Source organism: Onychomys torridus, chromosome 2, assembly GCF_903995425.1.
Source record: "Onychomys torridus chromosome 2, mOncTor1.1, whole genome shotgun sequence".
NCBI lineage: Eukaryota > Metazoa > Chordata > Mammalia > Rodentia > Cricetidae > Onychomys > Onychomys torridus.
The window spans coordinates 60,231,391-60,375,569 of record NC_050444.1 but is presented as its reverse complement, the minus strand read 5'-3'; positions in this window follow the sequence as shown (position 1 = coordinate 60,375,569).

Here is a 144,179-nt window from a genome sequence, read left to right as displayed (position 1 = left end):
CATTTTTTGTCTTGTAGATGGTAGTTTCAGTTTGGAATAAAGGCAATTAACTAGCTATATCTTACATATTCTCATTTTATGAATTTGATCAGTAGATCCCTGACTGTACACTTCATGAAGCTATAACTTGGTGGTGCTTTGAATTTTGTTTTGTTTGTTTGATTTTATCTGAACTGATTAATCAGAAATACCTTAAGTTTTACAAGTGGCACAATTAGCTAATGATAAATATTTGTTAACTAAGGAACTTAGTCAACAAATAAACAAAGAAAGACAAAATGTGGCTGCTATACACTGATAAATTCATACAAGTTATTTGATGCAAGTAAAGGAATTATATCCTATGGAAATTCTACTTGCAGTATGTCTTCACCAATAATAAACAAAATAAATAAAATCTTCCACCTCATCTTCCTTCTGTTGAGGAAAAGGGAGTAGACTCCTGAAAAACAAAAGAGAGGAGACCTGCAATAATGAGAAAGGAGGCAGGAAACAAAGGGAAGAATGGGAAGCAGTGAATATGTGCAAAATCATAATTTGAAAAAAACCATTACATAAATCCCAACACTACATATAGTGAATATGTGCAATACATAAAGAAATATATTAAAATCTAAGCCTATAAAAGTAAATCTGACAACAATACAGTTTGAAAGAAACAGTTGGAAAACCTCTCCTCACAAATTCTCCTCATTGTTGGGTGCATTGGCCTCTCTCATCTGATTTGGAGTTCCTATCTATTTTTAATTGTTTATCCTGGATATCGTACTACATTAGAACTTATTTTCATTTAGGCAGAAAAAATGAGCTTGAGTCATAATTGATATTAAAATAGAGCCAAAATTCTTCCTAGCCAAATAGCACTCAAAATGTTCAAAGTCAAATAATAAGGAAAAAATTCATCAATTTCTTGTCTCCATACAGAGAAAAACCCAAGATTAGTTTCACAGTTTTAGCATAATACCACTTAGCTCACACTTAAACCTGCTAATATCTATTCTTAAAAGCATTATGATAATGGTATACATGAAACTTTGATATTGAACATATCATCAATACAATAATGTAAATAAATTAAATTTCTGAAATGAATTCAAAGACACAGAGTATATCTAGTCATAGGATTTTGTTTCACTTCTGACAATCTATTTTCTTTTACTGACATTGTTTCTGGTAACACACAATCACAGAAAGGTCAAGATTCTTCTACATTTATCATGAGTAGGCTTAAGAAAAGTGCTTCAGGAATAATTCCATAAATCCCATTTTATGGAAGGAGGACTGCCAGCTTAGATTAAGCTCTCTATACATCTTGGGGCCATCACTGTGGCCAAAGAGATGCAATAATCTGATAGAAGCTGTCTCTTATAGGAAAGGTGAAAGAAGGTAAACAAGTTATATCCAAACTACATGCACTGCAAACCAGGTGAGCTGTTTTCTTTTTCTTTTTTTTTTTCCATTTGGGAAAAAAATCTGTTGTTTAAATGTAGAATCAATGAAGAATGGTCATAGATAGCAGGTTTCCGACACATAAGAAAATCCTTGAACACTTCTTTCTTTATAAATGACCATCCAGCTCTCATCACCATCCACAATATCACTGTGGGGAATATCTTAAAAACAGCTGATACATTCCAAGGTTCATCTGTTCATATGGAATACTTCCTAATACCACAAATTCCCTTAACGCTTGTCAAAAATCTATCAAATACTTTAACAATATGCATTGGTTTTGCATAAGTAGAGTTTGCAAAATTTTACATGTTTTAATAATATATATTAAATAGAGTGGAGACTATAGGTTGCAAGTCAAACTGTGGATATCTAACAGAAGGTTTTCTGTTGAAATAATTTTTTCTTTCAACACTATCCTATTGAAAAAGAAATCACCAGTCATTCATGCTTTATTACCATTCTTCTGAAATTTAGAGACTATTTCAGGAAAGAAGGGAGATCTTTAATATGATCACTCATTATATTAAGTCAGTGGCATCCTTCTACAGCAGAAGCTTTTAAAATTTGCAATTTTCTGTTCTTTATAAAAGGATATATGTATACTATTACAATTAGAATGCATTGTTGAAATATGAAAATTTATAAATGCTGTGAAGACTATATTTTCAGACATATTTAAAACTTTGTATTAGTTCATTGAAAGGTTTATATGTTTGATCATATTCATCTCACACCTCAGTGCCTTCCAAACTATAACCCCTCTTCCTTCCCAACCAACTTAGAATACTTTTAAATTTTTTCATACACAAAGTATAATTTGTGCTGTTTACTCATTCTTGGATGTGAGGTCTTCCACTAGAACATTGACAGCTTAACAGATTCTACACTCTTAGCAGCAACTCAGGCTCCCTTTCCCAGACTTTGCTCTGTCACAGTATGCTCTTTCCATCTCTAGCCTCTTTCTGTCTTCTATCTTGATGGGATGCTGGATTTAATCAAAAGGATTTTCTGTGTCTATTGTTTTTCATATTTGAATACATTCATGTGATAAAGTACATTTACCAATTTAAATAAGTTGAAACATCTCTGATTCTCTGGAATGAGAACGGTGTAGTCACACTGACTGATAATTTTGATGGGGACTTCATTGGTTTGTGAGTATTTTAATGGAAATATATACTTCTAAGTTCATAAAGGAGATTGAGCTGTTATTTTCAATTTTGTTGCATCTTTATTGTTTGGTATCATAGTAACACTGTTTTCTTAAAAGGGTATTTAGACATTTTCCTTATTAAATTTCATTGAATAATTGGAGTTTCATTGGTTTTATACCTTTTAAAATATTTTGGTAGAATTCTGCATTAATGCAAATAATATTCTTGACTTTTTTACATTATAAGGTTTGATTACAGCTTCAGTCTTGTTGATGATTACAGATCTGTGTAAGTCATTTAATTTTGGTTACAATTTTGTACATCATATACATCTACAAATTCATTTTCTTTTAGATACTTATATTTAGTAAAATATGGGTTTTTAAACTGATATTATCTTTAAGGTTTTTTGACTTTCAATGGTATCTGTGATAATATCTCTTTTTCTAGTTACAATTTTGTTAATTTGGGCCTTGTCCTCCTTTTGACTAATTTCGTTTACTCATTTGTTAAGGAAACACATTGATTTAATTTTTTTGTATTGTTTCTATGTTAAGATATGCACATCTGGAGCTGTCTTGATGAGGTCTTCTTTATTCCTTTCATGTGTTTATTCAAGTAACTTTTCTCCTTTCACCAGAGGTATTTGCAAATTTCTCGAGAAGGTTAAGTCTTATGGTTTGAGGTGTTGGTTCTGTCTGTGTGACTGATATTCTGAAGTGTGTGATCAGTCTCTCATTGTCGTCACATAATCTACTACTGTTTGCAATAACTGTCCCTATTCGATAGACAACACGTTCTTCAATCCTCCCCATATGCCCTGCATTCTGCTATGACTCTCTATGCCTGAAGGCCCTGTGCTGGTGTTGTCTCCTATTTCCTGCCTTCATAGCTTCTTAAGCCTTTTGTCGGATCATGTGCCTGGGCACCTTACCCTGTGTCTGCCTAGAGTCATCCCTGTTGGACCATTTCTAACACGTGTTCTTGGAATTTTTTCAAGCAGGTGTCTTAGGGTCAGCAAAGCTCTGCTGCTTCCATGGTGTGTGGAGGGTCCCTGTTCTTTCCTTTTTCCTCCCTCCTTCCCTCCCTCCCTCTCTCCCTCCCTCCCTTCCTTTCTTTATTCTTCCATTAATGTATGTATGTATGTATGTATGTATGTATGTATGTATGTATGTATGTACATACTCTGAGACAGAGTTTCTCTTTGTAGTCCTGTCTGTCCTGGAACTCACTTTGTAGACAAGGCTGACTTCAGGCTCAGGGATCTGCCTGCCTCTGCCAAACAAGTGCTGAGATTAAAGGCATGTGCCACCACCACCCGGCCTTAAAATTAATTTTAAAAATATTTTTTTCTAAAACTTCAGTAATAGTTTAGGAATTCAAATAAAAGCACTTTAATTGTTAAATAGAAAAAGACCTGTTTAAATTTTCATTGCAATAAAAAAAAAAAAAAACATTTTAATCAGGTCTTTATCCTAGCATATCTCAGGTTTCTTTAAATAAATTTTCAGTTGGAGAAGGAAAATATTATACTATTAACTTATAAATTACACTTTCTTTCCAAAATTAAACATTTTTATACTCCTTCTATTGAAAAGCTGGGCAATATTGGTTATGTGATGCAATTCCCTATTTTCTCAATCAACACTCAAGCCACAGAGGATTATTCAACATATGAATATCTTGTATTTCAAGTTGACAATTTTACACATCTTAATCTTTTTAACTAAAATAGGAAACTCAACTATTCCTCTAAATTTATAGAAGTAATTTTAGTTGTTGTTTTGAATTTCTTTTTAGGTATCATCTTGTTCAACATACTTAAGATATGATGCAAGATTTCCTTAGTCTTGCTCATATCTACTTCCTAGCACTTCACACTTGTCATAGCATTTACTACCTGAACCTGCATGTGATCACATTGTGTGTTTTCCTTTAAGCTAACAATTGAAGAATGGATATGTATCTTATTCTTTTCCTGGAATCTAAGCTTCTTTGACATACAGATTGAAAATGATAAATCTATGTGTGTATTAATGTCTATATCACAAATTTCTGAACTAAATAATTTTAAAAGGCAATTATTAGTTTTTTTGTAGCCTTCCTAATAGACTGAATTGTAAAAGGTCTATGTTATCTAGAGTCATGCATGGATTTTTTTCTTTTTTTGACAAATAGATTCTTTTCTCAGTTTCTCCCACCTCAACTCCCCTCTAGATCCTCTCTCTCTCTCTCTCTCTCTCTCTCTCTCTCTCTCTCTCTCTCTCTTTCTCTCGTTAGAAAAGAATGGGCTTCTAAGAGATAATAACCAAACATGACAAAATATAATATATAATAAGAGAAAGGAAAAACCATCATATCAAAGTTGCTTGGGAAAGGCGATCTAACAGATGAAAATGAGTCATAGGAGCAGGCACAAGAGTTAGAAATCTGCTTCTTCTATGAAGTGTCCCATTTAAAAAAAAACCAAAAAAACAAAAACAAAACTAAGCTAAAAGCTATAATATGTACAGAAATGATATGGTGCAGACCTGTGTCAGCCTTGTGCTTGCTACGTAAGTCTCTGTGAGTTCATATGCACCTTGCTCAGTTGATTTAGAGAGGATTGTTTGCCTGGTGTCCTCTGTCCACTCTGGCTCTTATGCTCCTTCCGCCTCCTCTTCCAGGAGGTTCCCTGAGCTTTGAGGTGAAGGAGTTGATGGAAATACCCCTTTAGTCTCGCATAATGTCTCACTGTGGGTCTCCACATCTGTTCCCATCTGCTGCCAGGGGAAACTTCTCTGATGATGACTAGATAAAGCATTGATCTATGAGTATAACATGCATGCTTTCCATCTATATACTCAATGGATTTTAGTCTTTAATCTGATTAGTGCCTACCCTAATTGTCATCATAGACCCTACATCCAGTAACTGATGGAAGCAGATGCAGAGATCCACAGCCAAGCAGTGGGCCAAGCTCCTGGAGTTCAGCTGAAGAGAGGGAGGAGGGATTATATGAGCAAGGGGAGTCAAGGTCATAATGGGGAAAACCACAGAGACAGCTGACCCAAGCTAGTGGGAACTCACTGACTCTGGACTGACAACTGGGGAACCTGCATGGGACTGAATTAGACCCTCTGAATGGGGTGACAGTTGGGCTTAGGTAGTTTGTAGGGACCCTGACAGTGGAACCAGGATTTATCCCCAGCGCATAAACTTTTTGGAGTCCATTACATATGGAGGGATACCTTGCTCAGCCCTGATAAAGGGAGGAGGGGTTGGTCCTGCCTTTACTTGATATGCCAGAATATGTTGACTCCCCATGGGAGGACTTATACTCTCTGAGGAATAGATGGGGGAGGGGGTGAGTGGGAGGAGGGGAGGAAGTGGGAACTGTGGTTGGTAACTAAAATGAAAAAAATAACTTTTAAATAAAAGAGGTAGAAACATTTAAAAAAATCCATTTCCCAAATCCCTTTATAAATGTAAATAAATCAACTAACTAAGTGTAATATCCTTGAATTTTTGGAATTCCAAATTTTACTCAACATCCTATAAAAATATATAAAATATTATACTCAAGAAAAGTAGCCAGGCGTTGGTGGTGCATGCCTGTAATCCCAGCACTCGGGAGGCAGAGGTAGGTGGATCTCTGTGAGTTCGAGGGCAGCTTGTTCTACAGAGCTAGTCCAGGACAGGCTCCAAAGCTACAGAGAAACCCTGTCTCGAAAAAGGAAAAAAAAAGTGTTTATTCAAAATAGCATGCATTTCTTAGTACAATAATTTTATGGGATCATAAAAATTTAAGTAGTGTTTCAGTCAGAGGAAGGTACATTCAATTGGTTTTACTCTGTGAAAGAAATACAAATTTTGATAAAATCAAATATGTCTTTTTCTCTTAAAGTTCAAATAGTGACATGTAAATGACACATAAAAATCGAGGTCATAATTTGTAAACAGTAATTTTTACATCAGTAGAGACTAAAGCAATGTAGGAATAATTGGCATAATTTTTCATACTATCCTATAATGCCATGTAGTAATATTTGTGATGGATAAGCCCAACAATGCTTATTCAAAATGTGATATGCTGTAATGGGTTTCCATCAAATTTCCTAATATCCTAGATGATATGCCATTCTGTGTCAGAAGAGATATTATCCCATTTCTTTTAAAGGCATCCTAACCTATATTGGATAGTGTTTTCTATGAATTTGAAAGCAGGAGTAATAGGAGTCTTTTCAGATCAGAGCTTTTCATGTTGCTTTTCATTCGGTACTAATACAAAACATTCTCAGTTAGATTCTAGTTGAGCCCTGTGAGTTCCAGAGAGAAGGCATGAAATTAATTCAGTTGATCCATGTTCTAACCCTATTTTTACTCAACCACTCAAAGCTTGAATTTTCTTACTTGAAGATATGATAAAGTGTGTGTTTAAAATTTTTCACATTTAAATGAATATAGAGTGATAAGTATTTGGATATTAATGCATAAATAATAACTGAAAATTTTTCTTAATCTTATATTTAGTCTGGAGAAAAGTAGCCTATGGTTTTCTTCCTTATTAATTAATGGGTTTTGATTATCTGGAACATAATTAGTAATATTGAAAAAAGAACAATTCTTAATTTAAGTCATTATTACATGATTTTGCAAATTGAACTACATTTTTCCAAATACCTGTCTGTACCTTTCCTTTGTTAGGGCAAAGATTTATATATGGACATTGGTTTACATTTTCATATAATCCTTAAATTTATTTTTGAGCCACTTCAAATTTTATATATGAAGAAAGGTAGAAAAAAATATTATGAACACATATTTACTTGAAATTTATATTCAATAACTGCTAGTATATTGTTTATTGTTTACTTATACCTATTTATGCATCTAAATAGTCATATATTAACCTCAAGGCTAAGCCATTATGAAGAAAACTCTGGAACTTTGTATATTTTACTGTGAAACCTGCATAATATGTCTCAATAAAGAACATACTATATACATGTAAATTTACCAGAAATTCTTAAGAGATAATACAAGTTCATTTACAGCTTTCTTTTATTATCTCCTAGTGGGAACATAAGAAATAGCATACAGCAGACTGTGTTAAAAATTCAAGTCTGGCTGGGCATTGGTGGCGCACACCTTTAATCCCAGCACCCGGGAGGCAGAGGCAGGAGAATCTCTGTGAGTTCGAGGCCAGCCTGGTCTCCAAAGCAAGTTCCAGGAAAGGTGCAAAGCTACACAGAGAAACCTTGTCTCGATAAAAACAAAAACAACAACAACAACAAAATTCAAATCTGTACACCCTTAGTTCTAGATATAATACCATGATACCCACATTCACATTCAGAGAAGAGGAAAAACCTTTAAAGGTGTTTGGAAAGAAGCCATAACAGGGCAAGTCTTTTAGTATATTAGATAATGATAATAATTAAAAAAAAAAGATTTTCATCCCTACAGAGAAACTAGAAGTAATGAAAATATGTACTGAATTCTTCAGGAGAAAACATATCCAAGTAATTAGATGAGAAGTTCTTCACAGAAGAGTGGTGTGGCCCAGTAGGGAGTCTTTGATGATATGTGATAAGTTTCATAAGATGTGGGCCTAATACTTTCAAATGTTTTTGTTTTGTTTTCCGAGAATCATTATGCAATAGTAGAAGCTGTTAGAAGAAGGCTGTCTTACATGAATAGGCAAAATATTACAAGTCCTCATCCCCTGATGAGAAGCTGAGAAAGGGAGAATCAGACTTCTTTAGACTAGCAGTGACCCCACCCCACTGATAGGGTCTCCAGTTCCAATTAGGAAGCCACAAACACATACATATAAAAGGAAAACTAAATGGGCTCAGTGTGGTGTGTGTATGTGTGTGTGTGTGTGATAGAGAGTATATACATATACACATGTCTATCTATCTATATGTGTGTGTGTATGTATACATATACAGATACATATGTGTGCATGACTATAATAATTAAAGAATTTTTTTAAATGTCATAAACTATAAAGGACCTGGAAAGTGTTGAAAGAGGAGAGACAGTGTGGAAAAGATATAAACAAGGTACTTATGTGTGAAATTCTTAAATATTTAAAACATTTGAATGAAAAAAATGACAGTTTAATAGATAAGCTGAACTGGTGCCTAATAATTGTCCTTCATGCAACTCCTTGTCAATGAACAGTGAGCTATCAGTGTGAAAACTGGAAAAGTGAAGATTAGACACTACATGATTCCCAACTGTTAACACCTCAGGCTAATTTTATGAATATAAAACACCAAGTAACAGAAAGGCTAAAGATGTAATGGAAGTTGAAGACAGAGTGAGATTATCAGGACAATTTAAACATGTCATATAAGGTTTATGTTTAAGAAGGTGTTCTTTCATCTCTGCACATGCAGCAAATAGAATCCTTTAAATGCTGCTGGATGTAGTTGTGAGTGGTGATGGCTGCTGATGTATTACACTAATACTTTTTTAGAGTGACAGCACTCTTGATGATGTATTACACTAATATTGTAGTTTATCCCATGAGCAGTGCTCTGATGATGCATTACAGCAATATATCATCAAAGCAGTTGTGCTTATTTTCTTTCTCACTAATCTAAGTCAAGATCAAAATTTTTCTTTATAAAAGTAAACATATTGCTTTTCAGTATGTTAGGTAAGAGAAAAAAGATTCTTGAGAAAAGATGTAACACTTGTGGTTACTTTAAAAATACAAATTACTATAAACATTTAATCACTTTTGATACTTAAAATTTACATCTTATCAGCTTGTCTTAAAATGATAGCATATTCAGTGGAATGTTGTTTTACATGAGCAGGCAAAACAAAATGGATCCACTGTATCTTCAATAAATTTCATGTTTACCTAGTAATTCCCACAGCAAGATAAGAACAAAAACAATGCTTTATTGTGAAATCTGTGAACTGTGATAGTGAAATAAGGTCATATGCATTAATCATATGAGAAAAATGATAACAACCATTTTGTACAGAGAAATTGGTTTTTGAAAGTTCTTAATTTTGCCATCCATGGTAGCACATGCCTTTACACGGCAGAGGTAGGAGTATCTCTGTGAGTTGGGCCAAGCCTAGTCTACACAGCCAGAGCCAGGCAGAGAGACTCTGTCTCAAAAAAACAAAACAACAACAACAACAACAACAACAACAAAAACAGAAACAAAAGAAGTTCCTAATTTCTTTATTAATGAGAAAATGTGTTACATGGTCACATAACTACATGATTAAGAGAACTGAAAAGAGTGAATAATAGAGAGAATATGTGTTCTATTGAGGCATAAGGAATTAGAAGAAAAAATGAGGGAAGGAAAGTAAAGTTATAGAAGATTCCAAAGTTCCTGAAATAGGAAGTTAGGGTCCATTTGAAAAATAAAGGTAAAATTTTAAGTGATCATTCTCCAAATGTCTTTAGGCTAAGAACTAGTGTACCGGAATGTACACCATCACATACATACACACTCTCTTTTTCCTCCACCTCTTCCCTGTCTTGAGACAGAGAACTATAATCATGCTGACCTTGTATTGGCTGTGTAATTGAGGCTGGTTTTAAACTTCCTGCATCCACTTGCAAGTGCTGGGTTTATAGGCAAGGACTATCATGCCATAAGAAATTCCTGACCAAAATGTCTCCCCCAGATTCATTTGAAAACAAAACATAATGTGTTTTTGATTCTGTGTTATGTATATGTCCCAAGGAGTAAGAGAATTATTTTGACTTAACTCATGTGAGGTAACTTGCAAATAAAAACAACACAGAAAAAAAAGGAAGCAGAGCTTGCATTTTAAGGATGCATATTTACTGATTTTTAATATGAATCATATGTCTGTATAATTTTAAATTGGACAATTAATCACAAATTTTAGATTTAGAAACGTTATATTATATGTGTTTATTATCAAAACTGGTGTCTCTCCCCTATACTTCCTTTATCCCACAGATCTACCCTCCCTCCATCTCCTCTCAGAAAGGAGCAGGTACCTCCCAGGGATATCAACCAAACATGGAATAATATGCTACTATATAACCAGACACAAACTATCAAATCAAGACTCAATGAGGCAAGCCACCAGGAGGAAAAGGGTCCCATAGTGTCAAAAGAGTCAGTGACAGTCCCTAGTCTTACTGTTAGGAGATTCACAAGAAGACCAAGCTACTCAGCTATAACATACATGCTGAAGACCTAGGTCAGATGCCTAAAGAATCCCTGATCTCTGCCAGTCCCTATAATACTCATTCAGTTGATTCCATGGCCTCTTTCTCATGGAAGAAACTTCTGTCAGGATATAATAGATGAAAGAAGAGTATTTTTTAAAAAGAATCTATTGTTGTATTGTTGTGGGAGATTGTTTTACTTGGTTGCTTCTTATATAATACTGGTAAAAATAAAAGCAAACAAATATTAAACAAAAACAAAAGAAATTTGTGTCATAGTCTCAATGGTAACAAATCTCACCTTTGCTTCTACATGTAATTTTTTCCACACAATTATAAAATTATACATATATGTAAGAAAGCAAAAGCAAATTAATTGTATTGATTATAATAACGTGTTTAGCAAATAGTTTATTTAAACATATTAGTTCTCACTCATCGTTGATCTCTGGTAACTTCAATATTGACTGTCCTTACAAGGTATTTCCATGAGCGCAACAGTTGCACAAAATACTATGGAAATAGCCAACCACTTTCAAATGAGATATGAAGAGAGCACTATAAGATATATTCCACACCTTGTATCCTTAACTGTTCCAATAACCCTTGGCTGGCTAGATAATAGGTGTAGGGGGAACCTATGAAATATACTACCTCTTAAGTTCTTATCTGTTTATTTATTTGTTTGCTTGTTTTTTGTTTGTTTTTCACACAGAATTTTTTTTTTGTGTGTAGCCCAAGCTATCCTAGAATTCACTCTATACACCACTCTGATTTGGAACTCAAACATCTGCCTGATAACAGAATCAAAGAACACATCAAAACAATAATCCACCATGATCAAGCAGGCTTCATCCCAGGGATGCAAGGGTGTTTCAACATCTGAAAATCTGTCAATGGAATACACCATATAAACAAACTGAAAGAAAAAAACCACATGATAATCTCACTAGATGCTGAAAAGGCATTTGACAAAATCCAACAACCGTTCATGATAAAGGTCTTGGAGAGATCAAGAATACAGAGAACATACCTAAACATAATAAAGGCAATCTACAGCAAGCCAACAGCCAACATCAAATTAATTGGAGAGAAACTCAAAGCAATACCACTAAAATCAGGAAAAAGGCAAGTCTGTCCCCTCTCCCCATACTTATTCAATATAGTACTTGAAGTTCTAGCCAGAGCTATAAGACAACATAAAGAGATTAAGGGGATACAAAAGGGAAAGGAAGAAGTCAAGCTCTCCCTATTTGCAGATGACATGATAGTATACATAAGTGACCCCAAAAATTCGACCAAGAAACTCATACTGCTATTAAACACCTTTAGACACAGAGCAGGATAAAAGACTAACTCAAAAAAATCAGTAGCCCTCCTATAAACAATTGACAAACAGCTGAGAAGGATATCAGAGATATATCACCCTTTACTGTAGCCATAAATGATATAAAATACCTTGGGGTAACTCTAAGTAAGCAAGCGAAGGACCTATATGTCAAGAACTTTAAGCCACTGAAAAAAGAAAGTGAAGATCTCAAAAAATGGAAAGATCTCCCATGCTCATAGATAGGCAGGATTAACATAGTAAAAATGGCAATCTTACCAAAAGCAATCTAAAGATACAATGCAATCCCCATAAAAATAACAACAGAATTCTTCACAAACCTGGAAAGAACAATACCCGACTTCATATGATAAAACAAAAACAAAAACAAAACAAACAAACAACAACAACAACAACAAAAAAAAACAATATAGCCAAAAGAATCCTGTACAATAAAACAACCTCTGGAGGCATCACAATCCCTGACCTCAAGCACTATTATAGAGCTACAGTAATAAAAACAGCTGGGTACTGGCATAAAAACCAACATGTGGACCAACAGAATTGAATTGAAGACCCTGACATTAATCTGCACACCTATGAACATATAATTTTTGACAAAGAAGCCAAAAATGTACAATGGAAAAAAGAAAGCATCTTCAACAAATGGTGCTGGCATAACTGGATATCAACAAATAGAAGGCTGCAAATAGATCCATATATCCCACCGTGCACAAAACTTAAGTCCAAGTGGATCAAAGACCTCAACATAAATCCAGTTACTCTGAACCAGATAGAAGAGAAAGTAGGAAGTAGTCTTGAATGCATTGGGACAGGAGTTCACTTCCTAAATATAACACCAGTAGCACAGACACTGAAAGAAACAATCAATCAATGTGGCCTCTTGAAACTGAGGAGCTTTTATAGATCAAAGGACATGGTCAACAAGACAAAGCCTACAGAATGGAAAAGATCTTCACCAACTTCACATCTGACAGAGGGTTGATATCCAGAATGTATAAAGAACTCAAGAAATTAGACATCAAAATGCTCAACCATCCAATTAAGAGATGGGCTTAAAACTAAACAGAGAATTCTCAACAGAGGAAGCACAAATGGCAGAAAGACATTTAAGGAATTGCTCAATAGCCCTAATCATCAGGGAAATACAAATCAAAATGACTCTGAGATACCACCTTTCACCTGTCAGAATGGCTAAGGTCAAAAACACTGAAGACAGCTTATGCTGGAGAGGATGTGGAGCAAGGAGAACTCTCCTCTACTGTTGGTGGGAATGTAAGCTTGTACAGCCACTTTGGAAATCAATATGGCACTTTCTTAGAAAACTGGGAATCAATCTCCCCCAAGACCCAGCTATACCACTCTTGGGCATATACCCAAGGAATGCTCAATCATACCAGAAGTGCATTTGCTCAGCATTGTTTGTAATAGCCAGAACCTGGAAACAACCTAGATGTCCTTCAACTGAGGAATGGATAAAGAAAATATGGTACAAATACACAATGGAGTACTACTTAGCAGAGAGAAACAATGACATCATGAGGTATACAGGCAAATGGGTGGAGATAGAAAAAAATCATCCTGAGTGTGATAACCCAGACTTAGAAGGACAAACATGGTATGTACTCATTTATTGGTGGATTCCAGATGTAAAGCAAAGGATGACTAGACTTCTACTCACAACTCCAGGGAGGCTAACTAGTAAAGAGGACCCTAAGAAAGACACAGGGGTCACTAAACAACCGAAAAATGGATGAGATCTCTCTGAGAAAACTGGATGTAAGAGGGGAGGTAATGAAGGTCAAGAGTCAGGGAAAAGAGAGCTTAGGGGAGCAGGAGAACCCAGCTGGATCAAGAATAGAGAGCGAGAACAAAGAAAGAGAAACCACAATAAATGAAGACCCCATGGGAATAGGAAGAGGCAAAGTGCTATAGAGGTCCCCAGAAATCCACAAAGATACCTCCACAATAGCCTACTGGCAATGGTTGAGAGAAAGCCCGAACTGACCTACACTTGTGATTGGATGGCTGAACACCCTAACTGTCTTGATAGAACTCTCATCCAATGACTGATGGAAGCAGATGCAGAGATCCATGGCCAGGCCCCAAGTGGAACTCCAGGAGTCCAACTGGCAAGAGAGGAGGGATTATATGAGCTAGAGATATTGAGACCATGATTGGAAAAAGACAGACACAAATAGCCAAACTAGTGGAAACACATGAACTATGAACCAATAGGTGAGGATCCCCCATGGAACTGGATCAAGCCTTCTGGATAAGAGAGATAGTTGATTAGCTTGAACTATTTTGGAGGCCCCCAGGCAGTAGGACAGGGACCTGTTCTTAGTGCATGAGCTGGCTTTTGGAACCTAGGGCCTATGCTGGGACACTTTGCTCAACCTAGATGAAGGGAGGAGGGGACTGGACCTGCCTCTACTGAATCTACCAGGCTGAGCTGAATTCACAGAGGAGTCCTTACCTTGGAGGAGGTGGGAATGGGGAGTAGATTGGGGGGAGGACAGGGGAATCTGTGGCTGATATGTAAAATTTAATTAAGTATAAAATAAAAATATTTTGAAAACCAACCAAACAACAACAACAACAACAACAACAACAACAACAAACAAACAAACAAAAAAGATCTGCCTGCCACTGCCTCCCAAGTGCTGGGATTAAATGTGTACAGATAACCATCACCTGAGTTAAAGTTCTTACCTTATCCCACAGATTAATGTATTTCTCAACTATCATAAGAGAAACTTGTCTACAATATATGGCATTTAATACAGAAATAAATAACATAAACATGCAAAGATGTGCTGAGCTCTAATTGGAATATTTGTACACAAACCCCACCCACAAGGAAGACTTAGGGATCATCACAGAAGACGAGGTTGGGAAAAGTGTAAGAATTAGAAAGTGTATGTCAATGGTGAAGAAGTATTTGCCAGCCATGAAGAATTGTTGTCATGGGAATTCACAGTGGATGGGACTTGAATGCATAGGCTTATACAGGATTAAACAAGCCTAAATTACAGAATAAATAGGGTTTCATGAAGTTTTTCTTCTATCCAAGAAGATACTGACTTTTATGGCTACTGGGAGAAGATTAAAATTTTCTTTGGGCATGTCACTTATGTGGATACCCATGCTCCAGTAATTAATCTAACTGTATGCACATAAAGGCAACACTAAGGGACTCAGTGGTATTGATCTTAGAAGAAAAATGTCAGAGCAAAGTGGAAAGATGTTAGGGGAGGAATTGAAGGGAAAATAATGGGAAGTTGATTGGATCCAAACAAATTATAAACATGCATAATTATTAAATAAAATATTTAATAAAAGTGATTGAGAGATAAGTTACTTCAAATTATCATAAATCTAGTAAATAATCTGCTTTATGAGTCTTGGGTTCAGCTTTATTGTGAATTATATACAACATTTTGATACTTATTACAGAAAACTTATTACAATGGTGTCTCTCAATTTGTGAATAATGCAACAATAAACACTTATGTACAAATATTTCCTGATATATTTTGAGTTAGAATTTTGGAGCAAATACAAAAGTGATATATGGTGGGGACACATTGCGGGTCTATGTAAATAATTTAAAGACCATCCATTCTGATTCCTATAATGTCTGGACTGGGTTACATTTCTACAATTGGAAGGGTTCCTTTTGCCCTTATTCACCAGTGTTTGTTGTTGCTTGATTTTTTTTTTTTTTTACATATTCTTTCTGATTGTGGTAAGACACAATCTCAGTGTATTATAATTTTAATATTTGGCAGATAATGATGTTCAAAATATTTCTACAGCTACTTACCATTTTCCTTTATATTTCTAGAACTTCTTTGTCATTTTATTAGCCAAATTACTGCTTTTGGGGATTTATTAATATTTCAATTTTGGAGTTCCTTTTACACACTCAATAAACCTCAGTAGGATGTATGGCTGCTAAAGATTGTTATCTCTTCTGTATTCTTCTTTATCAGCAACTGTTTCTTGTGCTGTGCAGAAGCTTTAATCCTCTGAAGTTCATTTGGTCAGTTACTGGTATTCATTTCTCAGGGACTAGAGCACTAACACAACAGAGCTCTTGACCTATTGTCAATACTTTCTCTCTAGCAATTTTAGAATTTCAGGTTTTACATTTATATTGTTGAACAATTTGAGTTGTTTTTTTGTTTTGTTTTGTTTTTTTCTCACAAGGAGAGTGTTAAAAGCCTGGTTTCTTTTTTCTGGATGTAGATATTCAGTTTTGGCAACAAATACTATTTCTGAAGTGACTGTCTTATTTTTGACAAAACTCAGAAAGATACCATTTCTCTAACTCACACATTGTTTTCTAATATATAATTTATTTCAAATAATCAAGTTATAGATAGAATAAAAATTGTCATATACAACAACCCTTAGTAAAGTACATCTTTAAAAACTTGTTATGTGTGGCAGTTCTTAATCCTGAGATTTGTGAAAGACCAATTATGCAATTTTGAACAAAATTTGAAGCAAGATTTAATTAAATACTGACTAGGAAGATGGACTCTGGCCAGATTTACCCCTGGGTTCCCAGGGAATGGCCATGAGTCACATTTTGCAGAGGCTTAAAAAAGATGTTTTTCCATCAGGTCCAATCAGGAGCAAGCATGCATCCTGACATATTTCCTACCTACATACATCTGGTGCAGATGCATCAATTAGAGGAGTAAAAAAAAAAACATGTGGCTTTTTAATTTCCCAAGAACCATGACTCCCAGCACTCCAGTAAGTTATCTTGCCCTTGGACAAGTCAGTCTTACAGGTTAATTTTTCTCTTAGACAGTGAGTATACTGCCACCTCACAATGTCAAGATTAAACAGATAAGTGGAAAAACTGAAGCAGTTGACAGGTTTACTTTGGCTCTTTTATCCCATCCTTGAGTTGTATCATGAGTTAAGTCCTTGACTCTAAGATGGGTATCTATTTATATTAGATCTAATCACCTGATGCTTGATTGTACCCAGAAAAGAATTATTATCGAGTTAAGGCATTAATAATGCAAGAGCCAACAGCAATTAGCAAAGGCAGAGGGGCCAAAGGCCCCTTGATGGTTGTCATCAGAGTTACTTTCTAGAAGGAGCCTGAAAATGGGCATCAGTCATTTATTTATTTCATCTCAGGTTCCCTTTTTCTTTCTTTCTTTCTTTCTTTCTTCCTTTCTTCCTTTCTTCCTTTCTTTCTTCCTCCCTCCCTCCCTCCTTCCCTCCCTCCTTCCCTCCCTCCCTCCTTCCCTCCCTCCCTCCCTCCCTTCCTTCCTTCCTTCCTTCCTTCCTTCCTTCTTTTGACCATAGCTATATTATAATCCTGAATGGTTTGTATATAAAAGCAATTTTCTCGTAAAGCCATATAATATCCCCTTGTTCTCCATAAAGCAGGCTCTACTGTACTGTAGAACTATTTCATTTAATTAATCTAACTGTTGATAAATCTGGTTTCATTTTCCTATTATGCCAAATGGTACTACAGGTAGCCATTTTGTCTCTTATGCCAGAGAATTTACTTTTGACTTAGCATTTCAGCCTTCTGGGGAACATGAGACAGGGTATTGTCTTTTGTAACTACTTCTGGATGAAGGTAGTATGCTATTGTTAGGGTGCACGAAGACTGGAAGGCTAGTCAAAGCCTGGGCAATGGGGCATTCTTGAGAAGCATCTGGTGAGCCAACCCAGCTGAAGATACAGGGAGCAGTCATATGGTCTGTACTGGTTCACATTAGCTTTTGGCAAGTCCACAGCTCAGCAATTTGTAGGCCATAGCTGATTCCTGAATGGTGTCTGTCAGCCAAATAGAAATCTACCAATCCAGGTATAGACTAGGAAAGGAAGTAAAGTTTAGGAACTTAAAGGAAAATCTCATACTTGGAACTTTCAGGATGATAGTACTAAAAATTGAGGGAAGGGAGGAGTCCAAAGACCAGAGAGAGATCTTACCCTCAGAAATACACAAGTGGGAAAACTTAGGCTGTACATATGTGGAGTCCATTTGACCTGTGATAAGTTGATCCAAGTCTTATGACTTATTTATTCTCTGAGACTTACACTTTTTTTAATTTACAAAAAAAGATATAAAAGTTTTAGATATATAAGCATTAGTCTGTACTGAAATCAACATTATAGAAAAGCTGGAGTAGGTTCATACCTTTGAGTCCTAGCAAGAGCTATAGCTTGGGGTTAAAAGCATGAATATCTTTCCCTTGTCAGAGAGCTGGTTTTATAGATTGGAAAGAAATGTTTTTCAGCCCAATGAGAAGCATCTTTAAGGCTATACTTAGGAGACAAGCAAAGGAAATTTAAAATCTTGAGTTTATGCATGAATAAAAAATAGTCAGTGCCCCTTCAGCTTATCAGAACGCTACTGATCAATGTTAAAGTTCTGACTCTGAAATCTTAGTATTATAATAGCATAGAGAGGGGAGAGAATCTGAAATATCTCTTATTTTTCATATATCTTAAATCATTTTTTAGACCTTTAGAATTTACATAAACTTTAAGCTTTCTTTTCTTTCCATCTAATCTTGTATCAGAGACATGAGTAGGTATTATTGAGAAAAATCATTGCAAGGCATGTTCCTTTAGTGAAAAGTAACACTTGGAATCTGTTTGTCCTTTAATAGGAGATCTGTTAGCAAGGCAAATCTGTCTCTCATTTCTTAACAAGAGACCTAGTACCCACCTCTAGATGAACTAACAAGGTGGCTGAAACCTTGAGGGGAAGGAGCTTGCTAATAAACTTTAGCTGACAAAGCTAGAGTTAGCCTGATCAACACTGCCATTAGAGATCTGATAAGGATAACTTATAGCAGGAAGTATAATCCAAATGGCCCATGTATCAGTTAAAATATCAGAGACTGTGCCATTACCAAGGCAATCATTCAAGACTACTCTGATTTCCTAGGCTTTGCTTTGGGGTCAGAGGTACCAGGGCAGCATCAGTCCTTATATACCAGGCCAAAAAGATGAAATGGTTTCCTGTGAATGAGGAACATGAGGGACTGATATTACTTTGTGTAGGCAAAGTGGGGCAATCAACTCTTAAACATCCTGCTTCTCCATAGTTCGGGCTGGGTCCTGGCAGCAGGTGAGGCATTGGAGCAGTCTTGCCCAGTAGTTAGAGTTACCACAATCTAGGTGGAGTTATCATGATGCCCCATCATCTTCTTGGAATCCTTGGGGTCCCTGTTTGGAGCTGGGTGGATATCCAAGGTTTTTTTTGCATAAAATTTTTTAAAAGCCATATCCAGCAGATTTCTGACAAGTTAGAGGATCATAATCTATTAAATATGTCTGAGCTAAACAAACTTTGTTTTTAGTTATTTGTTTTATGCTCTATCTTGAAAACATATAGGAGGCTAAATAAAACTTTTTCTTGTAATTAATTACATTAGTAATTATAGCATGACTATAAGTATAGTTTTGAAAGAGCCTCCAATTTCTGAATTGAAGCTCTTTTACTACCAAAAGAAAAAAATTAAATCATGAGTATATGTAGTGCACCATTATAGAATATCACAGTTTCTTGTATGACTCAGTTTCAAAATAGCTATATCTTAACAATATTAGCAAAACAAGGAGCTTAGACATTCATTCTTAAGTCAGTCTCTGTTAGTCTGAATAGACTTTAAGTAAGAAGAAACCCTTTGCCAGATTGATTATGTCACTGCCTTGCTACATCATAAGATGGGAATAGCCCAGGACCCAGAAATTAGTGTTTGGTGATTATAGTGGTAAACTGTAGTATGAATCTTAAAGAGTCTTATTAATAAAACTCAAACCCAAGGCCAGTTATTGGGGTGAATGCTGGAAGATCAGAGAAGCAGAACAAGCCACAGCTATCTCACCTTGCTAGTTCCTCAGGTGATCCTGTTTCCTCAGGCTGGAAGCTTCTGAGTCCTCCTCCACATGAATCTCAGCTGAACTGTGTTGCTCCAAAGCCCAAATACTTCTCCAGCCAAATGCTTAACTAACTAAATGCTTAACTCCTTAGTTCCTGGCCCTCAGGCCTTATATACCTTTCTCTTTGTGCCCCGACTCCCTGGGGTTAAAAGTTGGGTTTCTGGGATTAAAGGCGTGGGTATGCTTAGCTGTTTCTAAAGTGGCCTTGAACACACAGAGATCCACCTGGCTCTGCCTCCCAAGTGCTGGGATTAAAGGCGTGTGCTACCACCGCCCATCTTCTGTTAGGGCTTACTCTTCCTATTTTCTAGCCACCATTTTTGGCTTTGTTCTAGTGGCTGTCTGTTCTCTGACCCCAGATATGTTTATTTCAGGGAACACACAATTATTTCAGGGAACACAATACCCACCACATTTCCCCTGTTTTTGTCTAAAATTTAAAAAAGCTTATAACTAATACAAGAAAAATCATATCCAATAAGTATATACAATATACACAGTCAAGATTACATTAATGATGTCTAGTCCATTAACATTTGACAGATTCAGGCGAAAAACTCCAATATATATAACAATGTCCAGTCCAGTAACATTTGATAAACTCAGACAAAAATTTTCATTACTTACCCTGTTTAAAACAAGTAGTTCCTTTTTAAAAGTATTTTTCTTTTCATAACAGATTCAGTAATCTACCTTTTGTCATTTTTATATCTTTTTTTTTCTTTTTAGAGTAGATTCAGTGATCTACCCATTTATCCTATTATTTCTTCATCTTTTTTCTCAGAGTAGATTCAGTGATCTACCTCATATCTATATTCTCCTTTTTCCCTTTTCTTTTTTAAACAAAACCTTTGAATCTAATCTTCATGTTCAGCTTTTTTTTCTGACCATTAACAATTAACAACTTGTAACCAATCATCATAAACCATGATGATATCCAAAACTCATTAAATGACCAAAAACTTCCCATCCCACCTTTTGGGGATGTGGGCGTTGTTTTCTTAAAATTACATCCATCTTTAGGGGATCCTGAAAAGAAAATTTTGGGGTTAATTGTCAAGTCCTGTATCATTTGTCCCGCCGCTGCATAATGATAAAATGCAGGGCTTGTTTCAAGTCCTTGTTCAAGTAGTCTGTCAGGCTGCATCATCTCAGCTAGCCATCTCAAAATTGTCCTAAACAGTTTGTAATCCAAGGTTGATCTTTCCATGGCACTAATGGCTTTACCATAGTCCATGTGGCATCATCATTGTGGAGTCCCATCATCCTTTTGAAGATTTCAAAGTCACTGTTAGGCATGATCATGGTTCCCTTTAGATTTTTTTTTTTTTGGTGCTTCCTCTGTGGTTTGGAGCAATCACAATCTCATGTCTGTCTGTCTTTCGGAACCATGAACATTCTTCCCTAGAAGAGAAAATCTTCACAGCAATTTCTCCCCAGCATTTCTCTTGCCAACCTTTTCCAAACTGACCTTTGCTGACGCTTTCTTGTAACATGCTGGTCCTGGCAATTCTTCTCTGAACAAGCAGCAGTAAATTCTTTGTTCCAGGTAGCAGCATCACCAAAGTCACCAACACGATGAGAAGCAGCCGGTAACTCGAAGCAGCAGCCACTGCCTCCATGGTCCCACCAACACTGTTTGTGTCTCTGCCCCGGCTGAAGCTTCTCCTAGGCTGGCCTCAACTCGGGATCCTCCTGCCTCTGACTTCTTCACCACAACAGGCCGAGTGTACCTCGGGCCCTGAGCTGGGCCCGCAAGGCCACAGGCAACAGGCTTTTTCATGAATTCATGCCTAGAACGTTGGGCGCCAGAAGTTGGTGAAATTATTAAGGCCACTCCACGTAGTTAAAAGGGAGGTTTATTTTGTGGGCTAACTTACAAATGAAGGGGTAGGTTGCAGGGTCTGGCAAAGGTATAGCGCAGTCCGGTGGTGTTCTCTGGAGAACTCTGCTCAGTCTACCTCCAGCCTCCAGGGTCCGGGAACCAAGCACGAGACCTCTTCCCGATCCTTGGTCTTCAGCTTCCTCCTCCACCCTGCCTTGTGGGCGTGACCATTACCGAAGCCTCAATGGGGGTTGGAACTTCCAGGCCAATGCTGGGATGGCTATCCACTACAGTAAACCTTATTTTTACACTTTTATTATCTGTTTATTAAGATTATATGTTAATAAAGACATCAAAATAAAATATCTTATTATAGTGTTTGAATAGCAATGGTCCCCACAGACTCATGTGTTATGAAATAATTATTTTAAGGTAAATTACTTTTGTTTATGTTGCATTTGTTTTACTCTGAAGCTGTGATACTTTGCTTGTCTAAAACACCTGATGGTCTAATAAAGAACTGAATGGCCATTTGCAAGGCAGGAGAAAGGACAGGCAGGTCTGGCAGGCAGAGAGAATATATAGAAGGAGAAATGTGGGAGAAGGAGAAGAAAAGAGATGGAGGAGTAAATGGAAGTAGTAGCCAGAGAAGGAGGAGAACTCCAGGGGCCATCAAACTAGCTACATACCAAGCCATGGAGTTAGAGTAAGATTTACAGAAGTTAGAGAATGGGAAAAGCCCAGAGGCAAAAGATAGATCACATAATGTAAGATAATAAAAGCTAACTAGAAATAAGCCAAGCTAAGGCCAAGCATTTATATTAAGAATAAGCCTCTGTATTTATTTGGGAGCTGGGTGGTAGGACCCCAAAAGAGTCAAAGAATAAAAGCAAACAACACCACTTGTGTCTGAATAGTTGGCCTGTAGGGAGTGGCACTATTAGTGGCATTCTTGGAGTAAGTGTGGACTTGTTGGAGGAAATGTGTCACTGTGGAGATCAGCTATGAGGTCTCAGGCTCAAGTTATGCCTACTGTGATACACAGTCTCCTATTGCCTGTGGATCAAGATGTAGAAAACTCAATTCTTTCTCGAGCACCATGTCTGCTTGTATGCTGCCATATTTTTCACTATGATGATAATGGACTAAACATCTGAAACTGTAAGCCAGCCCCAATTAAATGTTTTCCTTTATAATAGTTGCTGTGGTCACGGGATCTCTTCACAGAAATAAAACCCTAAACTAAGACACTTACAAAGATAAAATGTCCTATAGACTTATAAATTTAAATATTTTTTAAAATATCATTTTACATTTAAATTTTCTGTAAAAAATTCCAGTTTCTTCTAAAGCATTTTAAAAAGCTCTCAATTGTGTGCTCCTGCAATATTATATTTTAAAAAAGTACCCTTTTTATTTCAAGAGTGAAGTTACAGAGTACAACCATAATCTGCACTAGGCAAAACTAAGTTCCAACAATGCAAACAATTCAATGCTCAATATTTAGGATTCTCTGGGCCTTAGGTCACCTCTTTTCCCATCCCCCCACCCTCCACTCAATAGCATACATAGCCTGCCTAATAGATCACAACCAACTAAATTTCATTGTAGCTGGTGGGTTTTTGTTTGTTTTGGGGTTTGTTTGTTTGTTTGTTTGTTTGTGTGTTATTGATGGCTACAACATGGTGTTGTCATCTCCAAAACTGATAGGTTTGGTGATATATTATGTTCCCCCAATATATTGTGTACCCTAATAAAAGTTATGTGGGGTCAGAGAACAGAACAGTTACTAGATCCAACATAGAGGCCAGACAGTGATGGCACATGCATTTAATCCTATCACTCAGGAGGCAGAGATCCATTTGGATCTCTGTGAATTCAAGGACACACTGGAAAAAGAGCCAAACAGTGGTGGCACACACCTTTAATCCCAGGACTTGAGATCTCATGTTTTGCTTGGGAAGGACACATGTCTTTAATCCCAGGAAGTAAGGGCAGGAAGCATGAATGTATATAAGGCATGAGGAAACAGGAACTCATGCTCTTCAGGCGTGAGGACCAGGAACTATAGGCTTTTAACCAGTTCAGCTGAGATCCATTCAAATGAAGACTCAGAGGCTTTCAGTCTGAGGAAACAAGTTCAGCTGAGGAGTTAATGAGATGAGGTTGGCTGTGGCTTGTTCTGTCTCTCTGGTCTTTCAGAAATTACCCAATACCTGGCTCTGGATTTTTTTTTTTAATTAATAAAACCTTTTAAAATTCATGTTACAGATAGTGTCTCATCTCATATATTTCACAGTGTTCGTCATTATCCATGATCCTTTCATTTCTTGTTACAAAGTTTGGCTGCCAACAAGCTATATTTTTGTATATGAATGAATGCTGGTGCCATTTTAATACTTTATCAAACAGGCATTGTTTTAAGTCCTACCTTTCATAGACCTTGTTTAGAACAGGACAGGAACTATCATATAAAAATCCATCTCAATCCATAGTATCTTGGAGACCTGTTACTGACTCATGGGCTGCTATACATCACATGGTTGCCCTTAATGAAGAGGGTGGTGAAGTCACATGACATCCCTTTATCTAACCCTAGCAAAAATGGCTACCAGTCAAATAGCTGCCTAAGGATGTGGCAGGCCACAAGTTGCATACATCCCCAAGTGGAATCATGCCATGTGATCCTTTAAATCTATGTATATTTTTAACTATCAACTCCTTGTTATAAATTTTGAGTTAACTTTTTATGTGATGGATATTAAAAATTTTTAACCATATTCAATAAACTTTAAAACCTTGAGATATAGAAAGCTCATATAATAGTTTTTAGGCAATTAAATGAAACTAAAAATCCCTGTTCTACTTTGCTTTTTTTTTTTTTTTTTCCTATCTCAGTTCTTGACCCCAGACACAGACACTTTGAAAACATTGCCTGGGTGGGTGAAAGGGAGAGGCATAACACAGCTCCAGAACTAGCTTTTCAGGAAAGTAGAATAGCATAAAACAACTTTAATATTACCCATACCCAAATGACATTTGAATCCCCATTACATTAGTTTCAATGGCCAGAAAGCTCAGAGATAAATTTTGATCCCGGTGGCTAGCATCAGGAGAAAAAGCAAAATTGCATAGTAAGCTCATACATTCAAGGAAGACTAGTCAGAACACAACATATATTCATACATACAAAACAGACAAAACTTTCCCTTACCTCCTCTACTGTTGTAATTCAATGTGGTATGACAACAGAACTTTCTGATACAGTCTGAGATTGTAAGAAGAGCAATTGAGCTACCTAATGAGTTGCCACCGAAAGAGGTCACAGGGCATGGTGTTCAAGTTGAAGGCCCAGTTGTGCAGTGGTGCTGTACTGGGGCCAGCTAAAGGGTGGCCAGCCCAAGTGGGGCCCACCTGCTGGCTTCTGCCAGAGGCTCTGGACTTTTCTTGAAAGCTTCCCATTAAGCCCCAAGCCTGGCTAACCAAACCCCATGCCCCCAAAGCTCCACCATTTTCTAGAGTGTCCTTTGGAGCAGGGCTCCATCTTATCAGTCTTACTCATCCTTGCAGTCGCTGGAAGACAAAAAGACAAGACACAGAGTCAAAATCACAACAGAAAGCCTAAGAAGACATTTAAGTATTGGAGTCATTTAGAGGCCCACCAGTCTGACCAAGAGGATATCTCTTAATAAACAGGGGGCTGCTCTACAGCCTCCCTGCAAAACCCAGATATTAGAAACCAATTTGAAGCTGGGCTTCTCCAAGTTCTCCTTGGATCCTGGATCCACACTGTGCCTTTCCAAACATCAGCTTGCCCCTAGTATTGTGGAATGCCTCTGTAGTTCCTCAGCTCTATTGTGAAGCCTAGACGTTGAAACTTTGTGGATGGGTGCTGAGCCAGGTCAGAAGAGAAAGTGATAGCTTTGGCTGAACTCCCAAATAACTAAAAATAACCAGGGGGCTTTGGGATTCTCCCTTTGCTCTGAACTAGGGTGTATAGACTTTGCCAGATCCTCCACATTCCTTGATTGGGATACCACAGAACCAGAATACAGAAACTAGGCAGCAAAATATCACAGTAAGATTTTTTTAAAAAGAGCTTCTATGACTTACCAGAATGAGGCCACCATAAAATAAGGTTTGCTCTCTCCTTTTTCAAGCATGGTCATTCACTGCAGGGTACAAAGGACTGAAGGCATGCCTGGAGTCTTCAAAGTGCACACTTCCAAGGCACTCAGACCCTTGAAGGTCATGAAGGGTCCAGTAGAAGGTCCATCACACTGGGGGACTCCAAATATTAATTCTGAGATTAGAGAAAAAAAAAAAAAAAAAACACTAGTTCCGCAATTTTGAGTCAAATTTGAAGCAACCTTTAGTTAAAAAACTAGCCAGGAAGATGGATTCTGTCCAAGTTCTCCCCTGGGTTCCCAGGGAACAGCCATGAGTTACATTTTGTAGAGGCTTAAAAAGGCAAAACCCACAATTCATTGTACTTCCCATCAGGTCCAATCAGGAGCAAGCACACATCCTGCTCTATTTTCTGTAGATGTTCCTCCCGCCCATGTGTGATCAAGCATGCCTGGTGACCATGTTTCAAACAAATGTTTTCTGGGAGTGAAACCATGTGGCTTGTTATTTCTCAAGAACTACAGCTCCCAACATTCCAGAAAGCTATTTTGTCCTTGGGCAAGTGGAGCTCACAGGTTAACTTTGGCTTTTACACCAAGAGCATGCTGCCATCTCAGAATGTCAAGATTAAACATCTATAAGTGAAAAAAATAAAGCAGCTATAGTGTCATATGTGACAGGCACACTACAATACTGCTAGCTCCTTGTGAAGACAAATCTGCCTTATATGCCATACCTCATCTATCTACACAAGTGCACATTTGGAGACATAATTTCTACTCCCCAAGGTATGGGTTACAATATTTATGAGATTACAGAAGAGAAAATATCTTCATTATTTCCTTTGCAGTTTCATTTTGATTCCATGTGCTACTCACTTCTAATTCAAATGGTTCCTATGTATTAACTTTGATTTATGCCACCATACAAATTCTAGGTTCCTTTTTTTAAAAAGTTTTTTTGAGACAGTGTTTTTCTATGTATCCCTCCCTGCCCTGGAACTAGCCCTGTAGACCAGGCTGACCTAGAACCCACAAAGATCTGCCTACCTCTGCCTCCTGAGTGCTGAGATTAAAGTCATGCATCACAATCACCATGCTAGGTTCCTTTTACATATCCCTTGCATATACATTCTTGCAGTCTACAGAAGTTATAATTTTCTTCAGTAACCAAGAAACCTTGCCTAAGCTTCCATGTAGGTGCCTTAGGGAGATGTGCTATACACCTGGAGAAATCTTCCTGTTGCTTTAAATATCTTGTTTCCTTAAGATTGCTATCCTTACTTGGCCATTGGCCTATGAGCCACCTTTGCACACCAAATTACCATGTAAAAATGTTAACAAATCCTAATGTGTGTACTTCTCTGTTGTTCTCTGCCTGCAGTTACTTGAGCATGTGGCTACTGCAATTTGACCATATCTCATTTATAATCACAGAATAAGAGGCCCTGCACTACACTTTTCCTATAGCTTTCCATTTAGAATATTTGCCTATTCTGACTTCTGAGAGAAGGAAACCATCAAAAGCAGAATGCTGTTACAATTGTATTTGAACCAGTGTACAAGTTCCAGCCCCAACACTCAGCAGAACTTCGCAGCTTCAGCCAAGTGAGTTTGACTTTAGAGTCAAGACTTTAAAAAAGGCAGGAGGGGCTGTGGAATCTTCTTCCCTGGCTAAAAAGGAAAAAGCCACCGAGGCCATGTATATGTCAAGGGTGTTTCTGGAGGTCCAAAGAGGGCATTGTTTGAAGCTGTGAAAGTGAAGACTGGATTGTGTTGAAGAGTCCAATATCCTGAAGAGCCAGAGTCATGGGATACCTACAATATAAAGCTGCAGACCAGGGATGGGATCAGCCCAGGAAAGAAACTTATGTTTTAGTCAACAAAGCTAAAAGGGGTTGAAAATCTAAGGAGCTCTTTGATATCAGACATGGGTGCGGGAGACCAGCTCCCACTTTTTATGATAGGGAACTCCTGAGGAGAGAGGGATAAGAGACCAAGTTAGAACAGAGGTAGGAAGATAAAGGGAAGAGAAACAGATAGAAACATAGGTTAGCTTTGGGAGGGCCTGGATCCGTACCTGCTGGTCACTTCTGTCTCTTCTAAAGAGCGATTTATAGGAATGCCAAGGGGTGGACCAAAGACTGCCCCCTAGCTCAGCCCAGTGCAGACCCTTTCAATCACCTAGTAATCATGCACATGGTCAAGCAATCCTCTAATGCAGCCCTGATGGGTAAAGCAAGCTGAGATCTCACTAGGAAAACTTTGTGGGCCTCCACCATATGGAGTTGAAGAATTTGGAGTTTGACCTGCTGAGTTTGGGTCTTGCTTTGGTCCAGTATTTCCTCATTATGATCCCTTTCCTTGCTTTTGGAATGATAATGTATATTCTGTGCTGTTGTGTATATTAAAAGTATTTCAGCTGCTTTTATATTTTGATTTTACAGGGGTTACAGTTATAAGATTATCATGAGTCTCAGAAGAGATGTGAAAGTTTTAAACAATGTTAACATTCTGATAGATTATGACAGTGGTTTTCAACCTGTGGGTCTCATCAAATAATCAGCAATTTACATTATGATTCATAATAGTAGCAAAATTACAGGTAACAACAAAACAATTTTATGGTTGGGGATCACCACAACATGAAGAAATGTATTAAAGGATTCAGCATTGGGAAGGCTGAGAACCACTGGACTATGGGGACTTTGAAGTAGAATTGAGTGCAGTCTTTTTTTTTTTATGATATAAAAGCAGTCCTATGGAGGCCAGGCAGGGAAATTTGATTGTTCCAATAAAAATGGCCCCCACAGGCTCATATATGTGAATGTTACTCACTGGGGGGTGAAGTGGAATTCTTTGATAGAATTAGAAGGATTAATAGGTGTGTTCTTGTTGGAGGAAGTGTGTCTAGACTCTGAAACTCTTGGATGAAGAAGTCTCCAGGGATAATTATCTGGAATGGCTAAATCAGATATACACTCTTGCAGTCAGCAGAGGTAAGTTTGGCCCATGGTTTATTGTCATTCACATAATCATGCCATGAAAGTAGACCAATTACATCTTATTGAATTCTTAAATGATACAGAAAATGAAGTGATCAAAACATTGCTTAGGGTTATTGTTAAAGCCACTGTGGAGAAATGCTGCTTTGTGTTATTGAACTTCAACGTAAGAATGCATTGCTACACACGCAAGACAAAAGGATAATAGAAAATTGGACTGCAGACAATTAAACACACCAGGTGATAATAAATCTACTCTAAAGTAGCTCTAAGTAGCCTTTATCCTCCTGTTCCCATTAATAGTTGATTTTCTGGTCAGGTGCACTATTGATCAATTTCCACTGAAGCCATTTCTTCCTCATTAGCTTCCCAAACTTTTCTTTGCCTCAATTTTTCTCAGATACAAAGGCTTCCTAAGATTACAGACAACTTGTTGCTTAGCAACAATCTCATTCTTGTAACTGTAGTGGTTGGGCTTCCAATGTCACCAAAATTGCCTGAAGAGGTCAGATGTTTACCTGTTTATTCCTTCTATTTATTAAAGTAAGATATTTATTTATTTTAAATAAAAAATTCTCACCTAAATACTTTCAGTTTTTATGATATACAGCTGTATTAAGAAAATCAACTGATTTACGATTCTTAAAATATGCCAGCTTAAAATAATAATAGTAAGACAAAACATGCTCTTTTTTATTCACAACTTTTATCACACCTGAAGAAGAAAAATTTGGTATTTCTTATATTAATAATGGATAATGGCTATATTGTATTATGCTATCAAGGGATAAATTTAGATGTTTATAATAAAATTAATTAAAATCCTTTCATTTAAACTTCTTGATATTTGTCAAAGACAAATATCTAGTGTTCCTATGTTAGTTAAATATATTTTATAGGACTCAAAACCATAGATACCTACATACATAATATTTTAAGCTATAACAGCTTTGTACAAAATAAACACAAACAAGAGTAGCATATAGAAATACGACAAAAACGTAAGAAAAATGATGTAGAAGATAATATAAAGCTGTTATAAGGAACACAATTATAGTTCCAGATAGAGAAGATTGCATTCATTACTGTATCAAAAAATTAATGCCATTTGTATTCATTTGCTTTCTAATGAAAGAGAGAGACTGAAGTTTGAGAAACAGTGTAGACATAAATTCATCATGCAGATACATCAATGGTATGTATTCAGTGGATAGTTTGATAATATGTTGGTAAATTTCCTCATTCTATCCATTGCATTTAAGGTCATAGTATGGTTTTCTTTTTATTAGGTGAGAGAGGGAATGTGTTATTGCATTCAGAAACAGTTCTCATCACATGAATTACTTGTATGCTATAAGCAAAACTAGTCTCCAGCAGTTGAGGACAAGGTATGAAAACCTTCATCATGTTTCTATTATTTTATAATTTGGGTACTACATTTTTAATAAACTTTGACACTATAATTGCTACAACTACATCTTAAGGAACATCAAAAAAGAGAGTATAGAAATATTGATTGTAAGAGCCAGAGTACCAGGAGGTCTACAGGTAGGACAGAGAAGCTATACTTGTGAAATCTCAACAATATGGCCAACTAAACAAGACCTAAACAAAGATAACACCAATGAATATGTTAATGAGGAAGGATGAAATTTCAAAAGCTGACTACAAGTAATTATTGAATGCTAGAGAGAGAATTTGTCGTTCCCAGGTGTGAAGCCCCTGGCTTATTATCAAGTGGTCAGCCTTAAAAATGTTTACATACATACACACATAAAGATGTAAATGGACTCAGTGGGGTTGCATTTGCATATTTATTCACATAATAATTACAGAAAAGGAGGATGTGAGTTTCAGAGGGAACTGAGAAAAGAGTGAGTAGTTGGAGGGGAGACAAGAAGAGAGAGGAATGATGTCATTATATTCTGAGTAAATTTTAAAGAAAGTTCTGTTTTAATTTTGTGTTATTCCTGGGTCTCTGTGTGTGCATATGAGTGTGGGTTTCTAGAAAGGTCAGAAGGTGGCCTTGAATCCCCAACAGCTAGAATTACAGGTGATTGTAAGCTGCCTGGTTCACTGCTAGGAATGAAACTCCAGGTCTCTGCAAGAGCAGCAAAGCCTCTTAACCAGAGACTCATCATTCCTACCCTTTTAGTGATAGCTTTAAAAAAACAGCAAATGTGTTCTCTGATGTTGTCTAACAGAAATCCTAAATTTGTATTTTAGATGTTTGTCAAGAAGTGGTGGGTTTTTATCACCATTAAATAGACACCTCAGTTTTGGATCCTATCTAGGTGTTTACTAATACTAGTTACTACATTACTAAGGAAATAGATGCTTATACATGGGCAGTAAATTCCTCTTGTCATGTGGCATGTTTGACAGTCTATAATAACACCACTGAATCACAGCACAGAAGTCACCACAGGGCCAGGCATCCTAAAACTGCAGTCTTGAGAACACCCTGAGAGTGTAAAGTGAACAGCCTGTTCCACAGGGATCATGAGCTTTACAGGAAGGCTGCTTGACTCCCAACACTAACTAGTCCGCCCCCTTGTCAGTTGTGAGGACTAGAAGCAAATAGACTGCTCTGAAGCCTTGAGGTAAGAGTTGCTTCTGGTTCCTCCTGACATTGTTTGCTCCAGGTAGACATACAGCATTGGAACTACACTTTCTGCTGCAGTCTCCAAATGGTTCCCTGAAGTTTCTATCTTCCTTAACTACAATTTCCTAAAGGATCTACTATGTTCAGAGCTCCACACCAACATTTAATTCTTATTTCTAGAAAACATTGCCTAGTAAATTAAATTCTGAGGTAGAAGTACGGAAAGTTAGATAGTTGTATTATTATTATTATTATTATTATTATTATTATTATTATTTGCTTTTATTTTTTTGAGGGGACAATGGTTCAAACTGTAGAGAAGGCGAAGTTCAGGGTTGGGGAGAGTTGGCCTGTGAGCTTTCAGGAAGGGAATTAGCATAGTCTTCAACAGCATGCCATTTCAACCCAACAGTTTCACAATGCTAGCATTTCTTTTGTAAATATCAATACTATTTAAAGTGGTAATATTGAGAAAATTGGATATGGGTATATTGATAATAAGATTTTCTCTAATTTTGAACATGCTTGAATATTTAAAGATTTACAATATATATTTAACACATGTAGTATGATTCTTTGAGAATAGAATTAAATTGATTGACTTTTTAACTTTTTAATTGTAGTAAATTAATACCAGCATAAAATTCATCAGCTCAACTGCTTTATGTTTAGTTAATATATATATATATATATATATATATATATATATATATATATAGAGAGAGAGAGAGAGAGAGAGAGAGAGACAGAGAGACAGAGAGACAGAGAGACAGAGATAGACAGAGACAGACATACAGACAGACACAGACAGACAGACGGAGACAGAGACAGAATTTTTCTGTACAATCCTTAGCACAATTCCTCTCCAAAAGTCTTTCTATCAATCCATAGAAAACTGCAATATCAGCTGGTGGTGATGACTCACACCTTTCTTTAATCACAGCACTCAAGAGGCAGAGGTTGGCTGATCTCTGAGTTAAAGGCCAGCCTGGTCTACAGATAGAGTTCTAAGAGAGCTGGTGCTACATAGAGAAATTTTGTGTCAGAAAAACAAACAAAAGAAACAAAACAAAAGCCAAAACAACAGGTCTCCTTATCCTTCCTGCCAGCCAATATCAACTACCGTTCTCCTTTCTATGACTGGGAATTGGACCACTGTAAACACTACATGCAACTGTAATTGTCTTCTCACTGGCTTATTTCACTTACTGTAATGTAATCAAAATTCACTTGTGTTACAGCATGAGTCAGAATTTCCTTCTCTTTCAAGGGCAAATAATAATCAACTGTATGCATATACCATTTGTGCACCAATTTTTGCTTATAAACACAAGAATTGCTTCCCCATTTCATCTAGTATAAATAACGCTACATTGAACATGAAAATACAGCTATCTCATTGACTACTTGCTGCTTGCACTCTGTGAGGCTGTACACTGGGAATGTGTTCAGAGGATCACAGCACCATCATATTTTTATTGCGAAGTTTCAGTAACAGTCTACCATGTGTTCACTGTATGCATCACATATGATTTTGCTGAAGACATTTCTAGGGACTTAACTGATGTACTCTTTTTTCTATACCCATAATTCAGAGATCATGCTTTTTCACAGTATCCCAAAACTCTATCATAATCTACTCATATTTTAAATGTATTATTTACCTTTTCTGAATGATTCAGTTCTACATTGTCTTCCAAACCTAACTCTATGTTTTTGATGTGATCCATTCTATTGATGAGGCTTTCCACTGAGGTTTTTAATTATTTTTCCATTTCTAGTACTGTTTCAGTTTGGATCTTCAGCAGTTCAAATTTTCAAGTCTTGGATAGACTTTCTTATTTTATTTTTCTTGTCTCTCTTTCAAGAATTACTCCTCTATAGTTGTAAATTGTTCTTTTGAATTCATTTTTTTTTTTTTGGAAGATCTTCTTGATCTTTTTCTTAGATGCCATTTCTATGGGATTTGTATCTTTTGTAGAAGACATACTACTTTTTATTTTTTTGAATTTCTGCACTGAATTTTTTTCATATTTGGAATTCATTTGTTGGTTGCTTTTCTCTATTTTTGCTTAAATTGTTTTATTATTTTTTCATTTCAGCAGAGATGTCTATAATGTTTGTGGGGATTGAAATGTTTGTTGCTTTACTATCTCCTTGGCAGTGTAGACTGCTCCCCAGTCTCAAAGCTGCATAAGATCAATAAGAAACCTCTATTTGACAGCATTGTTCCTAACCACTGTGCCATCTCCCAGGCCTTTTGGTGTAATTTAACTCAAATAGCTTCAGGCACAGTTCTGAATAAGGCCTCCTTCTCCTCTGAATCTTCTTGTGCTGGGACCCCACTATGCCATCTTCAGTTTGCTTGGCATCAATCCAGGTGCTCTGAACTTGATCTAGACCATTCCTAGCTCAAAGTTCCAATTCTTCCACATTCATCCTGCTAGTCCAAAGGCTTTGACACCAGGCAGGTTATCACAGGAGTAGCCCTTCTTCTCAGCACCAGTTTTCTGTATTAGTAACCATTTTTGTTGTTGCTGTGACAAAATACCCTGGCCAAAGCAATTTCAGGAGAGAAGTGCTGATTTTGGCTCAGTGATTGATGGAACAGACTAAAATGGCATGCGTAGCACAGTTTAACAAATCATGAGGCAGCTAACCACATCTATTCAAGACTCTAATCCATGCAACGGTGTTACGCACACTCAGGATAAATCTTCCCATCTTAATTGACTTAATCTGGAAATTTCCTCACATATTACCAGAGGTTTGTTTTTGTGGTGATTAAAAATTCCACCAATTTGATGATCTCTGTAAACCATCACAATTAGCTATCTGATCTTTACCATCAGGCTCATAACTACACTTGAATCCTTATATTATTAATATTGTCTTCATTGGTTTTTCAAGACTGAGTGCCCCTCTGTTATCTAAAGGCACATGACCACTGGACATGGCTGCCTTCTAACTTTACTGTAGCTTAGAGTTTTCCCACCTGGCCCAAGGTCAGAACAAATCTCTCTCACCCTCCAGTCCCGCAGCTGCTCAGACCCAAACAAGTAAACACGCAGAGACTTATATTGCTTACAAACTGTATGGCTGGGGCAGGCTTCTTGCTAACTGTTCTTATATTTTAAATTAATCCATTTCTATTAGTCTATACTTTGCCACGTGGCTCATGGCTTACCGGTACCTTATATCTCCCTTGTCGTGGCAGAAGCTGGCAGTGTTTCTCTGCTTCAGCTTCCACTTCCCAGAATTCCCTTCTCTGCTTGTCCTGCCTATACTTCCTGCTTGGCTACTGGCCAATCAGTATTTTAATTATACAAAGAGATATCCATAGCACCTTACTTTCATCTTTGCCTCCAATCATTCTGTGCCAACAAAGCAAAGTTTCTCCTGCTTTTATAGGACTGGTAATGTATGCAGACAAACATTTTTAATTGTTGGTTAAATCATACAAAATATTAATTTCAAACTTCATGGGTGTCTTAAAGGAGATACAGATCTGTACTTTTAGACTAATTCATGCATTCATTACAAAGTATAATCAAGAACTTACTCTACACTTTACATGATCTACAAATTGAGGCTGTTTCAACAAGCCACACATATAACAGTTCTGATTTTCATAGAATTTGTACTAAAAAAAAAATAGTATATTGATATTAGATGCCTAGATTTTTTTAAATTAATGAGAGACACTGATCTATACAGCCAAGTTAGTGTGAAACTAAATACTTTGATTCAAATAAATTTGTTTCTGTTTTGTTTTAGAGTGTGGATGAGTTCTTATTTAACTTTTCCCTCTCAAAGTTTGAGTTGGGAGCGTTACTCTAACTGATCCCTTATTAAACAATCAAATTGTCTTCATCTGGCTTGTATTTTGTTCTTACAGTTATGCTTTATTTTTCTTTTCATGTTTGTTCAAATAATGTTTTTCCATGCAGATTTGTAAGCAATAGCTGATCTTGTTTGAACTGTACAAATTGTAAATATTGATATTATGTACTCATAGAACACTCTGGAAAGGGAAGAATCAAAATATGTACTTTTTGCATTTTATTATCCCAGAATAATATTTGAGTACATTTCTAGCTTTGTCACTTCTAGATCTTGGTCAGAATATAGTTATTGACTCCGTCTAGAGAGGTATGTTTTCTTCTTTATATTTTGTATGAAAAAGCACCTCTCTATCAGGGATAAGACACAAGAAACAAATGAGATGATTCATTCAGACTAGCTAATACTAGTTTTAAAAGGACCATGAATTGTAGAAAAGAGCATCATAAAATTTTGTTGGGCTTTACAAAAAACATAATTTAATTTCATATAGTTCTATAGATGTGAAACTTACAATCATTCTTCCTAATCCCAAATCACAGCTCTGGCCAACTGCATTTCTTCTTGATGTTATCATTAAAATATTTTTTTCTGGGTTTTAGAATTTTCCTGCATCCCTTGTCATATTTTCTTTCACATTTTATCTTTGATTCTAAAACTGATTCATTTTTCTCTTTCTGTTGTTTTTAAGCGTAATAGCAATGACATTGGATCAACTACAAATAGTCCATAATGAGTTTTTCCACTGGAAAATTGCATAGTTAGTGTCCTCACTTTGTCTGACCTGGGATTACATCTCCCACAGGACATACCTCCTAACTCCATCATATCAGGACTGAACATATAGATGATTTTTTTCTATATCTCCTTTCTTTCAATATTTATTTTATTTGTTCTTTTCTTCTGGTGTCATCTTTTATAAGATCTATTTTTATTATTCATTAATGCATGACTTTTGGATGTTCCACATGTGTTGATACTCAGGAGAAAAAAAAATAGAGAGCATCAGATCTCCTGTACCTTGTGTTACAGGCTGCTTCAAGCAGCCTACCCTGGGTGCTATGGTCTGAATTCAAGCCTCTGGAAGAGCAGCCAGTGATCTACATGGCACAATGAAAACTTAGAGTGGGCATATAATATTTCTTAATATCAAGTTTGTCTGATTAATGGAATCAGGATAGAGAAAATTTTGATAATGAAAACTGTAGGCCTACCTATCTGGTGCTACTTAGTCTTTATCCTAACTAATGATGTTTGTTCTGTTCCCTATTTAAATGTTGTTATAGCCTTACCAAAGTAGACACGATATATCACAACTCTTCAATGTAGTTGCTATAAAGTCAGCTCTTCAGATTCATAAATGAACTCTCTGTCTCTGTTTCTAGATTTTATTTTATGAAACTCAAATATTCATATATGTAGTCTAATTTAAGATAGCAAACAAAATCTATAAAAGTCACATTTAACAATATACTTTTATTTCATTGTTATTTTTTTACCATAGGATACATAGTATTAGACTTATCCATGACTTCTTCATGCATATATTATTATTATTATTTTATTTCAATAAAAAGAATGTGAATATCATTGACTTTATTATGTATCCCACTTGTGTTGTCCTTAGGGAAGAGGCTGGTTAAAATATAAGATTGATAAGATGAGTAGATAAAAAGAATGACTGAGCTAACCTTTGATTTACTAATGTGTTAAATATTTGCTCAGCAATTTTGCATTTATATTCTAAGAACTACATTCAAGGGTCACATCGAAAAATATTTTGGCAGTTAGCATATGTTATTCTATCCCTGATAAGGAATATTTTATGAGAAGTTTCGAGAGTAGTCCTAGTATATGATCTTTTCATATCAATCTTACAAATATTCCTATATTTTATCTAAAGAATGTTTTGGGGTGAATAGTGCTATGATTTTATTTTATTTTATTTTAATACCTATATAATTCCTGAGGGTATAGAAGGCTCTGGAAATACTCACAAAACTTATAAATTCTGAGAATTTATTAATAATACATGCATATGCTGAGATCCTGGAAATAATGTCAATGTGCTATGGAGGATTTAGAATTCCTCTGGGTAATTTGTTTGCTAAAAAATATGTAGTCTAAAAATTCAGCCCACTAAAGCATTGCACTTTTCATCAGCCTTTAAAAATAGGTCTTCTGAAGGTTTTGAAATTATTCAAAGTTAAAAGTGGAGCTCTTAATATAATTTGAAAACTGAAAATATCTCTTTATGGATTATTCTTAACAATGGTTTTGGGTTGTCTATCAACATATCAGTCATTAATTAAATAAGGAAAATTTATAACATGCTCAAAAATATTTCATTTCAGATAGGAACTTGTGGACTTTAAACCCAAAGAAATTTTGCCATCAGTATCCTGGGATAACTGTAGACATCTAATAAGAATTGCATTGGGACTTTAGTATATGAAACCAGAAATATATGAGAGGTTTCAAGGAGGTGATAGATATTTATTCAGGAATGAGAAATCATTATTAAAATTAAAAATACTTTAAGTACATAAGAAAGGTCAAAAATAATGCATGAGACCATGCTGTATGTATGTGTGGGTTAGTGTGGAAATCAGCTTCATCAAAGGAAATGGTCTAATCTGAATGTTAACAGGAAACACATGAGCATCTGAGACAGTCGCCTGACGGTGAAGCAACCATATGTTCCTCTAGTGTTTAGTGTCTGTTGGGCTATGGAATGGCTTGACATAGGCAGAATGAATTTATAACAAAGCTTTTCCAACATTCAGACTTCAAACCTTATGAAAATTTAATTCTTTATAGATTGATATAGTTGTAGTATATTACATTTTCCATGATGCTATTAGAATTCTTATTTTCATTTATTTCCTAATTCCCTGGCCCACTTAAATACTTTCCTTCTCAATATAAATTTTTCCCATCTCAGAAATTAGGGAACCTGCTTTGATGATGTGTGAACACATGTAATCCCCTCCCTTCCTCTTGCAGTATTTTAGAATTTGAACTGTTTACTAGCTTCTCTTCTTACTGATCTATTGTTTTCTCTCCAATTCACCACATAAGCTTTTTGTAGTAGCTATTGTGCAGACAAATCCTTGAACAATTACGCTCTTCTCTCTGTACCTACATGCAGCTCCTCATGCTGAGAAAGATGTAGGCAGTATTCTTTATTCGTCAACATGGAATTAACCTTGGAATTTAAATGAGACAATCAAATATGAAAGTAGGCCAGGTATAGGTGCAGATTGTAAGGTGTAGTGCTGTGTCCTTTTCTGTCTTCTTGTGTGCAGAGATGATGCATAAGACATCTAAGCTAACCATGCTAGAAAGATGGTGTATGGATAAACAGAAGCCTCGGAGTGACACTTCATGAGAAAGTACTTCTAATAAGATAGCCAGGGAGACTTCCCTACTTAAGTTAACAGTTTTTGTCCTTTCTAAACTCTTGGACTGGAGGAAGTGGGGTTTGAAACTGTTTTTAGCAGTTAGCCTAGTTGTTTCCTTTTTTGTTTGTTTTTTTACTTTATTTTATTTTATTAGTTGTTTTCATTTATTTTACATACCAACCACAGTTTCCCCTCCCTTCTCTCCTCTGGTTCCCTACTCCCAACTCCCTTCTACCCCACTCCTTTTCCACTCCTCCTCTGTCTCCATTCAGGAAGCAGTAGGCCTCCCATGGGTTTGAACAAAACATGGCGCATCAAGTTGAGGTAGGATTGAGCTCCTCCCCCTTCATAAAGACTCAGCAAGATAATCCAGCACTGGAGATAGATTCCCAAAAGCAAGTTAAGCACCAGGAATAGGTCTCATTGCTAGGAGTCATAAAAATATACCAAGCCACACAACTACCAGAGGTGGAACCAGTGCTTGGCTGTGGATCTCTGCATCTGCTTCCATCTGGATAAATGCTCTATGATAACAACTGGAGTAGTTGTTGTGGGATAATGCCCTTGTACACTTGTTTAATAAAACAATGGTTTGCCAGTAGCCAGGCAGGAAGAATAGAGGTGGGGAAAACCAATGAGGAGAATTCTGAAAAAAGAAGGGCTGAGTCAGGAGTCACCAGTCAGACACAGAGGAAGTAAGATGTGAAGGCAGAACTGAAAAAAGGTACCAAGCCACATGGCTAAATATAGATAAGAATTATTGGTTAATTTAAGTATAAGAGCTAGTCAGTAATAAGCCTGAGAAAATGGCCAAGCAGTTGTAATTAATATAAGCCTCTGTGTGTTTACTTGGGGTATGCAAGTGGAAGAGAAAACTTCCAACTACTAGTAGTCACCAATCTGATTACAGTAAATACCCAGTTCAGGCACTCTATCCACTATTGCTAGCAGTCTTAGCTGAAGTCACCCATGTGTATTCCTGGGAATTTCTCTGGCACCAGGTTTCTCCCTAACTCTGATATAGCACCTCCCCATCAAGATGTCTCTTTCTTTGCTCCTCCACTCAGTCCCATCTAAAACCAGTCTCCTTCACCCAGCTCTTGAAACCTCTTACCTCAAGTTTCCATTCACCCGATTCCCCACCACCAACTCCAATTTACCCAGGAGATCTTTTATATTTACCCTTTCTAGGGAAATCCTTGCACCTCTCTTTGGGCTTTCTTTGTTATTTAGCCTCTCTGGGGCTGTGGATTGTAGGTTTGTTATCTTGTACTTTACTCCTAATATCCATCTATGAGTGAATACATATCATGTTTGTCTTTTAGGGTCTGGGTTACCTCACTCAGAATGATTTTTTTCTAGTTCCAACCATTTGTCTGCAAATTTCGTGAGCTCATAGATTTTTACAGCTGAGTAAAACTCCATTGTGTAAATGTACCACATATGTTTTATCCACTGTTTGGTTGAGGAACATCTAGGTTGTTTACAGGTTCTGGCTATTATGAATAATGCTGCTATGAACATAGTTGAGCAAATGTCCTTGTGTTATGATTGAGCATTCTTTGGGTATATGCCCAAGATTCGTATAGCTGGGTCTTGAGGTAGATTGATTACCATTTTTCAGAGATACCACCATACTGATTTCCAAAGTGGCTGTACAAGTTTACATTCCCACCCACTGTGGAGGAGTGTTCCCCTTGCTCTATATCCTCTCTAACATAAGTGATTATCAGCATTTTTGACCTTAGCCATTCTGATAGTGGTGCTACTTGCTTCTGTAATAGTCAGAGATGCCTGCTATGCAACTACTAGAGAAATGAATGTTTCTTCTCAGATATTTTTTTGAGTTATTGTGAAAGATCCTTATTTGGAAAGAGGGCCATAGCACTCTATCAAGTAAAAATGATGACATTGGGATTTGCTGCCAAAATATAAGAGAGAAAAATTTGGTCACAGATACATAGATAGAGAGAGAGTAGAAAATGTGAGTACAGTGGGCAGCATTAGCTCTAAACTCAAGATTTTTGCAAGACTATAGGAAGTTAGAATCAATTCATGGAATAACCCATCATATTTATATTTCTAAAACTAACATATACTAAATTTCTAATGCTAAAGCTACTCAGATTGTGGGACTTTCTTACATTAGTCCTAGAAAACTAATACATGAGCTCAAAAAATATTAATTTATCTATGCAAATTACTATGAAATGACATACTTGAATCTACACAACACAATTTTAAGTTTATAGTTAGTGAGTTATCATCAGTATGAATTTTCTCTCAACATTATATTAAAAAATTGGAATTGCTTTTAACATAGCTTGTAGAAGATATGTGAAGAATTCTAGGGAAATATTTTCCTACTTGAGAGGGAAGCTGGGAGACTCAATATTATGTCAAAGTTTGGAGTCTCTGGTAGTTTATGTAATCTGCTTATTTTATTCTATTTCAGAACTAGTCTCCCAATAAAGTATTTTTTTAATCAGCATTATGCTAACTTAACTTCATCTGTTCTCACTGAATTCGTTTCTCAGTTCTTATATAACTCTACATATGTTCTTCTGTTTTTCCAGTTGTTATTTTTAAAATTATGGTCAATTTTTAATTTGTATATAAATATTTTAATTTCTTCTTCATTATCTGCTGTTTCTGATTCATTTTCTCATATTATTCTTTCTGGAACACTGAAAATATCTTTCAAAATTATATTTGTTTTTTAACATTAAATAGTTAACATCTGTTTTCTAGGAATGGAACCAGCACTACAAATAATTATTTTCTGTCTTTCAGCAGATAAAAATGTCATAGTTCATCAACTTAACTTTTATTAATATACTTGAGGCAACGTGATATTTCTACATTGGTTTATTGCTACTAATTGTTAATTCTTTAATATATGCTTAATATTTTTCATGAAAGTACTAACACATTTTAATAATATTTTGCTTGATTACAGCAGCAGCTTTCTATATTTAAAAGAAACTGGCCTAAAGCATTCTTGTGATGCTACTTCATTCATGACCATAGTGATGTGTGTCCCTAAGTGGATTCCCAGGCAGTCATCCTTACATACGATATTAGCATTTTGTTTTTTAGGAGGTCTTCATGAACTCTAGTGAACCAGACATAAATTGCTCTCCAAATAAGAGACTGAGCTCTAAAATAGAGTGAAGATTTTAAAAGCATTCAAATGAGAACAAATTGAAAACTGACCATGTTGAGTGCTGTGTGTTTGGTTTAAAGAATGAATAAATGCACATAGTAAATAGATGTGAAAGGGACTGTCTCTGATCTGAGCTATCTCCAAACTTAGACAAAGGAGAATCTGAAACAGCTGATGGGGGTATTCATTAATTATAAGATCAGATATACAATAACATGTATGAATAGTGAATGTATCATTTCAGAGACTTATGATTATAAAAATGTTGGTGAGAACTGACAAAGAGTAGCATACTTAACAGGTATAATAGAGGAAAAACTCATACATAAGCAAAAGTATTAAGAAAGTAAAATAGACTTTAGCATCTTATTGACTTTGTTTCTTATGTTAAAGAAATTACTAATGTCTTTAGTCAAATCTTTGCTCCCTTCCCACACACCCTTCATTGTTGTTTTATCATGAATAACAAAGACTTCATTATATTATGTATAAATATGTCAAAGGAAAAAATCAGGATAATAATAAAAAATGAAGTCCATAAAATATTCTTTGTTCAGAAATAAGTTCCTAGTCAAATTTTGTGTTATGAAAGGGTCAAAAGCTGCAGATTATAGAAAAAAAATTGAGGAAACCACTATGATAAATTGAAAAAAAAAACTAGATGGAAAGACTCATCAATATTCTTTGAAAAAAATAGCTTCTATTATACATGTTAAATATATACCATCCAATAAAAACTAAGAGAATATCGGTGAGAAAACACATAAAACATTATCAATATATAGTTAGAGGGGGATATTTATTTGTAATGGAGCATGAGAATAAATTACTGCCTAGAATTTAAAGATAGAAATTATGGTGATTTTGTTTACTCAAAATTTTCTCTGATTTCTCTGAGTTTATTTGTATCATTAAATTTTCATAAATTTCAATTAACCTCTGTCATAATTACTTTCTTGCACAGCTTATAAATTACATTGACATTTACCTATCTTTTCTAAAGATAATCACTCTTCTAGGAAAATAATGATTAGGAACATTTTATGGAAAACAATCTTTTGACACTATGAATGACTCTTGACAGAGAAAAAAGAGCTAGATAAATGATGATCAGATAGCTATTGACATAGATATATTGCTAGGAATATGAGTTTAAGCCAAGTGTAATTTGTGAAGACATAAAAAGGATATACCAATTCAAAGACACAATTATATTTAGAGTATTTTATTCCAGGAACAAAAGATATAAATATGCACACATGCAGATTCTTTCTATCAATATTCTGTTTCCATTTACCACTTGTAGTAGACACACAACCATTTCAAAAAGACTATCACATTCTCATAATGTGTCACATTCATTTCTGAGATCCTATGTTTTTGATGGGTGTCTCCTTGTAATGACAGTAACCATAAATATACCTAGCTGAGAATAACTGGAAATCACATAAGGCAAGTTCATGTATCAAAAACTCACAGACTCCTGATGATTCCAGGAGTCTTTGGAAAATGGTTAATTTTATTCCTTTTATATGTATATGCTGTGAATACTTTAAACACTTTTAAATAACATTATAATTAAAATAAAAACATTATGATTAAATAATACAGAAAAAACAATAATGTTGAGGAACACACATAGTTAGCTCAATCAGTGTGTGATATAATTACCATATAATCTGTAATGGCAACACTTTATCTCATATTTTCCAAGTTATCTTTATTGTGTCTGGTGAATTCAGTAATATGACATTTCCTTTTGGGCATGAAGTTTTATTGAGAATCATTACCATATATCAAGTGGTTGATTAAGGAGGAAGAATATGCAGAGTATTATAATGAACAATAGAAATCCAAATTTAGTGTGCCACTAATCAAATAATAGGCCTGGGAAGATGGTCCAGTGAGTAAAGTGTTTGCCAGATGTGATTTAATGCAGAATGTCCATTATAGGCTGATGTTCCTAGTTGGATCGAAATTTGAGAAGGTTGTACAACCTTTGCAATGTAGAGTTTTATTGGGGGAAGTAAGCCAGTGATTTATAATTAAGATTTATAATGTAGCCACAGTTCCCATTTACTTCTCATTTCCAGACTGTGGATACATTTGACCAGCCAAACTCCTGCTCTTACCATCATGTCTTCCCGGGTTGCTGACATGTCTTCTCTTTAATGATCAACTGTATTCCCCTGGAACTGTAAGGCAAAATACACCATTACTTAGTTGATTACATCAAGGTATTTTATCAGAATAAGAACTATAGTGATGACACTGTGCAGCATGAGAACAGCGGTGGGATCTAAAGAATCCACATACAACCCAGTGAACAGATAGAAACAGATAGAAAATAAAGGGTAGCCTCAAGAGGGCCTGGAATCTATCCCAACAAGCCCTGTCTCAGCCCTAAGGTATTTATAGAAATGCCAAGGGGTGGATCAAAAGAATCCCCCTCCCCCGCCTCACCCCAGCACAGCCAAATGCAGACCATCTCAGACACCTGCACTCAGGCCTGTGATCCAATCATCCTCTCTATGCAGACCTGCTGAGTAAAGCCAAGAGGAACCTGAAAACAGGCTCCCACAACACACACAGTGGTGAAAAGAAGACAATAGAAAGAAGGCAGAAGATGAGAACTGACACTTGAAATTGTACTCTGAACATCATAGACATATGGAACATGTATGCTAACAATTACACAGATATGCACATGGACACATACACAAAATCAAATAGTAATCTAATTAAAATACAAACTCATTTCCAGTTAACCTAAAAGGTCAAATGGATAGCAGATTGAAGAGAAAGTATGATTGATAGGTAGACTGTAAATGAGTTAGGAAATGTGTTTCATATGGATATTATCTTTGCAAAATATGCTAATAGAATAAATGGAGAGCTCACAGATCTATAGATACAGCTTAATGGGTAGGAAAACAGATGACAGATATAGACTGGATAGATGAAAATGATCATTGATAGGGTTGCTGAACAACAGATGAGAGTCATATAAAGATAAATTGTAATCATACTTATAAAATGGTATGCATTTGTATCATTTTAACATTAATTAAATTTATTTGATACCAAAAGAATGAAAATAGAAAAGTAAAATATTTCACATAAATACTTGTTTTTCTTTGAAGGGAGTTTAGCTTCTGAATCACCTTTTCTGTTGACTGCCAAAAAAAAAACAAAACAAAAAAAAAAACCAAAAAAACAAAACAAAACAAAACAAAAAAAAACGGACAAAAACAATATATTAAAAGACAAAAGTTAGCTAAAATTTGGAATTCTTGGAAATTTTCATTATTTTTATGATTTTAGCAATCAGCTAGAAACTTTTCCATCAATAGCAAATGAAATGAACAGTCTCTAACTTACCTACTTTATCCCTCAATGACCATTTTGTCAATTTTAACATCCTCAAATATGTAACCTGTGTATTCTTTCCTTTACTAATATTTTATAAAGATTCTTTGCTTTCATTTTATACACAAATATTTTATAGTTCTCTTTTATTTCTATAAGCATAATCATAGCTGAATACCCTCTTTTGAATAATGATTTCATTATTCTCATTATTGTCTTTTACTCTCTTCATTAAGCATTCGGTATAACATATGACCTTTTCTCCATCGGTCCCTGCTTCCTTAACACTCCCTCCCTATTTCCTTCATTTTTTTCTTCTTTCTTCCTTCCCCTACTTCATGATTTTTTATTTTTAGATTGGACCTCTCCCCCAAAAGAGTACCCTAGACTGCATTATGTTCAGTAGGCTATTCTAAAGCACAAAGTAACCCCACCACCACCACCACTTTAGCTAATCAAAAGCTGCAAATAGAGATATGAACCACCACACTGTACTTCATAGTTCTATTTCTGATATGTTAAAATTTTCTGTTTTGTGCTTTTACAGATTTTATTTACTTTATAGCTTTGTTATTCCAGAACAATGCAGAGACAGTTCCATTGTGTCTCAGTACCAGATGTTAATTACATAACATGTGAAGGACAGACTAATGTTTAACCTTTGGGAGTGACTTATATGTTTGATTGCTTTTGTTTTAGTTTGTGTCTCCTTGGAGATAAAAAGCTAAACTATATGAATATATATTTTTTCTGTATCTCATAGTAGCTTTGTATTTAAATTTAATATATTGTAGTAATTCATGCATATGCAACTACATAGACACATTGTTTCATATCATATTATTCCGTTTTACACTCTTTGATTCTCCTTCCACTTCTGTTGATTCATTGCGTCTTCACACTTAATACTTTCCTACCATTGTTGACACTGAGCATATGTTGAATAGAGATTAGTTATTAAAGAGAAAATGTAGAAATATATTCAGGTTTTACTGGCATAACTGGTTTCCTTTATCATGAACTGGAGCTTTTGATGTACTATCAAAGCCAGCACAAATCGAAAGAAGGTTAATTTCCAAAACCTAGTTAGTCTACTCTGATGACTAGTAGACTGTGAATAACAGGAAAAGTGCCACTGACTTTTGACTGAGATCATATCATATTGAGTCATCAGATTCTTTGCAGATACTTAGCTTATATAAATATCTTGTCTGCCCTCATGAATGTGTGAGCTTGTGGTGGTTAATAATTGTCAGCTTGATGAGACTTGAAGAATATGCAGAAAATTATTTAAACATACTTTGGCATGTGTCACTCATGCTTTTCAGAAGGATGAACTTAAGGGTTAAAGACCCATCTTATTTGTTGGTAGCACTATCCCACATTCTTAGATAGAATAAAATATGGAAAAGAAGAGTGCTCACTAACCCAGATATCCTTTGCCTCCTAGTGACCACTAGTGAGCTTTTCCCCTCTGCTTTCCCAACCGTCCTTGACAGAAACCTCTGAAAATGTGAGCTTAAATAAATAAATAGTTCTTCGTTTAAGTTATTTCTATCAGATATTTGTCACAAACAAATAAGCAGACATACAGAAAAACCTAAAACATAAAGTCACTCAAGTATTATAGAGAGGTCTTTGTCTTTCAAGACAGTATGGACTTTCCCTGGATCTACATTGGCTTTCTTCCCAGGAATATTATCTATAGTCATGGTCATAGTCACAACATATCCCAGACAGACCAGTATTGAGCTAATTAAGGATGGGAAAGAAATGTAGCCGAAGAGATCCTAATGTGTTCACCACTAAGAATTGTCAGAAGGAACAAGCAGAGCAGGTCCTAGTGTGAGTGAGGGAGGATTTATCAACCTGGTCATGTATTCTGTGATACAGAAATAAGCACACTGATAACCAACCTCTTAAATAACCCTTCAAAGCTGGCCTTGCAGAAGAATTAAATTTGATAGCCTATATTATTTAAAAGGAGATGCCAGAACTGCAAACACTGATGGCATAAGAATGATTAAAGAAGGAGAGAAGGATTTTTGTCAAAGGGATGTTTACAACAAATCAGAAACTCAGTAATCAACTATGTCACAATAAGGTTTTCTTGATATAAATTTTACACAAAGTAATAAGCAATAATTAATAAAAATATACTCCTAAAGAACATAGCAGCCTCACTGAGAGTTTTCCTGTTGATTGATGGCAATGGAAAGTAGTTATTTTGAATAAATAAGCACCCCTGATGATAGTCAACATGACAACATCTCAGCATGATTGAGACATGTTAATTATGCTAACTACTTGGGTATGGTGGGTTAAATTTCAAGTGTACAACAAGGCCAGGTTGAAATCAAAAGGCTGAGGATTGTTGTAGATGTTTAATAAGAGACATACCTGAGAGAAAACTAGGTGGACCTCTTCTTTTTTTATTTCAAATTTTCCTTTTTTTTTTTTAATACGGATATTTGTGTTTTAATTTTACATATGAGCCATGGGTTCCCCTGCCCTCCCCCTTCCTGCACAGGCCCCCTCCTTCCAGCCCCTCCCCCCCATTCCCATCTCCTCCAGGGCAAAGACATCCCTGAGGATTCAGCTCAACCTGGTAGATTCAGTACAAGCAAGCCCAGACCCCTCCTTCCAGGCTGAGCAAAGTGTCCCCACATATGCCCCAGCTTCCAAACAGCCAGCTCACCTCTTAAGATGGGAATACTATGTAATATAGCTACTCAAAACCTATCAAGGACAGATGATGAAAGATCAAAGAGGATCCATTTTCTCCTGTAAAATATTATAACCTACTGTATGGCTTTGCCATTAACTAAGTATCTTGGCTGAAGGAGTAGCTAGATCTCCATCCAACTTTTAAGTAACAATGATTCCCATAGGTGTTTCTGAAATAAGCCTATGCATTTATTTGTTATGCTACTCAAGTTATAGCCAAAGAAGAAATTGACTCTAGGGTAGAGGACAGAGTTTTATACTGAAATTAAATTTTTGGTATTTCTTGAGGCAACACCTTGTCCTGGGGGACTGGGGGTTAGTCATATCCTTGGCAAGTGGACAGACAGGGGAAAAAGGATCAATGTAGATTAACATATTTTTGTTTAAACATTTAAGATGGCTGACTTCCTGCCTTTCCTTCCTCTGGAAGACAGACATGATGGACTTTTTCCTGCTGAAGGAAACTAGTGTGGTGCTTTCAAATTTCACACTTCCATCGAGACAGGAGAAACTTCTGTGAAGAGACCAATCAGTTTCCCTTTTTTGTCTATATTATCCAATCCCATGCAGTAGCACAAACCAGCCACTACTGAGAGAGAAAAGGAATTTACAACATCCTTAAACACAAAATGTTCGTCTCAGTCAGGCAGACTTAGACACCATCTTTGTGTCCTCTCCATACTGGGGAATCAGTCTCTTCATTTGCTTTGCTTTGCTTTGATGTGTGTGTGTGTGTGTGTGTGTGTGTGTGTGTGTGTGTGTACATGCTTCTTATTTCAGTAAAATTTAGCTGAATAATAAGAACCAGATTTTCTTGACATTTTATTGTTCAGAGAGGGAGAGATAAATAATCAGTTCCTGAAACCCTTGATGTCATCACTGTAACCATGATGTCATCACTCTCATATCACAGGAAAATAATGAAGTAATGCTATAACTTCATGAATAGTGGACAATTTGGTTGTGCTGTAGAACAAATTATTAAAGGAACTAGATCTCCTAGTAGTTCTATGAGATAGCCAGGGACAAGAGCATGAATGTATACATAGCTGTGCATCTCAAGAGTCAGAATGACCTTTTGTTCTCGAACATCATTGAACCTACAGTTAGGTTTTTCTCAGTCTATCAGAATTAAGATGACAGAAAACTTTATCAGTTGTCACACAAGTACACAAATAGGGGATCTACATATTTGGCATATTCTGGCTTCATCACAGTATCACTTTCAATGTGGTTTATCACCCTCTTGTGGGTTTTACCAGAGAGTTATGAGAATAAATATCTCCAAATGGAGAGTTTGTCTGTGATTCAGGAAGAAATAAGGGACAAGGGACATTGTGTGTGTGTGTGTGTGTGGGTCTACTACCCATCTAATATTCATAAGAGAATCTTAAAAACTCTCAGTAAAGAGTTATGAGAAACCTGCCCAATGGACAATATATCAATACAAATTAACAAATTAAGTCATCCGGTTTTTTTTTTTTGTTGTTGTTTTTTTTGTTTTGTTTTGTTTTGTTTTTTTAACCTGTGGAAAGACCTATGAGTATATGTTTTCTAACCAGTGCAAAATGGTTGTGTGGTCAGGTTTGGAAAGAATAGAATACAAGTTCGGAAGTCCAGCATGTTTAGGAGAGCAGCTATATTTGCCTGCATAAAAGCTACAGGGTTAAGTCAGTTGGCATTGCAGTGCAGATTTGGGAAGAAGGTTTATGAGTCCTTGTATAGTTTTCCCTGATTCTCTCCTCACTAAGAAGTTGCAGATAGGTGGTGGTTTCCAGAGGAGGGAGAGTCAGTTTTAAGGTTAATGAAGATCCAGTAAATGGCCTTACACTCATGAGTATAATGGCAATAAATGTTGGACTCGTATCTGTTATTAAAAAATGAACAAAGCAAACAGGAGGCTAGGAAGTTCAAAGGAAGTATGGAGGTAGAGACTGGGTATGGAAGGAGTGGGGGTGAATATGACTGAAATGTATGGTGTGAAATTCTCAAAGAATTAAGTTTATTAATTATAATATGTACACACATACACACAGATACTAGTTTACTCATAGTTGTGAAATTTTAAAGATTTGGTGTGCATAATAAGTAAGAATAAAATAAACTTCCCTTGGAAATTTTCTAATGAGAGTAGATAGGACACTTGATCTTTAGCAAAAGGGCTAGGAAGCAAACCAATGAACATATTCTGTATCTGAAGATAATTTTGTTCACTTATGTATATATACTGGACCAACTGTATCTAAGTTGTTTATGGAGTGAATCTGGGTAAACCTGGAGGGGGAGAGGTCAAATATGATCAGAATATGTTACATATATGTACAAAATTCTCAACAGAATAATAAAGTAAAATTTATTTTAATATATATTTAGGATTTGAATTTCACAAAATGTCATTGCTACTTATAAAACATGAAAATAGACATAAAGTGACTGTTTATCATATGCATATTAAAATCATTTAGTAATGAATATTTGGCTCCTACATTAAAAAGTATGTAGGGGACATAGGTGACTTACTCTTATAATAGCTTGGTTAAGTCAAGAAAAAGTAACAATCAGTATTTATGCTACCAACACTTGATAACTTCTTCCATAAATGTAGTGTGGCAGATATTTTTTATATATGGATAATTTGTATTGTTCCTGAAAGCCTAACACTTTCAGATTTCAAAATTTATTGATCAGTGTAATCTGATGCTCATGCCTTTCATTTGAATGCTTTTAATGTTTAGTTTTAAAAGAAATAAATCTACATTTAACAATGTAGTCTACTCTATTTGCAAGCATCTAAATTATTCATGATATAATAGTTGATATTGAAAGCTTAAGGATATAAGATATGATGAAAGATTTGAAAGATGCAATTATAATATCCTAAATAAAACACCACAGGCATAAGTTTGTTTGTTTTTTCATGTGTGTGTGTATATGTGTGCACACATTTCCACAGATGGGGATCCACTTTCACAAGGACTGCAAGTTGGAGGACACCCTGCACTTAACAAGGTCAGGAGATGGGACTTTCTCTCTCACTCTTTGTGTCCTCAGTCCTTTTTCTCGCTTTTTTTTTATTCCACTATGCTTTGATACAACAAAATCATATGCTTTCTATAAAAATTAGATATATTTCTACACTTGATGAGTTGTTTTCAAAGCCTCTATGAAAATTACTTTACTGAGCAACTGATAGGACAGGGTATTTAATCCTTATCTTCTCTAAGGAACTGAAGTCCATCCTGCCTGTAAAGGTCCAGCAGATTTGCTTGTTGGCAGCCAGATCAGGTGGTAAAGACATGTTTGCATGGTGGCTGGAGGATAGGAACACCAGATTCTATCTAGGTCTAGTCATGACCTTCTCAGGTCCGCAATAAAGACCCACTCCCACCATCCGGTGCACCTGCTGAAGGCTTCACAACCCTGAAGACAATACTATAAGCTGGAGTTTGCATTCAAAGCTCAGAGAATAAAGAACATTTCTGATTCATAGCCTCAAAGTCCCAATAATGCCAGCTAGAAAAGTTACTTTTGCCTTGTGGTTTTAGCATTGTATTTATAGCCCTTGTTAACAAAATCCTGTTTTGTTGTTTTTTTTCTTTTCTTTAAGATTCTCATTGTTCCATCATTTTTGCTTTTGCTACTGCCAGGACTTTAATTTCTCTTCCTCTGGAGTATTTTCAGCAGGAGTCTGATGAGTCTAATCTTTAATCCAATTTGTTGCCTGAAATCCTAAATTAAATGAGCCTCATCGGAAACTCTGAGTGATAGCTGCTCTATTTGACATCTAATTAAATTAGTCAAACTAGGTTCCTCAAGGTAAATTGTGTTAAAAAATATGACAGAGGCAGAAAAAAACTCTGGCTGGTCTGTCTGCTTCCATTCATAGTGTGGAAAAGTGAGTAAGTGGTTGAATCTGAAGAAACTACCACAGGAGATTAATTTGGTAGAATTTTTAAAGCATTCTCTCTCTTTCTTTATTCTGGAAGCACGTGTCAAGTTCACCAGCACTTTACCATAGTTAATGAGAAATCAGTCAGGATATGATTCAGGAATTCAGGGCCTGTTAGATTTTACTCAGCAATGTCTCATAAAATTCTTTTATATTCTTTGTTGCTGATTGAAAACAAATAAGTTCACAACATGAGGGTGTGGAGGAAGGGAAGAAGGGAAGCTAGAAGGAAGGAATGATAGAGAGAAGACAAGTAAAAGAACTATATTCAAGCAGCCAACAGAATTTTATACTTTAAAATATAATTACATTTAAAATATAATTTTATTGATGTGTTTGTTGTGTAGTAGAATATGTGTACATACACAATGTGTGATAGAGTTTATATTTAAAAATCTATGTTGTTGGTGTTTACAGACTGGAGAACAAATTTTATCTGTTCACCACTGATGGACTTAAGCAATTCCTTTCCCCATGAACAGTGCGGTGCTGTGGAACAATCTTTGTACACTGTAAATATGTATTACTCTCATTAGTTAATAAAGACCTGACTGGCCTATAGCTGAGCAGGAAGAGATGGATGGGAAAGCAAAACTAGGAAAATGCTGAGAAGAATAGAGGTATCTGAGGAGTTGCTAGGATATATAAAGGAAGCAGGACATAAACATGCCATACTGAGATAAGTTACTGAGCTACATGGCAGAACAAAGATAAAATATGGGTTAATTTAAAATATAAGAGTTAGTTAATAACAAGCCTGAGCTATTGGACGAGGATTTATGATTAACATTGAGTCTCTGTGTTAGTTATTTGGGAACTGGCATGCAGCAAAGTTAAGTCTGCCTACAGTGCTGTGCAATGGGGACATCAGGAATGACTGCATTCTTGGTGTGTACTTGCAGTTTCCAGTAGGGATAATGGAAGCAATATTGCTGTGTATTCACATTCCCAGCTGTTTATTAATATATAAATGAACGTGGTGGTTAATATAACACGAAAGTGTATATGCCTAACTTAGAAAACCACATATACTTGTTTTGAGAATTCTCTGTTTAGCTCTTTAGCCCATTTTTTAATTGGATTGTTCAGTATTTTGATGTCTAGTTTCTTAAGTTCTTTATATACTGTGGAGATCAATCCTCTGTCAGATGTGGGGTTAGTGAAGATCTTTTCCCATTCTGTAGGCTGTCTTTTGGTCTTATTGACCATGTCTTTTGCCCTGCAAGAGCTTCTCAGTTGCAAGAGGTCCCATTTATTAATTGTTGTGCTCAGTGTCTGTGCTCTTGGTGTTATATTTAGGAAGTGATCTCTGGTACCAATGCATTCAAGAGTACTTCCTACTTTCTCTTCTATAAAGTTTAGTATAACTGGATTTATGTTAAGGTCTTTGATCCACTTGGACTTGAATTTTGTGCATGGTGACAGATATGGATCAATTTGTAATCATTTACATATTGATATCCAGTCATGCCAGCACCATTTGTTGAAGAGAATTCTCAAAACAAGAATCACAAATGGCTGAAAGACATTTAAATAAAAACTCAACATCCTTATTCATCAGATAAATGCAAATCAAAACAACTCTGAGATACCACCCTACCCCTGTCAGAATGGCTAAGATCAAAAACACTAATAATGACAGTCAATGTTGGAGAGGATGTGGAGCAAAGGGAACACTCTTCCACTGTTGGTGGGAATGCAAACTTGTAAAACCACTGTGGAAATCAGTATGGTGGTTTCTCAGAAAATTGGGAATCGAACTACCTCAAGACTCAGCCATACCACTCTTGGGCATATACCCAAGGAATGCTCAAACATACCACAAAGGTACATGCTCAACTATGTTCATATCAGCACTATTTATATATATATAAATAAGTGGAAATATGTATATTGTCTATATAATTTAATTTTATCCTCACCAATTAAGGTCAATTCATAAACATATTGCTTAATTTTAATGTGGCTGAATTAATAAATTTGTATTTCTTGTCTATAGTATTTTTACGTTATTGAAGGAACATAGTTTCTTCCTAGTGTCATAGTTTAATTATTTCCTTTAAGTTATTGAAATAAAATCTATCTACTAAATCTAATTTTAAAATTTTCTTTTCATAATCATATTTTTCTTTATAATTGAATTAATTTATATTTGAATATATGTTGAGACAGGACTCATCCATCTTACTGTTTTAGATTTAGACACTTTGTAATATTGAATGTTAAAATTAAGTTTAGTTCTCATTTCTCTGAAATGTAATCACTAATTTAAATAATCTGTGCTCATTTTACTTGAATCCAAGATTTTTTCATTTGTTTTTATTTAGACTCTTTTTTCTCTCCTTGTGCCAGGACAAAGAGTGTGTCATCCAATAGACACCAATGTGCTTTGCAGACCTACTACTGTCCTTCCACAGGGCTGCCCACGGCAGCAATGCCATCATTTGATTAATATGAATCATTTAGGTTTTCTAGAGTTTTGTTAAAAAGAAGTTTTAAGTCATTGTATCAATGTCTGTCTGGCTTGGGTAGTTTGAAACATTTAGACTTTCTCTATTTTGCATACAACATTAAAACACTCAGTTTTATTGCCTGTTAATATTCCTTGAGTTGAAATATATATATGTATATATACATATATTCTCATTTTATTAGTTCTTTGAGAATTTTGTACAATGTGTTTAATCATATTGATCCCTCCATCCAGGCCCATCCCACCTTCCCTACCTAACCATTTTGTGGTCATTTTTTATCTTTTTAAAAATACATGTCAAGTACAATTTATGCTGCCCTCTGCACTGAAAACAGTGCCAGAGGCCCTTAAAATCTTTCTAACCCCTCTTCTGCTATGATCCCTGAGCGTTCGTTGGGAGGAGGGTGTGGAATATAGAGAGACATTAGACAGTCTCTCATTTCCTGCATCTTAATCAGTTCTGAATCTCTTTGGTAATTGTCATATACTACAAATAGAACTTCTGTAATGACTACTAAGAGATGGACTAATCTAGGGGTATAATAGGGACATCAAAAATTGGTTTTGTAACATATACATTTAGCAGAGTTATAGTAGTGGGTTCTCCTCTAGGGCCTCTTTAGCCATAGGTACTTGGCCCTGATATTGATGCCAACTTATGAAGCATTCATTAAGTCCATTCAGAAAGAGGTTGGCTACTCCTGTGCCATTCAGGTAACTATTGAAGCAGTGGGCATCTCTTGCCAGACCAGTCATTGCTATAGCTCACAGTATTCAGAACTAGGTAACTTTGCTAATTCTTTACTCCCCTACTAACATGCATAGCAACATCCAGTATTAGGAAATCTAGTCTGTAGGGATGATGATTCTAAGCTAGTAATAGCTTCATTTCTCCGTATTCCATGACTCAACTGTGTATTTTCAGCAATAGTGTCTTACTGTGAGGTTCTAGGGTTTAAGTAAGAATACTAGCAATTGCCTGTAATATTAGGGGCCTATGAAACCTTGTTCTCCAACAACTTCCAAACAGGAAATCCATGTTTCCATTGGTCTTTTGATTTGTTAACCTGTAATAACTAGTAGGCATGTTGTTGTCCCAATATACAGTAACTCCATTTAAACTCATTTTGCATATGTGTATGTATGTGTTTTATGAAGCTTCTACAAAAGCATCTTTCCATATGGCTTTTGTTAAATATCTTCAGTATTATTCCTTCTCCCCATATTCCATTCTTTGTCTTCCCTTTTTCCTTTCCATTTAACCTTTGTTGTTCCATTATTCCCCTTACCTGCCCCCTTTTAAAGGACTGTATTCTGTCTCCCTTCCACTGAAACATACCTCATGTGTTCTTTACTAATTTCCTGACTTTTATGGATATTCCAAATGGAATACACGTATACCAAGAATCTGATGTACAAGAAAGTAGGGAATGGACCTGAACTCATTGGAACAGGGAAGGACTTTATTAGCAGAGTCTGAGAGCACAGACATGAAAACCACAAATGACTAAATGAAGTCTCATGAAAGTAAACAGGTTCTGTATAACATATAGCACTACCTTTAGCTGAAGAGGAATCTAGACAAGAGGAAAACTAATTTACCAGCTATATCTGATAGAGGACTACTATACAGAATATACAAATGCTCAAAAACTAAACATCAAAAGAACAACAACGAACAACTTAAAACAGGAAATTGTCCAACTACAAAATAACTCAACAGTGTTCTGAAAAAGTTTACATATGGCTCACAAATATATTTTAAAATTTACAACATTCTTAGCTTTCATGGAAATGCAAACTAAAGTACTTTTAAAGTTTATCTCTTGCTAGTACCAACAACTTCAATTAAAAAGAAAACTAAATGAAACAAAAATGATGAGGAATAAATGTTGGTTTGGTGGGGAAAGAGTTACCCTTATTCACTGCTGATAGAATACCAGCAATGGATATTATATATTTTGGCCACCTATTCACACATTTGCTTATTTCCATTTTAGTCTTTAGTAATCCTATTATGTGTATTTTGGGGTTCAAATCTTGTTTTATTTCTCTTGACTAAATAACTAGGAGGGAACTCTGAATCATAATGTATATGAATGTGTACACTGGCAGAACAACCCTGTTTACTTTGTGTTATTACTTAACTATAATGATGGAGTTCATATAAACTATTTTATTTTGTGTTTTTCAACAACTAATTTTTAAATAAAAACATTTTCTTTATAAGCAATTCATCAAGCAACATTTCAAGCAATATTTCATAATGTTAGTATTATTTCATTAATATTCCACATTTTATTTTATTTTATTTCTTCTGTTGTAGTATTTCTTGCTCATCATCTTGAAAATACTTTTAGTTTTTAAAATTTATTTTTTTACCTGTTTCTTTACTTTTGTTGTGGTGAGGACTTGTTTCTGCAGAGATAAGAGAATATTTTACAGAGTTGGTCACTTCCTCCCAGTGTATGGCTTCCAGAAATCTAAATCAGACCATCAGACTTGGTGGCAAATGATTTAGTCACTAAGACAGCATTTCAGTTTTCAACTTGAATACTTTTTACTACTATTAAGGTTTTTGTCTCATTATCATGTAAGTTCAACAAGCTTATCTTGTCAAACTTTGTTGTTTTGCTTAATTTTCACAGTTTCCTTGGAATCTCTCACCACCTCTGGCTCTTACAGTCTTTCTACTCCCTCTTCCAAATAGATCTCTTCGTCTTTAGGGAATGGGTTTGACATAAACAGCTTTTAGGGTTGAATGTTCAAAGTCTCTCACCTACACCTAAGAATACCAACCTATATTTTAACACATGTAAAAGTTATTTTTAAAACAGCGTTCTGAAAATTTGGAGATATAAAGTCAGATATGAAACGGAATATAGCTGGGCAGCAGTGGCACACACCTTTATTCCCAGAAGTTGGGAAACAGAGCCAGATAGATCTCTATGAGTTCGAGACCAGCCTGGTCTACAGGGTGAAATCAAAGACAGGCACCAAAATAACAAGGGCAAACAAAAACAAAAAACAAAAAAACAAACAAACAAAAACAAACAAACGAAAAACAAACAAACAAACAAAAACATAATGTGACTGAAGATTCAATTCATACAAACATCTAGAGATTAAAAATATTGTTTTCATCAAAACAATTATACACCATGATCAAGTAGGCTTCATCCCAGGGATGCAAGGGTGGTTCAACATAAAAATTTACAAATATAGTATCACCACATGGGTCCCTAACTTCAAACATGGAGTTTTCTTATGGTTGGTGGAAATAGATGTTTTTAAGATTAAATTCATTTTGCAATTAAAATATGTTTAGTTTTGTGTTAGTTAATATTTACTGTCTGCTTTAGAGAGATTAGGAATACCCTGAATACCAGCTTCTGAAAATGTCTATGAGAATTATCATCTAGGCTTGGCTGGCCTCTGTCTACATCTGTTGCAGGATTATCTAGATTGGGTTAATTGAGATGGGCAAATCCATACTGAATGTAGCTGGTGCCACTCTGTGGGAGAAGCTATGCAGTGGATCAGTCATATAGGAAATATGTTACTTTAAATTATTCATATGGATACAGACAAGAAAAACACAAAACACACAAGATAACACTTAACATTATGAAATACATGACATACTGCAATAAATATTTCAGGAAATGAAAAGAAAAATGAATACTAATATTTGAAAAAATTAGCTTAAGTGTTCACAACTCTGAAGTAATGCAAGCTATAGTTTAGAGACATCCTAAAATGGTGTAGAAAATAATAAAATGTAATATAAATGAATTGTATATAAATTTTGAGCACTAGGTAACTGTATAACCTTAAGAAGATTGTTGATGCTCAAAAATTTGCAAGTACAAAGCAACATCAGATTTTGCAGTTTCTATTAGAAAACATATGAAATGGCATACTAGAGTAGAATTTCACTCACCAATGATTAAGCATACAGTGAAACAACTTTCCAAAAATGATGACAAAAAGAGTGTACTTTCAGAAGACTATTCTGGAGTTTATTGCAGACAGTATCTAGAAAAAACAAGATATTGAATATTTTAAGCAGGTCATTAAATGATTACAGATGAAACTATGATAAAAATAAAGAATGAAGGGCAATGAGAATTGACTGCAGCATTAAACATGAGTAAATATGTACCTATAGATTAGGAAATATAGCACATCTTTGAAGCATAATATAAAATGTAGTCGGTTTAATGCATGTAAAGATGAATAAATGTTGCTGAAGTAAGGCAGACTACAAAAGGTCATGTAGTGTTCTAAATGCTATTGTACTGAGAACAGATAAAAATATTTTTGCATAATAGTTTAACAAGTATAGAATATAAAGTTAAATTGTTATGCCAATCACTAGTAAGGTAACAAGACATAGCATTGTTTTATTATGAACAAACATACAATTAACATAAACTAAGAAAATATATTAGAAAAAAATACTCCCAAAATAGGAGAGTAGGTAAGTGTAGAGAAACAACCTGTATATATACTACTTAGAACAAAATATTGCAATGTAGATATGAAACCAAAGATGATGTTAATAATATCATACCAGTTTGAGATAAGAATTCTAAATAAATTAATATTTTAAAATGTTGATTCCAAATACAGTTTTTAAAAATAAGGAAATAGAATGTTTGCAAGGTAGATGCTGGAACAATATAAACTATCCATATGTTTACTATATAAAAGATTAATATAAAGGAAATTCTGACAAATGAGCTATTACTTTCCATGTGTTATATTGGCAAAGGTTCAATGTATAAATAAAGCTAAATCCATATATCTACAATTAATTACTCAAAACTCATAGATGGAAACTAGTGTACCATTCTGATTGTTCTGCAACTATATTTATGAACTCAGTCTTTGAGAGTCAATCTTCTAGCCGCTCACAGGAGGATTGTCTCCACTACAGAAACCCTCAAGCATAACAACCTCTCTGAAGTGTTCCCTTTCCACGGAGCTACTGACCAACATGAGCTATTCTGGTTGTACTCTGTGCTGTTCTGAAAGTCTGTTATCACTCTGTGCTTCCTGGAGCTTTTCTGAAACATTCCTCACACAGATACAGCAGCTTGAATTCTCCTTTTGTTACCTGCTGCTTAGCTTCTCAGAGACTCCCTTTTAAACAGCACTGTGGTCTAAAGGCATACTCAAACAAATCCTGGTTGTTCAATTTATAGTCACAACATAATATCTGTCACAATGGTCAAAGCAAAGTTTGACACAAAGAAGAATAATCAGGGAAATCTACAGTAATTATGGAATACTTAATTACAATAATTAGTAAAAATAACTAGAAAAGCAGGTTTTATAGTAAAAACTGGAAAAAATTAAAGTTGTTTTTTTGGAGCATAATGTTCTTACCAAATGTGGCCATTTGCTGGTGGAAAGTTTCAAAAGTTCACATAAATCAGCATCTGTTTTTCTCCCTCTGTGGTTATTGAACTTACTGTTTGGAAAACAGTTAATCAGAGAACTAAAATAAATACAATCAGTGTTTCAAATTAAATATTGGAGGAGACATCAAGAAGTATCATGAGATGCATTAAACTAAAGCACTCAACACACCAGGGACCCCTCTAAGGAAACTGTGTGTCTGGGCTGTATTTTTGGAAAACCACAGATGATCAACTGTGCTGAATGGGATTATTCATTTCAAATGCTAAGACTGCAATCAAACTCAGACGAGAAGAGCAGAGACAAAGTAAGGAAATCAAGAGCTAAATGTAACAGTGCACCCTTTAAGACATAATCCATAAAATAGCGAAACCAGAATTTGAAACATGGATAAAATTACTGTTCCAATCAAAGAGAAGGAAGAAGAGACTGTGAGTAGAAATGAAATCTTCCAATATCAGAAACCCCCCCTTCACTACAGAGATTATTGTCAGTGCAAAAGTAAGATGATAGGGAAAATATTCCATCAACAATGTTATTTATTATGCGGGATGATAATGTTATAGAACAGGAAAGTATCCAAAAAGAAATTATGTCTGAAACTCCTAAGAAAATCATTTTCATCTTCCAGCAGCTATCAAATTCTAATATATGTCAGCAAGTGGTGGGATTTCATGCCCTTTCCCACTTCTTTGACAATTTTCATTAATAACGTGCCTAAAGGAGGCTGGCCACACTCCAGGTTGGGCCCAAATCCAAGATCTCAAGAGTGATACAAAAACATAAACTGGACTTCATGGAAAAAAGAACCAAGAAGAAAACTGAAAGTGGGTCTGGTACGGTGGAGCAGATCCTGATGAGATGGGTGATGGGAGAACACTTCGCAATACATTGTTTGAAAACTTGGAAGAAGAAAATTATATTTTAAATACTAATAATAATAATTATAAAACAAAAGAGAGGCTAGTGAGGACGGATTACATCCAAACTATATTACATGTGTAAGAAATGTCTCAGTCATGGGAGAAATGGTCCTGCACCACACGATCTGTAACACTCACAAGACTGGTCCTTGCACCTTGCCTGGGCAATACAGTAGAAGTGGCCCAGGTGGCGTAGGTACAGGTGAGCTGGCCTCAAGGGCAGGAGAACAAGAGAACCAGTCCTACCCCTTGCTGCTTGCTGCATAGGGTGAATTAGCTGGAGTGGTGCTGAAGAGCTTCCCCTGATTTTAAAGAAATGGAAGAGCTGGTGGGCTGACCAACCCAGCTACCACCCAGGCCCAGAAGGAATATGAGTTGGCCCACCGCAACATCCACCCCATTTATGGTCTGCTGGAGCACATGAAAGGTTGGGTCCTGAAAATCCAAAGCTGCAGGATCTCCATGACACAGGGCAACAGCAGCATGTCCAAGAGGAGTCCCAGTAAGGGCCTAGCAGAAGCTGGAGACCTCGGATCAAACCAAGTACTCATTGCAGTGAACACTTGCAAGTAAAAATGTATGGTCCTAGGGTTACACTTTGTGCCTCGTTGTATCACACTGCTGCTTCAACAATGATATTTTTTTTCTTTTAAATTTCATTTCATTTTATTTTGTTTTTTTTTTTTTTGTGGGAGGTTGCTGTGGCAGAGGGTGGAAGTGAAGAGACAGGGAGATATATGGGATAGGGATGCATGATGTGCAATCCACAAAGAACCAATAAAATGTTAGAAAAAAAAGAGTCTTGGCCCTGGAGGAGGTGGGAATGCAGGGGTGGGGCTGGCGGGAGGGTGGGGCCGGGGATGGGAGGGGGGAGAACAGGGGAACCCATGGCTGATGTGTAAAATTAAAACACAAATATAATTAATAACAAAAATTAAAACACAAATATCTGTATTAAAAAATAAAATTTGAAAATAAAGAAATGTCTGAGTCAAACATATTATTAAATATAATTAATATATCTTAAACAACTTTTATAAAAGCATAATTTTCTGAGTACTCTAGATCTTTATAGCATCATCAATCCTACAGAAAAGCTCATCCAACTAACAAAAAGAAATTGGGAATACTTCCCAATTTATTTCAATGTGCATGAAAAATCAGAATGGCCAAATACCAAAAGTATTTGGATAAACAACAACCACATCTTCTTATGTTAAATTAGACACAAGTCATTACTGAATTGAAAACTATCTGGTATGAGAGAACAATACATCACCTCAGTTTGAGTTTACTCAAGGGTTTCCAGAGTGATTTAACACTAGAATATCATTGTAATTTAGTTCATTAAAAGTAAATGAAGAGAAAAATCATGCAATTATTTTAAAGATGCCAATTGATTATGTCAGAAAATTCAAAGCACATTCCTGATTAAGCAAACCAGAAATATCCAATTAAGAAAATCTTAACAAACTGGGTGTGTAATGGAACTTGTCTTCCATGATAAACATCTTTCATATCATTTACAAAAGAACTTGGTTAATGGTTGTACTGGCTAATTCTATGTCAGATTGGCACAGACTAGAGTCATCAGAAAAGAGGTAATCCCAACTGAGAAAATTCTTCACATGACTGGGTTGTGGGCAAGCCTGTAGAACATTTTCTTAAGTGATTGATATGGGAGGACCCAGGCCATTGTGGGTGGGCTGTCTTGAGCTGGCAGTCCTGAGTTCTATAAGAAAGCAGGCTGAGCAAGCCATTAGAAACAAGCCAGTGAGCAGCACTTCCCCATGGCCTCTCCATCAGTTCCTGCCTCTAGGCTCCTGCCCTGTTTGAGTTCTCTTTCAAATCCCTTCACTGATGGACTGTGGCTGTGGAAGCATAAGCCAAATAAACCCTTTTCACCCCAACTTGCTGTTTGGTCTTGGGGTTTCATCACAACAATAGTAACCCAAACTAAGACAATGATGAGATGTCTGAACTGCTATATTTGGGCTAAATCAAACCTGGAGACTAGTATCTTACTGAAAACTACCTAGACAGTGAAATAAAATCAAATAATATCAATTTTAAAGGGAAAAAACCTGTAAATACATGTATACTAGCTGTCTGTATCTTGAAATTGAGAGATTCACAAACAACTCTGATAATTTATAAGTAAGTTTGACAAAATTGTTGAATGGTTCACTCAAAGGAAAGCAATATATAATCCTGAGAAGAACAGGGCCTCACAGGCATGATATCTGGGGTGGAGATAATTGTGGAGCAAAGGAAACAACCAGAAGATAACATTTTAGACCTAAGCTGTTACTGTTTGACATGTTTCGTGACAGAGAAGCAATAGCAGATGCATAGTTTACTTTGTTCACACTACAGTGAGGGTAATCAAGGATTGATACAGGGGAGGCCAGGCTTTGAGGAATGGTTCTTTTTGTGTTCTTAATGTTATGGCCTATATGATTAGATCAGACCCCTATTCTGACAAATTTAAAGAGTAGGCACCATGGATTACAACAATATGACAATTGAATCCAGTCTACAGTTCTTCTTGATCATTTGGCCAACACAATGAGAAGGAACCTCAATGGGTCTGATAGAAAAATAGTGGAATTTGCCTAATGCAACTAATGAGGACATATGGCATCCAGATCTGCTCTACCATTGAAACATTCAAGCTTGAAGATTGACAGAACCAGACTTTGAAGTCTTTGCACTATTTAATGGATCAGTGGCACACTGTCTTTGTCCCTTCCTCAGCAGATCATATGTTTTGGTTGAACATAACTGTCTGTGATTTAGAAAATAGAAGTCTTTCATTGTTCTCCCACTCCATCCTTGTTGCAGCTAGATCATCCCATTCCCTTATGTTCTCATTCCCCACCTTCTACCCTCTATTGCATCCCTCATCCCCAGTTTACTAATGGAGATATCATCTATTTCCCCTTCCCAGGGTGATCTATGTGTCCCTCTTAGGGGCCTCCTTGTTAGCTAGCTTCTCTGGAGCTGTGAGTTGAGTCTGGTTATCCTTTGCTTTACATCTAATATCCACTTATGTTTGAGTACATATCATGTTTGTCCTTCTGAGTCTGAGTTACCTCACTGAGGATGGTATTTTCTAGTTTTGTCCATTTGCCTGAAAAGTTCATGATATCACTGTTTTTTTTTTTCTTCTGCTGAATAGTACTCTATTATGCATATGTACCACATTTTCCTTGTCCATTCCTTGGTTGAAGGGCATCTACATCATGGGGATAGGGAGAAACCAGGTGCTAGGGAAGTTCCCAAGAATCCACAAGGATGATACCAGCTTAGAAATACTAGGAGTAGTGGAAAGGGTACCTGAACTGGCTTACTCCAGTAATTAGGTCTATAAATACCTTAACTCTCATGAGGTAATTGATGGAAGCAGATGCAAAGATCCACAGCCAAACATCAGGCCAAGCTCCAGGAGTCCAGCTGAAGAGAGAGAAGAAGGATTCTCACTGCCTTTGACGTGATGGGAGGTGGAGAAATAATACCTAGAAACACTTTCAGGCCTCCTTTCCTGCTAAATGTAGTGGTGAACAAGAGACTTTGTCTCAAACAAAGGGACAAGATACTACTGAAGTTGCCTCCTGTTCTCCCCATGTGTGCTGAGGCATTCATGTACCCTCATTCATACAATGGAATGCATAGACATGTACTCACTTCCACACAAACTCTCCCAAAGATTTCTCTTAAGGAATCTTGCTCACTTAAATACCTGTTAATTCCTGATGTGAGTTCTAAAAATGGAGAATTTAGTTTAAATAAAAAGACCTAATATGTCATTAGAAACAGGGAGATGGGACTATAAAGATCCTGGCTTTACTTCATGTATAAATTTCTCTGCCTTCAGGCATTGCATGCTTGTGTCATTTAAGTTTAATGTGGATCTCAATAGCTCACCTCAGTAAATTGTGGAAGATAACCATAAATTATTTAATTATATTACCTAATTATCTAAAAGTGGGTATCACATACATCTTTAGTGAGATAAACTATTTGAGTATTTCCATGGGTTACTGTGAAAATAGTCACTTTATAATACTAATACAGTAGGTAGGATATGACTTTATGAATAAATATTTTATATCACAAATTTACTGAATTTCTCACTTTACATATATGATACATAAGTAATTATGTGACCATTGAATTCTAAGTTTAGGGTGCAAAAATAGCTCATTTAGTTACTGTTAATGGCTGTTAATTCTTTTACTGACTTTACTGACACTATAGAGCATTTATATCCAAATGGAGAAACAACATAGTTACAATGCTGATGTTAAAATATTGATATGCCTCTGGTTTATGTGAGAGTATAAAATATTGACTTGAAAGAGAGGGCTGTAATTATTGATTTCCTTCCAAGGAAAAGTGTTTAAGCATCTGTTCCTTATTGCATATACACGTACTTAAACTCTGAATCTGCAATTTACAGCTTGAGAAGAAAAGGCAAAAATCAACAGGTAATGACTAGTAAAACTTTGTATTATTATCATTAAGTCACTTCTTCTTTTCAGCTGGCCACACTCTTCAAGATGATTACTCTGACCTTGCTGCTGATCCGGCTACTCCTGCCTTTCCATTATTTAATTTTATTTGATAAATCTCTATGACAGTTTTATTGCAGGCTGACAATAAAATTGATCCAAGGCCTGGTTTGCTTTGACGATCTTTCCAAAGAATACAGATACTCACCCCCGTTAATAGAAAGTTTGAACAGAAATAAAACTAAATACAATCCTACCTTAATCCAAACTCTCCTACACCAACTTCTTTTGTCATGCAACAATGTGGAGAGGGGATCCATCAAAAAGAAAAAGAATGTTTGGAGTAGAGTATTGATTAAGCCTCTAATTCTGAACTTCAGAATCTTCATCTTTTTAATTATTCATCGCAGTTTGAAATTATACGTTACAGAAAAGGCCAAATGGTAGGAAAACCTCTCTGCTGGGGCAGCACTGGACTTGCAGGAGTCTGTTAACTTCAGTGAAGAGATCAAAACCAACAGAGACAGAAATGTCCTGGTTTCAATACTGAAGTAAGTGCTCTAAGGGTCAACTTTCTTTCTTCTGTTCTGGTCCATGAAATGGAAGGAGTGCTCACATTGTTGCCAATGCAATATTAGCATTGAGGATATATACAACAGTTTGCGTCTTAAAGACAAATGGGCAGAAAGATGTTTATATACCCCTGTGGTAAATATTTTAGTAGACACCTGGGGAGTGTTCAATAGCAACAAATTTAAACAATAAAGCAAAGCAAAAGGCTGGAGCTCAGATTTCTACAGCTATTACATGCTTCACATGGGTGGAAAGTGTCAATGTTTAGGCCAAGTTTTGTAATATTTTGTAGTTGGAGACCTTCTCTCCAGCCCCTGCCAAGCCCTGTTAGTCCAGCAGCCCATTTATAAAATAAACACACAGACTCTTATATTATTTAAACTGCTTGTCCATTAGCTCAGGCCTACCACTGTCTAGCTCTTACTCTTATATTCAGCCCATTTCTATTAATTTATACTTTGCCATGTGGCTTGTAGCTTACTGGTGACTTACATCTCTCTTGTCATGGCTGCGGCTGGCAGCTCTCTCTCCAGCCTTCCACTTCTCCCAATTCTCTTCTCTGCTTGTGCTGCCTATACTTCCTGCTTGGCTACTGGCCAATCAGTGTTTTATTTATTAACCAATCAGAGCAGCGCATTTGATATACAGAACATCCCACAGCAGTATTTTACCAAATTATATGAAATATGGATTAAAAAATAACAAATTTAAGTAAAAAAGACATTAGAGTCAGTAGTTATATTTTTAAAATATTGGTGCTAAATTTTTCATGTTTGAACTAACAGTGATAAAGTCACTACAGTACAGGGATCAGACTGAAGAGCTACTATCACATAGAACTAAAAGATATAGCTAGTGACAGGTCGATCAATGGGTGTGATGATGAAATTTCAGTCATGAACATGGAATGAAACTACTGAAAAGGAGAAGATTATGTGATCAGTGTTGTCTCTGAGAGGAAGTCCAATATTATATTGATGCTGAGGACAGTTGTAACTAATTTCTTTACATGTAAGTTATATGGTTATATAAGTAATATAGTTACTGAATTAATAATCAGGAGAAATAGAACGAGATTCATTTAGGTATCATTGACGTGTCAGTGCCAGGACATGAGAAAGAACTGTTTCCATGAAGGACTTTAGAGAAAAACAAAACTCACCAAAACCACAGACAAAACATAAGCAAGTGTGCTGCTAGATACAATAAAGGAAAATGGGATATTGAATAGAAGTGGCTGTTCTGTCGGCTCTGACAGCAGCAAAAGGTACAAAAATTTTAAGTAAATGCAATAAAGCAATAGCAATGAAACAAAATAAACTGAGAGTGGGGGAGCATATGTGTAAACATAGCACTAGAAAGATGAAGAATGAAAATCAGGAGTTCAAGGTCATCTTCAACTGCTTAGCCAATTTAATTCCTGCCTGGGCTACACCAGACTCTCTCCATGACACAAAACCAAAGTAAAACAAAAATAAACAGTAGTTCCCTGGGCTTAACATTCATGTGGAGAGCTTCATTAATACCCATGCCCCTTTAATGTCTATACTCTGGGGAAAGTGTAGTTACCTTAACCTAGAGAAGGCCAACTAACAGAGTAGGGCCTGCCATTTTCCTTCATCCTGTAAATCTTTTAGTCACACACTACAGTTATTGAACACAATTAGAAGCTAAAGAGGAAAGGCCATGTAGATTATTATTGTCCAACAAAATATGGAAGGATGAAGTTAAACTCTGACACTGAGACAGAATGTAGCTTAGGCCAGTATGGATGCTGTATAAACAGAACAAACATTATCACAAAGCTTCTTCAGCTTTGGTATCTGAGTCATTGATAAGCCTTCTGTGTGAGTGGTTTCAAGGGAATGGGGAGAGGTAATTCAACCGCAATTAACTGAATAGGGATGATACTTAACCAACTTGTCTAAAAGTCTAGAAATATCCATTAATAACTACAGAAAGCAATATCTAGTTACAGAGAAAGGAACAGAAATAGAAACGTGGGACCATTCAACTAATGGACTTTTTTTTTTCCCGTTCATAACAGAAGGTGGCAAGCCAAGTGGTAGACTATAACTCAGTACAGAATGAATGCAGTTACAAGGGTTTCACCTCTTCCAAGGATCAGAGCACACTGATGTTGGTTGAAATCAAAGGCTCTGGAAAGGCAGTGTTATGGTCTTTGGTTCCATAAGCTGTCAGAAACCCTCAGGCAACTAAATTGTTTGTTGGTTTCAGGGGCATTCACTAGCTATCACCTTCCTTATACACACTGGGCTTGAGTTGAGTTATACATCATAGGCAGTAGGGCAACATAAACTAATACATTTGGCAAGACTAATATACCCAAATTGACATGGCTGTTGTTCTTACTGAAGCACACATATGAAAATGTAACAAATGCCCAACAACTGGGGTGAAATGGGCTATCAACTCAGTAATGAAACACTTCTATCCTGACATTTTATTCACTTCTGGATCCAGCACTAACAATGGTAGAGAAAATTAGAAATTATGTTGTACCAGGTAATTGAGTCATCATTTCTGTGTCAAACTATATTTATGGTAAAATAAGAAATTTCAGATTAGTCTTGGTAAAATCAATTTTAATAATCAAACTGATACTTTCATGATTTAATGTAGAATTAATTTAGAATGAATGTATAATTAAATATATATTAAATAAAGACAAATTATATAGAAGGACTGTGACAAAATGACCAATAAATGGGCTATAATTTATTCACTGAGTATGGTTTAACAAAGTATTATTACTTGATCACACACTGAATCACATGTATTAAGTATCAAAGTAACAGTGAAAGCTGGGATGAAATCTTAGTTTGACATTTTTAAATTTTTTTTTATGCTTAGTCTTTTGTGTGGTTTTTTTTTTTTACATATGTTGACTTTTGCTTTTATATTTTGTTATTTTAGGGCTGAGTAAATTGCGTGGTACAAGACTACATGACTATACACTGATTCTTTATTGCATGATCTCTTCATCTCTCTTTTTCTGCCTTTTTCTCCCACACTCACAGAGTGCCATTGAGCTTACTATATTTCACTCTGCACTTGAGTCCCCTAATAACTTTAGCTTGTCATAGCATATATCCTAGCCCTGTACTTCCATGTCATTATTAACACCTTTGTTTCTGTAAGTCCAGCTAGAGTAACACCCTTCTTGAAAAGTAAATCACATTTTCTTCTCTTCTGTGTCTTTCCTACTAAAGAAGTTTGCAACACTATTAACTTCAAGTATAAATCAGTTAACACCAAGATGAATGAAATAATGCAAAAATGCATTTATAGTAAATCTATTCCCAAGTTAATAACTCCCCATGTGAATAACATTAATCCATTTATGGAGACATAACCTGCATGATCTTGTCCCCTTTCAAAATTCCACTTCTCACTACCATTTCATTGGGGGATGAATTTCTAGATCTGAATTTATGGGGAAGACTAAATATCTATTTCTCAAAGTATAAAAATGTGTTTGTCAAATAAATATTAAGCATATATTTAGTAAATAACTTAGGTGAAAAATAAATCTATTGTGGCTGATTAAAAACTGAAAACACACACATAAAAAGAAATGAAAAAAACATGGCATATAGGGCTAAAAATAGGAACAGATAGTGTTAAAAATATAGCATATGGTTAAAAGAGAAATAGTCAGAATAAACAAAAATTCTGCATACTAAGGAGAGAAGAATAACTCGGTATTTTTTAGAAGCAGTCATTTGATTTTCCAAAAAATGTTGAAGTTGAATATGTAAGTAGAATTATGCTTCATTAATATTCTGAGATATTATTATAAGATAGCAATAAAAAAGGTCTTTCATAAGGATTCTCTTATCTCTGATAAATTCTCAGATGCTACTTACCTAAAATATATTAATACCAAATTTACAATTATGAGTTAGTGAAAATAAAATTTCCTTTAAACAAAATATCAAAATATATAAACATGGTGGATAAGAAAGTTCATAGATGCATAAGTATATATTGATTAATGTGTAGATGACTGGCCATATACTCATTCTCAGTAAATTGAGAAAGCATGCTTTTCTTTTCTTACATTCTTTTGCTATACATTTGAATATTTTACATTTTAAAACACCCAAGTGGCTAGTTTTAATGTCAGGCCAACATGTTGGCTCTCATAGTAATTGGCCAATCTGTCCAGGTGAAAAGTTAAAATACATATTTATAGGAGTAAAATGAGGAGATACATATTTATAAGTGAAGAGAAAGGGAGAAGTTAACTAAAAATGGATGTCTTCACTTTTTTGTGAAAGAAATAACAAACACAACTGAAGAAATTTAGTGTAGAAAGAATTGGATAAAATGCCTTTTAGCACTTTCATAGCTAAGCAACATACTATTAAATTTCAAAATTTATTTTTATGATATTTTCTTTATTGTATGTTAAAAACTGACTGAGGAATATAAATATGAATCTCATCATTCTCTTAGTGTGAACTATTTATGAAGATTAACTAAGTGGTATATAAAAAGTTGACATAGAAAAAACAGCTCTGTTAAAAAATTAGAAAAAAACAAGAAGGTGGTAACTAGAGAATCTGAAACATTATTTTCCTCTTTCCGTCTTGATTTGCTAGATGTACCTTTGAAACATGATACTTATATGCTAAGTACCAGCCATTAATTGCCTGTATTTTTTAATGTAAGGATGGGGCCTTGTGAGAATTCTCCATCCATTTTTGGAATGTCACTGGCATTGCCATTATGCAAGTCTTGCTCAGGCAACTATATTGTTAAGATTCATTTGTGCAACTTCCCTTTCATGTCTATAAGAACTATCTGGCAACAAGAGATGACACCATGATATTCTAGACCCTTAGATTCTTGGGTTATGCTATCAGTGTATCACCTCTGTTTGGCACCACACAGTCATGGTCATGTATTCTTTATATGTCATAGTCCTTGAGACTCATTACATTCCATTTTCGCAGAAGTTTTGCTTTTTCTTCTCTTGAGATAAACCTGAAAAAAATGTAATCTGCATATTTGTGTTTTCCTGAGAAATTAGATCAAATCTTTAATGTACATATAACGAATTAACATCTTTCCACAGGACCTGGGAAGGATGAAATTGATATAAGGTATTGTATACAGTATATTTTAAAATTAAAACTTTTGTTGTTGTTTTTGTCTACTATCTTATGTACATTGGTAATTTATATTAGTTAAAATGTATTGACTAAAATAGATATCAAGTGCCTTTCAAACACTGTCTTTTGTTGTGGGACTTACTTCTTTCAGATGAATGCCAGCAGGCACATATGGAACAGGGCTGCTTAAACTGATTTTATGGATATTTTAATATCCTCATGATTATTGATAATGAAAAAACAAAGCAAAATATCTGATATTTTATTTAAAATATTTATGCCTAGTCATATGGAGGAGAATTTTGTCATAGAGACTTAGGTTTCCAAAAGATAGTAGCTAAAGAATCTAAAAGGAAAAGATGGAGAAGGCAGAAATTAATGCATGTGCTTAAACATCCATCTGTCTGTAAATCTGTCCATTCATTCATCCATCTCTCCATCTAGAGACTCACTGCATAATTACTGGAGGATAAAATATATATGCAAGAACAGAAATTTGATGTACTTATCATCTCTTATAATTTCTGTATAGAGACTGGCCATACAATTAAAAGATAATTTTATATGTAATGATATTATAAGGAAAATAAATTAAAGAGCAGAAAAACACAAAATATTTGGATTATATCAAAGCATTTCACACACAAAAAAATGGCACTTACTGTGATCATTTAGGAAAAGAAAATAGAATACAATGTTATAAAGAGATAAAAAAGAAAACAGACTAAGAGGATGAAATAGGAAGGAGGCTGGAAAAGAAGGCTAAAGCAGAAAATATAGGGAGGGACAACTAACAGGGCTTTTCAAAAAGTCATATACAAACCTACTACTGTAGAAGCTCATATATATTTCAAAAGAGAGATAGATATAGACAGATCTATAGATAGATGGATAGATAGATGACAAATGATGATTGATCAACAAATAACAGACAGATATATGTAAAAGGAGTTTAAATGGGTTCAGCATATATTAGGGGTGACAATGATCCAACAAGCAAAAGCTTCAATGCTAGGAATGGGTCATATATTGTTGTCTCATTAGCCAAAGGGGTCCAATAGTCCCACGACCCCAAATATCACTACTTTTTCAAAGACTGTTGGTTGTCATCTAAAACCTAATGATAGCCTGGTTTTACTGAAGACATCATTATCTCATGTCTTCAAAATGGAGAAATCAAATGGGTCACCAATGTAAGCATCACCCCTACTGACTGGATTTCATGGCACTGGAAGATTCTTTGCATGTTACCACAGGAGAAAACTAATCATCATGTGGCTACAAACCCTGCAACCTACAACAGAGACCTGCCTGAAAGATATAACTGATGCAATAGTGAACAAATATTATGTGAGCAGGCAACCACATTTTGATTGGATTTAAAGCCCACTCCATGAGATGGAGCCCATAACTAAAACTGCCAAAGTGGTCAAGAACCTGATACTAGATAGGTCATAGACCTAGGGAAAAACATATCACTATTATATTGCTTTGAGAACATTGCAATAAAGTGACTTCTAATGACATATTGTTATACTCAAAGATCACTACATCACTCAGTCTTCATCAGAGAGATTACTCTTTCCAGTGGACATAAGTTAACACACATACTCACAATTGGATGATGTTTAAATGGTGAGATACTTTGGAGCATTCATTCTTAAATGGGATAGCTTCATCAACTCCTCCACTCAGTGTTCAGGGATATATGTGGAAGAGGTTTAGGAAGATTGTAAGAGCCAGCAGTGGTGGATGATTCCAAGGTAATAGCATTTTCCAGACACAACAACACTGATGCACATATACATTTGCAGAGTTTGTGACAGCCAACAGAAGACCCACACAAGTTCAAACCAGACAAAAATCTCAGTACTGGGAAAGGAAAATGGCTCCCACCCTGACCAACACTATTTACAACTGCTGGAAAGGGGGAAATCAGTTTTCTTCAGCAGAGTATCATTGTATATATCAATAGTGCTACGACAGAACCTATGCCCAGGAATAACTGACTGAAAAAAAAAACAGACTCCATACTCCATATTGTGTGTATATGTGTACACTTTAAGGTAATTTTTTGTGATATATATATATATATATAATGTGTTTGGTTGTTTGGTTCTGCTTATTGTTTTTCTTTGAGAGGGAGATAAAAAGAATATAAAATTTGTGGGTAGGTACGTAGGGACCCATAAGAGGAAGTAGTGAAAGGGAGAATTTGATTAAAACATGTTGTATGAAAAAAGTAAAATATGAATACTATAAAACTATAAAATTTTCAAGAGGTCCCATTGATTGATTATTTCTCTCAGTGTCTGTGCTACTGTTATATTTAGGAAGTGATCTTCTATGCCAATGGCGTTCAAGACTACTTCCTACTTTCTCTTCTATCAGGTTCAGAGTAACTGGATTTATGTTGAGGTCTTTGATCCACTTGGACTTACGTTTTGTGCACGGTGACAGATATGGATCTATTTGTAGCCTTCTACACATTGACATCCAGTTATACCAGCACCATTTGTTGAAGATGCTTTCTTTTTTCCATTGTACAGTTTTGGTTTCTTTGTTAAAATTATATATTCATAGGTGTGCGGGTTAATGTCAGGGTCTTCAATTCGATTCCATTGGTCCACATGTTGATTTTTATGCCAGTACCAAGCTGTTGTAGCTCTATAGTAGAGCTTGACATCAGGGGTCATGATGCCTCCAGAGGTCGTTTTATTGTATAGGATTCTTTTGGCTATCCTGGGTTTTTTGTTTTTTCATATGAAGTTGAGTATCATTCTTTCCAGGTCTGTGAAGAATTGTATTGGTAATTTGATGGGGATTGCATTGAATCTGTAGTTTGCTTTTGGTAACAATGCTATTTAAGGAATTGCTCAACCTACCTAATTATCAGGGAAGTGCAAATCAAAACGACTCTGATACCACCTTACACATGTCAGAATGGCTAAAATCAAAAACATTGAAGACAGCTTATGCTGGATAGGATCTAGAGCAAGGGGAACTCTCCTCCACTGCTGGTGGGAATGCAAGCTTGTACAGCCACTTTAGAAATCAATATGGTGCTTCCTTATGAAAATGGGAATCCATCTCCCCCAAGAACTAGCTATACCACTCTTGGGCATATACCTGTAGAGAGTTGCGTCCAGCCGTGCCTCAAAGATGGCGCTGGCTTCCGCCCTCCACCTTCCCGATGGTGAGCCCTCTCTGTGATAAACAACTCCATATTTGGCTAAGGCAAAGATTCTGGCTTGCTTCCACATACCTGAACCTATTGGTAGTGCCCACGTGGCGTATCAGGGTTGGCTACCCATTGATTACTTAAGGCTGTGAGCAGGTTTCCCCAGGGTCAGAAGATTGTTCAAGGTTCCTGAGCAAACTGCTGAAAGAAGAGCCTGGTGTTCTGTCTTCCTTGCTGGTTGAGGCGGTCACGGCAAGTGGTGGCCCATACAGGGAACTACAGTTGCTTTCAATGAGGGCTCAGAACTTTTTGCAGTCAGGGTGGTGCACTGGTAAGTTCCCAGGTAAGGTGGGAATCTGTGACAAAAGCCGGTCTAAATGAATCCCTGGGTAAAGTGGGAATCCAGGACAAAAGAGGAAACCTTTTTGCTCTTCTCTGTAGATAAAGAGAGAGCGGAATAAAGAGTTCATTGATAGGCGAGCTAAAAACGAAAGTGAATGGTTGTCCAAGAGGTCAGTAAATTACCCATGGGCACTTCTTCGCACCCAATTTTTTTGGCTCTTAAGGAGCTACTGTATTAAAACAAAATTAAAACTAAAGAAGAGTACCTTAGAGAGATTTTTTGCAGGAATGTGACATTGTTGCCCCATGGTTTGCCATTTCTGGAAGTCTCATGATATCCTCATGGGATAAATTGGGTAGAGATTTAGATTTTGCCTTTGAACAAGGAACGCTTAAGAGTGGGGTAAGACCAGTCTGGGAATTGGTAAGAGGCTGTCTTGAGGATCAGCATTGCAGTGAGGCAGTAGAAAATGGTCAGGCTGCTTTGGAGATGTTGCAGGAGGAGAGATCAGAAAAGGCAAGCAGTGAAAAGGGACAGAGCAAAGGGGGATTATACCCCGACCTTGCTGAGATAGAGACTCCTGAGTCTACAGACACAGAGGAGGAGTTGATGTCACTCATAGAACAGATGAAAAAGACAAAGATAAGAAAAAGGAAAAAGAGGGAGGAGAAGGAAGATCCAGACAGAGGTGAATGCTGTGTGCCCCCAGAATGCTGAGCACGCCTCCCTATGTGGTAGGCCCCGGAAATGATAGCTCCAGATGTTCTTTTAGCCTGGGGGTATGGAAAGCAGTCAGAACTGAGTTGCGCCTAGCCTACCCCGTGTTTCAAGACCCACAGGGGCAACGGTATGAGGAGCCCTTAGATTTTAAGGTGATAAAATCCTTGGCCGAGTCTGTGTGGACCTACAGGATCACAGCCTCTTTCACAATTGCCCAGGTGGAGGCCTTGAACAGGCACTGCATGACACCCAGTGATTGGAGTGGGCTTGCACGAGCGTGCTTGAGCACAGGCCAATGCTTAGACTGGAAGGCCTTCCTGATTGAGTTTGCTAATGAAGGCGCTGCGGCCAATCAAGCTGCAGGGAATGCCGCTTGGGACAGAGACATGCTGCTCAGACAGGGTCAATTTGCTAATCTACAGATGGGTTACCCTGTTCCAGTTTATGAACAGATTAATAAAATTGGCATTAAGGCATGGAAGGCCTTACCAAATAAGGGCAAAGTGAGCGGTAAACTCACAAAAATTTTGCAGGGCCCCTTGGAGCCATTTTCAGACTTCGTCACCCATCTGGTTGAGGCCGCCGGCAGAATTTTTGGGGATCCAGATGCAGCTATGCCACTGATTAAACAGCTTGTTTATGAGCAGTGCACCAAGGATTGCAGAGCCGCCATAACCCCGTATAAGACTAGAGGACTGGAAGCATGGAAAGCTTGCAGGGAGCTAGGTGGACCATTGACCAATGCCGGCTTGGCTGTGGCTGTAGTCCAGTTAGCTCAGAGTAAAGGGGGTCTGATGGTGGCCAACCAAAGGATTGACCTGGTTCAAGAGCAAATTGACACCCTTTGACAGATTGCCCAGCTCGGCTGTCAATGGAAATATGCTGGGTTGTGTGTGACTAGTATCCAGTATGAAAATTTTACCCGTGCTGCAAATCTGTCTAAACAGTTGTCCAGTTATCTTTTAGGCAATTGGATGGGAGAATTCGACAACCTGATGGAACAGCTGAGGGTGGCTATCATCACGGTGAACTTGACCCAGGTGGACACCAGACTGGTGGAGGGATTATCCTCGTGGATCTCTGCTGCCATGGACCATCTTAAGGAGTGGGCAGGTCTGGAAGCTTTGAAGGGCCTCCTGGTGCTGGCCTCTTTAGTATGCCTGTGATGCATTTGCCAGATCAGAGGTTCTCAGCATCGCAATGCAGCCATGATTATCCAAGCCTTTACAGCCATCGAGCAGGACAGTCCCCTCATGCCTGGCTGGCCACCTTAAAAACCTAACCTTTTCTAAGCACAGGATGGGAGGCTTGAGCACTGCACTTGGGGTCCGCAGAGATTTTGGGCCCCAAGAAGAGCATGCCTGATTACATGTGGGTTGATACCTTGCATTCCCACCTCTGTGACAAAGGGTATTGGACAGGTCTGGTCCCCATCGGGTGGATGACACATGAATGAGGATCAGCACAATGTCCTTGGTCCACTCTACAGAGATCAGGCCTCTACTCTTGCCTGTTGCTTTATAATAATTAAGGGGGAACTGTAGAGAGCTGCGTACAGCTGCACCTCAAAGATGGTGCTGGCTTCCGCCCTCCACCTTCCTGATGGTGAGCCCTCTCTGTGATAAACAACTCCATATTTGGCTAAGGCAAAGATTCTGGCTTGCTTCCGCATACCTGGACCTATTGGTAGTGCCCACGTGGTGTATCAAGGTTGGCTACCCAGTGATTACTTAAGGCTGTGAGTGGGTTTTCCCGGGGTCAGAAGATTGTTCAAGGTTCCTGAATAGACTGCTGAAAGAAGAGCCTGGTGTTTTGTCTTCCTTGCTGGACAAGGAGGTTGAGGCATATACCCAAGGAATGCTCAGTCATACCACAAGGATATTTGCTCAGCTATGTTCATAACAGCTTTGTTTGTAATAGCCAGAACCTAGAAACAACCTACATGCCCTTCAACTGACAAATGTATAAAGTAATTGTGGTACATATACACAATGGAGTATTACTCAGCAGAGAAAAACTATGACATCATGAAATTTGCAGGCAAATGGATGGATCTCAAAAAAATAAAATCATCCTGAGTGAGGTAACCCAGACTCAGAAAGACAAACATCAAATGTACTCACTCATAGGAGGATACTAGATGTAAAACAAAGATGACTAGACTACTACTCACCAATCCAGGGAGGCTACCTAGCAAACAAGACCCTAAAGAAGACACAGGTATTGCCCAATGACAGAGAAATCGATGAGATCTACATGATCAATCTGGACATGAGTGGAGGTAATAAAGGGCAAGGTTCAAGGGAAAAAGAGCTTAGGGGAACAGGAAATCCCAGCTGGATCAAGAACAGTGAGGGAGAACAAGGAATAAGAGACCATGATAAATGAAGACCACATGAGAATAGGAAGAAGTAAATTGCTAGAGAGGTCCCCAGAAATCCACAAATATATGTCCACAATAGACTACTGGCAATGGTAAAGAGAAAGCCTGATCTGACCTAGTCTGGTGATCAGATGGCCAAACACTCTAACTGTCATTCTAGAAAGCTCATCCAATAACTGATGGAAATGGATGCAGAGATCCTTGGCAAGGCCCCAGGTGGAGTTCCAGGAGTCCAATTGTTGAGAAAGAGAAGGGATTATATGAATGAGAATTGTTGAGACCAAGATTAGAAAAAGCAAATGGACAAATAGCCAAACTAATGGAAACACATGAATTATGAACCAAAAGCTGTAAAGCCCCCAAGTGAATTAGGCCTTCTAGATAAGTGAGACAATTGAATAGCTTGAACTGTTTGGGAGACATCCAGACAGTGGGACCGGGACCTGTCCTTAGTGCATGAGCTGGCTGTTTGGAACCTGGGGCTTATGTGGGGACACTTTGCTCAGCCTGGGAGGAGGGGACTGGACCTGTGTGGACTGAATCTACCAGGTTGAGCTGAATCCCCAGGGGAGTCTTTTCCCTGGAGGAGATGGGAATGGGGGGGGGGGGGGGCTGGGGGGAAGGCAGTGGCCGGAGGGGGTAAGACAGCAGAACCCATGGCTGATATGTAAAATAAAAACACAAATATCCGTATAAAAAATAAAATTTGAAATACAAAACCTATAAAAGTTTAAAAATACAAAAATTTCATTGGAAGAGAAAAGGGGTGGTATGTGAAGAACCATTAATTTCCTTGTGTTTCTCCTAATTCAACCTTATTTGGCTCATTCACCTTCCAAACCAAGTGTGTTGTATGTGCAGTTATTTACTCTTTTACAATTTTCCTGTTGAGAAAAGATCAGTATACTTACTAAAGATTTACCTGTGAACTCATTTATTCTAGAAAATCAGTTAGAATCTTGTCAACTCTGGCATCATGTGTGGCTGGAGTGATAGGACCACTCATGGGAACATAAGCAATTACCAGGTAAAAATAATGAACACATAGGTCATCAATGATTATATATCTTAATAGTCACAGCAGACTATAATTTATACCTGAAAGAAATGTGTACATTTAAAGCTGTGGTAGCACAGTTATGAAGGCTAATTAAGAACAGGTTTAAATAGAATTATTGCAGTATGTCAAATTTCAAGCAGATATGTATATAACTTTTTATAGTTAATGCAGATAATTTTCCATCTATACTAAGACTGTATTTAGGAACATAGTAAATAAATGTAAACAATTGATACTTTCTCTAGCACAATTATTAACTTCAGGAGACAACTCATCATAATGTAAGCAGTTCATACTTACAACCAAATTTTCAACCTAAAGATTTATACCAGAATTTTTTAAAAATTGTGCTCATCTGTGATTTTTTCATATTTGTCTTGACAATGATAGTCTTAAAATTCAAATGCAACAAGATTAAACTATCAGCGTATGTATTTCTGGGCTTAATAAAAACACTCAGGGAATTAGAAAAATATAAATGAATTCTTGTGAAGTGGATGAGAGTGTCTACTTGGAAGAAAGGGCTAATGGCAAGGGATGTGACCTGTTTCCTTGGTTCTGTGTTTTATTGCTCTGCCTTGAATGGAAACTTTGGAAAGATTCAATATGTATAAATTGTATTAATACTGCAAATATTGATGTTAAACTCCTCAAAACTAAAAGGGCTGGGTGGCATCAAAGAACTTTCAAGTTTGAAAGCATTCAAGTTACAATAAGACAAAAAGTCTTAGGAGAAAATCTCTTGAACTAGATACAAGTAAGATTTTCAATAAGCAATAGTCATTTTCACTGGTGGAATGCTGATTGCAGCATTGGGAACATTTCGTGTTTACTAGCACTAGTTAGCACATTCAATCTCTAGATAGATTTCATATTGAGCATACCAGTTTACAGTAAGCCAAATTCTAGCATTGCATATTATCATATTATAGAACAAAGACCAAAATTTAAAATACAAAAACAAGACATTTATAAGCATTAAAATATTAATTTGTCAGAAACTCTAGGCTGCAATAAAATTGAAAATCCATATTCAAACTTTTATTACCATAATGGTAGATATTTTTATATTCTAAATTTGAATATATAATCACAAAATAAATAATCAGAATTAATTATCCTACTTACCTATTCAATGTTTTATTGCCTCTTCACCAAGTATAAAGCCAAACATAAATTTACACACAGTTAGATAACTATGCTTAACATATAAAATATATAAATACACATAGTATTATACCCATAAAATGGTGATGTTATTAAACATTTTCAGTGTTTCATCCTGCCCGAATGGAAAGGTAAATTCCTGGCATGAGCAGAGGTGAAGTTTGGGCATGATTGATGGCATGATTCTATCAAATTACTTATATGTTAAATGGAAGAAATATTCATACCTACTTCTCATTACTGTTATCTCTCTCTCTCTCTCTCTCTCTCTCTCTCTCTATATATATATATATATATATATATATATATTAATAAAGAAGACCTCAATAAATATTACTGTAAACATAAAAGTAAAGATTTTTTATTTAGTAAATCAAAAGAGAATCCCAGACAAACCACATTTCTTCTAAAAATTATTTTATGATTAATTTACCCATGAAAAGGAGTGTGTAATTTGTATTGTCTATGGGTCTGTGTCTGTTATATGTGCACACATATGTGGATGTTGGTTTCTGCCTGTTTATAAAGAACCCAGATGAGGACATGATGTGCTGTGTTCTAATATTCTCAAGGTTTATTCCTGGACTTTAAACTAGGTTTGTGGCCTGCAATCCTCAGCAATTCTGTGACAATTTCCCTCACCCACAAAGAAATTGCTGGAGTTATATTTGGACAACAATTCTTGGGTTTTTATGTGGGTCTAGATTTGAACTGCATCAGACACTCCTAATCACTGAGCCTTCTCCCCAGATCTCAGCATATTGTTTCTTATTCTAAAATACTTTGCATGTAAACAGTGAGTGCTTTGTTGTAATACTCCTTTTGGTAGCTTTACTATATAGTCCATCAGTGATGATCTTAAGGAATTCACACTAGCAATGGGAAAGAATTAGTTCAGCATTCATTTTCAGACATTTTTGTGATGAAGTATTATTTCTGAAAACTAGTCTTTTGCTTGTTATTGTCAATCTTAACATTTCAAGCAATTGTTCATGCTGGAAATTTCTGTCTCTGGCTTAATGAAGCAAACTGTCACAGTGAGTTCCTTGATGCTGTGTTGTGTCCTAGAGACTACCTCACAGCGTGCTTGACACACTAAAGGTGTCTAGTAAATGTGTTTTAAATTAATTAATTAATGGCTAATTAATTAAGTCCTGTAATGCTTATGGGATTGCTAGGATGGTTAAATCTATCGCAAATAAATATATTGCTGTTGCTTCTGCACATTATTTGGGACTTTGTTGTATACCATTATTCTAACATGAGTGAAAGAATTTACTTAACCTTTTAAGTGAAGTGATAAGTGGATAGTTATATTTCTCAAGTATCAGATAGTATAATTGAAATAGTTGCTTTACCTCATTTGACACTATATATCCACAAGCAGCATTTAAAAAAAATTCTAAGATCATAGTAAAGACAGTGTTTTATACAAGTTTAGGATTGGTGCTAAATCTAGAAAGTAATACATCCAGTGACTGTGTATGGGTGTATGTATGTGAATGATGGTCAGCAAGAGAAGTCAGACTCTTAACTTCACAGATCAAAAACAGCACTTTAGCTTATTTAAGAAATTTTATTAATTATTAATTAAGAAACTTTATTAAGCTATTACTATGAAATAATTCAAATTCTGAGTGTCAATTTCAGGCGCATACCCAGGTATTTCCAAGTTTGATGTTTGTTAACACTCCTTAGGAATCAGTTCAGGGACATTGACAAGTCTTTTCTAACTGCGGGGGGGGGGGGGGGGGGGGAACTAGACTTTTCTTGCAAATGTTGATTTTTAGGCATGTGTTTGACTTTTATTTGGTACAAAGGTGCTAATTATCTGGCCATATTGAAAACAGCATACAAAGTTTCTTCTCACATATTTAACAATGTAAATGTGCTTCACACATTTGCTTTAGAGTGTTTTTTCTTTTTTAAATGACTCTTAGCATACATAAATATTATGTGCAAAGCCTTATAATATATATCTATAGGAGTTTTAGTGAGATATAAAATAAATGTAGCCTGGTATAGTGATATTTTATTTGTATTGAAATGTGATTTTATTTGTATGTCAATAAAGTTGCCTTGAGGTCAGTGCAAGCCAGAGCAGAAGCTGAGCAGTAGTGGGGCACGCCTTTAATCCCAGCACTTGGGAGGCAGAGCTAGGTGGATCTCTGTGTGTTCAAGGACACAGCCAGCATGGCAGACACACCTTTAATCTCAATACCAACCATAGAAGACCTGGAGGTCTGTACAAACAGGCAGTGACAAGGAGGTCATGTGGCTGGGTTTACAACCAATGAGAAAACAGAACAGAAAGTCTTTAAATAGACAGGACCCACAGAAGTAGGTCTCTTGCGGAAAGGAAGAAAGGCAGAAGCAGTGAAGGGTAAGGTTTTCCGCTTTTGCTCTGACCTCTTGGTTTTTTACTCTGCAATCGGTTCTGTGTTTCTTATTTAACAAGCCAGATACATCTACAGCCTGGCAGTGGTGGTGCACACCTGTAATCCAAGCACTTGGGAGGCAGAGGCAGGTGGATCTCTGTGAGTTCGAGGCCAGCCTGGTCTACAGAGCTAGTGCAGGACAGGCCCCAAAGCTACAGAGAAACCCTGTCTCGAAAAACAAAACAAAACAAACAAACAACAACAACAACAACAAAAACAAATGTATCAGGATTCAATAACCACAAAGACTTTTCTAGAATCCCTTCTCATATGCCTTAATGTTTTTCCCTTGCACTTTATCCATCAAAGTTAGAACAATGTCATAGGACCACTATCAATCAAAAAGGTCTTTCTGAGAGCCTGCATGTATAATAAAGGACTGCTCAACTGAGAAAACCTCTTATATTATTGAGGACCAAGGTCTCATTGCATTTTGCCCTGACACAGGGGTTAAAAGCCTAGACTTCTGATATATCATGAGCAGGGAGAAAGTGTTGTATATCACAGGGCTTTGAGCCTTATCGATTGGCAACTAATGACTTCAGGGTCATTCTTTGAGGCCATTGAAGACTGTCACCTGAGGTGAAACAAGAATGATAGATTATCCAGTAATGTTGATTGATTTGCTAATTTTTTGTCTTTTCTGGATTTTGATACATTATGCACATTTGATATCTAATAGAATTATTATAATACCATTTAATGAATATATATCTTATACCCTTGAAAGAAATTTAGAAAACTAGCCAGTCAGAATATGGAAATACCCCTGAGTTGCACAATAAAAACTAAAGGCTTCCCAGCAACTTGTGTATCACTGGCTGCTTATTTGTATAAATACTTAACTTACAACCTAGTTGTCACTCAACTTCGCAATGCCTGCATTCTATTTCCATTAGTTCCACTGAGTTTTTGTTAACCTAGCATGCTTTCATAAGAAAACATCTAAATAAAACTTGTCAAGGCTGATTTTCCTTTGTTGCTGTAGGGGATTTCCTTTTTCAGTTAATGAGGCTTCACTATAATGGATGAGGCTTTGTTTCTGAGGCAAATTTCACTTCCTAACATTGTCACATTATTTTCTGGGAGAGTTTATATTTTTGCTCTCTGTCTGCCTATTGTTTCACAAATGGTGTTCCAAGAGATTGCTCTTACAGGTCAATAGCTCCCTTTTTCCATGAAACATTGATACCAAGAACATCTTTAGTTCTCTCCTGCTTTAAAAACCTTGACATCAGGTTGTCTAGTAGGCACAGATGTGATCTATCTGATCTCAGGCTTGCTGCTTGTATTCAGTACAGAAGTTGATGCAATTCATTTTAAAAATAATTGTAATCTTACTCTGTTTTGAATAAGATTCTATTCCATTTTTTGTTTTTAGTCTCTGTGTGAATATTTGATTTAATTTGGATTCTGGAATGATCTTTGTTGATTTCAATGCATTTTCCCATTCATTCACATATGTGAAATTTTCTACTTATGAGTAACTTGATGTTAGGATCTATCCATCTCCTAATCATACTTTAAATGTACTGGCATTCCTTAACCTTCAAGTGGTTTATAAAAGATTTAAACATATACTATTATCTGATGGGAAAACAGAAAGCTAAATGCCGTAGTTAAATCATGATCTTTCAAACAGGCTGAGAAGGAAACCAGAGATACATCACCCTTTACAATAGCCACAAATGATAGAAAATAACTTGGGGCTACTCTAACTAAGCATGTGAAGGACCTATATGACAAGAACTTTAGGTCCCTGAAAAAAGAAATTGAAGAAGATGTCAGAAAATGGAAAGACCTCCCATGCTCATGGATAGGCAGGATTAACATAGTAAAAATGGTGATCTTACCAAAAGCAATCTACAGATTCAACGCAATCCCCATCAAATTACCAACACAATTCTTCACAGATCTGGAAAGAATAACACTCAACTTCATAAGAAAAACAAAATACCCAGGATGGCCAAAAGAATCCTGTACAATAAAACAACCTCTGGAGGCATCACAATTCCTGACCTCAAGCTCTACTATAGAGGTACCATAATAAAAACAGCTTGGTACTGGCATAAAAAACCTACATGTGGACCAATGGAATCGAATTGAAGACCCTGACATTAACCCGCACACCTATGAACATATAATTTTTGACAAATTAACCAAAAATGTACAATGGAAAAAAGAAAGCATCTTCAACAAATGGTGCTGGCATAACTGGATGTCAATGTGTAGAAGGCTGCAAATAGATAAATATCTGTCACCGTGCACAAAACTTAAGTCCAAGTGGATCAAAGTCTTCAACATAAATCCAGTTTCTGTGAACCTGATAGGAAGTACTCTTGAACGCATTGGCACCAGAGATTACTTTCTAAATATAACACCAGTAGCACAGACACTAAGAGAAACAATCAATCAATGGGACCTGTTGAAACTGAAAAGCTTTTGTAGAGCAAAGGACATGGTCAACCAGACAAAGCAACAGCCTACAGAATGGGAAAAGGACTTCACCAACCCCACATCTGACAGAGGGCTGATATCCAGAATATATAAAGAACTCAAGAAATTTCACATCAAAATGCTCAACAGTCCAATTAAGAAATGGGCTATAGAACTAAACAGAGAATTCTCCACACAGGAAGTTCAGATGGCTGAAAGACATTTAAGGAATTGCTCAACATCCCTAATTATCAGGGAAATGCAAATCAAAAGGACTCTGAGATACCACCTTATACCTGTCAGAATGGCTAAGATCAAAAACACATCAGACAGCTTATGCTGAAGAGGATGTGGAGCAAGGGGAACTCTCCTCCACTGCTGGTGGGAATGCAAGCTTGTACAGCCACGTTGGAAATCAATATGGTGCTTCCTTCAAAAATTGGGAATCCATCTCCCCCAAGACCCAGCTATAGCACACTTGGGCATATACCCAAGGAATGCTCAATCAAATACCACAAGGATGTTTGCTCAGCTATGTTCATATCAGCATTGTTTGTAATAGCCAGAACCTGGAAACAACCTAGATGCCCTTCAGCTGATGAATGGATAAAGAAAATATGGTACATATACACAATGGAGTACTACTCAGCAGAGAAAAACAATGACATCATGAGGTTTGCAGGCAAATGGATGGATCCAGAAAAAAACATCCTGATTGAGGAAACCCAGACTCAGAAGGACAAACATGGTAGGTATTCACTCATAGGAGGATATTAGATGTAAAACAAAGATGACTAGACTGCTACACAACTCCAGGGAGGCTACCTAGAAAACCGGACCCTAGGAAAGACACAGGAATCACCCAAAGACAGAGAAATGGATGAGATCTACATGAACAACATGGATGAGAGTGGGAGAAATGAAGGACAAGGTTTGAGGGAAGGGAGGCTTGGGGGAGCAGGAGATCCCAGCTGGATCAGGAACAGAAAGGGAGAACAAAGAATGGTATGATGAAAGAGGACCACTTGAGAACAGGAGTTGGGCAGAGTACTGGAGATGTCCCCTGAGGTCCACAGAGATGCATCCTCTGTAGACTACTGGCAGTGGTTGAGATAATGTCTGATATGACCTAGTCTGGTGATCAGATGGCCAAACACCCTGACGGTCAGGCTGGAACTCTCATCCAGTAACTGATGGAAGTGGATGTAGAGATCCTCAGCCAGGCCCCAGGTGGAGCTCCATGTGTCCAGTTGTCGAGAAGGAGGAGGGACTGTGGAAGCGTGAATTGTTGAGCCCAGGATTAAAAAAAGCACAGGGATGAAAGGTAAGATGAATGGAAGCACATGAATTGTGAACCAAAGGCTGTGGAGCCCCTGGCTGGATCAGACCCTCTGGATAAGTGAGACAGTTGAGTAGCTTGGACTGTTTGGGAAGCATCCAGGCTGTGGGATCTGGACCTGTCCTTAGTGCATGAGCTGGCTGTTTGGAACCTGGGGCTTATGTGGGGCCACTTTGCTCAGCCTGGAAGGAGGGGACTGGACCTGCCTGTACTGCATCCACCAAGTTTAAATGAATCCCCAAGGGAGACTTGGCCCTGGAGGAAATGGGAATGGAGGGTAGGGGTTGTAGGGAAGGTGGAGTGGATGCAGGAGGGGTGGGAGGGGCAGGAGGGGGGGAGGACAGGGGAACCCATGGTTGATATGTAAAATTAAACACAAATATAATAAAAAATCATGATCTTTATAAACATAGAAAACATAGTTAAATCAGTTTAATAAGTTATTGATATTTGTTGCTATGTTCACTGTTTCTTTGCTCCCAACATGAACAAATCTGCAATTAAGAATGATAATAAGTTTTTATAATTTCTTAAAAATTGTTTTTCATGTTTGAATACATATTCTATATAATATTGAATCTGCTTCAATCTCTTATTACAATTTTCTCAAATATGGATATGATCTAAAGTATTTTCAAATGATATTTAAAGCAATACACATCAGGCTCATGAATAATAGGTATGATTACACACACATACATATGTGTGTGTGTGTATTCACATATACATACATATATTATACAATATATATAGATATACAGCTTTCTGTGGCATAGTAGCCTTCCAGGCACTAAGGAGGGAACTGGTGGGAGAACAAAGTATGAAGTACACAGGAGGCACAATTTAAAGTCAACAGAGGTGGAGTCAAGGGTATGAGGTTGATTAGAAAAGAAAAGTAAAAGAGTTACAGTGGACCATATAGTCTGCAGGATATGTAAGTCATTTCCAATTTTATTCTAAGTAACGTAAAAATTTTATTAGGAGATGTGAACCATAAGGTTAACAGTATATGTATTTAGGAACATATTTAGCGCTTTACATAGGGGAGGTTTTTTTCTTTTTTGAGTGTGCAGGACAGAAGATCAATCAATATTATGATGTTGCTTTGTTAAACACAATAGAGTACTTCAGTATCTTTGCCATAAATTGTGATAGTGATGAGAGATGGTTGTTTTTTGAACGTATTATAAAATTTTGTTTATTTTATTGATTGATTTTTTCAGAAGTATACATAAAGGATTGGGTCCAAAGTCAAACCTGAAAATGTCAAATTCTTTGAATGCTTAAGACTGTTATGAAAAAATGTATTTGCATGTAATCTACATTTACCTTGTGGATTCTTCAATCTACTCTAGATCATTTAAAATATCCAGTATATTGTCATCATGTAAATGTAAAATTTTTATATTCTATTTGCTGTGGAATGATCCTGTGAAGATTTGTCACTCAGATTGGTTTAATAAAAAGCTGACTGGCTGGTACCTAGATAGGAAATATAGGTGGGATAGCTAGACAAAGTGAAGGCTAGGAATTAGGAGGACAAAATCAAAGGAGTAGCCAGTCAGATGCAAATAAGCAAGACATGTACAAAATGAAGTAAGCAGCCATGAGCCATGTGGCAACACATAGATAAAAAGAAATTGGTTAATTTAAGTTGTAAGAGCTTGTTAGTAATAAGCCTGAGCTATTGGCCGATCATTTGTAATTAATATTAAGTCTCTCTGTGGCAATTTGGGAGAAGGCTGGTGGGGAAGGAAAACTCCACCTATGACTATTCTTCAAGCAATGACAATAAGAAAACAAGTCTGCTCATGCCTAAGACACAAGAAACATTTCTAAATGATTTGAATGGTGACTAGTTGGATTTTTGTATAGAACACATGCATAAGAAGATTTTATTTATGAACTATTATGTGTCATGATTTTGGTACAAGAATTGAGAAATAACAACATCTCTTTGGCCTGAACCCATTAGAAATCTGCAATTTCCACTTACTGCAATACAGAGATCATAGAATGAGTTCTACCTGGGTGGGGTTGATAAAAGACTGTTATCGAGCTCCTGAGGATTTTGTCTGACCTCCAAACACACATGCATGTATACCCACACATCCACATGCACTTGTACACACGTGAACATGCAAGCACATTCATAAAAGATCTATATTTGATAAATTGAGGGGAAAATTAATATTCTTTAATTTGAAATAGTTGCCTTTTAAACTCAGTTCTAAAGCTAAATAAAAGGATAACCATAGCTTCTGTTGAGGTTACTGTCCTGTATATCACTGATGCCCTTAGGTAATACCTTCAGAGGGATGCTGGGTTTGTAGAGGAAGGGAACACAGTGATTAGTTCATACAGAATCCTTGAGATTTTTGTGTTCTGTGATTCTTCAATGCTCTGTGTGTAACTGATAAAACTGTCAGAACTGTATTTCTAAATGCATAATTAAAGTATTTTAAAGTATATGTAAAGGCCAGTGTTGAATGTATCACCGTGAAGTAATTTACAAGGTATTCCAGTAGAGACAGCAGATGAACATGTTAGTTTGTAGTTATAACAATTAGGTGAAACACAGGAATTTAGAAGTTATTAAGTGCTATGCATTCTATCACTCAATAATACGTAGTAAGCCTACCAAATGAGGAAAGAGACCAGAAGAATTTGATAGCTAGTTGTTCCAGTATGTAAACAGTAAATTTTATAGGAAGAATTGATAAAAAAAAAAAAGGGAGTGAGGCAAAAAGCCAAAAATATAAAAGGCAGGGGGTGAGGGCAGGGACAATGTTCAAATTGAGAAACTGTGTCAGCATAAGCCTGATCTGAGTTTGATCAGCAGAACCCACATGGAAAACTAGACACATGTAGTGTATGAATCTGTAGCCCCAGCACTGTTCCTGTGGGGTGGTAAACAGACACATTAGAATAGGACAGAAACTCACTAGACTGTTACCATGAAGGTCACAGAAAGGTAGGAAAACAAAAACAAAAATAAAAACGAAAACAAAAACAAATCAAACATCCTGGAACAAGGTGAGAGGCAAGAACAGATTCCTCCTGATTATCCTCTGACCTCCATACACACTCTGTGGTATATGAATACCTTCACACACACACACACACACACACACACACACACACACACACACACTCAGACAGACACAGACACCATACCCTGAATACATCACACACAAACATATTCACACTCACCACACACATCATATTCACACACACACACACATCAAACAAACACACATATACACATCCAATAAATACATCACAAACACATACACTAACATATATGCTCACACATATTTAAACATCTCATATACACTCATGCACACATCACACACTCACATACAACACACAGTTACACACATGTCAAATAATTCACATACACACACACAACACACAGATTCACTCACACACAGCTCAAATACATTAACATACACACATATCACACAATCACACATCATACATTCACACACTGAAACACTTCACACACCCACATTCCACACACATTATATAGATACACAGCATACATTCACACAAACCTCATGTATATTCACATGCACACATCACATATTTACATGCACACTTAGACACATGGACACATTCAAATAAACAAATATCACATCTGTTAGACACACCCTCAAAAACACACTTATACAGCACACATTACATGTATACTCATACACATGGCATACAACATACTCATACATACCTCTCATATATTCACAAGCACATTTAGACATTCACATATATACAGACTCACACACTTACATATACACATAATGCTGGGCACACATACTCACATAAACACAACTCATGTATTAAACACACAGTTCACACACACACACACACACATTACATACACACATCACACAACACTCCCACATGTATACTCACACACACAACATACAAATACTTTATACATCATGCACATATACACTTACACATACATGCTTCCACCACAGTCACACTCATGTACACACTTCTTACACACAGTGACACACATCACACATCCACTCCTCACACTCACGCACAACACACACACAAACACTAAAAAAGAGACTGACTATATGTAAGTAGATAGAAAAAAGTATACTGAAGAACAGATGTTTTCTGTTTCAACTATAACAAACATTTATTTGATTATTATCTAAATATTTAAACTTTAATTAAAATCAGACCTGAAAATTATCAAATACACCTGACATCCAGAAAAATTTTCACCAACACTAAAAAGAGTAAAACTGCTGCATTTGAGCAGGGGCAGAATTTAACAATAAATAATAAAGAAAAGAATTTAGAGGTAAGGGGTTGTAATAAATTAGGTCAAATATCTTAAGTCACAAAAGAACGGTGGGCACAGAGTTAAAATGGCCACATTGAAAGGAGCATTATTTATTTGTTTGTTTGAGTTTGGTAGTCAAAGGGGCTTTATTGTATTAGTTTGAGATTGGTAGTTTAAAGTTTACTTGAATCTAGTAGAAAACACATGAAATTGTACATAGTAATAAAATGCAATAGCAACATAATATTCCTCTGCATCAGTGCCTCTGTCAACAAGTCACATGTAAGACAAGTCATCTGCTTCTCAAATAAGCATAGACCATCTCTCTTGTACAATAAGTTGTCCATAGATAGCTGAAATAGGCTGAGAAGCAAAGGTCTTTAATAATTACATCCATTTCCTACCTGTGCATTCTTCTCTCTAAAGACAGACAAGGAAAATAACTCCTCTCCTCACAGCAGCCTTGCCTGAGAATGAGGATAAAGTCTTCAGATTGTGAGACCTTTATCACAAAGCAGCATCTACTCTCCATGTTCTGCCAAACGGGCTCTTGAGGATTTTTAAGGAGCTTTTTTAGCACACAGCTTTGAGGACAAATACGCAGAGCAGAGCTACAGTAACTAGCTGACTGGAAACAGCCCACCATTTCAAAAGTAGGTATTCCCTAATGCCAATTAGCTTGTAGGTGCGAGGCCAGCTCAGCTCATTGTCTTAATTTGGCACACACCGTCTTGTGGGACACTTCCTTAGACTGTAATAGTAAGGCAGCAAGAAGTTGCAGAGGCAGTGGAGCTGACGTGTTGCTGAACAATTTTAATTCCCACGGCAGTGGGAACTACCCCTTAGTGAGCCTTGAGCATTTGTTGATAAGGCTGTAATAATTCACCACACCAAAATTGTGTTGCTCTGATAACGGATCAACTGACCAAAAGAATGAGGGTTTAACTATGTATATCAAGTAATTTCTTTTTCTTTTCTTTTTTTTTTAGCTGAGGATCGAACCTAGGGCCTTGTGCTTGCTGGGCAAGCGCTCTACCACTGAGCTAAATCTGGAGAGATGGCTCAGCTCACTACCAAAAATATCAACTAATTTTTAGAGATCTATATGTTTAAGCAGATGCAAATACCATCTTTTTTGATTATGATAGATTTTCATGCCACCTCAGAATAAGACCTTTGAGTTCTGTGATTGTATTGTATTTAAAGAATATTTCAAATAGTCTGACCCTTTATATACACAAATATATTTTAAATACAGTTTCACTACTTCTATAAAACAACCCTGCAAACAGAAACAAAGCCCAAAGTACAGAGACAAAAAATATTCACACATGTTGATGCAAACTTTGTTGATGTAAAGATCACTAGCCAATTAACGCTATTTAGAACGGGTAAGTTTTTCAAATCATAAACATTAGCCGGGCAGGGGTGGTGCACACCTTTAATCCCAGCAAGCACTCAGGAGGCAGAAGAAGGCAGATCTCTGTGAGTTTGAGGCCAGCCTGGGCTACAGAGTGAGTTCCAAGCAAAGCACAAAGCTACACAGAGAAACCCTGCCTTGAAAAGCAAAAACAAACAAACAAACAAAAAATCTTAAACATTAGGAACTAATTTCATTTACTAGTGTTTTAAAATGTCAACATAAACTATTTAATGTACTTTAATGGAATATGTTCCTATGCATATCATTTTCTTTATAGTTATAACAATATAGGTATAAACATTTGGTTTATTAAATAATGTTTTGAATAATTCATTGCTAGTACCAAAGGAATACAATAAATTTGTATTTGTCTTATGTTTTAGAATGTTGCTCACTATAATTAGATAGCTGGAAAATTTTAATTGAATCAACTTGACATCTATAAATATTGTCATATATAAATATACGATTTTTATTATCTTTTAAATACAATTTATTTTACCTCATTTGCTTGTCTAATTGTGCCACATCTGTCATTTATTCCAAGTGAGTCTGGTGTCAAATGTGAATTGTTTATAGTTGTTTTCTCTCCAGCTGAAGGAGGTACAGTCTAGCTTCCATTTATATATTGGGTGTTTTGTTGTTGTTGCAATGTTATACATTTACTTAATCGTCAAAGCTGCTAGATTTTCACAATTCATTGCCAAGTTAATTCCATTTTATGTTGCTCCTGTGTAACCTCTTGGGTATGTGTCCTTTCTTTTGTGTGAAGTCTTCCTTTCCCCTGTAGTCAGCTTTTCTTGAATAGTTTTGGTTGGCATCTGTCTTTCAGAACTGGGAAAACACATTTTCAGGTCCTTCTGGCTTTAAAGGTTGTACATAACAATCCAGGAGTTATTCTATTGTGGCTCCTTTTATAAATGACTTAACTTTTATTTCTTGTAGTTTTTAATACTATTCATTATTACGTATTTTTAGTATTTTAATCTAATCTGACATATGGAGTTTCTTAGTTAAACATTCATTTATGTATTTCCTTCATGGACACTCACAGTGAAACCTCTCTATTTGCATCTGAGAATATCTTCTTTTCCCATTGTAAATGAGTTTTTGTGGAGATGGAGCTTTTTTGTATATAGCCCCTTTCTTTAAATATAGATATAGTATCTCTATCTTCTAAATTTCATGATTTTTAGGAATGTTACTAAGTCATAGATGATGCATGATTTTTCTTAGTGATTTTTTTTTGTAATTTTCTCTTTGCAACTGGACTTGAAAACACCAAATATTTGGATCGCTTTGACTATGTGTGTGTTTTAGAGTTCATTTAGCTTCCTTAATATGCCAACCTACATTTTAGATTTTAAATCAAATTAGGAAGTCTTGAGACTGAGTTCCTTCAAATTGTTTTTCTTTCTCATTACTTTCTTGTTTCCCCTGGAAATCTCTCCTTTCCCCAACACACACACACACACACACACACACACACACACACACACACACACATTTTATATTGTTATCTGGTTATTCTAAGTTTTAATTGTACTTATACCTTTCTTGTAACATAATGTTTTATAACTTTGTATGACATGAATTGTAAATAATATATGCACATAATATATAATAATCAAAACACTATGACAGAACTTGGTTTCTTCAAGGATGGATTGTTTGATGTATTAAGAGTCTTGTTTTGGTCATTTTGTTCAATGACTTTATTTTCTTCAGCTTGAATGATTTGTGTTGATTTATCATCAGGTCTGTCAACATTAATCCACTGGAACAGAATGACATTTTAAAGAATGTGCCCTTTCATTCATGCTGGCTTTCAACAACAAAATCTTGCTTACTTTCTATCTCTTTGGCATTCTGCATTATGATACATATTTCTCTCTTTTCATTATATATAGTTTTATGTAATTTGCAATGTTGATTGTACCTGATTTCATTTGAGGTCACTTATACATATTCCTGACTATCTCTGGGAAGCATTTTCAATTTACTGCCCTTTGTGTTGGTGGTATAAATTCTGGTTTGTGTATCTCATAATCTGTTTTGTTGTTGAACACTGGACATTTTAGCTCACATATATAGTGAATATTTTATAAGATCCCTTAGTTCACAGTCACAAACTTCCAAAAGCTTGGTTTAACAATATTTCATGTTTCATCTTTCTCTCTCTTGCTCCTTTTTATCCCCACTACTCTTCTCAATCAAACTTATTGATGCTATATGACTTGTGTGTAACTACTGGCTTCACTGATGACTTTTTGGTTTTCATTGACGTTTCATTTTAGTTCATGTTTTAATTGTTTTAATGATATAATTTAATTTACTTTTACATATCTGCCATGGGTTCCCCTGTTCTCCTCCCTCCTGCGCCCGAGCCTACCTTCCCCCCAGCCCACCCACCATTCCCATCTTCATTTATCATGGTCTGTTATTCCTTGTTCTCCCTTTCTGTTCTTGATCCAGCTGGGATCTCCTGCTCCCCTAAGCTCTCTTTCCCACAAACCTTGCCCTTCAGTACTCCCACAGTCGTCCAGGTTTTTTATGTAGATCTCATAGATTTCTCTGTCATTGGACAATCCCTGTGTCTTTCCTAGGGTCCTGTTTTCTAGGTATCCTCTCTGGAGTTGTGTAGCAGTCTAGTCATCTTTGTTTTACATCTAGTATTCTACAATGAGTGAGTACATACTATGTTTGTCTTTCTGAGTCTGGGTTACCTCACTCAGGAAGATTTTTTTTCTAGATCCATCCATTCGCCTGCAAACCTCATGATGTCATTGTTTTTCTCTGCAGAGTAGTACTCCATTGTGTATATGCACCATATTTTCTTTATCCATTCTTCAGTTGAAGGGCATCTAGGTTGTTTTCAGGTTCTGGCTATTATAAACAATGCTGATATGAACATAGCTGAGCAAATGCCCTTGTGGTATGATTGAGCATTCCTTGGGTATATGCCCAAGAGTGCTACAGCTGGGTCTTGGGGGAGATGGATTCCCAATTTTCTAAGAAAGTGCCATATTGATTTCCAAAGTGGCTGTACAAGCTTGCATTCCCACCAGCAGTGGAGGAGAGTTCCCTTTGCTCCACATCCTCTTCAGCATAAGCTGTCTAATGTGTTTTTGATCTTAGCCATTCTGACAGGTGTAAGATGGTATCTCAGAGTCATTTTGATTTGCATTTCCCTGATAATTAGGGATGTTGAGCAATTCCTTAAATGTCTTTCAGCCATTGGAACTTCCTCTGTGGAGAATTCTCTGTTTAGTTCTATAGCCCATTTCTTAATTGGACTGTTGGGCATTTTGATGTCTAATTTGTTGAGTTCTTTATATATTCTGGATATCAGCCCTCTGTCAGATGTGGGGTTGGTGAAGACCTTTTCCCATTCTGTAGGCTGTTGCTTTGTCTGGTTGACCATGTCTTTTGCTCAACAAAAGTTTCTCAGTTTAAATAGGTCCCATTGATTCATTGTTTCTCTTAGTGTCTGTGCTACTGGTGTTATATTTAGAAAGTGATCTCTGGTGCCAATGCATTCAAGACTACTTCCCACTTTCTCTTCTATCAGGTTCAGAGTAACTGGCTTTATGTTGAGGTTTTGGTCCACTTGGATTTAAGTTTTGTGCACGGTGACAAATATGGATCTATTTGTAGCCTTCTACACATTGACATCCAGTTATACCAGCAGCATTTGTTGAAGATGCTTTCTTTTTTCCATTGTACAGACTTGGTTAATTTGTCAAAAATTATATGTTCATAGGTGTGCGGGTTAATGTCAGGGTCTTCAATTCTATTCCATTGGTCCACATGTTGGTTTTTATGCCAGTACCAAGATGTTTTTATTATGGTAGCTCTATAGTAAACTTGAGGTCGGAGATTGTGATGCCTCCAGAGGTTGTTTTATTGTACAGGATTCTTTTGGCCATCCTGGGTTTTTTTGTTTTTCCATATGAAGTTGAGTATTATTCTTTCCAGATCTGTGAAGAATTGTGTTGGTAATTTGATGGGGATTGCACTGAATCTGTAGATTGCTTTTGGTATGATCACCATTTTTACTATGTTAATCTTGCCTATCCATGAACATGGGAGACCTTTCCAATTTCTGAAATCTTCTTCAATTTCTTTTTTCAGGGACTTAAAGTTCTTGTCATATAGGTCCTTCACATGCTTAGTTAGAGTAACTCCAAGGTATTTTATATCATTTGTGGCTATTGTAAACGGTGATGTATCTCTGATTTCCTTCTCAGCTTGTTTGTCTCTTGTATATAGGAGGGCTACTGATTTTTTTGAGTTGATCTTGTATCCTGCTATGTTGCTGAAGGTTTTTATTAGCTGTATCAGTTCCTTGTTTGAATTTTTGGGGTCACTCATGTATACTATCATGTCATCTGCAAATAGGGAGAGCTTGACTTCTTCCTTTCCAATTTGTATCCACTTAATCTCCTAATGATGTCTTACAGCTCTATCTAGAACTTCAAGTACTATATTGATTAAGTATGGGGAAAGAGGACAGCCTTGCCTTGTTCCTGATTTTAGTGGTATTGCTTTGAGATTGTCTCCATTTAATTTGATGTTGGCTGTTGGCTTGCTGTAGATTGCCTTTATTATGTTTAGGTATGTTCCCTGTATTCCTTATTGCTCCAAGACCTTTATTGTGAAGGGGTGTTGGATTTTGTCAAATGCCTTTTCTGCATCTAGTGAGATGATCATGGTTTTTTTTTTTTGTTTTTGTTTTTTGTTTTTTGTTTTTTTGTTGTTGAGTTTGTTTATATGGTGTATTACTTTGACGGACTTTTGTAGGTTGAACCACCCTTGCATCCGTGGGATGAAGCCTACTTGATCATGGTGGATAATTGTTTTGATGTGTTCTTGAAGTCTGTTTGCCAGTATTTTATTGAGTATTTTTGCATCAATGTTCATGAGGGAGACTGGTCTATAGTTCTCTTTCTTTGTTGCATATTTGTTTGGTTTAGGAATCAGTGTAATTTGTAGGCTCATAGAAGGAGTTTGGTAATATACCTTCTGCTTCTATTGTGTGGAACAATTTAAAGAGTATTGGTATTAAGACTTCTTTGAAGATCTGATAGAATTCTGCAGTGAAACCCTTTGGTCCTGGGCTTTTTTTGGTTGGGAGACTTTTAATGACTGATTCTATTTCCTTAGAGGTTATTGGGGTATTTAAATGGTTTAGCTGGTCTTGATTTAACTTAGGTATGTGGTACCTATCCAGAAAATTATCCATTTCTTTTAGATTTTCTAGTTTTGTGGAGTAGAGGCTTTTGAAGTATGATTCTCTGGATTTCCTCATTGTCTGTTGTTATATCCCCCTTTTCATTTTTGATTTTGTTAATTTGGATGCTCTCCCTCAGTCTTTTGGTTAGTTTGAATAAGGGCTTGTCTTTCGTGTTGGTCTTCTCAAAGAACCATCTCTTTGTTTCATTAATCCTTTGTATTGTTCTCTTTATTTCTATTTTATTGATTTCACCTCTCAATTTGATAATTTCCTGGCTTCTGTTCCTCCTGGGAGACTTTGCTTCTTCCTGTTCAAGGGCTTTCAGGTGTGCTGTCTAGTCACTAGCATGAGATTTCTCCAGCTTCTTTATGTGGGCATTTAGTGCTATGAATTTCCCTCTTAGCACTGCTTTCATAGTGTCCCATAAGTTTGTGTATGTGGTGTATTCATTTTCATTGATCTCTGGGAAGTCTTTAATTTCTTTCTTTTTTTCTTCCTTAACCCATTGGTGATTCAGTTGAGCATTATTTAGTTTCCATGAGATTGTAGGATTTCTGTAGTTTTTTGTTGTTGAAATCTAACTTTAAACCATGGTGGTCCAATAGAACACAGGAGTTTATTCCAATTGTTTTCTATCTGTTGAGATTGGCTTTTTGGCCAAGTATGTGTTTGATTTTATAGAAGGTTCGATGGGGTGCTGAGAAGAAGGTATATTCTTTTTTGTTCGGGTGGAATGATCAGTAGATAGCGTTTATTTCCTTTTGAGCCATAACATCAGTTAAGACCATTGTGTCTTTGTTAAGTTTTAATTTGGCCAATCTGTCCAGAGGTGAAAGTGGGGTGTTGAAGTCTCCCACTATTAATGTGTGGTGTTTTATATGTGATTTAAGCTTTAGTAATATTTCTTTTACATATATGGGTGCTCTTGTGTTTGGGACATATATATTCAGAATTGAGACTTCGTCTTGGTGGATCTTTCCTGTGATGAGTATGTAATGTCCTTCATCATCTCTTTTGATTGATTTTAGTTTGAAGTCTATTTTGCTGGATATTAGGATGGCTACACCAGCTTCCTTCTTAAGACCATTTGATTGTAAAGTCTTTTCCCAGGCTTTTATTCTTAGGAGGTATCTGTCTTTGAATTTGAGGTGTGTTTCTTGTATGCAGCAGAAAGATGGGTCCTGTTTTCGTATCTATTCTGTTAGTCTGTGTCTTTTTATAGGTGAATTAAGTCCATTGATATTAAGGGATATTAATGACCAGTGATTGTTCATTCCTGTTCTTAGTTTTGTTTCTTGGTGGTAGTGTGTGTGTACTTCTCTTCTTTGGGGTTTACTGCTGTGGTGTTATCTATTGCCTGTGTTTTCATGGGTGTATCTGCATTCCTTACATTGGAATTTTCCTTCTAGTGCTTTTTGTATGGATGGGTTTGTGGATAAGAGTTGTATAAATCTGGTTTTGTCTTGGAAGGTCTTGTTCACTCCATCTATAATGATTGAAAATTTTTCTGGGTATATTAGTCCAGGCTGGCATCCATGGTCTCTTAGTGTCTGCATTATATCTGTCCAGGTCCTTCTGGCTTTCAAGGTGTCCATTGAGCAATAGGGTGTTATTCTGATGGGTTTGCCTTTGTAAGTCAATTGGCCTTTTTCCTTTTCTGCCCTTAATATTTGTTGTTTATTCTGTACGTTTAGCTGTTTAATTATTATGTGGTGAGGGGACTTTTTTGGGGGTCTATTCTGTTTGGTATTCTATAGGCTTCTTGTATCTTCATAGGCATTTCCTTCTTTAAGTTGGGCAAGTTTTCTTCTATGATCTTGTTAAATATATTTTCTGTGCCTTTGAGTTGGTATTCTTCTCCTTCCTCTATCCCTATTATTCATAGGCTTGGTCTTTTCATGGTGTCCCAAATTTCTTGGACATTTTGGGTCATGACTTCGTTGGTTTTAGTGTTTTCTTTGACTGATGAATCTATTTCTTCTACCGTATCTTCAACACCAGAGATTCTCTCTTCCATCTCTTGCATTCTGTTGGTTATACTTGCCTCTGAAGTTCCTGTTTGTTTACTGAGATTTTCTATTTCCAGCGTTCCTTGTGCTAGTGTCTTCTTCATTTTTTCTATTTCCCTCTTCAGGTCTTGGACTGTTTCCCTTGCTTTTTCATGATTTTCTTTCAGGGATTTATTGTTCTCTTCTGCTTTAATTGTCCTTTCCTCTAGTTTTTTTTTTTATAGCATTCTTCCCTTTTTTTTGTGTGTGTGTTTGTCTGTTCCTCCACTTTAATTTTGATTTCTTCTATATAAGGCTCTAGCCTCTTCATGATGTTACTTATAAGGTTGTTTTCTTCTTCTTCTTCTTCCATTCTGTGATGTTCAGGCCTAGCTGTTAGAGAAGGGCTAGGTTCTGGTGATACTGTATTGCTCTTTATTTTGTTGTATGTAATTCTGCCTTGGCGTCTGCCCATCTCCTTGTGTGTTTGTTCTTCTTATCAGTGTACTTGATCTAGACAGACCTGAGAGATTTAGGGAGCATCTCTCTGGTCCAGCTGGAAGCCCTGGGACGGATGGGAGCTCTAGTCCAGATGAGAGTGCTGGCCAAATAGGAGCTGGGGGGGCTGGACTCCGAGTCTCAGGAAGTCCATGGAGTCTCCTTATCTTGTCTAGATGGGAGCTCCTCTTGTCCAGATGGGAGTTCCAGGACAAGGTGGAAGCTCTGGTCCAGATGGGAGTTTTGGGGCAGATGGGAGCTGGGGGGCTGGTCTCTGAGTCTCAGGAAGTGGCTGGGGTCTTGGGCAAATGGGTGTGGAGGCAGGGTGTGGAGACTTCAGGATCTGCCTGCAGTCTTGGAAAAGGGGAGGCTTCCTGCAGGGCCTGGTGAATTCCTAGAAACTGGGGCCAAGTTGGGCAGGACCTCCCAGGATGGCTGGTGCCCAGGGGTGGGACCCAGAGGTGGTTGCCTCTCCCCAGGCACTCACCTCTGGTCCAGATGGGAGTTCTGGGGCAGGATGGAAGCTGGGGCCTGGTTTCTAAGTCTCAGGAAGTGCCAGGGGTCTCTGGCAGATGGATGTGGGGGCAGGGTGTGGAGGTTGTAGGGTTCACCAGAGGATCTTAGAGAGGGGGAATCTTCCCGGAGGGTATGGGGGGTCCTGCCCTATGGCTAGAACCTGGGGCCCAGTTGGGCATGTCTTCCACGGAGTGGCTGGTCCCTGGGCTGTGACCCAGGTGTGGCCCTCTCTGGGTGTGACCCCAGGCACTCACCTCTGGTCCAGGTGGGAGTTCCAGGGCAGGATGGAAGCTGGTGGTGGTCTCTGATTCTCAGGAAGTGGCTAGTGTCTGAGGCAAATAGTTGTGGGGGCAGGGTGTGGAGACTGCAGGATCTGCCTCGCTTTATTATACTTATTCATTTCAGCTTCATCTTATTTACACAACTTTATTCTAGGGTGAGACTATAAAATTTAAAATAACAAAGGCTTAATTTTCATTTTCTTTCTTAGATCTTTTTGGGTTGAGTTTGGTGTTGTTTTTCTCCTTCACACAGGAATTCAGCATGACAGAGACTACTCCTCACATGGCTACAGCATTCAGAACTTGACAAGAGATGAAGTACTGAGTGGATCTATATGTCTTATTAGTTTATCTTGTAACTCATAATGGAACTATTTCATATCAATTTCCTCACACAACAAATTTACCTGGATTAGTTACCTTATGCTTCACTGTATGTGCATGTACCTATACAATAAATATTTTATATGTATACATGTGTATACATATTTGTATTTATTTACAGTTAGGAAAGAGGAGAATATGCCATCCACTTCTCCACTCTGTTGCAGGTACTCCTTTAGTGTTGAAAATCAAAGTGAAACGCATTTCCTCAATGTTTTTGGTAGGTGGTTTAGGACTTATTTTTAAATGGGGGGGGGTTATACTTGCTGTCTTCACTGTTATTATTTTCCTACTGGTACCTCTGCTGAGGCTGAGAGAAAAATATTCTTTTACATTTTTACTATACAAAATAGAATGATTTGTAGATGTTCTTAGACATTTTTTCCATGAATTATCAGCACAGTAACTAGTGAGAACTGGCACTTCCAACCAGTACTGATCCAGCAACTAGAACATCATTTCTTTCCATTTTTCTTACCTATCTCAGAGAAGAAGTTACATGGTTGTTACATGGTTTGTCCAGAAGAATGCATCTAAACATGAAATGTCTAGCAGACAACATTAGCATAAACTTTTGCATTCATATCTGCCCTGAGATTAGCTGTTCTGCCTAACAGGACATTTGATTCAGGTCTGGCCTGCCTATAGAACTGTGATTCCATCCTTGCACATGGACTTGCAACCAGCCACCATGTCACGATACAAAAAGCAGAGAGTGCTTTTTTTCTGTGATATGCCAAAGATTGAGTTACCTGAGGGCATAGCTGGTGCTTGAAACATGAACATTTGTTATGCTCATGGGATTTTCGGTCTACTATAACTAATGTTAATAATGATAAAACAACTATTTTCTATTAAAAATATAATAAGCATATAAAATATAATGAGTACTTATTGAATGCCATGTGCTGCAAATACAAAAGCATATGACATTTCTATCTTTATTTACAAAAGTTATGAATATTTTCCTTATATTCATTTATATTCATGGTCTGTGTTGTCAAACAGCAGAGACAGAACCAGTCATGTTGGTGACACATGTTTTTAAACATATTTATGTATTGATTCTTAGATAAGTATTAGAAATTATGTCTCAATTTCTCTGCATTCCAAGCCCGCTACCAGGTAGGCAGAAAATCCTCACAGCATTTTTTTTTTAACCTGGCCTTGATAATGTGTGCACAAACTAAGTAGAGTCACAGTTGTACCTGTATCTTTGTATGCTGTGCATCTGCCTCTGTTCAGCACATTGTGTTTTGGTTGATCACTAAACTCTTGCATTTCCAAATTCAACAAAAATAAATTGTTCTGAAAAAAAATGTTTTTGTATCTGTGTAATTTCCCTAAAAGCACATTGTTCATACAATGTCTCATTCTCACTGTAATACTGATGCAGCAGACTCTTCATTATTGTCTGCATATTACACTGAGAAAGTTACATTTACTTTCTTAAGTTACTATAACAAGGAAAGAAACATGCTGGGTTTTTGGTACTATAGGACTATGGCTCAACAGAATCTGCCCCCTAGTGGCCTTTATAGGCAACACATGAAGCCAAAGGGGATTCAATAAGCTTGTTTCCCTGATTAGGTTCTAGCTATCTACCTATCTACCCATCTACCCATTTACCTACCTACCTACCTACCTACCTACCTACCTACCTACCTAACCTACCTACCTACCTACCTACCTACCTACCTAACCTACTTACCTACCTACCTACCTACCTACCTACCTAACCTACTTACCTACCTACCTACCTACCTACCTACCTACCTACTTACCTACCTACTTACATACCTATCTATCTATCTATCTATCTATCTATCTATCTATCTATCTATCTATTTATCTACATATCTATCAATCTATTAATATGTCCATCTATAAAATTTCTCCAAAACACTCATTTTGTTATGAGCCATGTCTGGACTTAAAGTAAATAAATGGAAGTAGGCAATCAGGTTAATGCTACTGAAACGAAAGCTGAATTAGCTATATTAGTTTCAGAGAAAAACAGATTTCAAAGCAAGGAAAATGCTGATAAATGGGCTTCAGGTATGCAGGCATAAATTATTGTAGCTACATAGCTTCAGTACTATGTGGAATTTCTGGAATCTATTGACAGTCTTGGAGTCAAGGTGGCTGTTGTGTATACTTACCTGTTTTGATGGAAAGGGGACCAGTAAGATCCTATACTTGTGCAATTCTAAAGATAATTTTTTTATTCTGACCAGACCAGTGCAATTCTGAAAACTGATAGTTCTCTCTACCACTCTAATATTTTCAGTATCATATTCCCAGAGTACCAAGAACACAGCATATGTTCCTTTCCTTGTTATAATAACTTAAGAAAGTAAATGTAACTGTCTCCATGTACTATGCAGACCATAATGAAAAGACTGCTGCATCAGTATTATAGTGAGGGTGAGCCATTATATGAACAATGTTGTTTTAGGTCAATTATACAAATACTATCATACCACACACTGGTCAGAACAATTTATTTTTGTCATATTTGGAAACTCAATGATTTTCAGTTATCAATCAAAGAAAGCAGTAACTCAAAGTTATCACAAGGTCAAAACCAGTAGATTGAGCATCTAGTTTATGCAATGATATTAAATCCCAAAAAGAGTTGTTACAGCACTGAGCCAGATCTATCTGAAAGTCATCCAGAGGCTGCTTCACATGAATTTAAACACTGAGAAACTCATGTATAATCATGAAGAAAACATGAATCACTTAACATGACTCATTTCCGAATGTTTCTATAATCAAATCAAATACAGTGAATCGTGTTACATTTTCAATTCTTTATCTTGAAGTTTATGTATTTCACATTACTTATTTTAGGAAAGCAGGAGATTATCAGATCCTTTTTTTCTCACTATATACCTCGGTGTTATTTCAATGTTCTATTTCGAATATGTGTGTATGTGTGTGTGTATGTGTGTGTGTGTGTGTGTGTGTGTGTGTATGTGTGTGTGTGTGTGTGTTATAGAACTCCAATTTTGCATTTTTTTGTTTTAACATAAGTAAAGGATAAAATGGACTGCTGTTTTTATGTGTTAAGTGTACATGTAATACCACATTTTCTTATCTTTTTTTAAAATGTTGAGTTTATGATGCTTGTCTTTAAGCTCTTTCAAATTTTTGTAAAACAGTGAGGCTTAAACATATACATACATGTGAGCAATATCAGATGAACCCAGTAGGCTGTATTTATATAAACAAAGGCATGTATGTATGTGTATGTTACAATAATTAAAGAAGATTTCATGAATTTGAGAGGAATCGAAGACACAAGAGTTGGACAGGAGATAGTGAAGGAAGGAAATGTGGTGAATATGTTTAAAATTCTTTAAAATTATTATCAGAAATTTCAAATAAAAAACTTAAGAACTCATAGATAAGTGCCCACACATAAATCATTTGTATGATCAAGGGTAAGCTATATTTAATTTTGGAATAGTAAACATGCTCTTAATATATATTTATATATAAACAAACAGATTTTATAATATATATGTACCTTATACTCTGTTATATAAATACATTCTACAACAAATATGTTATTGTATATTGCAAATATATATTTTATTTCATTTTATGGTACAGACACATAGACAAATCAAAATCATTCATAAATTCAACAGGCAATTTTACTTTTAGGCAGACCTGTTTTAGCATCATCAATGATTAAAATGAAACTAGAATTTAAATATATGGATCCACTCATCTTGAGTTTTATTTTATCCAACATGTAAGAACAAAATTTATTTACCATTTTGATATCTTGAAGATCCAATACATTTTTAGCTCAGAGAAATTTGAGCTTTCACCTCAGTTTTCCCACCCGGGGAGCTTATCCTATAACAAGTTTCATGACACATCATAAGTCCTAATTCAGCCACTCTTCTTAGTTCAGTGTTACTAGTAGGAAGGTCTTTTTTTTTTCCTTTTACCTCATTAGGACTTGTTCAAGTCTTCATCTCTAAAAACAGAATCCACAATGGAGTAATTCACATACCTGTTAAAAAGTAACTGGAATATAAGCAGTTTTAACCCAGTTATACTATTCTATTGATGTGTTTGAAAAGATAAATAGACATCATAAAAGTACATTAAGATGTCAAGAATAGCTTGTATCACCTAGCTGTTCCCTGGTTTCATAGATAGGAAAGAATAATGACATTGACTTAGAGATATCAGTACATACTGTCGCCAGGTGGATAATGTATGAGCCAGAGCAAAACCATTAGCAAACTAGGACAGATGGTCCTCAAATATATTCTTCACACAAAGTAAAACTATATATACCTGCAAGTGAATTTATATACCAGAGAAGTTCCTCTAAAACGATGAGACATGTTAACATGTACATCACTGAATTCTGTTTTACGTTTGTATTCTTCTTTATTGTTCAAATGATAGGATTTCTATAAAATAGACATGTGTTACTGATATGGTCCAAGTTCTATAGAAGATTAATTGTAAAATAATAATCAAAATCAAATACCTCATAAAATGTTCAGATATAATGCACATGTAAATAATTATGGGTGTGATCATAAACACAGCTTGTATAAAATTCACACAAATTTGTACAAAGAAAGTATTTTTATCCATTAGATTCATTTTTCTTTTAGTGTGTCCTTTTAGACTTATCAATTTTCATCAAATGTCAGGTAACTACACCCTAATAAGGAATTTATATGTTACTGTAAAAAAATCATGAAAATAGTAGAGTGTAGTTATATGTGCCAAGATGTTCTGGAATGGCTTGTTAGTTGCCAGAGAATGATGAAAATAGAAGGAACTGTCTTGGAAGTTGAGGAAGATGTAGGTAAATCAAAGCAAACTATTGTGATGTAAACACTTGTTAACTGAGATAGTCAAGTGCACCAGAAACTGAGTAACAAAGAAGGCTGGAAACCTGAGAAACAATACTCTCTGCCTGTTGGAATAAAAGCTGTAAACTTGTCTACTGACTTAGCTTGAAAAATGGAAAGGGAATGAATGGTTCTGATGAATTACTTCTCCAACAAACACAAGAAGTTTCCATTAAATTTCAGCAGTGATAAGGTAGAGGAATATTTAAATGAACTAAGGAAGAGAGTGTTAATTTTGCAAGGAGAATTCAGAATTAAAACCAAGTATGTAGGACACACTGAGCAGCAGAATAATTATATCTCTTTTTCAGTGTCTCAGAAGGCTGACATGGTGCAAGCACAAATCAGCTTTGAATCACTATTAATATGGTTACAAGTCATTTTAGTATTTTGCCAATACATCAGGCAGGGATTAGCAGGCCACCTCAGATAAACAAGCTTTGAAGAAGTCAAAGGATGTTGTTCTTCATTCATCTGTAATAATAAAGGCTAAAGATGTTTACTTTTGTACATATTTATAAACATAGGCTTTGAGATGTGGAAAGAAACCCCAGTACAATTCAGAAACATCCTAGATGGCTAAAATATAATTTTACTACCAAAATAACTCTTACATGAACAATAATGAAAGGGTTTTCTGGGAAACCAAAAAAGTACTATATACTTCCAATGTTCTATGTACTTGGAGAAGGCAAATAATTACTCAGTAGCTAGACTCACTCTCAAATGTATGAATAGAGTAAAATATATTATCAATAACCAACACCAGTTATAAAATTTGTGATCTGAGTCTCCCAAACACGTTTCACTGCAGTTTAGGTTGGCACAACTACCTGAAAAAAAAAAAAAAAAAAAACATACCTCTTACACTTTTATACAACAATAGGAACCCATCTTTCCGGGGGTGGGGTGCATGCTTTTGATCCCAACACTCAGAAGACAGACACAGGCAAGGAGATCTCTATAAGCTGTAGGCTAGTATGGTCTACAATAGTAAGTTCCAGGATAGTCAGGGATATATAGAGAGACCCTTTCTCAACACACATTTACACATATACACATGCACCATAAATCTCTTACAGTTCAGAAACTCCTGTCAAGAGGAGTAAAAATATGTAGAGAAAATTATCCATGATTACCTCAATTAAGAAACAGCCATTTTGTCCATAGGGAATATGTCTTTAAAAAGGAAATTGAAACAAAACAATAATAAAAAAAACCTAAATTCATAATATAGTGCTACACTGGTGTTTTGCTAAATAAAATAAACTAATCGCTGATACACAAATGAAAATGGAATATGAACATAGTGAATTAATTATCCAATAAAATGTTATCTTTGTTTTAGTCATACCAAATGAATGATTAAAATGTGAATATAAAGCTTTGATGAAAACAAGAATAATTTTAGAATTTATAAAAACAGGAAAGCTACCTGAAAGACACCTCATTTATGAGCCTGTTTTCCATGATTGGGTAGGACATACAATTTGCAGTGATGCAGCTGCTTTGGGGTCACCTATGCTCCTGGAAGTAAACTCTCATCCAGTTCTGTATGTAAGCCAATTAAACATATTTGTTTACCAAGTTGGACTGTGATAGAATTGTTACCTTGGCTTACCCTGAATACCCTATTTGGGACAGATGGACATCTTTAACATTTCCTCAGAAAGAGGTCACACAAACAGACAGGTACAGTGATGATGGGATATATTCATGCTTGATAAAGAAAGAATAGTTAATGTTCAAATTCATGTTATGAGCATGAATGCTCATGTGCTTCATTTTTCAAATTTTATTGCATTTCAAAGCCTTTGAATACAATTTTGGAAAATTGCCCAAGCTACTGAAATTTACATTTCATATAACAAGATGGCCTTGAGGCCAAACACATGAAAATATACTTTACATTATTAATTTCCAGATGATACAAGTGAAAACCATAGTGTGGGATTATTATACTGACTAGTGTGGTTAATGTAATATATTGAAAATGAAAACTATTAAATAAAAATGTTCAGTAAATATAGGGTTTGTGCTTTTATGCTTAAATACAAATGTTGAAAATCATTTTGAAGACTATTTTCTAATTTATTTTACTTTTTAACATACATTTTCATATAGCCCTAATATTGAACCCCTAAATATCTATCTTCAGAGAACAAGGCTTATCAAATATTTCATACAAGAATGTCTGTAATAGTTTTCTTCTTTATATCTGAAAAATAAATCCAAATGAAATTGGGAAAAAGTCTTTTTGTATAGCTTGAGAAATGTACAAATTGACTTATATTTCTATATAATATATTTTACTATACAAGGAATGCAAAAACTGCTTAAATCCTAAGGAAGCACAGGACTGATAGGTTTCATTATGTTAATTTACATAGTGATTACTTCATTGTATTAATATGAACAAAATAAAAAATAGCTAATATATGGTAAACATGCCTAGCATTCCTGAATACATGTTCCATATACACTACTGAAATGTCTATGCATTAAGGTGTTATGATTTATCAACCACTGAATGTAGTAGTAATAACGCAAGTAAATAAGTTTTTCATGGTCTTCAAGAATCTCATATAAAGAAGATGAACACCAGAATCTACTGTATATGACTAAACCTTTTCTATATTTTAAATTTTATAAATTTAAATCTGCTTTCATACCATATATTTTGATCATATTTTACCTACTCCCCCAAGTCTCCCAGTTTTCCCTCCTTTTTCTCATCCACCTTCATGTTCTCTTTCTTCAAAAAACAAACAAGTAAACTAACAATAAATATAAAATCAAAAAGAAAAGAAAAAGCATCAGAAAAACAAAACAAAACAAGAACAAATGAAAATAGATTACCTAAGAAGGCAAAGTTAATTTTCCATAGAATGGCACTGGCTGTATCAACCAAACTCCAGGGCAATCCCCATGCCCAGATATAGGTGGTCACCACAGAAGAGAATACATCTGTGTGTGTGTGTGTGTGTGTGTGTGTGTGTGTGTGTGTGTGTGTGTGTGTGTTTGTGTGCTTTTTGTTTTGTTTTGGTATTTTTTGTGTATGTACTTTTAATTGCATGCATCCTATCTTAAATGCAACATATGTAAAAAGTTCACTAAATATAAATGCAGATATTACTACTACCTAAAATAGCCCATATCCATAGTTTAAAAATTGATTTTACCCTAGATGTCTGGTTCTTGGTCATTCAAGCAGTGTTGGATATGAGTTGCATCTCCTGGAATGAGCCTGTAGTCAAATCAGACACTAGTTAGTTACTCTCACAAGTTCTATGCCATCTTGTCCTAGACTAGATAGCCCAAAGACGTGGAATAGAAACAAAACATTTCTATACTTCTGGTCTATTCACACACAAATACACACACACACACACACACACACACACACACACACACACATATATATATATAATGAGTCTTAATAATATTTTGTTATAGTCATAGATTAATGCATTATTCAGTCATCATCAGAGAATCTCCCTACTGCAGCATATGGCAACAGATTCAGAGACTCACTGGAAGATATTATGGAGAGAGAGAGAGAGAGAGAGAGAGAGAGAGAGAGAGAGAGAGAGAGAGAGAGAAACTAAATGAGATATCTCCAACAGGGCACTTCCCTCAGATTTTAAGGAACCATACAGCAGAGGAGGTTGAAAGAGTATAAGAGGCAGAGGGTATGAAAAGCACTAGGGGAACAAGGTCCCCTGAATCAACTAAGCAAGACACCTATGAACGCACAGAGCCTGAAGCAGCAAGCACACAGCCTATATGTGTCTACATCAGGTCTTCTACATTATATATAAATATATATGTATATATTTATGGGACTCCTGAGTGTGTGAATTAGTGGGTCTCCCATTCTTGTGCCTGATCTTGAGGTTATTTTCCTTCTCCAGCCTAGATGTGATATTTTTTGCTTTATCTTATCATATTTTATTTTGTCATGTTTGGTTTTTATCTTTTAGAAGCCTGTTCTTTCTAAAAAGAGACAGAAATGAAGTGGATCCAGAGGAGAGGTGAGGTGAAGAGGAAATGGATGGTGTGGAGGGAGGAGAAACTATAATTATTATATATTGTGTGAAGAAAGAATTTATTTTTTAATAAAAAGACAAAAATGGAAAAAAATGAGCAAACCATAGCTGACTAAGTAGATGATGTTAATTCTGTCCCCTTAGTTATGATCCATGGACCATGGACCTGAAAGTAACTACAGAGTTTACTTATCAGTCACTAGGAAAATATAGTTTTCTATTCAGTCAAGGGTAGAAGAGGGTTCACGGGACTAGTCACCATCTCTGGTCTCTGGGGAACTGTTAGTAGTTGACAGCAGGGGTAAAGAGGAGTCATTGTCTACATTGGAATAGCCGTTGTTGAGTAACTAGCCCTCTAGTGTCCAAATGTGTAGTTTTTATTAAACTTGGTAGGTTTCAAATCAAAACAAAACAAAATGAAAACAAAAAAGTAAATACGAGAAAGAATAACTATAGCAAGGGTAGGACTTGTTGAGAGGAAGGAGGTTGATTGATGTAGAAAAGTATAAGAGAGGGTGGTAGGTGAGTATGACCAGAATGTGTTCTATAAATGATGAAAATATGCCATTACTTTTAGGTCTATGGCCAGGCAAAATATTGCAACAGTGGAAGAGAGTGGTAAAGGAAGCTACTCATCTTTTGGGAGCCAGGAGCAGGAAAGGTTAAGGGACAGATCCACAAAGCCAGACTCCAGGTACTTTTCTTCCTTTAAGTAAATCTGACTTCCTTCCTTTCTACAGCCTTCCTAAGTGCCATCAAATGAATCCATCAATTGATTGATTAGATCAGGGCTTTTATGACCCATTCATGGCTAAATGATTAGATCTACCAGCTGAGAGGATCAATCCTTCAACACATGATTCTTTTATTAGAAGACAGTTCAAATCCAAACTACCGTCCTGCTTATAGAATAATGACTATAAGACCAATGTTGACATTGATTTTTTTTCCTCTACCTTTTACTACCAGCAGACAGGACAGTCTACCTTCATGTGTATTTGAAGTGGCCTCCTCCTCTATGAATGTGAGCTGTGTGTACAAACACATTGTATAACGTAGCTTCCAGAAACAGAAAAGGAAAGTGTATGTCCTCAACAACTTTCTCATTGTGGTACAAATTAACACAAAAGCAAAGGTTTCATTGTTATTAGTAAAAGCTAATTCCATTAGTCACATCTACAGAGCCTTTTTTTTTCCCTCACATTTTTCAAATCATTATCTAAACCAGAAGTCACTTCTGAGGAAAATATTATTTTTTTTTTTATTGGAGAACTGGAACACTGCTGTTTTGCAGCCTGTCATTTTGTCATAGTTGAGAAAGGTTTTTCTAAAAATGTTTTAGTATAATAGCAAATAAAATATTTATTTTTCCAATACTCAGTTGAGTGGGAATTAAAAACACACATGCCTTTATTATAAGGACTCCAGATATTCTTTAGCATCACCTACATGAATATTTATTACTTGTTACCATTTTATATCAAGTTTTATATGTTTCTGTCTATAAATCAGTTTTCTGATAACCTTCTGATTCATCCATGAATATTTTCTCATAAACTGAAAAGTAAATAATTTATGGTAACCTATAATATTATGAACACATAAACTTTTGGTATATGTATATATTTTTTCTTATAAACTGATGAATACATAATTTATAGTAATTTAAATTTACATCATTTAAAAATTATACATATTGACCATAATGTCCTATGCTGGTACTATAGGATTTGATTTTGTTATATGTTTCTTTGAAATAAGTTGTATTTTTTTATGAGAAACTTGTCTGATACTTTCATCAACTGAATCTTTGATGGTAGCTTCAAAATTATTGTGAGTAATGTTCATATAATAAGTAGGGACAGAACTAGGTTTCTAGTCATGCTTAGGAGTCTTTTTGATAACGAAAGTTCCCCAATATAAAGCAATCACTAAATGATTGTTAGTTTTGACATAGGACATCACCTTGACCCACAAGGTAGAAGGAGACACCTGTGTCCTGAAAGTTGTTCTCTGAACCCCTAGTGTAAGCAACACACAGAGACGTACATTCACATGAATAAATGAATAAATGTCTTAAAAATAGTTTCTGATAAAAAACATTCAAATCTTCAAAAGCAAATAATCTGTGCCATTAACTCTCATATTTCCCAGTGTTAATGTGAAAGTTAGCATGAATTAACACATGAGGTATGTTTTTTTTTCTCCTTTTTTATTATGTAGAATTCGTTTATTTAAAATTATTATTATATTTATGTTCTAATTTTACACATCTGCCATGGGTTCCCCTGTCCTCCCCCCTCCCAACCCCACCCGTATCTTCCCCCAGCACCGCCCTGCATTCCCATCTCCTCTAGGGCCAAAACTCCCCTGGGGATTCAATTTAACCTGGTGAATTCAGTACAGGCAGGTCCAGTCTCCTCCTTCCAGGCTGAGCATGTGTTCCTGTGTAAGCCCAAGGTTCCAAACAGCCAGCTCATGCTCTAAGGACAGGTCTGGGTCCCACTGCCTGGGTGCCTCCCAAACAGTTCAAGCTATTCAATTGTCTCACTTATCCAGAGGGCCTGATCCAGTTGGGGGCTCCACAGCCTTTGGTTCATAATTCAAGTGTTTCCATTAGTTTGGCTATTTGTCCCTGTGTTTTCCAATCTTGGTCTCAAGTTTTTTGAATGATCAAAAATTTCATTCCTTCTGAAATTATAATTACCAGTGTTACACACTTCACTCACCCAAAGCATTCTTTGCTTCACTGATAAAGGCACCCAAGTGTGACCAACAAAGGTAAATCTTTCTTCTCATTTTCCTTCTCTTGATAACAATTAATCAATTGTCCATCTCCCAAAAACTCTTTCCCAAAAGTCCTCTTTTTTTTTATCCTTCCATACTTCTATTTTCCTATTTGGGACTGTACTACCCTATCACTATGCCTCTAGCCAGGAAGCTGAATATTGAATATAAAAGTCCCACAGTTCTAGACAATTAATTATTAAGGCTAAGACTGACAAACGTTCATCAATTCAAATTGTTGGGTAATCTTTCAGCACAATTTAAATATAGTCATTTTATCCTCTCACTTTATTTTTTTCTTTTATAGGAAAATGGATTTTTTCATACAATATATTCTAATTACTATGTCTCTTTTCCCTCCTCCTTCCCCCACTTCCTCCCTTCTTCCCCTCCCATCTAAACTTAGACTTCCTGTCTCTCCTTACTAAACAAAGAGACATGTAAGGAATAATATAAACTAATGAAAAAAATCAGAACAGGACAAATTAACCCAACAAGAAAAAGAGCCAAATAAAAAGCAAATATATTCATCAGACACAGAAAAAAAAATTTCATACACAGAGGAATACCATAATAACTTAAAAACACAAAACTGTAAGCTGTAATATATATGCAAAGAACCTATAGGATTAACAAAAGAAAAAGAAAAAGAAAAGAAAAGGCACAACTTAACATGAGACAAAGAAACTCCAAAGATTCCATTGAGGTTTTTTTTTTCCTTGGGTTTTTTTTTTTTTTTTTTTTTTTTTTTTTTTTTTTTTTTTTTTTTTTTTTTTGTGTGTGTGTGTGTGTGTGTGTGTGTGTGTGTGTGTGTATCTGTGTGTGTTTACCGTGTACTGCCAGACATGGGGCCTACCTTTAAGAGGATTTGTTTTGCCCACTGACCACTGAGACCCCACTGGAGAAAACCAAATTTCCATTTTCAAGTTGGTATCAATTGAAGATAGTATCTGAGGTTGGGATGCAGGTACATGTCCACCTCTCTTCTCATTTCCGGGAACCCAGCTGGTGTAGAAATGTGCAGACCCTGTGCCTGTTGCCTCAGTCTCTGTGAGTTCATGTATCAGTCAGTCCTGTTATGTCTGGAAGGCCTTGTTTCCTTGGTGCCCTCCATCTCTGATAGCTCTTACACTTTTCAGCCTCTTCTTCTGCAGATTCCCTGAGCCTAAGGGAAGGAATTTGATGGAGGCATCCATTGTTGGGGCTGAGTGTCCCAAGGTCTCAGGCTTTCTGAGATTTTGTCTGACTGTGGGTCTCTATTTATTCCCATCTATTGCAGGAGAAAGCAATGGCTGAGCAATGGGTGAATCTATTATTATAGAAAATGCCCTTAGGCATCAATTTATTGCTCTGTTCCTTTGGCTTAATGGTGGTATTTTATTTTCCCCTAGGTTTTTAGGCTATTTAGTCTCAGGTTCTTGGCCATCCAAGCAGCATCAGAGATGAGTTCCCTCTCATGGAGTAGGTCTTAAGTCAAATCAGACAGTATTTGATCATGCCCACAAGCTTTGAGCTACTATTGTATCAGTTTATTTTGGAGGCAAGTCACCATTGTAAAAGGAAGAGTTTGTATCTGGGTTTGTATTTAGTTTCTAGTAGCATGCAGAGATGCAGAGTACCTTCCAGTACCACGAACACTAGTCTGTAGGGGTGAAAGCTCTATGTGTAGGCTCCAGCTCAACTTTCCCATGTTGAATGAAATGCCTAAGTGTTATCTTTATTAACATAATCTTATTATCAGTTTGTGGTGAGCCACCTTGGAAATAGCCTGGGTTGTTTGGATATTCCCATGGGACACCTTTGGCCCAAAACTTGATTACATGCAACCCATTCCTGTTACTGGAAGCATCATTAGGTAATGAGAGATATCCTGTTGGTGCTCTTTCCCCCAGTTATTTACAATTTCATTTAGACTGACTTTTCATACATAAGCATTTTTTGAAAGTTTCTACTGCATGAGGTTTCCATATGACCCTTCACGTAGCTGTTAGTTTTTGTGTGGACCTCCCTGTATTCTGCCCCTTGCTCTCCTCTCACTTTACAGAAGATTTTCCCATACTGTCTCACAACTAAGATCACATCTTGCTGGGGGATGTCTTTCTGTATGCTGTGAATGTAATTGTTCCCACTGGTTAAAAAATAAGTTGCTTCGGCCTATGGTAAAGGCATAAACTCATAATAATGCCTAGAGGCAGGCAGGAAATAAGAGAGACAGGAAAGAGAAAGGCAGAATCTGGGGAGCTGCAAGCCAGCCACCAAAGGAGCAACATGTCATGGGACACAGGTAAAACCATGGAACATGTGGTGACACACAAATTCATAGTAATGGGTTAATTTAAGATAAAAGAGCTAACTAGCAAGAAGCCCGTCATAGACTGTACTGTTTGTAAATAATATAAGCCTCTGTGTGTTTACTTTGAGGGCTGCAGGAGTCCGGGGATTGCAGGGAGGAGTGGGGGGGGGGGTTGAAACAGACAGGACCCAGGACCCGATAAACCTCCCGACTATAATATCTGCCTTTACTTTCAGTGATTCTTAATCTCACAATTTACTTTAGAGTGTAGAAATTAAGAGACTGGGAATCTCAGATCCTTCCATCAGCAATTCTGAATTATTCTGACTCATATTATTTCCTCTATTCCTTGAGCACTTCCTAACTCCAGTGTCTCTGATTCCACCCAGCACACTGCAAGGAGATAGTTCACTGGGTACCTGGAATTCAAATACAGAAGCCACATACCTGCTGCTAACCTTAACTTTCTGTTGTAAGGCCTACTACACAAGGAAAGGCAGTAGAGTGCTTACAGAATGAATCGTGATTGATTCCTGTGATTAACACAAGTACAATGACTACTTGACAGGCCTTTCAGGTGTATACTTGTGCTGTTTTAATGTGAATTATTAACGAGATAATATATTTGGATTCAGAGATTACTTACTAGCTTTTACTTCAAAAAAATAAGAAAGATTTGAAATGACAAATTTGGTGGAATTTTTGCTTTATGGATGATGAGCCTCTGTATAAACAATAAAAGAATCATCAATAAAAATGAGAGCTGCCATCTATATACTTTAATCCTTTAGAGAGTGTTTTAGACACATGAGATCCTTGAGTGTTCACTCTATGAGGAGGTAGGTCACACCATCACCAGGCCTTTGTAGTACAAAAGTTCACACCAAGAGTTAATACACAACTTACTGAAGGCTATTTTGCTGGTAAGAAAGCAGAGTCCTTAGGCCAAGCCACTAATAATTGCCTCTTCCTTCTATCACAGTCGACTTTGAAAAGTGTGTGATCAGAATAGATAACCAGCTCATGATATTCATCAGTTGGCCCTTTGTTTAATAAATTACTAGGCTTTTTTCTTAGTATGGCCAGTAAAAGCTTTCTAAGCAGTATCTTATTGTAAATAAACTACCGTTATAAGAAAAGAAACCTAAATGTAAATATCCACATGGAATGTATCATGATGATTAGTTTCTTTTTAATCTCCTTCATTTATCTGTTAAGTACCTAGGGATCTGTATCTCAGTCAATACTCCAATCTTTTTAAATTAAATTATCTTCCTTTAGGGAGATAGCCTGATAATAATAATTTAAGTAGTTCAAACAATTTGAATTCATTTTACTTCCTAGTTTGAATTCTGTTAAAATGAATGACCTTTTTCTTCTTAAATTGAAGCACTGATACATGCAGACCCTTTCTATAAGTGATAATAACTAAAATTAAAACACTTTTAATTTTATTTTTAATTTTTTAATCTAATTTTTTTCTTAGAAGGGTGTGAATGATTCCTTAACCCTCAGTATTGTTTCACTATAATTATTTTCCAGATTATAAAACCATGTTTTTAAACATATTATATTCCAAATAAAATACTAGTGTAGGTTTTAATATATTTTTATCTGGAATGAGCCATTATAAAAAAAGCCCTATTTTTAAGTGTATAACTATTTTTTTTTTTGTTAAATAACTTACTCACATAGGTAGCAAATCAAGATATTTCATTTTAGTTCAAATTCCATCATTTGTTTTTGTGTTATTTTCAACAGAGACACAAATAAATATAATTCTTTTTAAGTGTAGTTAATATTTCAGGAAGGTAAATATTCTTTTTATGAGTGAAAATTTTCATTACATTTTCTTCTTTATGATGTAGTGTTCATACACATGGGCATAGTGTCAGAGGACAACATGTGGGGGTATGTTTTCTACTTTGACCTTGTAGAAGACAAGTTCAGTGGCAAGTGTATTCATTTTCCAAGTCATCTTTTTAATCCAGGCTCATATTTTGAAGAGTCATTCTTCTCCTAGGGACATTTAAGTTTAGATGTGAAAACAATTAATTGATCAAAATCAAATGCCAAAATCTTTAAATGGTAACAAATGTAAGTTTTCCCTAATCATATTTTTAAATATTTAAATTATATTAAGTCAGAACAAATCTCAGATAAGTAATTGTAAGCCTTATGTTTATCATGGCATATAACAGGAGAATACACTGGTTAAAATGCTTTGTTTGAATATGATTTTCTCCTGTTGCTTTAGTGGAAAGGATGACGTTTATCTGGCAATTAATAACAAAACACAAAGTGGACCTGGAGAGATAGCTCTGAGTTTGTGTTCTACAAGAAGACTGGAGTTCAGTTTCTAAACACCTATCTTAATAGGCTCACAGCCAACTTTACTCTAGATCCAGGAGATCTGATGCCCTCTTCTGGCTGTTGGGGCACTCATGCAGATTTATGTACCATCATCCAGATACACAAATACAGACAAATGAATTAGAAACAAAATAAATATTAAAAGAGACACACAGACAAAGAAATACAATTTCTACAAAAAAAGGTGTATTTTTTGCATCGTGTTTTGTGTTCTAGACTTAAATCAATAAAATCTAAATTACTTTCTCTTCAATTGCTTCCATATTTTTCATAATCTATCACCTATCTATCTACTTATGCACCTAATATCATGATATATTGACCTATGTACTTATCTGTTTGAATTTGATAAGCTAGATTTAGTTACACTGCATTCCTAGAGAAGAATTCTTCGGGGAGCAGTTGAATTCAGAAAAAATTGACTTGCTTGTCCCAAACTATGTTATTCCCCTGAAATAGCAGAAAGAGAAAAATAATGCAATTCATTCTTCTTTTCTTATATTTAAAAGTTCATACTCAAGGCCAAGCAATAACCCTTACAAAATTATACTGGCATAAATTACATTAATAAGACTAACAGCTTGTGGCTTGAAATAAACCAATATATTTGGATATTTGTCTAAGTATATGAAAAATCTCATGCATAACATGAATACAAAATGATCATGAATATATTTCGACTTGGGAATAGATGTTTTCTGCTTCATTAAATGAAGTCTTCCCTTAAATTTTACATTTGGTTGAGAAATTTCCTTAAAATTAATGAATTGTTTCTGAAGGAAAACATTTTAAGACATTATTTTCTTCATTCATATGTCATCTGATATGTCTAAGCAAGACCAATATTTTACCTTTTTATATCTCCAAATCCTGATACTCACTTATTTAAAACATCTTTATATGTAGTTTAAATTGTGAGCACATTGTATGGAAAAGAGGACAACTTATTTTCTTTAATTCTATTTCCCGAATTTTTTTTTTTTAAGTGAGAGTCAAGTCCTAGCACTTGTGAAGTCAAGCAGGACTATCAGGATTTCAAGGCTATCTGCAGCTACATAGAGATTTCAAGACCAACCTGTGATCTGTAACATTGTCTCAAATAAAAGTTCTTGAATGAGTGTTTAAATGGAATTTTTATAAAACAAACAGAAAAAAAATATTTGAGCAAATTTGAATGCAGTCAATTGTTTTGTGTTGTCTAATCTTATGTCAAATTGACATAATATAAAGTCACCTGAAATGAAGGAACATTAATTAAGAAAATGTCTCCATTAGATTCTGCTGTAAGTGAGGGTTCAGACTATTTATCATCGGTGGCATGTGACTTTTGGATTGGTTGTCCTGAGTACTAAAAGGCAGCAGGGTGAGTAAACTGTGAAGAACAATGTTCCCTGGATGCTATACTATATGCTATGAGATTAGATAAATCCCTTCCTTCCCAAGTTGCTTTGGGGAATAGTATTTTACCATATCAAAAGTTACCTTAACTAAACACATGTGTTTGCATGTTGCTTAAAAAGGACAAAGGAAAAAGCAAAGCAAACCTAGGCATTTCTTCTCTTCCCCTGCAGGCATGTCAGCATTTCACAGAGTTTGCCTTCTGCCATCTGTTGACATTCTTCTCCCACTGCTTATAGGTTATGTTTTCACCACGAGCTTCCCTGTACTATGACTTTTCTCTTGCTTCCTTTGTCTGAGTTAAGAACCCTCTGCCCTTTATTAGAAATATACTAAAAGTCACTTTCACATCAATTAAAACAAATTCCTTTTCCTGACATTAAGGTAGATAAAAATGCACAAATCCCTAAAAAAGAACAGGAGGGGGAGGAGTTTCTTTCATGTGTTTATCATGTTTTAGTAGGTTCACCAAAAAAATCTTATTCCTCTTCTCTTGTACCTTACCAGTTAACTGTGGTATTTCTAATTACTAAGTTTTGTGTCCGTTTTGCATCTTTCATTAAATTTTGTTCAATTTTATGTATTCCTGATCAATGGATGTGTGAAATATTTTTAATTACTCACATTTATAAAAAATATACATGTTACTTTAAAATGATTATGGTAATTTAAGTATTGCATTGCACTTGCAATAGTATTTGGGTTTTATCAAATGTTGGCAAAATAACATTAAGAATTGGTGACTATCTTCTGAAAAGAACATCAAAATTTTTGTGCTTTGGAGTTGTTTATTCCATGTGGTTTCTGCTATTGTTACAAGTTTTCCTAACATTTCTGTATTTTTTTTTTCTTTCCTGATACAATTATTAGAAAAACAAGATTCCATTATTTGTGTAAGAGATTTTTTTTTCCCCAGAGTGGCTGACAACTAATTAATTAATTTTTCTTTTGTTATGAGGATCAAGATTTCTCCTCAGGTTTTGTGTTCTTGAATGAAGAAAATCAGTCAAAAGATTCAGAATTCCTAAGCAGAAATTGAGTAGGAAAAGAACACAAAGCTCACATGTCAGAGAGACATTAGGGTGGGCTGTCTCAGTCACCTGCAACATTAACTTTTGTCTACTTACAATGTGATAATTTTCCCTTCTCAAATTTTGGACCGTCTTACTTTTAGGGATTTCTTTTAACTCTGATTTTGAGAATCCCACAGAATGAGGAGTGTTAAATTTACAATGTGAAAGATGTTATAGTGAAGTGAGGGTCCTTCAACTATGCTAGTCCTTTCACTTGTGATAAGTTCGGCTATTTGGAAAGTATGTTAATCTGTTTTCTGCAGTTGAAGCATTTAGCTGTAGATTCTAAGAGGTTTAACCCCAAACTAGTACTCTGTCACGAGATACAGACATAGTTTTCTCAGCTTCCTCACTTCTCACTTCCACCTTACCTGGATGCAAAGCTAGCAACACACTGAGCTGCAGCTGAAGTTTTAGTGATATCTCAAATGTAAATCAGTGTCTTTGTTTCACTTTTCAACTGGATCCTCCAATAATTATGGGAAAATATATTATAGCATATGTATCTTTATATCTACATCTCTCTATAGAGATATGTATATAAATGTCTCTATGCATATCACACAATGAGTCTAGGATAACATCTAAAATATTTTGGTTAACAGGTTAATATGGATTAGTAGCTAATAAACAGACTTGTGGAGGAAGCTTTTTAAAGATTACATTGAACTGGTTTGCTTTTCTAATTCATGATAATTATAGGGCAGTTATATGCTTACGATGAAGGAAAATGTGGAGAACCTCCATATGAATAGAGACGGCTTTTAGCAGACATAGAAGCCTCCTGGCAAATAAGGGTCTGTATGCATTCAGTAGGTAAAGCTGGGGGAATACGTTTAGTCATATATGAATTCAACATCTCAGTTTTGAAATGGGCTAAATTTTAAAAGAGGCTAAAAAAGCAATATTGCTAAATTTATATGACCTAGGTTTTGGTGTTCTCACTTTGTGAAATATATTCAACATTTCTATTTTCTTCACTTATTGTCTATAATTTTAGAGCAATAAATCGCCTCAGTAAGTTTTATGAAATACTTTCAATCTCTCTTTGATTTTAAAGGCTTAATGGTTCACAGAAAATACATTTTATGTTTCTTCATTTCAGATATCTTCTTTGTTGAAAATGAAGCCAAAGAGAAATTGAGATCTTATTATTTTAGTGACAAGGGTAACGGTGATAGTATAATTTAGATTCATCAATGTTCCATTATTTAAAAGAAATATCAAGAGCCTATCACTATGTCTGCACTTGGGATATAGCAGTGAACAAATGCATAACCACAAACATCCAACCTAGAATGACAATTGTGATTTAAATAAGGATACAAACATTTCCTACATGATTTCAAATAATGAAAGTAGTTATGATAACTTGTGGAAATTCTAGCCAAATATAATAGTGAATTACGACATCAGTATAAACATAAGAGTAAAATGCCATGGGATTGGCCAGGTGGTTAAGTGGGCAAGGGTAGTAAGCCTAATGATATGAATTTGATCCCCAGAACCTACATTATGGAGTTAAGAAAACATTTCCACACATTCTCCTTTGAGACCTATTTGCAATCCATGGCATAACTGTGTCCTTCACAAAAGTAAACAGAATTTTTAAATTTTATTTTAAAACCAACTACCATTTTGTCTTATGTTTTTCAGTTTCTTTATCCAGAGATTTGAAATTCTCATGGTAGAAGTTTTTAGTCTCTGTGGTTAGGTTTATTCCAAGATGTGTTAGTATCTTTGATGCTGCTATAAGTAAGAGTGTATCCATGATCTCAGTGTGTTTGTTGGAGGAGCCTAGAAAGATTACTGATTTTGGCTGGTCAATTTTGTACCCTGTTACTTTACTGAAACTACTGATCATTTCTAGAAGTTTCCTGGTGGGATTTTTGGTATCTGATATATACAATATCATATCATCTCCAAGTAGGGATAATATAACTTCTTTTCCTATTAGTATCCCCTAAAGCATCTTCTCTTACCTTGTTGGTCTGGTTATTGCTTCTAGAAATACTTTAAAACTGAATGGGAATAATAGACAGCTCTGTGTCTTCTCTCATTTTAATGGAATTACTTTGAGTTTTTCTCCATTTAAGATAATGTTGGCTTTATTTTTGTCTTATAAGTATTGTCTTATACAATTATTTTGTCATAGAGTTAATGTATTTAGATATATTATCTATCCTTACTCTTCCTAGGACTTTTTATCATGAATGTATGCTGGATGTTATCAATGGCTTAATCGACATTTTTTGAGATGATCATGCGTTTTTATCTTTAAGTCTATTTATATAATTTATTAAATGAAGTTATTTGCTTATTTCTAACCATCTTTGTATTTCTGAGAACAGTCAACTTGATCATGGTGGGTTATATTCTTGATATGTAGCTGTATTCAGTTTGCTAGTATTTTGTTGAGGATTTTTGGATAGCTATCCATCCAGAATATCAGTTATTGTATTTAATTAACTGTGTAAATGTCTTTACCTAGTTTGGGTATTAGGAAATGACTAACATCATAGAATGAGTTTGGGAAAGATCATTCTTTTTTGAATTTTATTTGAATAGTTTAAGAAGTATTGAATGTGCTCATCAAACCCCTCCCCTCATAACAGTGAGCTATGCAGAAAATGAGACAGAAACATTGCAAGAGAGAGAAGGGATGGATGACGTCAAGGAAACTGTGTCTTCTAGACACAACAGGACTGTTGCCCATGTAAACCCATAGAGACTTGCCAGCATGCCCAGGACCTGCACAAGTTCTAGTCAGATAGGAATCTGGTGTGAGATGGTGAGGTAGATATGAGCTCCCATTCCCTAGCCAGGGAGCTATCTCCTGATGATATCCATTTGCAAAGAAAAAGATCTTCTCTCCAATGTAGTCTCACTGGGTATATAAGCCATACTTAAGGGGTAGACTCCATGTTCAGCAGTAGATAGCCAACAGCAAATGAATTCAATAGTATTTTTGTAGACTTTTTGTTCCATAATGCATTGTTTGGACATTTTTTTAATGTTAATGGTCTTTAGGTTGAATATTATTTTCTGATTTTATGTTTTAACAGAGTGTGTGTGTGTGTGTGTGTGTGTGTGTGTGTGTGTGTGTGTGTGTTTCTTGTGTTTTCTCTTGCTTATTATTAATTTTTTATGGTTTTTTGCTTTTTGGGGTTGTTTGTTTGTTTGTTTGTGACCCTGTTTCCTAAATACAAAAAGAAAGAAGGCCTGAAATTAGGTGGACGAGGAAGTGGGAATGATCTGGGAGGAATTGGGGGAGAGAAAGCTGTGATTAGAATATATTGTATGACAACCTTTATTTTAGTAAAAATAAAACATTAAACAACAAATAAAAATTAAAAAGTAAACAACAACAAAAGAAGTATTAATTGTTCCTCCTGAGAGTCTGGTAGAACTCTATTGAGAATCCATCTGGCCTTGAGCTTTTTCCATCAGAAGGTGTTTCATTGCTCTTTGTCTCCTCCTTTGGTACAGATCTCTTCAGGTTGTCCATCTCTTCTTCCTGTAACTTTGGTAGTTTGAATGATTCATGCAGTTTACCCATTACTCTTGGATTTCCCAACATACTGGAGTACATTTTTGTTAAATATTCCCTTATAAGATTTCTCTGGTGTCCATTGTAAGGTTCCCTGTTGATTTCTGATTTTGTATATTTAGGCCATCTCTTTATTTTTAGTTATGTTGTAATAGTCTGTTTATCTTGGATATCTTCTCAAACAACCAACTCATAGAGTTACCAATTTCCTGCATTTTTTCTTTGTTTCCATTTCATTAATTTCTGCTGTGATTTTTATTATTTCTTGCTATCTGGAAGGTCTGGGTTTGATTTTTCTTGTGGTGGTTTGAATGAAAATGGCCCCCATATGCTCAAAGATTTGAATACTTGGTCACCAGGGAGTGGCACTATTTTAAAGGATTTGGAGGTGTGACTTTGTTGGAGGAAGTGTGTCAGTGCTGCTAGGCTTTGAGGTTTCAAAATGCCCATTCTCAGCCCAGAGTCTCTCTTATCTTATTGCCTGGGAGTCTGGAAGTGGAACTCTTGGCTACTTCTCTAGCACCATATTTCCTGCCTGCTGCTGTTCTTCCTGCCATGATGATTATGTACTAAACCTTTGAAACTGTAAGCAAAAATGACACAAATGCTTTATTTTATAAGACTTGCTATGGTCAGAGTATCTCTTCACAGCAATAGTACACTTAATAGCCCAAGACAGTTCTTTATTTCTTTCCAGTTGCATCTTTAAGTCATGTATTTGTGCTCTTTATGATGTCTTAATATAGGCACGTCGGGCTGTAAACCTCTCTTTTAAAACTGTTTATAATGCATACCAGGGACTTTGTCATTTTTTTTTCAGTTTCAATTAGATCCAATGAGATTTTATTTCTTTCTTGAATTCTTCTTTGACGAATGCAGCATTCAGAAATGAATTGTTTAAACTCCATGAAGTATACACTTACTAGCATTTTTGTGTTGATTTTAAATTTTATTACATAATGGTTGGATAGGACACATGAAATCATTTCAATTTCTTTTTTATTTGTGTCTAACCTAGAGACACTCCCATGTGATGCTTAATATAATATACATTGTTTGGTACTTGGGTGGAAGAGTAGATATTTGTTAGGTCTCTTTTGTAGCCAGAAGTTTTCCTGTGTCCCATCTGGTCCACAGCTGTTCAGATCCAAGTAAAAACACAGGGGCTTATATTAATTAAAACTGCTCAGCTATTAGCTCAGGCTTACTATTGACTAGCTCTTACACTTAAACTCAGCCCATTTCTGTTAATCTATATGTGGTCATGTTTTCCATGGCTTTACCTGTGTGCCATTATAAGCTGCTTCCTAGCCAGTGGGCTGGTGTCTCCTGACTCAGCCTTCCTCTTCCCAGAATTCTCTTTGTCTGCTTCTCCCACCTATACTTCCTGCCTGGCTACTGGCAGTCAGCATTTGTTTTATTAAACCAGTATACAAAAGCATTATCCCACAGCACCATTTGATGTAAGACATTATTTCATTTTGAGGTTTCACTGTTTAGTGTTTATCATGATCACTTTTTAATTTAGCAGCTGAATCTATTGCCCAGAAAACATGGAGATAGATGGGTAGAAAGACAGCAAAGGCCAGGATACTAGGAAGCTTGCTATGTGACAGCTTCTTTTTATATAGGGTGGCATAAAGAAAACCTGAACAATGTCAGCACCAATAGACATTCTAATATGGAATGGGTAAAACTGTCACAGGGGTTCTAGACAAAGAACTATAAGCTACTAATGGTTGCCGATACATGGAGAATTAGCTTCCCTCAAGGATTAGGCCCTGATTGTTTATCTAATATGATTTTGTGGGCCTGAAACCCTATACACACAAACAATAAACAAATACTATAAACAAACAAATAAAATAAATTTTAAACAACATTACCATATAATGGACATGTTTTTGGGAAGTTCTCTAAGTGCCTCTGCTGTTGTAGCAGAGAATATGAACTCTTTAGTTTACCCTATTCAATCTGAACCAATAAAAATTGGAGTCTTGGCCCTGGAGGAGATGGGAATAGAGGGGATGGGATGGGGGTAAGGTGGGGGGGGGGGCGGGAGGGGGGATGACAGGGCAACCCATGGCTGATGTGTAAAATTAAAACACAAATATAATAATAATAAAAAAAATACCCAAACAAAAAAAAATTGGAATCAAGGCAACAACTTGGACATTGTCACAAAACTTCAAGCTAGGTTGAGACGAATATATCAATTGTCTTTTTAGCAACAGAGATATTGAAGGGCTGTTAGCATCTACGTATATTCTAAAGTTATAGTCAGAAGCATTTGGATAAGGGCTTCATGAGAAATGTATCAAAGAGAAATGCAGGAGTAGTTTGATGATAGGAACTGAGACCTGTGAGACTTCAGGAGACTTTGTTTGAGGCAAATGATTATTAACTACATATGCATGTGTCAATTTAAGGAAAAATAATAGAGTTCAGCTGTAAATGGTACATCTATATCATACCCCATCCTCCCAGTACTTATATCATTGTGAGATAGGGGCCAGAAAGATTACAAGAATATCCTAATGGTCATCATAGAGCTTTCATCCAGTTACTGGTGGAAGCAGATGCAGAGATCCATGGCCAGGCACCAAGCCAAGCTCTAGGTTTCCAATCAATGAAAGAGAGGAGGAATTCTATAAGCAAAGGAAATCAAGATCATGATGGGAAACCATGCAGAGACGGCCAGCCACACTACTGGAAAACTATGAACTGTGGGCCAATAGTTGTGGAGCCCCCATGGTACTGGATTAGGCCCTCTGGATAGGTGAGACTGTTGTTTAGCTTGAACTGTTTGAGGAGCACCCAGGCAGGGATCCATGCCTGGTGCATGAGCTTGCTTTCTGAAGCCCAGTACCTATGGTGAAACACCTTATGCAGCCTTGGTACCTGCCTCAGCTGAATGTACCAGGCTCTGCCTACTCCTCATGACAGACCTTGACTTGGAGGAGGTGGGAATGGGAAGTGGGTTGGGGGAAAAGGCTGTGGGGGAGGGAAGAAAGATGAGGGGAATCTGTGGGTGGTATGTAAAATGAATAGAAAACTCCATGGTAACAATAAAAGTATTTAAAAAAAGAGATTGTAAGAGCCAGAAATGATGGATGACCACAGGAAACATGATTTCCAAGACACAACAGATAACTTGCACAAATAAGCCCACAGGGTGTGACAGCATGCACAAGACACATGCAAGATCAACCCACACAAAATCCTAGCACTCAAAGAGAAAGTTCTATCACCTTGTGGTGGTGATTTGGCTACAGAGACTGTGAAAGAAGATTCACAGGGAGAAGAACATTAAACAAGTGTGGTGATTAAAACTTAAGAGTATGGTGGCCTCTAATATGTTTGGCAGTAGAGCACTTTTTTCAGTGTGTGTGAACCCTTCATTTACGGCCAGTGCTGCTAAACATAAATGAGAATTCTAGTGAATCAAGTAAGAAGGTGTTTCAACAAAATGCTGAGTAGTAATTTCATGTTTTACAAGTGTTTCTATAATAATTTGGGATAAAAACCAAACAATTGAATTTTCAAAAGATATACTTGATTTCCTTTATTGTCTATGACTTTTGATTATGCTCTATTGTCCAATGGTAGATTACCAAAAGTAAATCACATTTTTATAACCTCATACAAAGAAAGGTAATCATATAAACTCTGTATTCTAATGGTAAGATATCCAAATTAGTATTGCAAAGTGGGTGTACATTTGGATAAAATTATTGTGACCATCATTTCCAAACAATCTAGTATATTCTAGATCCTATAGAGAGTAAATAGAAATAATGTCATTATAGATATTATTGCTAGCTATTACAAAAATAGAAATGGTAGTACAGTGAGAAATACATTGAATACTAGAAGATTAACATTAGAAAGATAAGATCTTTGTAAGGTTATTGAGTGCTTGGGCCTGGATATTTCTCTTTTGTTAATGGCAGTACAAGAGTGAACACATTATTAGCATCTAATATGATGAAAGATTAATTTACTAGATGAGTCAGAAATAAAGATAAGATCTTAATAAGTAAGGGTATATTTATGCAAAACATTTAAATGTTCATATAGCAAATGTATGTTGAATAGGATATAAAACCTAAGCATTCACCACAAATTAGGGATATATCAAATTATAAATGAATAAAGAGAGTGTAATTTGTCCATGAGATAGGAGGTTACTTAGAATCTTTTAAAAAGTGAAGCAAAAAGAAAAATCTATTGATTCACACACCATTATGCAAGCTTCAAATCCATCATCCTGATGGCCAAAGAGATGGTGCAATGGCTAAACTTGGCAACATGCATAATACCTGAGTTCAGTCTTAGACCTCTGTGGTGGAAGGAGAGAACTCTTCAAAGTTGTCTTCTACACATGTGCTGTGGCACATGTCCTGCTCCCATCTTGCAGAACTACAATACCACTACTACTACTACTACTACTACTACTACTATTACTACTACTACTACTAATAATAATAATAGGAAAAGTATCTTGAAAGTTAGTGAAGTAAAGCAGGTACATAGAATTGACTCCCAGAAGTTTCTATCTGACCGCACACAAGGACCATGGATTGTGGCATGTGTGTCTCCCTTAAAATAAATAAAAAAATTAATTAATTAAAAGTAAATTTTATTCTGTAGAGATTATTCATTAATGTAACTAACAAAAATGACAAATGTAAAAATAACATATAATGAACATTTATGTGCCATTCTATTACAATTAACACTTTGAATAAAAAACTACAATCTATGACAAACACAATATATAAAGATGAATAGCAAAAAAAATCTCAATAATTTATGCCTATGGTGACAATTGAATCCCAAATAAATTTTCTAAAATTTTTCAGGTTCAGAAACATATGAAGTATATTTTTATAAATTACTAAATAGAAATAATGAGTAATTTCTACAAATTTATGTAAAATGGACAATATAATTTTGAGAGCAAAGACTAGCCCAAACCCTACAGAGAAAGATAAATTACAAGATACCGTCTAAGCATGGTCACAAACAAATCAGTAGCCACTCAAATCTAGTGTTATTTAAAACTTTGATGTGTTGTGTCACTCATGGTAATACAGTGCCTGAGAATGAGACATAGACAGAAATGGCATACTTGGAAATCCTATAGTGATACACAGATTAATGAAAATCATTCATAACAATGAACACAAAAATTATGTGATAATTTCCAGTTCCTGGAAAAGAATAGATTTCACCAAATTAGATCTGGGTTATATGATCCAATTAGTCCTAGCTGGATAAAGCACATTTTTTTTTAAACAGACAGACAAACAAACAAACCAACAAATATACTACTACTGAAGTGTGATAACTCACTAGTAAATTATTTAGTGCTTTCTTCTTGTGCTGAGGACAACTGTATTCCATACCAGCATTTCATTTTACGTAAAAGCAATCATAGCCAGTGCTAATAAGCAGTAATAGAAATAAAAGATAACACTGATCCATGTCACGCTCACATCTATCCATACCTGTATCTATATCTACATACATATTTAACTAGATTGTCAACATCATAATGCTACAGGAAATATAATGTGTAAAGTATAATTATAAGTGTAATTATGAGTGTAGAAACATGCTGCTGTTTAAGACAATTACACCAATAGTTTCGGTTCCAGTATGAACTGGAGTAGTAACTCTATCTGCTGGTTTGTGAAAGGCACATTAGTGAGTCACATAAGCAGACTTTGTCCTGTCTTCTGGAAATGCTTGTTTACCTGTGCCTTTTGGGGATAGATAAAATGACCACAATGGAAGGAAAAAATAGTCTCCTTAACAAAAGAACAAAAGCCACAGGGTGTGTCACTTTGAATTACTTATACTGAAAAACAGAATTTGAGTAAAATAGGGATGTTTGGAGCAGCCTGGCAGAGCTTCTGACCTAAGTCTCTCTACCCTAGCTGTCTATCTCCCCTTTCCCTGTCAGTGTGCCCTAGTCTGGTTAGTGTTTGTTGGCTGACCGTAGGACAACAACACATTCGTAACTGTGAGCAAATAGATGCTCGTGAGTCTTGACTTTGAGCCATGTGCTCTGAATGCACAAAGATGGGATGGTGTCTTCCTCAGGAAGCAAAAAGCAATGACTTTAAAGTCATACAGAAAGTGTAAAAATGGGTCTTTGCCACCAATTGTGTGGAATGTTCTATTAGATTGTAATCAACCATTGTTGACTGTTTTGTTGTTGCTGTTTCTTTGCTCTCTTTTCCTTTTCCCTCCGTGATAGGCTACTGTTTATTGCTGTGCACATTTTGCACACTCTAATTTGGGCATGGGCACATGACCTGATGTACTTACACCACATAAGCGGAAGTGCCACATATCACAGGGAAGATCATTCACTACCATTTTATGGTTGAGGTCAACCCCAGTGTCATACCTTTGTCATGCTAATTGGTGCAATTCACAGAAAGTCTGCCACTCTTCCACAGAAGATTCACGTGCCCAGCCAGCCACTACCTAGAAAGCTGTGGGTGCAGCTGTTGTGGCAGTCAGTTGGTGAGATGTACTGAACAAGAAACAACCAGAATTGCAACAACCTCCACTTGGGAAGAGATTTTATGAAATACAAATGAGAGACAGATAAATCATTGAAACTTCCAGTAAGAGTCCTAAGCTGAGCCCAGCACTCTGAAACTGGATACAAGAGCGACAGAGGAAAACAAACTGCTGGATTTCCAAGTTTGAACAGTTCAACAAATGTCAGCCTTGCCTTTGATTTGAATAAGGTGCTTCTAAGATCCACAAAACGGATGAGTTGCATTTCAAGTTTTCAAAACAGATCTCACCTAAACTGGAGCATAAATTTACCATGTGTGATCTTGCTGTTATGATAACTGAGCATAACTGCAGTTCTTCTAAGAGTGAAGAAGCAAGGATACTCCAGGCTTCTGTCCTGGAGATGCCAGGAAACAGAGAGTTTATGCATATGGCAAGATGAAAGGATGCTGAGGCCTGGGGAGGCCTTGCCTTTTGTTTCCATGAACTCTCTCCTTGATTTCTTATTTGCATTCAAGCATCGATTTCTTATATTTTTCCCTGTTAAATAATAAATATCACCAAAATTGAGAGCCTACAATCACATGAAAAACTTAAGTCCAAGTTGGGGTTTAAGTCCAAGCTTTATAGTGATATTTTAAAAAGTGGAATATACCATATTATACATGTTTTTGTGATTCCATTACAATTTAAAACATATAAAGTCAATCTCTAATGATTTTGCCCAGTTTAATGTTCATTTAAAAAAAAGTCAAATGGGTAAGAAGTGAAATATGATTTAGAGAAAAATCTTTTTTCTAAATTGCTGAAATATTTTTGCTTTGAACACCCCACATATTTGTAATAATTAACGAATATACTAATATATATAGCTGTATGACTTATTATATTAATACCAGATGTATTAAATACTAAAAACTTCTCACTTCAAGTACAACTTAACCTTCCAAATTTCATCTGTAGAACGTAGAATCCAGATGGTGATGGCTGGCTTGAGTTAAACAAATCTCTGATACAGAATTATGATCAGCATAATAATATCTTCAACATTATTTAAATATGTGAGAAACGGGCAAGTTAAATTTATATAGAGAGTTTGTTATAGGCAATTTTTAAAAACACATCTCTTTAAAGTTTAGATAACTAAGGGCTTGTGTGAATAAATTACTCTCTCTAGGTACAGAAATAATTACCAGTATAGTCAGGCTTCTATTTTGCAATATTCTTTGCTCTTCACCCTACATCTACTGAAGAAGTAGACATTAGGGAAGCTGAAAGCCATGCTTTTTGTGTGTGTGTGTCCATAATCTAACTGGTTACAGTGTAAATCTTATAGGAAGATGCTGAGTAAAGATGCTCATGTGGAACCTCTGTCTTTTTTATAGGGATCCCAGTTCATATCTGTCTATTTGAATTTCAGACTAGAAGAAATATTTTTGTTATAAAAATGCTGTTGTTGCTGGGTAGTGGTGGCTCATGCCTTTAATCCCAGTACTCAGGAGGCAGAGTCAGACAGATCTTTGCGAATTTGAGACCAGCCTGGTCTACAGAGCAAGATCCAGGAAAGGCTCAAAGCTACACAGAGAAACCCTGTCTGGAAAAAACAAAAATAAAATAAAAAATAAAATTAATAATAATAATAATAATAATAATAATAATAATAAATAAAATGAAATGAAAAAATAAATGCTGATGTATGTCTATGAACAGAGAAGTGTTCTAGTAGAATGAACCTGGATTGTCATCATTTACTTGAAATAATTTTTAGGAGAAATCACCGTAAAAGGACCAGGTTCCCTATCTTGATAATGGAAGTCAGTAAATAATATCCTGGCTTCCAGTATCCAATCCTACATTGCAACAAGGCAAAGACATGACTAATTAATCATAGTGACCTCAATAAATATTTTTGATTTCCCAAGTCCATTTCAAAGCATAATTTCAATGGCAATCTATAAATTAAGGAACATTACTAGTCTTAATTTACAGGCTGGCACTGATATTTTAAATAATCTGGTCAATATACAGTGTTTATTCTGGTATTTTTAGACAAGAATATTGAGGCTTAAATAAACTATACATTTAGAACTCTCTTGGATTCATAAATATGCAACAACTAAATAATTTTGAGTACTACAATCTCTACATACACATCATTAGTATCAGCATGGTTCTCTACTGATTTTGCTTTCCTTCCTAAATTGCACAATGTCTGTGTTCACAAGAATGAATGGGTTCAGAATTCACAGTATGATAAACAATCAATTGACATATCTCTTTTAGGTGTAACAGCAGTATTGCTCCTTTGGAATAATCCCTCAGTGCCCAGGGTGGTACTTGCTGTACTTGACATTGCATAACCACCGTTAAGGCTTGAAAGTCAGTTCTGGGCAATCATTCGAACCAATGTAGATATAGGGCTTTTATCAAGGCTAATCTCAGTCTGTCAGAGCCTTTCTTCTATGTCATATATAAGGACATATTGATCATATCTAATCTATTTTCTTTGGTGTTGAAATGGTACAACCAGGATCTCTATTGAGTGTAACCTTGCAGGTTGTCATCTGAAGAAAACATTTATAGCAACTGTAAAGTATTGTAAGGAGAAGAAAAGAAAGAAAAAAATAGAGGATGAGTGATGTAATAGGTACTGAGAAAATAGAGGACAGTGGTGAACTTGGGTTTGGTTTCAAATGTGTGTAACTCTTGCCTTTGTCAACTCGGGCTAAATTTAGTATTGTTTGTGGGAGCCCACAACTAACTCAGCTTTCTCAGTTGAATCTATTCTGAGTCAATAGAGTTCAGGATTGCTTGCTCTAGGGCTGTGAGAAAGTCCTGATTAGCCCATGAGAAAGAACATACTACCTCGCTATATGCAGGCTGCTGACACCAGCTGGAGGTACACAGAGATAGAAAATGAAACTGCCTGCTCCTTTACCCAAGTACAAGGTAGACAGTGACTGAATGCCTGTACTCTGCATTGTTCCACTTCTGTCCTTCAAGACTGTATATAAACTGGCTTATTGGCAGAAATAGTGAAATAAACCATTGACTGACAGGCTTCTCGATTCTCTTCTATCTTCATTATCTCTACAAACCCCATCACTCCATCCACATACCCTGCTGACTCTGTGGCAGGCTCTGACAGGTGGCACTCGGCTCTGGGGCCTGGGCATGGAGGATTATATGATGGACACCACAGGAGATAAAGGAGTGCTCTTGATTCACAGTATAATATGACGTTATCACTGAAATATATGTCCCCAGTTGTACCAGTGCCTATGACAGTCTATGGAACAATTCAAAGTTATGTGAAACATTTTTGAGGTCTACCAAAGACAGACTATTCTGATGAAAGGCATATCAGATTTAGCCATAAAGCCACTACTAGAAACATGAAATGATGGAAATGTGTAGATGAAATTCTAAACAGTCTTAGTAAATAAGAAACACCAAAAAAGAAAGAAAAGAAAGAAAGAAAGAAAGAAAGAAAGAAAGAAAGAAAGAAAGAAGGAAGGAAGGAAGGAAGGAAGGAAGGAAGGAAGGAAAGGAAGGAAGGAAGGAAGAAAGGAAGAAAGGAAGAAAGAAAGAAAGAAAGAAAGAAAGAAAGAAAGAAAGAAAGAAAGAAACACCAAGCCAAATACAAAGGTAAATAGCCAAAGAGATCAGAGTCACAACTACCTTATCTTACCACCTCACCACTGGCCCTTCCCCAGAAAGAGTTTCTTCCTGCCTGACTTACATTTTTTATTGCCATTCTGTACAGCCTTCTCATTGGTTCTAAACCCAACCACATGACTTCCTCATCATTACCTGTCTAAGCAGACCTCCAGGTGGCTATGGTTGGTACTGGGATTAAAAGCTCATCTCACCAAGCTTGGCTGTGTACTTGACCACACAGAGACTCTGTCTACCATGTGATCTGATTAAGGGCATGGTCCACCACTGCCTGACTGCTGTTCCTGGCTTGCTATGACCTCTGATCTCCAGGCAAACTTTATTTATTAACATACAAATTTCAGCACAAATAAAATATCACCATATTTCCCCTTTTTATTCTAATAAATATAAAAAGAGACAAGTTATAAGTAATATAAGAAAAACTATATATAAGTACAATAACTATATATAATTTATACAAGCAATAAATACACAAGAAAAAGAAAAAAGAGATATGAGGTAGATCATTGAATCTACTCTGTAGAGAGCTGCGTGTAGCCGCACCCTAAAGATGGCTCTGGCTTCCACCCTCTGCCTTCCCATGGCAAACACTCTCTGTGGTAAACAGCTCCTTATTTGGCTATGGCTGGATTTGTGTGCTGCTGGCATATGCGTGAACCTGTGGACAGTGCCCACGTGGCTGCCTGGGGTTGGTAGCCCAGCCCTACTTAGGTGCTGGGAGAGGCTTGCCCCAGGGGAGAGACAATGCAACTAACCAAGGGTCTGAATAAACTGTATTAAGAAGAGTCCCGGTGTTGCGTCATCCTTGCTGGTAGAGGCGGGTGCGACACTACTCTGAGAAAAAAAATAAAGAAATAATAGGATAAATGTGTAGATCATTGAATCTACTCTAAAAAGGAAAAGGAGAAGATGTAAAAATGACAAAAGGATATTATTGAATCTATTAGGAAAAGGGAAAATGGATATGATAAAAGGTCAATTATTGAATCTACTTTTAAAAAGGAAGTATTTGTTTTAAATAGGATAAGTAATGAAAATTTTTTGTGTGAATTTGTCAAATGTTAATGGACTGGACATTGTTAATATATATAATGGACTTCTTGTCTGAATCTTTCAAATGTTAATGGACTAGGCATCATTAAAATAATTCTCAACTGTATATATTATATATACTTATGGGATACAGTTTTTCTTGTATTAGTTATGAGCTTTTTAAACTTTTAGATAAAAAAGGAGGAAATGTGGTTATATTGTGTTCCCCAATATATTGTGCACCATAATAAACTTATCTGGGGTCAGAGAAAAGAACAGCCATTAGATAGACATAGAAGCCAGAAAATGGTGGCACACACACATTTAATCCTAGCATTCTGGAGGCAGAGATCCATCCAGATCTCTGTGAGTTCAAAGCAACACAGGAAACAGCCAGGCATGGTGACACATGCCTTTAATCCCAGGAAGCGATGGCAGGAAGCAGAAAAGAAAATAAGGAGTGAGAACTAGGAACTAGAGCTTTTAGGCTTTTAGCAGCAGTTCAGCTGAGATTCATTCCAGATAAGGTCTCAGAGGCTTCCAGTCTGAGGAAACAGGGTCAGCTGAGGAATTGGAAAGGTGAGGTAGCTGTGTCTTGCTCTGTTTCTCTGATCATTCAGTGTTCACCCCAATACCTGGCTCCATATTTATTTTTGTTAAGACCTTTTAAGATTCATGTTACAGGAATGGTAAGCAGATCTTATGCCAAACATCAAAATAAATAGCCACTATCAGTTTTCCTTAGTTGTTATATATATATACATTTAACTTCACTAATGTGACTTTTTGAAGCAGAAAACAATAACCCTTAATTTGGTGTTTCCAAATTGAAAATTTAAATTAAGTAATTCTCCTTTTCATTTTCACTGTATTCATTAGCAGTTAAATTCTTATTTTAGTAAAGGGTAGTGAGTTACAGAAATCTACTTTAATCTGATCAAGTTACAGATTTAATAAGATTACTTTTCTTGTTTATATGTATTATTTTCACAAACAACTAAATCTTTATGAAATTAAAATTTGTAATTCCTTCATCACAATTTTATACTGGTCTTGCAGTCAGAAGATTGCTGATTTTTACTACTGTTTATGGTTTCAAATACAATTTTTGATTTTTTTTAAAGGAAAAGGAGTGCATTTGAAAAAAAGTAGAAGCTGTGGTAAGCACAACTGGAGAGTAAAGGGATACCTCTAAGTAAAAAGAGCAGATGTGTGGTAAAAAAATATTGAGAATAAGTGTAGAAACTAAGTATGGGCCAAGGAAATAAAAAACAGCTAGTTGTATATTTACTTAAAGATGTTTTAAAGGCTAGAGATACCAAAGCAGGACATCAGCAACTGTGTAAAATTTTAGAATTTGTAGAAAAGATTTGCCCTTGGTTTCTTGAGAAGGGTACCTTAGATACAGATATTTAGGGGTGTATTGGAGTTAAGATACAGCAGTGTTATGATAAACGTGGTCCAGAAAGAGTTCCAATAGATGTTCTTAGTCTCTGGACACTTACTAGGGATAGCTTAGTCCTCCATCCTGAAAGGAGGAAAGTGTTTTCTGAACCAAGTAAAACTGAAACTAAACCTTCTGCTCTGCCGGAGGGACCACTTTATGTGGATGCTTTTACAAAGTTATCTGAGAATAATGACCAAGGAAATTCTGGCAAAGAGGCAGATTTAGAGGAAGAAACTGCCAAGTATTATAATGAAGATTCTTCCCTACCTCAAGACTCTCCGCCATCTCCACTCCTGACTGTGAATGGTTCTTCTGGAAAGATTAAACATGTCACTACCTCAAAGGATTGGCCTAGTGTCTCCCTTTCATGTCTCATCTCTTCATGACTGGTTGCTAAATGTAAATGTTAGTGCTCTTTGTCTTTGTCATGGTCTGTGTTTAGACTGTTAACATGTTACTGTTCTGTTTCATGTGTTTAAGGGAACTGGGTCCCCCTGACTTAACTGAGATTAGCAGGTAGCTCTGGCCAGGTGAGGCCTGCTTACTGTAAGAGAAGCCATCTGTTAGGCAGGGCGCTCTAACCATGAGTGAGGCCCTTTTCTCAGTGCTAATGTACCATTCTATGGAATTGTTACTTGTTTTTGTCTACAATCTGCCCTCATTTTCTGGAAGAGGAGAGAGAGGCGTGGCAAGGGCTGCTTCCTTCCATAGCTCTCTTGATATTGGGGCCACAGCATGGACAGAGCTGGTCTTGGCCTGCAGGAGAAGCCTGCAGCTGGTCAGTGGCTCTCACAGAGGGTGGGGGTGTCGAATCTTGGTGGAGGCAGGCAGGCAGGCAGAGATTGGTAGGGCATTAGCAAGTTTACTGCCTACACATGACAAGCTGAACAAACACTGATTTTCAGAGTCTGGGGTTAATTGTTAATTATTATAGTCAGAGGAGTTACCAAAACTTTTTTTCAGGAACACTGGCAGCCAAGGGCACACTCTATGCTCACTGTCCCCTTCCCTTCCTTCCTAAGCCACATCCTTCCTCACTGTGATAATGTCAAGGTCTCTTCTTCTGGCCAGCATGTTCCCACCTTAACCGGTCTCTGTCCTGATACTCCTTAAAAATGTTGAATTGCCAGATTGTGTACTTTGAAAAGGTTTGACTTTATATTAAAAGTCTAGAATACATTATTTTGGGGAAAATTATGCTTTTGCTTCCACAGGAAAAGAACAATACATGGATTTTGATCATTTGATTTCAATGGGTTACAAATACTTATCATCATTTAAGAGAATTGGTTATAAATTATCATGGGTGAGATAAGAAAAACTACTAACATCTCAAATGTTTCATATTGAAACAAATTTTTATATATTAATGCAAATATAAGTTTTATGTTATGATATATGCATATGTATCTATATGTTTCTATTCTTGTTTGAAATGTTATACTTACACAATGTTTTAAACTACTGGGAAGAAACCACAAGAAAACGGACTTTGATGGAAATTTGCATGTTGTCAGAATGGGAATAAAGGCAAAAGACTAGAATAATGAAAGTAAAGGAACAAAGGAACTTGTGTATGTCTGGCTGATCCAGAAGCACAAACATAGGGAAAGGCCTGACCTGAAGGTACATGGGAAGTTATAGAAGGCCTGGGGGGATGTGAACTATGCTGAATTTGAAGGGAAACTGTAAGATATGTTGGGGACTTAACCATATTAGGTTAATTATGATTGGTTTTCTTCATTTTAAAAATTATCTGATGATTTCGCCTTTACAATATTTAGGACATATATTATATCCTAAGAAACTAAAGTGTCAGAAATTGGAAATAAGCAAAGATGGGTTCAAAACTTTGGATGATTTTCAAAAGTTATTAGGAGATATTCAATGGTTACAATCTTATTTAAAATTATTTTCTGGTGATTTAGAATCTTTGAATGATACTTTAAAAAGTGATACTGATCCTAATTCACCTAGACAGTTAACTGAAGAAGAAAGACAGGTTCTTTAATAGTTTGAGAATGCTATTCAATATCAGCAGGTACATTATATTAATTATGATCAACCTTGGCAAGCTTATATCTGGCCCACTAACTAGACTTATGCCTACAGCAGTATTATGGCAAAATGGTCCTCTTTTATGGTTACATCTTCCTACTTCACCAGTTAAAGTATTATATCCATATTATGAAGCTGTGGCATGTTTTGTGCAAAAGAGTCAAGTTGAATCTAGAAGATATATTGGCAAAGATCCTGAAACTATTGGTGTGTCATTCACTCAACAATAAATTGGCTATTTCAAATAATGAGTCTTGGGTAATTGCTTTTGCTTAATTTTGGATAAAATTTCTAATCATTATCTTTCTGATCAGTTATTATAGTTTGCTCAGATACATTCCTTGATTTTCCCTAAAGTGGTAATGCAAACTCCCATGAAAGATGTTGCTTTGGTTTTTACTGATGGTTCATCTAATGGAAAAGCAGCCTATGTAATCAATGGAAAAGGATATTAATCCAGACTACTACTGTTTCAGCTCAAGTAGTCAACAAGCTGTTGTGATGGTCTTTCAAATTCTTAGAGATAATTCGTTTAACATATACACAGATAGTCATTATATTTACAGAGCTTTTCAAGTTACAGAAACTGTTTCTTATATTAAAACTACTAATGAGCAAATAAGAATATTATTTCAACAAATTTAGGATGCCATTAATTTAAGAAAGTTGCCATATTTTGTGGGACATGTTAGAGCACATTCAAATCTTCCCGGTCCATTGGCTGTAGATAAATTTACTCAGTTGATTGCTTTATCTCAAGATGAGCTTGCTCAGCAATCACATGCATTGTATCACCAAAATAGTAAAAGCCTAAGAAAAAGATTTGATTTAACAAGACAAACTGCTCTTCAAATTGTTAAGAAATGTGCTATGTGTCCACAGTATTTTCCTATGCCTTATTTCAGATTAAATCTTTGTGGTCTTTTTCCTAATTATTTATGGCAAATGGATGTTACTCATATTAAATTTGGAAAACTGAAATATGTGCATGTAACAATTGATACTTATTCAGAATTTTGAATGGCTGCTGCTCAAACTGGTAAGGTTACCAAGCATGTAATTGGTCATTGCCTGAAATGTTTCTCCTATATAGGGTTACCAAAAGTTATTAAAACTGATAATGGGTCTAAATATGTTAATAAAGCTTTTTTATCATTTTTTTTCTCTATGGCAAATAGAGCTTACAACAGGTATTATAATTCTCAAGGACAAGGTATCATTGAATGAACTCATGGTAGTCTCAAAAATACATCTTCAAAAATGAAAAAAAGAGGGAAGTATACTCTCAGTCTTCACATCATGTATTGAATCATGTCTTATTTGTTTTAAAGTTTTAAAATGTAGTTGCTGCTGGAAAATCTTCAACTGATTGACTTTGGCATGAAGGCACCACCTAAAAATTTGCTCAAGTCAAATGGAAAGATCCTTATACTGGTTTAATGGAAGGGCCCTGCCCCTGTTTTAATATGAGGACAACAGCATGTTTGTGTTTTTCCACAGAAATGAAGCTCATTGGTTGCCTGCATGATTGGTGTGGTATATGGAGCAAAGAGATGTTAGTCTTAATGTTGCTGATGACAGTCCAGAGATGACACAGTGAGACATATTGGGCCCATGTTACTGATCCACCAATTTTACATCCTGTGACTTGGGAAGGAAGAGAAATTTTGGTCACAGTTAATGATACCAGCCTTTTAGATTGACCTGCTACTCAAGCGTTCCAGATTGCTTGAAATTTTTCTTATATTGGATTTGATAAAGGGATTCCTGAATGTTTTGCAAAAATTATTACTTTGGAGGAATGTCTTGGAGTGTTTCTAAAATGAGTATTGGGGCATGATAAACAATGTACACATTATACAAAATTATTGCTTCCTCCAGGTAATTGGATAAGTAATAATATTTCACCACCACTCCCAATGATTTCTTTCATGTACAAAAGAAATTCAAGAATCTAACAGACCTTTGCTATGGAGATGACCTACTGGCATTTTTCCTTTAAAGTATAACATCACAGAGACACAGCAGTATATTCTTGGTTGGTCTAGAAATCAGGACAATTATAGTGACTACAGCAGAATCTTGGGACCAAGGATTGTCAGCTAGAATTTGGTATTCCAGTACTGGATCTCCAGAAACTTATGTTTGAAAACTTGCTGATGCCGTGGGAACAGTGACAGGACATTCCAGCCACTTGAAACCTGCTTGTCCATTGAAAGAAACTGTTTTAGCTTGTGTTAAAATGCCCTATGTTCTTGGAGTTGGTAAAGCAAATATTTCTACAAATGGTTCTATGTTTAATGTATCATGTCTTAACTGTATTTTAACTAGTTATATTTATTAAGTGGATAATCATACTCATACACTAGTGTTAAAACAACTTTCTTTTTTAATATTGCTAGTATATATGAGTGATCCATGGTTTGATGGTTAAAGGGTTACAAGTGATTGAAGAAATCAAGAAAGGTTTAAGCAGACAAAAACATGGTACTGGATTAGGTATAACAGCAATTGCAGCTCTTGTTACTGTGCTTGCTTGTTACTATGGTTGCTTCAGTGGCCTTTTCTCAATCCATTCAGACAGCAGTGTCTGTTAGTCAATTGTCTATGTATCTTTCTATGACATTAGAGATACAAGAAGATAAAGATGTGAAAATGGAACATAAATTGAATGCTTTGTATGATATGGTACAATTTCAAAACTCCAAAGCCTGAAAACTAGAATGATATGTCATGCTAATTATGAATGGATTTGTGTTATGTCTTCTGTGTATAATTAAAGTGCTGTTGAATGGGAAAGAGTTAAGGCTCATCTTAAAAGAATTTGGCATGATTCTAACAAATCCTTAGATTTGGCTAAATTACATCAAGCGATTATAGAAATGAAAAAGGCTAAATTGGATTTTGATGCAGCTAAAACAGCTGAAAATATTAGAACAATTCAAAAAGTCTAATCCATCATGGTCATCATTTACTTCACTCTTAAATAGTATTGTTGTTATTTTAGCAAGTACCTTAGTAAGCATAATCTGTTTGCCTATGGTTTTCAAGATGATTATGAACATGTTATGGATATTGGGCTCAGAACATCATGGAGTAAAATACTACACATTCCCTTGTCTTATTATACCAAAGGCCAAAATCCAAAATGGGTAAGTTTTCTTTGCCTCCATTCAACATAAGACAGGACATGAATGATGAAATTTATGCTCCATGATGGGTAAGACTGGAATGTGGTGAAGAATGATCTAAGACAGGCAGGTGCTGTCATCTGAGAGGCTCATTTGAGTCTTAAATAAAAAAAAAAGGAGGAATTGTGGGACCCCACAACTGACTCAGTTTCCCAATTTGAATCTGAAGTCTATTCTGAGTCAATAGTGTTCAGGCTGGCTTGCTCTGTGACTGTGAGAAAGTCCTGATTAACCCATGGGAAAGAACATATTATCTAGCTGTATGCATATCTAGACACTAGCAGGAGGTACACAGAGGTAGAAAATGCAATGTGCAGGATGGATAGTGGTTGAATGCCTGTGCTGTGCATTGTTCCACTTCTGTCCTTCAAGACTATATAAGCTGACTGGAAAATAAACACATTGACTGGCAGTCATCTTGCCTCTGTTCTATCTTCTTCATTGTCTCTGCAATCCTCTTGCCTCCTCCCAGATACCCAGTTGACTCATCGGCAGGCTCCTACAACTGTTAAAATGAAAAATTACAGAAAATACTTATAGCTGAACAGTAGTATGAGAACATAAGATTGTAAGTAAAGTTTGAATTCAGACATAACACCAATTTACTCTCTACCTTAGTAATAATATGGCCAATGGTTAGTCAAATATTTTGTTAGGTATTTCCAAGTATTCCCTTCAGTACCAAGATATGAGTAGTGTAAAGAGACAATAAAAAAGTAGTTCTGATGTTTGATTAAATTTAAAGCAATTCTGTCTGTGTGTATACAAATTTGTATTTCAGATATGCACATTTGAAATAAAAATGAAGTATGCAAAATTAAGTCTAATGTACTATAATTGCTTCCTTTATTCCTCATCAATTTGGAAAATAAAACTTGCAAGTTATCTTGACATTCTCATCCTGTAACTTAGTGCATTCAAATCACCTGTATTTTTTACTCTGTCTCATTTTGCAAAAATTTTCTCACATCCCCACAATGTGTACTGAGTCATAGATGTAGTAACTGTGATATAGGTATATCTGTTGATGCTGGGCTCTCTAGGATATGTTGATCTCTGAATTGTGTGCACAACAATATTAGCCAAAGAATAAGTGAAATGGGAGTGCATGGGAGGGGACCAGGAAAGGTAGCTGAAAATGGCTGAGGGAATAAAGCGATGGGGTAATTGATATAATTAAATTTTAATAAAAACATACATTTTTCCTACAAGTCATTTATTTTAGACTGCAAATATATTGATACAGCATTATTTTAATTATTTGTTTTATTGTTGTATATTCTCAGGTTTATCAGTTTATTGTAAAGAACAGGTTTAACTTCACAATTCATGAAAATATAACATTTTGACATGATTATACAATACATTTTCATTACCACTCTTGTGTTGATAGACACATAAGTAATTTACTGTCTTGATTCACATAAATAATACCCAAATAAATATGGGTCTACAGTTAGCTCTTACTTGTACTGTATGTTCCCAGTGACCAGACTTCTGGGCCATTCAATTTATACATATTAAATTTTACAAGAGAATATATCTCTAACTTACATCTCATAGTAAGATAAGTGATGTTGCACATACATTATGCAACATTATTTTAATCATTCTATATTACATTAATATAATTAAAACATCACATTTTATGCATTAATATATGAATTTATAGTTACAAATATGAAATAATGTCTAACCATTATAACATGAATAAAGTTATTGTTATATCTTTATAAAGGAGGGAAAGTCTATAGGAAGAATGGAATAGTAGATTGGAAATGAAGATGGCGAGAGTCTAATTCTCCTCCAATCATCACACTGTTAAGTATTTACTCTTTGGTTCTTGTAGTTATTTTCAAGAATACTATAAACAATTCAAATTACAGCACATACAGACTAAAGAATCATTTATTACTCTATCTCATTCAATAGTGAACAATAACAAAATTCCTAAACAGATGGTCTCTGAAGATAATAAATATAAAAGAAAATATAAATGATAAACCTTGATCACTTACCCAATATTACATGAGAAACAGGATAACACACACACTTTATAGTTTCTTATTCAGTGGCTGAGGAAATAGTAATACAAATAGTATCAATTCTAATATACTCTGTGGTTCTCTATGAAGCATTGACATATATTCCTCACCCCTTCCAGCTATTGTTTTACCACAAGGAACAATCTTATCTAATTAGTGTTCATTACAATCAAAAAGTCAATAACTATCTATGGAACCGGGACTAGAGGAACTCTCTAATTCATTTCCAGAAAACATGATCAATTAATGCAAGGATGGGAATTTGAGAATTCCTCTTCCTGACAAATAAAATACAGTTGTGTGGTACCCATATGGCACAGGCTTGTATGCATAAGCCTTTGACATATTAAATGTTCATTATCTAAAATTCATTGAGTCTGCCTTGGAATTCCAAACTAAATCATCCATTAATCTCTTAGAAATATTTTGTTTTGTTTTATTTTCTCTACTTTTTGGTCTGAGGCATAATTAGTTCTAAATATTGTTTTGCAAAGATATCCATAACAATTACAGAATCAAATTTAGTATTCTTGGTCCCTTAAAGTGAACTATATAATTCTTTAAAACTTTATTGAAAATATATATTTCATAAATTTAGTAAAAATGTGAGGTACATGGAGATAAAGTCAAATTCACAAATACTGTAACAATTAGAAGTTGACAAATGTCAAATGATCATCTCAACTCCATACATCATAAAACCTTTGCTGTTTTATTTCAGTTAGTCTTCATACTTGAGAAAAATCTCAAGGTAATCATTAATTAATAAGGTTTGTAGCTTTATTTTTCTAAGAAACAATAGAGTAATTATGAATCTTTTGTTAGAGAGGCTTCTTTGTCAAATCATATGCTAATACTTTGCTTGGAGATGAGCTGAACATTTATGCCTACATGAAAGGATTTTTCCCAAATTCATTTTGTTATGCAAATTTCTGCCTTCT